The 143506-nt window shown below is 46.3% G+C and overlaps 2 protein-coding genes and 2 pseudogenes across 3 annotated transcripts; 1 reads left to right on the top strand and 3 right to left on the bottom strand.

The window, feature by feature from the left end:
* Positions 1-45985: 45985 nt before the first annotated feature.
* Positions 45986-46347, bottom strand: LOC136315069 (BET1 homolog pseudogene; annotated as a pseudogene).
* Positions 46348-56121: 9774 nt separating this feature from the next.
* Positions 56122-74767, bottom strand: TPRA1 (transmembrane protein adipocyte associated 1). Of its 2 annotated transcripts, none has more exons than XM_066247379.1 (11): positions 74628-74767; positions 64243-64383; positions 63924-64056; positions 59860-59946; positions 59697-59769; positions 59505-59584; positions 58819-58929; positions 58619-58679; positions 58375-58477; positions 58217-58297; positions 56122-56768 (listed from the first exon to the last, which is right to left on the bottom strand). In XM_066247379.1, exons 2-11 carry the CDS (start codon positions 64365-64367, stop codon positions 56525-56527), a joined length of 1098 nt encoding a protein of 365 aa, XP_066103476.1. In that variant the 5' UTR covers positions 64368-64383; positions 74628-74767; the 3' UTR covers positions 56122-56524. The 2 variants fall into 2 exon arrangements, with proteins under 2 accessions (XP_066103476.1, XP_066103475.1); XM_066247378.1 differs by lacking the exon at positions 74628-74767 and adding an exon at positions 74196-74494.
* A 17112-nt stretch (positions 74768-91879) lies between these two features.
* Positions 91880-113870, top strand: MCM2 (minichromosome maintenance complex component 2). Its single transcript, XM_066246935.1, has 16 exons — positions 91880-91997; positions 93054-93286; positions 96071-96246; positions 96360-96620; positions 97337-97556; positions 97852-98059; positions 99591-99725; positions 100039-100230; positions 108275-108368; positions 109226-109476; positions 109584-109710; positions 110289-110401; positions 111019-111264; positions 112058-112240; positions 112471-112626; positions 113088-113870. Exons 1-16 carry the CDS (start codon positions 91992-91994, stop codon positions 113196-113198), a joined length of 2712 nt encoding a protein of 903 aa, XP_066103032.1. The 5' UTR covers positions 91880-91991; the 3' UTR covers positions 113199-113870.
* A 13453-nt stretch (positions 113871-127323) lies between these two features.
* LOC136315068 (tetratricopeptide repeat protein 4 pseudogene) lies at positions 127324-128639 on the bottom strand (annotated as a pseudogene).
* Between the last annotated feature and the right edge of the window lie 14867 nt (positions 128640-143506).

Below are 143506 nucleotides of genomic sequence, written 5' to 3'. Positions count from 1 at the left end.
AAGAAAATGAATGCAGGGAGAGGACCTGGGGCTCGCGGGGCGGGGGTGGGGGGCGGAGAACAGAGCTGACTCGGTGGGGGGAAGGGACACTGGCTTAGGTCTCCGGGTGGGGGCACGAGGTAAGGTAGGGGAGGGGCACTAGCGGAGCTGTGCCCTGAGTACTGCTCTGGGGTCCAGGGCAAGGTGGGCCCGTAAGCAGCGGGGCCCGCGAGGCGGGATGGGCCCGCAAGCAGCGGGGCTGCAGGGCGAGCCTGCGGGATTCATGGAGAGAGCGCAGCAAAGAGAAAGCACAACAGCCTTGGTGCCCGCGCCTGCTGACGGAGACCTGGAGCTCGGTCCCGGTGCGGCAGCGCCCCCTCCTGCCCATGCCCAGCGTTGCACCCAGCGCGGCGCTGCGGGGTCTGCGCCGGGCCGCCCGGGGCTCCCAGCGTTCCTGAGCTGGACGAAGAGGCACTGGAGGTCGGGACACGGTCCTGCCCAAGCCGAGGGCGGGAGGGAGGACGCGCTAAGTCCGAGCCTTGTCCGCATGCGGCCTGCAACTTTAGGCGGTCCCTCTTTGCTTTGATCTTGCTCACAGTGGGACACCGCCCAGGTGAGTGGCAAGTCTACAGCCTAGGTTTGGCAGCGCTATTCAAATTTGCCTTTTTTGTTAATATTTTTATTTCTGGAATGAAACATAAATAACATTGAACTAGAGTCTGGCATATAAAGATGATGGTTTTTCAGAAGCAAGACTCTCCCAAACCAAGTGTTTAACCCCATTAAAACATGTCCAAGGAACTATATCAGTATTTAAAATACACTTAAAGCAAAAGGGAAAAAGTCAAAAAATAAATGACAAACTGGGGGAAATATTTGCAACTCATATCACAGAAGTCTAATATAGATTCAACATGCTTTTTCTGAAAAGGGCCACTTTGGAAATATTTACAGTATTTAGGCCATAAGGTCTCTGTTGCAACTACTCGTAGGCTTTGCTGTTGTTGTGTGCAAGAAACCGAAGACAATGAGTGTGATTGTGTGCCAATAGCATTTTATTATCAAAAAATAAGTCAGCAAGCCTAAGTTAGCCCAGAGGCCATAGTTGGGTCTAATTTAACCAATATATAAAGAGCTTCTAGGAATCAATAAAAGACAATCCAATAAAAAAAAATGAGCAGAGAAAATGAGATTTTTTTTTTTTAAGGAAACTCAAGGGCCCTAAACATATGACAAATGCTGACTTCCCATACGGTAAAAGAAATGGAAATTAATGACATTGAGATATCATTTCTCCCCTGTTAGAATGGCCTTTTTGTCAGTTAACGGCATACTGTGTCAACAAAACTATGCGAGACAAGTCCGTTTCTGGTGGGAGCGCAAAGTGGACACCCTCTAGAGGGAAAGCTGTCTGCATTTGTCCTTCATGGCACCCAGCAACCCCACTGCTTAGCATGGATCTTGCAGGTGTACCCAGGTACCACAAAATGATCTGTTTCCAATGGTATATCAGAGGATCTGCTAATCCTGTGTTTGGAATAGTGAAAATGATGGAAACAACCTATCTGGGAGCCAGTTACAGAAACTGCTTTGGGCACACGATAGAATGCCACACAGTTGTCAACAGAAACGGGAGGCTTCGAGGCTGATACAGGAAAGCCTGCATGATGGTAGACATTGGGCGGGCTGAGGAAGCAGCGTACCGTGCAGAAGTGTGTGGTCAGTGTAAGGCTCTTGTGTAGGAGTTGGGTTTGGGAATAAGCGGCCTATCTGTGTGTTTGTACTTGTGTAAAGGAACACTGAAGGGAAAGAATCCCTAAAAAACAGTACAAGTGCTTACCTGTCTGGGATCAGGTGCAGGAAGGAGAGAGAAAACTCTGGGTCATTGTAGTTTTTAAACGCAGTGAGAATATATTTTCTATTCAGAAATTTTAAATTGTTAAATCAATGTATGTGGCTTTGATGAGGAGTGAGGGGAAGAAGCCAAACACAGAAGAATATATATAGACTTCTGCACTTTGTGTGGGAAAAGGCATGTCTCCTTATGTGTGGAGTATCTCTGGAAGGACAAGCGCCCTCCAAAAAAAAAAAAAAAAAAGTTGCTGGCAATAGTGGCTTCTAGGAGGAACACAGACAGGGTCAGGGGTCGGAGGGAGACTTATCTCTCCTTGTTGACCCTTTTTGATGGTGGGATTTTTTTTTACCATATATACAGTTTGAAGTTTTCAAATCAAAAGAAAAAAGAAATGAAAAAGAAAGTGGGTAAGATCCCACAGGCTGCTAAAATAATACAACACACACACACACACACACACACACGGTGTCTGTCATGAGCCCGGAAGTGTCTCTTCATGTTTGCATGCTCCATTAACACACCAGCAAGTACTACTTTTACCTCCATCTTATTTATAGCTGAGGAAATGGCTAAGAGAGGTGAGTACCCTGCCCATCCTCCCACACAGGTGGGTACACTGCCCATCGAGTCCTCAGGATGGCCCAGGGCCAGCAACTGGAAAACACTGATGTGGTCCCATACTGCTTAATAATTGATTTCCCTCTATAAAATCCTCTCAATTGGTTGCCCAGCCTTTGCTTGAATACCTCCCAGAACAGGAAGCTCCCTATCTTACAGACAGAGCATTCCATGGCCAGACAGGTGGTTCAGTTGAAATGCTTCTCCTCGCTCAGTGGATGTACATCCCTGCCCTTGCCCTTACCACCTGCTCCCTCTGCCAGGAAAGCCATGTGGGCACACAAAGACAAGGGTGCCCGGACTGTTCCTCAGGCTGAGCTGCCCTGTCTCCTACATTAGCCCCTGTTGGATAGCTCAGGCCCTTTTCCTCTCTGAGACCATATGTATAACACTTCCCCTTCCACAAGATTGCTGTGAGCATTACAGGAGTAACACCAGCATTCCGGGAAGCCCCAACCAGTCTCTCCCGACTCTCTCCTTTACTTTTTGGCCGTATTAACCTTTGGTGTTGCTCAAATTAGCCATGTGTAGGCGTACCTCAGGGTCTTTGCACCTACTGTTCACTCTACCTGAAAAGCTCTTATTATGTCTACATCTTCCCATCCTCAGTTTCTAGGCAGAAATGTGACCTCCAAGGAGAGTTCTTCACTGATTGTTCTAGCTACTGTAGCTCCCAATCCATCCCCTTTGCTGCTTCCCATTTCATCTTGCTTTTTTGTTACTTTGCTTATCATCTGCCTCCCCTAGTCTAATATGAGTTTGAGAAGACAAGGACCTCATCTGCTCTCTAGTTACCACTTGGATCCCAGTGCTTAAAACAGTGCCTGGCACACAGTAGGCATTCAGTAAATACACAAGTGAATGAATGAATCTAGAGCCCTCATGTTCTGGCCTGGGGGAATAAGCCAGAAGGGGCCTCAGACTCACGGGGCCATGGGTCTAAGTACCCAGCTCTGGAGTCTGCCCTGAGTGGGAGCATCCCCAGGCACCATCACCCGCCTCTGCTCTTCAGCCCCTCAACACAAAGGTGAGACCAAGAGGCCACTCTCCCAGAAAAAAATATCAGGGCTCTCAATTCAATTTAAAACCGTTTTATTGCTTAATTGTTCTGCTCTTCGGTGCAGTTTGTTAACCGAAGCGATTCTGCAGCAACCAGGCCAGCCTAGCAGAAAATTGGCATTTCAGCCAGACGGAATAAAAGAGGCAGAGTACTGAACTGACACTGCTTCCAGCTATCCGAAGGCCCCCTAGACCGCCACTCCCAGCCCCACCGGCTGACTCAACCACCTGCAGGATGCAGACGAGGGAGGGGAACACTGGCAGTGAGCCCTTATACACACAGGTGGGTCTGCTTAGAGGTGGTTACAGGATGGGACGAACAGGTGCTTCTGCCAGCATGTTTGGACCTCTCTGCGGTGTGCTTCCCTACGCAGGGCTGTGCTTTCTTTTTCTTTATATTTAAGTCATGCTTTCGAATAAGGAACCCATGCAAATGGTGTTTTAACTCAAGGTATAGATAGATGGCTTTGCAGCTAACATGAGCCTCCCTTTCTCCGATCCTGATCTTGGACCACCAGTTCCCTTCTCCAGGCACAGGCTTTTCTGTTTCCTGTGGCTTCTTCTAGAACTAGTTTCTGTTTGCACATGTATAGAACTGTTTTTATAGAGATGATCACACACTGTAAACACTGTTCTGCTTTTCCCCCTCACTTTGTATATCTTGAAACTGTTCCTCATCAGAGCTTAGCTTGAGCTTCCTCTCTTTGTAACAGCTGCATCGCCATATCATTGATTCTTTGATTTCTTTCATCAATCCCCCATTGCTGGACATCCAAGTTATTTCCAACCTTAGAATTTATAAGCAACGTTGCTATCTCGATTTACATACTTACTTCGTTTTCTCACATAGGAGGGTATATGTGTGTGGAATTCATATTCCTTCTCCAAATCAAGTTTGTTCCCACCTGCAAAGCAACACTCACATCATACAAAAATAGGAAGAGCACCACAATTGTAAGATTTAGAAACAGCCTCAGGTACACCCAACCCTTAGTCCGTGCTAATTCTGATTTATATTATACCTCAATGGGTTCATAGCACTCAGATTATTTTTTTTATTTAAAGATTTTATTTTTAGTGATTTTAGAGAAAGGAGAGAGAGAAAGAAAGGGGTAGGGAATGGGAAGCATCAACTCCTAGTACTTGCTTCTCATGTGTGCCTTGACTGGACAAGTTCAGGTCTCGAACCAGCAACCTCAGCATTCCAGGTTGCCACTTTATCCACTGTGCCACCATAGGTGAGGATAGATTAATTTAAAGCTGCTCTTTTTATTTTTCACTCAACAATAAATGATGCTCATGAGCAAACAGCTGTGCCTTCCATTTCCGGTGTTGACTAGCAAGCCATTGTGTTCTCCTACCACAGCAGTTCAGTCGCTTCCTTTACTAGAATCCAGATTGTTGCCAACTTTCTGTTGTTACAAGCTGCGCTGCAGGGAAATTCCTTGAAGCCAAGTCTGGGGACCCTTTTTTTATTCTGTCCTTGGGGCAGCTTCCCAGAAATGAAACTTCTAGGTCAAAGAACATGTACTTTTGGTTTTGGCTGCACATTTTTAAACCATTTGAAATGTATTTATGTATGTGTGTTTCAGTTTTGTGTCCATAAGCCTGTGCCTATAGGTTCACACAGGTACTCAAGCAAAAACTGTTGTATGGCTTTGCACAAATGGGGATATGTTTTCTCTCCACCTGTAGTCTCTAAATCACTCAGTGCTGCCAGCCCTTGACCTGGCAGCTGGGAAAATACAAGAGTGTCCCTCTGGGCACAGCCATTGCTCCAGTTCCTGAATTAAGCCAACTCTTCTCTGCTCTGGGGCCTCTCATTAGCCTGCATCAGAAACCAAATGCAGACTGGTTTTATAATATGGGGGAGAAGTCTAAGCCATTGGAGGTCCAGGACTTTGGGCCTGTGTGGATATAGGTATTGAAACGAGTCCATTCAAGGCTTGGCCAGTGACTCAGTGATAGAGCTTTGGCCCAGCTCATAGATGTCCTGGGTTTGATTCTCGGTCAGAGCACACAGGAGAAGTGACCATCTACTTCTTTTTTTTTAATTCAGTGAGAGGAGAGGAGGCAGAGACAGACTCCCACATGAGCCCTGACCAGGATCTACCTGGCAAACCCACTAGGTGGTGATGCTCTTCCCATCTGGAGCATTGCTCCATTGCTCAGCAACCGAGTTCTTCTTAGCACCTGATGCAGAAGCCATGGAGCCATTCTCAGAACCCTAGGCAAACTTGCTCCAATTGAGGCATGACTGCAGAAGGAGAAGAAAGAGAGAGAGAGAGAGAGAGAGAGAGAGAGAGAGAAGGGGAAGAGGTAGAGAAGCAAATGGGTGCTTCTCCTATGTGCCCTGACTGGGAATCAAACCTGGGACATCCACACACCAGGCTGACACTCTACCACTGAGCAACTGGCCAGGGATGACCATCTGCTTCTTCACTTCTCCCCCTCACCCCCTTTCTCTTCCCTTCCTGAAGCCATGGCTCAATTGGTTAGAGTGCACTGGCCCCAGGCACTGAGTATGGCTCCATGGAGCCTCCATCTCAAACATTAAAAATATCTCATGTTGCAAGCATGGCCCCAGATGGCCAGAGCCTCAGCCCTAGATGGAGGTTGCCAGGTGGACTCCAGTTGGGGTGCATGAGGGAGTCTTTCTCTATCTCCCCTCCTCTCGCTTGGAAAAGAAGAAAAGAAAAGAAGAGAAAAGATGGAAGGAAGGGAGGAAGGGAGGGAGGGAGGGAGGGAGGGAGGGAGGGAGGGAGGGAGGAAAAGAAAGAGGAGAAAAAGAAAGAGAGAAAGAAAGAGACAGACACAGAGAGGGGGAAAGAAGGAAGGAAGGAAAGAAAGAAGGAATGAAGGAAGGGAAAAAGAAAGGAAAGAAGGAAGGAAAGAAGATAAAAAGGAAGGAAAGAAAGAAATGAGTCTGTTTAGAAGCCTGTTTACAGATTCTGGTTTTCTCTGTGCCAGCTGCATCGTGGGCTGGCCCTCCCCAGTGGAGATGAAGACCACTACTGTCAGCTCCAGCCTTACCACTTCTCACTTAGGCCCTAGCACCTTCTCTTTTTCCCTACTAATGCAAACAAAAGCTTGGGATTTCCTTTCATGGGACAAGGTAAAATCACATGACCCCCCCCAAAAAACCATCACTGCATCCAAGGGACCACAGTGCTCTCTTTGGCCAGCCTGAGCCACAGGCCACCTCTGCTTTCAGAGGTAGGAGCCCACCCTCTTGCCCCACCCTGCCAAACTCTGCCAGTGCCCCCCAAGGCTCAACTCTACTCTCTGTGTCCATGTCCACATCTACTTACCTGGAAGCCAATAAGAAGATGTCAGCAGCCAACTATTTTTACTAGTTGTCTCACCCCCTAGGATAGCTGCACTCTCAAAAGAGGCTTCCAAAAATCCAAAAGGCTTCTATCCACACAGGAGAAGAATTAAGGGACATAAGCATCATTTCAAGTAAGAGAAATCACAGGATGACATTGGAGTAATGGAGGCATAAGAAATAACCTTGATCTCTCCCCTTGAAATTTCAACAAATTGAACAGCTATAACTCAGTAAAGAAACTCCAGCTGGGCTCACATACTTGCCTGAAAAGATTCATGTATCAAATTGACTAAAGGTGGGTGGGAGGGATGGAGAAGAGGACAGAAGATAAGACTCACTCACAGTGGGATGCTGGAGAGGAGAGAAACTATAACTGTCTGAGTTTTAGTCAACTGGCACTCCAGAGAAGGGAGAAACCAAGAGTGAGTGGGTTTTCTTCTGCTGGGAGGAGTGGAGAGATTGGGGGGAACTTGAAGAAATACTGAACCAAAGTGGTGGCAGTGCAAAGAGTCACTTCCAGTGTTCCCATGGTCTGCCGGTAGCCTTCACTAGGAACAGAAACAGAGAAATACATAATGCAGCCCCTAGCCTACCAGATCCAGCCTCCCTCCCCTTGCGGGGTATGGAGAGTGGCAGAGACGTACCACACAGCTAGTTCTACCAGCCAATTTTTTTCCTGAAGAACACAGATGCTCCATGTCTGGTCGCTGATCTGTTGAGGTGCAGGATGGAGTGCCTGGAGGCCTGAGATCACCACTGCTAAACCTGTAAACCTCACCACACCCAACATCAAGATGACTGCAACATCTCAGCTGAGATCGCCTGGGAATTTCTCAGAGCTAAAACTCATAATCCAGTGCCACCTACTGGAAAAACGGCTCTTCTTGGGAGAGCAACATAACCCCCTTTTCATTTGGTTGGGTTTCTTAGGGCTTTTTTTCTCTTTTGTTTTGTGTGTGTGTGTGTGTGTGTGTGTGTGTGTGTGTGCGTGTGTGTGTGTCTGGTTGTTTTGTTTGTTTTTTATTGTTTGTTGGTTTTTGTTCTTGTTTTATTGTGTGTTTTCTCTTATTTTTTAATATTTTATTTATTTTTATTTTTTGTTTTTAATTTCTTAATAATACCACTCTCAGATTTCATCAAAGCAGAAAAAAACTAATACCATGGCTACTCAAGGAAGAGATGTAGTTCAGAAAGAAAATAAAAAATATCCAAAAAGCAATCTCAAACTCATGGAAACCTTGGAGTCAACTGATAGAGAATTCAAAATTGAACCTTTGAAAATACTCAATGAGATGCCAGCAAACACTGATAGGCAGTTAAATGAGCTTAGAAAACAAATTAATGAACAAAATGAATACTTCACTGAGGAGACTGAAACTTTAAAAACAGAGATGAAGAACTCAATAATGAATTAAAAAATGAACTAGCAAATTTAGCTAATAGAACAAACCAGATAGAGGAAAGAATCAGTGACATCAAAGACAGGCAACTAGAAATGATATGGAAGAAAATACAGAGAGACTCAATAATTTTAAAAAAAAATGAGAGAGTTCTACAAGAATTGTCTGGCTCCATCAGAAAGAGCAGTATAAGAATAATGAGTATTACAGAAGAAGAAATGAGGGAGAAGGGAATGGAAAGCCTATTCAAACAAATAATTGATGAGAACTTCCCAAGCCTATGGAAAGCATTAGATCCTCAGATGCAAGCAGTAAACAGAACCTCAACTTAAAAAACCTTCCTCAAGGCACATTGTAATAAAACTGTAAATATCAATGACAAAGAAAGAATTCTCGGTTTGACCTGTGTTAGCATAGTGGATAGGGTATCAACCTGGAATGCTGAGGTTACTGGTTTGAAACCCTAGACTTGCCTGGTCAAGGCACATATATGAGTTGATGCTTCCTGCTCCTCCCCCTCCTCTCTCTCTCTCCCCTCTCTAAAATGAATATGGAAAAATTTTTTTAAAAAAGAAAGAAAGAATGCTCAAGGCAGCTAGGGGAAAGAAGAACATACATATAAAGGAAAGCCCATTCAGTTATCATTGGACTTCTCATCAGAAACTCAACAAACCAGAAGAGAGTGGACCCAAACATTCAAAGTATGGAAAAATGTTGCAAACCAATGCAACTCATGATTTCACAGGCCTCGAGTGAGAATGGCAGAGGATTAGAAAGTAAACACAGAAAGAAAAAGGATGGGATTGGGAGGCATCATTGCCAAGACTGATGGTCTACAAGAGCAAGTCTCCACCCCCAAAACACTTTATTTATAGTACAGAGAGCAAAGCCATTTGCAAAACAAAGAGAGCTTAGATACAAAGTCACATTTCTGAGGCAAACCAAGAATTCTCCCAAGTGCAGAAAACCCCCCACCATGCACAACATTTTAACTTCACAAAACAAAGGGTAAAAAGAAAACTGCCTCCAGTCTCTTTGAGGGACATGGGGGATGGGATGAGTAGAAACCATCAGCATCACAACTAACATGGAGGTGTGGGGAAGGGCATGTAAATTGCCTTCACCAACTTAATCAAACAGTCAGAAGTTGTGTGGAAGAGCTTAGCCCTTCGACTTAAGCCTTAAACTGTGAGGACTTTTGTCAGTTCACAGTCTCGCACAGAAAGAAGAATTACCAGCCAAGAATACTATATCCATCAAAGTTTTTCTTCGGCTATGAAGGAGAAATAAAAACTTTTCCAGACATACGAAAGTTGATGAAACTTATCACCAGAAAACCCTCACTGCAGGAAATACTCATGGTGGTTATTCAACCAGATACAAAGAATAAAACAAATTAAAACTACAAGTAAAAGCTCCAACAAGGTCACAATAAAAACAAGGATAATATGTGATAACAAAAATATAAATGGTGAGAGGATAAAGGTTTGAAGTAGCAAAGGAGGATGGAGTGCAGAAGCACTCATATGACAAAGGACTTTTGTACATATGAACATTTTTTTCTTAACCTAATGGTAGCTACCCATGAAAAAGCCACTACTGAAATACATAGTTTAGAAAAAAGAAGAAATAGAGAAAAGAAACATGGAATACCACCAAACAAAAGCAACTGATAGAAACACAAAGGAAAAGAACCAAAGAAAACACAGACTTACCAGAATACAAAACATTAAAGGGCTATAGGAAATCTTCGTATGTCAATAATTAGCCTAAATGTAAATGGACTGAACTCACCAATAAAGAGGCACAGAGTAGCAGATTGGATCAAAAAGCAAAACCCAAACATATGCTGCCTTCAATAGATACATCTAAGCTGCAGAAACAAAATTAGACTCAAAGTGAAAGATTGGAAAATGATTCTCCAAGCAAATAATATCCAAAGAAAAGCAGGTGTAGCCAACTTATATACTAATTTCAAGACAACAAAGGTAATAAGAAACCAAGATGGACATTTCATAATGATAATGGGGGACACCATATCAAGAAGACATTACACTTTATGGCCCTGGCTGGTTGGTTCAGTAAATAGAGTATCAGCTCAGCATATGGATGTCCCAGGTTCGATTCCTGGTTAGGACACACATGAGAAGCAACCATCTACTTCTCTTCCTCTCCCTCTTCCCTTTCTCTCCCTCTTCCTGTCTTGCAGTTAGTGGCTTGAGTGGTTTGAGCCTCAGCCCAGGAACTGGAAAACTTGGTTGGTTCGAGCATTGGCCTCAGGTGCTGAGGATAGCTCAATTGATTCGAGCATTGACCTTAGATGGGGTTTCTGGGTGGATCCCAGTTGGGGCACATACAAGAGTCTGTCTCTCTATCTCCCCTCCTCTCACTTAAAAAAAAAAAAGAAGACATCACATTTTTTAATATATGTGCACTGAATCATGGAGCACCAAAATATATAAGCCATCAACTAACAGAACAAAAATAAGAGAGATAGACAAAAACACAATCATATTTGGAGATCTCATCATACCATTGACAGCTTTGTATAGATCATTCAAATAGAAAATCAATAAAGAAATATTGGCCTTAAGTGACACACTAGACCAAACAAACATAATAGACATTTATAGAACCTTTTATGCCCAAACATCAGATTATACATTCTTTTCCAGTTTGCATGGAACATTTTCAAGGATAGACCATATGTTGGGCCACAAAATTAACCTCAACAAATTTTAAAAGATTTAAATTATACCAACCATATTCTCTGACCATAAGGTTGTGAAATTAGAATTCAACTGCAGAAAGGAAGTAAAGAAACTCACAAAAATGTAGAACTTAAACAACATACTTTAAAAAAATGACTAAGTCAAAGAAGAAATAAAAGCAGAGATCAGAAGATATACACAGGCTAATGAAAATGACAACACGACATATCAAAACTTCTGGGATGCAGCAAAAGCAGTAATAAGAGGGTAGTTTATATCATTACAGGCTTACATCAAGAAACAAGAGAGATCCCAGGTAAACAAGCTATCATCACATCTTTTTTTTTAACTTTTTATATTCATTTTAGAGAAGGGTGAGAGAGAGAGAAAGAGAGAGAGAGAGAGAGAGGAGCAGAAAGCATCAACTCCCATATGTGCCTTGACTAGGCAAGCCAAGGATTTAGAACCGGGAACCTCAGTGTTTTAGGTCAATGCTTTATCCACTGCACCACCACAGGTCAGGCCTTAACATCACATGTTAACAAACTAGAAAAGAAGAACAAAAGGAACCCAAAGTCAGTAGAAGAAAGAAAATAGTAAGAATTAGGGCAGAACTAAATGAAATAAAGAAAAAAAATTAATGTAACAAAGAGCTAGTTCTTAGAAAAGATCAATAAAATTGACAAACCCTTGGCTAGACTCAAAAGGAGAAAAAAGAAATGATTAATTTAAACAAAATCTGGAATGAAAGAGGAGAAATTACTACAGATATCATAGATATACAAAGGATCATACTCAGTGGTGGGATTCAGCCAGTTCGCACCAGTTCGGCTGACCTATACCTAATTTTTTATTGTATTCAGCGAACCAGTTGTTAAAATGGCACTTTTAATCAGGATTCTCTCTAAGGTGGGTGCCCAACGTGGAAATCACAAATTTACATTCCTTACTCGTTTTTAACGTTCATCAGCACAACAGCGTAGTTTAAACGTCTGTAGTAAGGTTCATTCCATCCATAGGTTAAAAAAAAGTTGCAAATAAGGATGCTAATCAAGAAGCAATATGGACATATCTTAAATAACAGTTTTATTGGTTTTTGTCAGGTATTATTTAATATTTTTTCATTTATATTTTAAAACTCTTTCTTATAACAATCTAGTTTTGTGTACCTCTTTTATACTTAAAATAGTCAGTAAGGCAGAGAACCAGTTGTTAAAGTATTTGAATCCCACCACTGATCATACTAGAATGCTATGAAAGATCATATGCCACCAAATCCAACAATCTAGAAGAAATGGATAAATTCTTAGAACTATACAATCTTCCTAGACTGAGTCACGAAGAAGTGAAAAACCTAAATAGAACTATAAGAAGGGAGGGAATAGAAACAGCTATCAAAAACTTCCCCAAGCCCTGGCCAGTTGGCTCAGTGGTACAGCATCAGCCCAGCATGTGGAAGTACCAGATTCATGTTTCTTCACCCCTCCCCCTCACTCTCCTCTCTCTCTCTCTCTCTTTCTCTCTCTCTCTCTCCTCCTGTCCCTCAGCCATGGCTCAAATGGTTCAAGCAATTTGGCCCTGGGTTCTGAGGATGGCTTCATGGCCTTGCCCCAGGCACTGAAATAGCCAAGCAACAGAGCAGTGGGCCCAGATGGGCAGAGCAATGCCCTGTAGGGAGCTTGCCGAGTGGATACCAATCAGAGCGCATGCAAAAGTCTATTTCTGACTCCCTGCCTCCTGCCTCTCATTAATTTAAAAAAAAAAAACTCCCCAAAAATAAAAGTCCAGGACCAGATGGCTACACTAGTGAATTCTACCAAACATTCAAAAATATTTGGTACCTATCCTTCCCAAAGTCTACTAGAAATAGAAGAAGAAACAATACTCCTTAACACATTTTATGAGGTCAACATAACCCTGATACTAAAACCTCGCAAGGACAATACAAAAAAGGAAAACTATAGATCAATATCTCTAATGAATACAGATGCAAAAATCTTAAACAAAATACTAGCAATTCAAATACAATACATTTAAAAAAAATACATCATAATCAAGTGGGATTCACTCCAGGAGCACAAGAATGGTTCAACATATGGATATTGATCAATGTAATACACCACATCAACAAAACAAGGGACAAAAACATGATTCTATCAATAGATACCGAAAGGCATTTGATAAGATATAACATGCATTTATGTTTAAATCACTCAATGAAATGGGTATAGAAGAAAAGTACCTCAAAATAATAAAGGCCATATATGGCAAACCATCAGCCAATATAATACTAAGTGGTGAAAAACTGAATGCTTTTCCTTTAAAATCAGGAACAAGACAAGGCTCCCACTCTCTCCACTCTTATTTAACATAGTTCTGGAAGTTTTAGCCAGAACAATCAGGCAAGAGAAAGAAACAAAAGGCATCCATATTGGGAAAGAAGTAAAGATATCTCTTTTTGCAGATGACATGATCCTGTATATAGAAAACCCCAAAGACTTTACCTAAAAACTATTAGAAACAATAAACAAATACAGTTGCAGGATATAAAATTAATATATAAAAGTCTATTGCTTTCCTATATGCCAACAATAAAACTTCAGAAAATGAATTGAAAAAAACAATTCCTTTTACAATTGCAGCAAGAAAATAAAATAAAATACCTAGAAATAAACTTAACAAAGGATGTGAAGGACCTATATACTAAAAACTACAAAACATTATTGAAAGAAGTTGAAAAGGACACAATGAGATGGAAAAATATTCTATGTTCATGGATTGGAAGAATCAACACAGTTAAAATGGCCATATTACCCAAAGCAATATACAAATTTAATGCAATCATCATTAAAATCCCAAAATAATTTTTCAAAGAAATGGAACATCATCAGATTTGTATGGAACCATAAAAAACCTCAAATAGCCAAAGCAATCCTCAGAAAAAAGAATGAAGCCAGAGGTGTCATACCACATGACTTCAAATTATGCTCAGAGCCACAATAATCAAAAGAGCATGGTATTGGTAGAAAAGAGAGACACACAGACCAATGGAACAGAATTGAGAGCCCAGGAATAAAACCACGCTTACATAGACAAATAATCCTTGACAAAGGAGCCAAAAACACACAATGGATAAAAGGAAGCCTCCTCAATAAATAGTGCTGGGAAAATTGGAAAGCCACATGAAAAAGAATAAAGCTTGACTACACTTTGTTCCCATGCACAAAAATTAATTCAAAATGGATGAAAAACATAAATATAAGATCTGAAACAATAAATTACATAGAAGAAAATATAAGTACTAAATTTATGGACTTTGGTCATAGAGAACAATTTATAAATTTGACGCCAAAGGCAAGGGAAGTAAAGGCAAAAATAAATGAATTGGACTATATCAAACTAAAAAGCTTCTGCACAGTAAAAGAAACTGACAACAGGACAAAAAGCCAACAGAATGGGAAATGATATTCACCAACAACAGCTCTGATAACGGGTTACTATCCAAAATATATAAAGAACTCAGCCCTGGCTGGATAGTTTAGTCGGTTACAGTATCATCCCGAAGCACAGAGGTTGTCAGTTTGATCCCTGGACAGGGCACATAATATATATATATAAAGAACTCACAGAGCTCAGCAACAATCAAGTAAACAATCTTATTTAAAATGGGGAAAGTTTTAAGGTCAATAAGTAGCTGTCTTATATATTTTGGTGCTCCTTGGTTTGGTGCATATATATTAAGGATTGTTATGTCTTCTTGATTCAACTTCCCCTTAATCATTATGAAATGACCATTTTTGTCTCTGAGTACTTTTTCTGTCTTGTATTCAGCATTATTAGATATGAGAATTGCTACACCTGCCTTTTTTTGGGTGTTGTTTGCTTGGAGTATTGTTTTCCAGCCTTTCACTTTGAATTTGTTTTTATCCTTGTTGCTTAGATGTGTTTCTTGTAGGCAGCATATAGTTGGATTTTCTTTTTTAATCCATTCTGCTACTCTGTGTCTTTTTATTGGTAAGTTTAATCCATTTACATTTAGTGTAATTATTGACACTTGTGGGTTCCCTACTGCCATTTTATAAATTGCTTTCTGTTAGTTTTGTATCTAGTTTGATTCTTCTCTTTTGTTTTTCTATCATTTTTTTTGTTTGTTTGTGTTCCATACTTCTTTCCTCTGTTGCTACCTTTTTTAAGTCAAGTATTTTTGTGGTGGTTTTTTCAAGGGTGGTTACCATTAAGTAATGAAAAGGGTACCTACCATATTCATTGTAGTACCCTATCTTATAAGTATTTCTGCACTTCATCGTCCTTTGCTACTGTTAATCTCCATCCTCTCCCCCCTTTTTTTCCTTTGTTGTCACAGTTTAAGTTTGGTTTTATTGTGTTCTTGGTGGAGCTGTTACTTGTGGTGTTGTTTTCTTTTGTTCTTTGAATCTGGTTGGAAAACCCCCCTTAGTATTTCCTGGAGTGGGGGCTTTCTGTTGATAAATTCTCTCATCTTTTCTGTATCTGTGAATGTTTTTATATCTCCTTCATACTTGAAGGATAGCTTTGATGGGTATAGTATTCTTGGCTGAAAGTTCCTCTCTTTCAGGGCTTTAAATATTGGGGTCCACTCTCTTCTAGCTTGTAGAGTTTCTGCTGAGAAATCTGATGATAATCTAATAGGCCTTCCTTTATATGTTGTACTCTTCTTTTCCCTGGCTGCCTTGAGAATTTTTACTTTGTCATTGGTTTGTGTCATCTTTATTATGATGTGCCTTGGAGTGGGTTTGTTGGGGTTAAGAAAACTCGGTTTTCTGTTTGCTTCTTGAATTTGAGGCTTTAGTTCTTTCCACAGGCTTGGGAAGTTCTCGTCTATTATTTGTTTGAGTATATTCTCTATTCCATTTTCTTTCTCTTCTCCCTCTGATATACCTATTATTCTTATGTTATTCTTTCTGATGGAGTCAGACAATTCCTGTAGGGCTTTCTCGTTTTTTATTATTTTTGAGTCTCTTTCTTCTTCTCTCTGTTGTGCCTCAAGTTGTTTGTCTTCTATTTCACTAATCCTATCTTCAATCTGGGCTGTTCTGTTAGCTAAGCTTGTTACCTCATTTTTCAGCTCGTGAATTGAGTTTTTCATTTCTGTTTGATTTGTTTTTATAGTTTCAATTTCCTTGGTAATATATTCTTTGTGTTCATTGAGTTGTTTTCTGATCTCCCTATATTGCCTTTCTGTGTTTTCTTGTATATCTCTCAGTATTTTTAAGATTTCTATTTTAAATTCTCTGTCATTTAGCTCCAAGGCTTCCAATATGTTAAGTCTTTTCTCCATAGATTTTTCCACATCTATTTGTGTTACCTCTCTTTCTTTTGTATCCATAATATTCGATTTCCTCTTTCTTATCGGCATCTGAGGGTGGTCTTGTTGATAGCACTAATTAGAATTAATAATGAGTAAAAAGTAAAAAAAAATTTAAAAAAAGGTAAAACACCCCCCCAAAAAAACAGTAATAATTTATTATTTCCCCCTTTTTTCTTTCTTCTCTTTCCCTCCTCTTCTCTCCTCAGGGAAATATCGTGCCTATAATGGAGGGCCTGATTTGGGGTGAAGAGTTCAAGGGGCAAAAAAGGGAGTAGGGACCTACTAAATGCAAAAAAAAAAAAAAAAAGGAAGAAAATCTTAGACAAGCATAAGATGATTTGCTTGTAAGTGATGGTCAACTAAGAGAAATAATGAGAGGGATAAGAGGGAACCAGAAAAAAGGAACAAAAAAGAATAATAAAGAAGAAAAAAATAAAAATAATAAGTAAAAATCTGTTGTATTAAGTGGAGCGAAGATTAAATACAATGGAGACCTTGGGTTGGGAGGACCCAAAATGCCACAAAAATAAACAAACAAGAAAAAAAATAAAAACAAAAGCAAAAAAGAGAAATAAAGCCAAAAAAAAGCCTTGAGTCCCAAATTAACTAATTTGTTCGTGATTGAGGATTATATGGGAGGAAAGTAAAATGAGAAAAGAAAAAACGAATAGAAAGGAAAAAACAAGAAAAAGAGAAAAACGAAGGAAGAAATAAAATAGGAAGAGAAAAAAACAAAATAAAGCAAGACAAAAACAAAAACAAAAAACAAAAGAGGAGAGAGTGAGAGTTAAGTGTTTTGGAGTATAACCTTAAAGGAGGGTGAGGATGAAGAAGAGAAATAAAATGCAACACTCATGGGTAGTGTAGTTCAAGAAAGGGGAAGCATAAGATGGGCAGAGAATAGAAGGACCGATGTGGAGGAAATAAAGGCAATAAGACAGAAGAAACAAACAACAACAACAAAAAAATTAGTGGATCAAGTTGTAAAGTCTGTGGATTTTTCTTGATTTTGAGAGGTTAACTTCTTCCTTTTTCTTTTCTCTCCCTCTTCCTGGTCGGTGACTCTGTACCCCCGGCTCTGCCCCTGTGTCACACTTAGGTAGGGATTTGCAGTTGATGGGATTCTATGGCAATGTCATATAATTGGCTTTAGTCTTGCTGGTAGTCACGGCTTGTTGGCTTTTGCAGGGTCCAACGATGAGAGAGTTTGCTTTCCTGGATTCTCTCTCCTAGTCCCCCCTTTCTGAATTAGCAGCCTGGTGATCCAGCTATAAGGCTGCAACTGCTTCTGCCTGGGGAGTAAGAGGCTCAAAGAGCTGGGAAATCCCCACTCTATCCCCACTCAGTGCAAGGCTTTGGGAAAGGCTCTGACTGTCAGGGCCTCCAGTGTAATCAGGCGGGGGTGGGAGTCAATTGTTGTCAAGGTGACTGTTCAGCGCCTATCATTTAGTTGGACCTCTCAACCCAGGCTTTCCACACTTTGTAGCCTGTTTTTGCAGGGAAGAAGAGGCACTAGTCTCTGCTTGCGACTAGTGTAGTATAGATCTTATTATCTGCCAAGTCCTTCTTGTTAGCGTTTATCCCTGAATATGGAGGCTCTATCAATCAGAAGTTGCCCCCGCCCCTTTAGCGAGAGGCACTAAAAAATATCATGCCTCTTGTCTTGGATCGCTGAACTGAGAGAGACCTTATCAATTAGAACCGAGGGTGCGCAGATTTCATGGGTTAAGCTAATTTCAGTGATTGGGTCGCAGCTGTGCTTCCGAAGGTATTTTAGGCTGCCTGCGCGCGCCCCTCCCCCAACGCTTGATTGTTAGCTTGAATGGCTGGGTGAGGTGCCCCACCCACGGAGAGAATCTCCCAAGCCTCTCCCACTCGCCCTGCCGCTGGCGGCTGGATCGCACCAGGCACAGGATAATGGAACACCTGGGTGTGCGGGCCAGTAGGGCACTCTGGGCGCGTGGAATGCCCAGGGCACGCACGCGAATGGGGTGCTCCGGGCACCGGTGGCTGGCGACTCTCACTCGCAGTGTGCGGGCCGCTGGGAACGTTAGCGGTGCCCAACCGGACCGGGCGCGCGCGCGGCGGCTCACAGCGGCGGCTCGCGGCGGCGGCTCGCGGCTCCCAAATGTGGGCTGACTCACCACAGGCGCACTTCCTCGCGGCTTGAATGAACGTCGCTGCAATAGATTCCTCCACACCCTCGTCTCTCAGATTCAAGTGATAACAGTCCTTTCGCTATCAGTTTGTGTGGAACTCCGGAATGCTCCGAAGATAAATTTTTCTGTTTCTAGTTGATAAATTTGTTGTGATTTAGGGGAGAGCTGTCAGACGCGCTGCTCACAGCGCCATTTCCGTGATGTCACAGGAGGTAAACTCAAAAATACAATCATACTTGGAGACCTCAATACACCGCTGACGGCTCTAGATTGGTCATCCAAACAGAGAATCAACAAAGACATGGTGGCCTTAAACAAAATACTAGAACACCTGGATATGATAGACATCTACAGGACACTTCATCCCAAAGCGACAGAGTATACATTTTTCTCTAGTGTACATGGAACATTCTCAAGAATTGACCATATGTTGGGCCACAAAGACAATATCAGCAAATTTAGAAAAATTAAAATTGTACCAAGCATATTTTCTGATCATAAAGCCTTGAAACTAGAATTCAACTGCAAAAAAGAGGGGGAAAAACCCACAAAAATGTGGAAACTAAACAACATACTTCTAAAAAATAAATGGGTCAAAGAAGAAATAAGCGCAGAAATCAAAAGATATATACAGACAAATGAAAATGAAAATACAACATATCAGAATCTCTGGGATGCAGCAAAAGCAGTAATAAGAGGAAAGCTCATATCACTTCAGGCCTATATGAACAAACAAGAGAGAGCCAAAGTAAACCACTTAACTTCACACCTTAAGGAACTAGAAAAAGAAGAACAAAGACAACCCAAAACCAGCCGAAGAAAGGAGATAATAAAAATCAGAGCAGAAATAAATGAAATAGAGAACAGAAAAACTATAGAAAAAATCAATAAAACAAGGAGCTGGTTCTTTGAAAAGATCAACAAAATTGACAAACCCTTGGCAAGACTCACCAAGGAAAAAAGGCACAGGACTCAAATAAATAAAATCCAAAATGAAAGAGGAGAGATCACCACAGACATCATAGATATACAAAGAATTATTGTAGAATACTATGAAAAATTATATGCCACCAAATACAATAATCTAGAAGAAATGGATAAATTCCTAGAACAATACAACCTTCCTAGACTGAGTCATGAAGAGGCAGAAAGCCTAAACAGACCAATCAGCAGGGAGGAAATAGAAAAAACTATTAAAAACCTCCCCAAAAATAAAAGTCCAGGCCCAGACGGTTATACTAATGAATTCTATCAAACATTCAAAGAAGACTTGGTTCCTATTCTACTCAAAGTCTTCCAAAAAATTGAAGAAGAAGCAATACTTCCAAACACATTCTATGAGGCCAACATAACCCTAATATCAAAACCTGGCAAGGATGGCACAAATAAAGAAAACTACAGACCAATATCTCTAATGAATACAGATGCTAAAATACTAAACAAAATACTGGCAAACCGAATACAACAACATATTAAAAAAATAATACATCATGATCAAGTGGGATTCATCCCCAGAATCTCAAGGATGGTTCAACATACGCAAAACGGTTAATGTAATACACCATATCAACAAAACAAAGAACAAAAACCACATGATCTTATCAATAGATGCAGAAAAGGCTTTTGATAAAATACAACACAATTTTATGTTTAAGACTCTCAACAAAATGGGTATAGAAGGAAAATATCTCAACATGATAAAGGCCATATATGATAAACCATCAGCCAACATCCTATTAAACGGCATAAAACTGAGGACTTTCTACCTTAAATCAGGAACTAGACAGGGTTTTCCACTCTCTCCACTCTTATTTAACGTGGTGCTAGAAGTTCTGGCCAGAGCAATCAGACAAGACAAAGAAATAAAAGGCATCCATATCGGAAAAGAAGAAGTAAAGCTATCACTTTTTGCTGATGATATGATCCTATACATCGAAAACCCGAAGGACTCCACAAAAAGATTATTAGAAACAATAAACCAATACAGTAAGGTCGCAGGATACAAAATTAACATACAAAAGTCCATAGCCTTTCTATATGCCAACAATGAAATATTAGAAAACGAACTCAAAAAAATAATCCCCTTCACGATTGCAACAAAAAAAATAAAATACCTAGGAATAAACATAACAAAGAACGTAAAGGACCTATATAATGAAAATTACAAAGCATTGTTAAGGGAAATCGAAAAAGATACAATGAGATGGAAAAATATTCCTTGTTCTTGGATAGGAAGAATAAATATAATCAAAATGGCCATATTACCCAAAGCAATATACAAATTTAATGCAATTCCCATCAAAATCCCTATGAGATTTTTTAAAGAAATGGAACAAAAAATCATCAGATTTATATGGAACTATAAAAAACCCCGAATAGCCAAAACAATCCTAAGGAAAAAGAATGAAGCTGGGGGCATTACAATACCTGACTTTAAACTATATTATAGGGCCACGATAATCAAAACAGTATGGTATTGGCAGAAAAATAGACACTCAGACCAATGGAACAGAATAGAAAGCCCAGAAATAAAACCATATATATATGGTCAAATAATCTTTGATAAAGGGGCCAACAACACACAATGGAGAAAAGAAAGCCTCTTCAACAAATGGTGTTGGAAAACTGGAAAGCCACATGCAAAAGAATGAAACTCGACTACAGCCTGTCCCCGTGTACTAAAATTAATTCAAAATGGATCAAAGATCTAAATATAAGACCTGAAACAATAAAGTACATAGAAGAAGACATAGGTACTAAAATCATGGACCTGGGTTTTAAAGAACATTTTATGAACTTGACTCCAATGGCAAGAGAAGTGAAGGCAAAGATAAATGAATGGGACTACATCAGAATAAAAAGTTTTTGCTCAGCAAGAGAAACTGATATCAAAATAAACAGACAGCCAACTAAATGGGAAATGATATTTTCAAACAACAGCTCAGATAAGGGCCTAATATCCAAAATTTACAAAGAACTCATAAAACTCAACAACAAACAAACAAACAATCCAATTAAAAAATGGGAAGAGGACATGAACAGACACTTCTCCCAGGAAGAGATACAAATGGCCAACAGATATATGAAAAGATGCTCAGCTTCATTAGTTATTAGAGAAATGCAAATCAAAACTACAATGAGATACCACCTCACTCCTGTTAGATTAGTTATTATCAACAAGACGGGTAATAGCAAATGTTGGAGAGGCTGTGGAGAAAAAGGAACCCTCATTCACTGTTGGTGGGACTGTAAAGTAGTACAACCATTATGGAGGAAAGTATGGTGGTTCCTCAAAAAACTGCAAATAGAACTACCTTATGACCCAGCAATCCCTCTACTGGGTATATACCCCAAAACCTCAGAAACATTGATACGTGAAGACACATGTAGCCCCATGTTCATTGCAGCACTGTTCACAGTGGCCAAGACATGGAAACAACCAAAAAGCCCTTCAATAGAAGACTGGATAAAGAAGATGTGGCACATATACACTATGGAATACTACTCAGCCATAAGAAATGATGACATCAGATCATTTACAGCAAAATGGTGGGATCTTGATAACATTATAAGGAGTGAAATAAGTAAATCAGAAAAAAACAAGAACTACATGATTCCATACATTGGTGGAACATAAAAATGAGACTAAGAGACATGGACAAGAGTGTGGTGGTTACCAAGGGTGGGGGGGGGAGGGAGGACATGGGAGGGAGGGAGGGAGAGAGTTAGGGGGAGGGGGAGGGGCACAGAGAACTAGATAGAGGGTGGCGGAGGACAATCTGACTTTGGGCGAGGGGTTTGCAACATAATTTAATGACAAAATAACCTAGACATGTTTTCTTTGAATATATGTACCCTGATTTATTAATGTCATCCCATTACCATTAATAAAAATTTATTATAAAAATAAAATAAAATAAAATAAAATGGGGAAAGTACCTGAACAAAATTTCTCCCAAGAAGACATACAAATGGCCAACAGATATATGAAAAGATGCTCATCTTCAGTAACTATTAGAGAAATGCAAATCAAAAATACATTGAGATATCAGTTCACACCTGTTAGATTAGCTATTATCAACAAGACAGATAATAACAAGTGTTGGAGAGGCTATGGAGAAAAGGGAACCCTCATCCATTGCTGGTAGGAATGCAAATTAGTACAACCATTATGGAAGAAAGCATGGTGATTCCTCAAAAAATTAAGAAGAGAACTACCATATGACCCAGCAATCCCTCTACTGGGTATATTCCCCCAAAAGTCAAAAACATTGGTACTTAAAGATACATGCACCCCCCTGTTCATTACAGCATTATTCACAGTGGTCAAGACATGGAAACAATTAAAGTATCCCTTGATAGAGGATTGGATAAAGAAGATGTGGTACATATATACAATGGAATACTACCCAGTCATAAGAAACTATTACCTATTGCCATGTATGACAACATGGATTGATCTTGAGAACATTATACTAAGTGAAATAAGAAAATCAGAAAAAAGTTAATAACTATATGATTTCACACATAGTTGGGATATAAAACTGAGATTCATGGACACAGATAAAAGTGAAGTGGTTACCAGGGGGAGGGGGCTATGAGGGAAGGTGTAGGGTGAAGGGGGTAAAGAGGGACAAATATAAGGTGATGGAAAATTATTTGACTTTGGGTAATGGGCACACAACACAGTCTACAGTTCTGACGCAATAAAAATGTTTACCTGGAACCTGTATTCTTTTACTGATCAATGTCACCCTATTAAATTTAATTTCTAAATTAAAAAAGATAGTTAAAGAAAGAAAGAAATCACAGGAAACAAGTTTGACTTGCTTTTCTTTTGAAGTACTAAATAATTTGGCAAAAGGAGTGACTGGAAAATATCTGACAGTTGCACTGGTACACAGACACATGCAAATGTTCCCACTGCTGCTCCTGTTGTCCTGCATGGTCATTCTCAACCTGAATAAAGGGAGGTCAGACTGAACCTTCTCCACAAGCAATTATTCTAACCCCAGGTCCTATCAGGCTGGATTTCTGTTCTTCAGCAAACTTCTATTCATCCTACAAAACCTAACCCAAAGTTGCTTCCTCAAGGAAGCCTTCCCTGGCTCCCTCTGGCAGAGTTAGTATCTCTGATCACTGAAGTCTGGGGTGACTCACTTCTGTCCCCTGAGCATCCATTGTCAATCAGTGTTCTGGGCTGGGGCCCTGGTCTATGGCTTCTGACCTCACCCAGTCTCATATCCTTCCAGTCCATGAAGTAGACATGAAGTGGGTGAAGTGGATATTTTAATCACCTTAAAGGACAAAAATGTTTACATTTATTTAGTCAGTGTATATGGAGCATCTACCTAGAAGCAGGCCTTGTGCTGAGTTTTTTGTTTGTTTGTTTGTTTTTTCTGAAGCTGGAAACGAGGAGAGACAGTCAGACAGACTCCCACATGCGCCCGACCGGGATCCATCCACCCGGCACGACCACCAGGGGCAACGCTCTGCCCACCAGGGGGCGATGCTCTGCCCCTCCGGGGCGTCACTCTGCCGCGACCAGAGCCACTCTAGGACCTGGGGCAGAGGCCAAGGAGCCATCCCCAGCGCCCGGGTCATCTTTGCTCCAATGGAGCCTTGGCTGTGGGAGGGGAAGAGAGAGACAGAGAGGAAGGGGGGGGGCGGTGGAGAAGCAAATGAGCGCTTCTCCTATGTGCCCTGGCCGGGAATCCCCAGCGCCCGGGTCATCTTTGCTCCAATGGAGCCTTGGCTGTGGGAGGGGAAGAGAGAGACAGAGAGGAAGGGGGGGGGCGGTGGAGAAGCAAATGAGCGCTTCTCCTATGTGCCCTGGCTGGGAATCGAACCCGGGTCCCCCGCACGCCAGGCCGACGCTCTACCGCTGAGCCAACCGGCCAGGGCAGTGCTGAGTATTTTAAAAGAGATAATAATCAAATATAATAAGTAAATAGTGCATTACAAAGGGTGGTGAATGAAGGAGGGACAACATAACACAGCAGCTAAGAGCATGGGTCTGAATCACAGCTCTACTGTTTACCAGTGGCGTGAGCATGACCAAGTCACTAAACCTCTCTGAGCCTCAGTGTTAGCATCTGTAGGGATAGTAGCAACCCTTTCCCTTTTAATCAGCTGGGAAGATTAAACAAGCTATTTCAGGTGAAGTCTCTTAGAGCAGTGCGTAGCCCATGGCAGAAAGTATGCATGTGTCTGTTCAGCAAACACCTGAAAATAGGTAGAAGAGGTGCCTACCTTCTTCGATAGGTCAAGAAAGGCTAGTGTTTGAGCAGAGGCTAGAGAATCAGTAAGAATTAGCCATGATGGGAGAATAGAAGTACACTGCTCACAAAAATTAGGAGATCAGGGAATGTGCAAATTCTCCAGTACTTTCAGCCTTTGCATAGTGCAATTTCGCCAATGAAATGAAAGTTGGTTTTGCATATCATTTGCATAATGGCAACTTTATTTGACTTGTCATTTGCTTTTCTATTGTTCTGGTTTAATAAAAAAAATAACAAATGCTTCTTTTTTTATTGCTTCATATTCATTTTGAAATATCCCCTAATTTTTGTGAGTAGTATATTTCAAGCAGGAGAGCTGCATGTGCAAAGACCAAATGTCATTTTGGGGATGGACATCCATCTTTGCATAACACAGCTCACCTGGATGAGAAGAAACAGAAGAGGTGGGAGGGGCAACCTCTATGAGGCATGGTGAAAAGGCTAACACTTTTTTTTGGAGGGAGACAGAGAGAGAAAAAAAGAAAGAGATGAGAAGCATCCACTCATAGTTGTGTCACTTTAGTTGTTCATTGATTGCTTCTCATACGTGCTTTGACCAAGGGGGTTCCAGCTGAACCAGTGACCCCTTGCTCAAGCCAGCAGCCTAGGGCTCAAGCCAGTGACCATGGGATTGTGTCTATGATCCCATGCTCAAGCCAGCAACCCTGTGCTCAAGCTGGTAAGCCTGTGCTCAAGCCAGCAACTTTGGAGTTTCAAACCTGGGACCTCAGCATCCCAGGTTGATGTTCTATCCACTACACTACCACCAGTCAGGCTGGATGACACTTTCTTTATATATAAAGCATGACAAGAATAGAATACATGAGCAGATGGAGGACAGAGATAAAAGGAAGACTTTTCACTGTATACTTTATTTATTTTAGTTTTTTTTAACCAGGTGAATAATGGCCTATTCAAAAGTAAAGTGAAAACTAAATGAATAAATAACTTTAGAAAAAGACTAGAATACAAAGTAAAATATAATCAATATGAATGTGTATTAAATTTCCAAATAAAACATTTTAAATTTGTAAGTTACTGTTGAGCTGACTTCTACACACACAATTTTTTTACACCAATATATCCAGTGTCATGCTTGAGTCAGCAAAATACAGCACCTCATCAAGATTTGCTTTACAGACCCATTCTCTAAGCTCTTGATAGTCACTGAGGATGAGACACATGGGTTCTTGCAAAGGAGGGTGCGGCTTGGCCTTGTGTGGCTGCTACAGAGCGTCTTCTATTGGCAGGTGCGAAATCTACAGGGCCACGTCCCAATGCCTTAATTAGTTCACGTAGGGGTACCAAAATAGTGTCTCAATATAATTCCAAATGAATTTAGTTGAATGGTTGTTTTATAGCTACAAAAATTATTTTGTAGCTATAAAAGTTTACAACCAGCCTGACCAGGTGGTGGCACAGTGGCTGGAGCATCTACCTGGGACACTGAGGACCCAGGTTTGAAACCCCAAGGTCACTGGCTTGAGCATGAGCTCATGCAGCTTGAGCGCAAGGTTGGCGGCTTGAGTGTGGGATCATAGACATGACACCAATGTCTCTGGCTTGAGCCCAAAGGTTGCTGGCTTGAGCAAAATGTCACTGGCTCAGCTGGAACCCCCCAGTTACGCCACATATGAGAAAGCAATCAATGAACAACTAAAGTGCCGCAACCACGAGTTGATGCTTCTCATCTCTCTCCCTTCCTGTCTGTCTGTCCTGTCTCTCTCTCTCTCTCTCTCTCTCTCTCTCTCTCTCTCTCTCACACACACACACACACACACACACACACACATACACACACCAAAAAAAATCACAACCACAAACAATCTGTGAACCTCCGTGACTGGTAGATGAATGCTGGAAAGCTCAGAATTGGAAGGGTCTACAGTCAGGAGCTGGAGTGTGAACAGAGGAGTATGGTTGCAGGTGAGAAAAGTGAGGAGGGTGGGGCCTCTAGGTGTCTTAATGAGGCACTGGGGAGCCACCCTAGAATGGAGCCATGAGAGGGGACAGACTGAACAACAGAATCAGAGCTGCATCTAGAAAAATCTCTCTGGCTTTAGTCTGCAAAAGGGATGGGGTGAGATGGGAATGACAGCATTGGTCTAGAGAAGAAGGGATGGCAGCAGGGGCCAGGCTGTTGGCAGTGGATAGGAACAAGTAGATTGGTGTTATATTATATTTTGGAAATATAAAGTGCACAAGACTTAGTGGCCTAATAGATGTGAGGGGTGAGGGAGAAGGAGGAGTCAGGGGGCTCTCCAAAGCCTGGCTTCCAGAGCTGGATAAGCCCCTGTGCAGCGTAGCAGCTGAGCTCTCCTTAGCTGGAAACCAGCTGGAGGTGGGGACAAGGAGTGTCACAGAGGAGCACACTTCCCAGGTGTCTAGATACAGCCCTGGTTTGTTCTTTTTTTTTTTTTTCCTGTATTTTTCTGAAGCCAGAAACAGGGAGAGACAGTCAGACAGACTCCTGCATGCGCCCGACCAGGATCCACCCGGCACGCCCTCCAGGGGGCGATGCTCTGCCCACCAGGGGGCAATGCTCTGCCCCTCCGGGGCTTCGCTCTGTTGCGACCAGAGCCACTCTAGCGCCTGGGGCAGAGGCCGAGGAGCCATCCCCAGCGCCCGGGCCATCTTTGCTCCAGTGGAGCCTCAGCTGCGGGAGGGGAAGAGAGAGACAGAGAGGAAGGAGAGGGGGAGGGGTGGAGAAGCAGATGGGCGCTTCTCCTGTGTGCCCTGGCCGGGAATCGAACCCGGGACTTCTGCACGCCAGGCTGACGCTCTACCGCTGAGCCAACCGGCCAGGGCCTACCCTGGTTTATTCTTAAATGTCATTGTGACCCCTTTCTCTCTCAGAGGTGTCCCTGCTTTCCTCTGAATAATAAATTTTAAAGAAAGCAATAATTTTCTTCCTTACAGTGGAAGCCAATCTGTCAGTTGAGCAGGAATGAATGATACAATTGGAAAGTTGTCGTGTGGCAACCAGCTCAGCCATAATTGTCTCTGGCAAGAATCAAAGAAACTAACACTACCGGGTGAGAAGTGGTGAAGAACTGTATACATAGACTCAAAGTATCCCCCACAAGGGGTGTTCCTTACAGAGGGGGAAAGAGTGACTCTACAGTGAATTTGACTGAGACTTCCTTTCATCTCAAATGGTGATAGTTGAGGCCCTCACTGAGACAAGGTGACTTCTTGGGTCCCAGTGGGGTGCAGAGAGGAAAACCAGCATCACTTCTACAATATTCCCCCTGAACCTAATCAGTTCCACATCACCTGAACCTAATCAGTTACTCTATAAACTAACTGGCATGTAATGTTCAAAGGCATCCATGTCATGAAAATCAAGGAAGAACTGGAGAATGTTCTCAATTCAAGAAGACACAAGAGACAAAAAAAAAAAACTCAGGGCAGCATGTGATCCTGAACAGGAGTCCTTTTCCATACAGGACGTTGTTGGGACAACTGGCAAAATGTGAACAAAGTTCCAGGATTGGACTATGGCTTCCTCTCAGGATGATTTCAGTGCTTATGCTTTGGTCGTGCAGGAGAATGGTCTATTGGAAAGAGATATACAAAATGTACACTGTAATGGACACCATGTCAACCATTACTTTCAAACTGTCCAGGGAGTAAAGTTCTTTGTAGTATCTTGTAGCTTTTCTGTGTGTCTGGAACTGAGACTGGCTGGTGAGATGCCTCACCCCAGGCCGTTCTTAGAAGTAGAGTCTGACTAGCACCAAGCTCTCTGACATCTTGCCTCCTGCCATCTGCACTCCACTGTATTTACCAGCCGGGAAATGTCGTCTCTGCTCAGATGCTCAGTTTCCCCAAGCTGGGTGGAGTAAGAGAGGTTAGACCTGTGACACACCTTTAGCAACCCCCGAGGATCGCATGGGGCAGGGGGTAGTTGTTCTGAAATTACCAAAAATTCAAGAAGAATGTCCAAGCAAGATTTTTCCCAGAACACGAGCTGTCCTCTGAGGGTCCACGGGGCAGGAGCAGTCAGCACAACCAGGGTTGGTTTCCATCGGTGGTTCGAAATCACTTTGTCTTCAGCATCCCAAAAAGTTGACTTGGAGAAAAGTGGAAAGGAGGGGGAGGGGAGAGAAGAAAAGGGGAGGGAAAGAGGAAACAGGAAGGAGAAGTGAGAGGAGGAATGGGAGTAGGTCCTGAGGCACAGTCCCTCCTGCACTCTGCCCTGCAGGACTCAGGGATGGTCTATCTGTTGCAGTCCTAAACCTTTTGGTCCCAGGGCCCCTTCACACTCTGCGATATTATTTAAGACCTCAGTGGCTTTTTGTGGATGGAAGTTTTTGTTTATCAATACTTACATTATTCTAAATTACTCAAAATGTAATTTTAATTAGAATTCAAGCACATATTTTGTTGGCTGTCAGAGCTTTGATGTCATCACATGTCAGGTCTGGAAAATTCCACTGGGCACTCCTGAGACAATAAGACTGAGTAGGAAAAGAGCTTGGACTTGACAGCTCTCTCAGAGGGTCTCAGAACCTGCTTCAGGGCATGGATCACGGTGTGAACGCCCTGGTCTGTGCTTCCTCCCTGCTCCAGTGAGGGCTGTGCTACCTGACAGGACACTGTGGCGGCAGCGAGTGGAGGTGAAGATGCACAGCCCATGACTCCAGCAGCTGTGTTCCCTCGGGTGCAGCTGAAACAGCTCTTCCCTGCGCACAAGTAAACCAGAAAGTCACACACGAGGATGGGCATCGGTATGTGGTCCGCTTTTACAGTTTGGAAACAACCTGTCTGACAGAATAAACAAGTCAACAATTCTGTTTTATATAATATAGATAAGTCCCCCAAACAAAACTGAATGGAAAAAGCAAGTGTGAGAGAAAAGGGTCAGCATGCATCCACTAGATTAATTTAAAGCCAACAGGACAGTGCTACACATTGTCCATGGATATATGTCTATTTCCTGCATTGACAAACAAAAAATTCAAGATAGTGGGTGTTGGACAAACAAGTCTGTAACAAGTGGTTTTTTTAGGTTTGCTTGCTTGTATTGGAGCAGAGCCATATGTGTGCAGCCCATGGAAGGCTGTGGGTGCTTGCCCTCAGGACACCAAACTGCAAATTGCAGATGGCCTTCCTGCTTGTGTTTCTAAGTCTTGTACCTTAATCCGTGGGTTCCAGAGACACCAGGCAGGTTACAGAAGAAATTTGAGGAGTTTATTAATTAGCCGGCTAGCTACATGGGGCACAATCCCAAATCATGTAGGCCCTCTTACCGTTCTAGACCTTCTTTTATACAAAATCAAGTACTGGTTGGAGTGGGTAAGGAGAGGGCATGATACAATCAATTACTAACAAGCTTACAACACCTATCTATAGGACCAATTAAAAGGAAAAGGAATTCTTACACATCAAGACCACAAGATAACCCATAGTGATAATTGTTTTACATACCTGGCAAAGACATTCCCGAATCTTCTAGTGTCTAACCCCCATCCCTGTTGTCACAGCGAAATGGTTAGCTTAGGTCTTAGGATAAGGAGAGAGGCTAAATGAAAATACCTTTGCTAAAGCGTTGGGGCTAGCTTATTAGGAAACCTTATAAGCTAGTCCCCGCTTGTTTAGCTTACAAGTTTTTATACACATAAAAGATTTCAAGAGCGGTGATTATTAGAAAGCATATTAAAATGTTACAGAATGCAGGTTTTTCAAGCAAGGGAAGTGGTCTCGAGACCCCTTTGTCTAGAGGTAGAGTCACTCTCAGGACTCCAGGAGGGGAAGAAGAGTTAGAATCAGTGTAGGGATTTTAATTAAGATATGTAAACATTGTCTGCTAAAGGATCTTAAGGATGGGGAAGAGGAAGTTTTCAGATAAATTTTATCCTTCCAGAGAACTATGATTAGTTACTAACTAACTTTTGCCCCTTTAATCTCTTTCTCTGGGTTTTTTTTTTCTTTTTAGAGAGGAGGGGTAAGGGGGCCTGACTCTTCCTTTTAAAATACTAATGTTAACAATTTTTGCAATTCCTTGGCACCTTATCACACTTGGAAGGGGCCATTGTTTGCTATTGTTTGCTGGAGAAGGGTTTTTTTTCCCCTGAGCCTGTTTTGGCTGGAGAGTTGAGGGAAAGAGAGAGAGAGCTGAGGGGCTTGGGAGTCCAGAGGTTTCAGCCTGGCTTGATGGGCTGGGGGTGCTGAGGCTGTTGGAGGCCTGTGAGTCCCGGAGAGTTCGGAGAATGAGTAGAGGCTTTGGGAGCCTGAAGTGATAGGGAAGCAGTCTTCCCTGCTTGTTTGCTCATCCTCCATTATGAAACTTTAATAAACAGAATGGCCCACCATTTTCTGGCTCCACAGTTCCTTTACTGTCTGCCCAAATTCAATGAGAATCAGCATGGCCATGGCAATGGCCACTGGCCTTACATCTGGTGCAGCTGGCAAGATTTGGATCAGATTGGTATGGAGCCACAGACACCCTTGAGGAATGGGGTAGTGGACTGGTCATTGCTTCCCAGTGTATGGTTCCCCATGGCTCTCCTTTTAGGGGCTGTGGGCTGGGTGTTTTTTACTACTGTGCAAGATGAAACCAGGATGTAAGGCCAGTAGCCATGGCCACCATCACAGCCGCCTGGCCAACACAGGTTCAAGTTTGATTCGGACAGACGGTAATGAAACAACGGAGCCAAGAACTGATGGGCCATTACATTTAATCCTAGCTCATATATGTCAGGTGAGAAATACACACAGTGGAAAAACACTTCCCTTTCCATTCAGGGCTCCCAAAGCCACTGACTTATCCGAGTTTTCTAGAATTGAAGGTTTCTACTTCCCCAGCCTTATTCACCTCTGTTCCCCATCTCCTTCTCTGCACAAACTGGCTTCTCCTTCAGCACTCTGCCATCTTGGCTGCTTCTCCTCTGCAATGCTAATTTTAGGAACGGAGAGAGAGTGAATCCCCAGTCTGTCCCCATTTTATACTGTAGAAATCAAAACCTTCAAGCCAATATACAAATAAGGAAGTCTCTGATACAAAGTCACTTATCTGAGGCATAAATGGGATTCCTTACAAGAGTGCACCACCCCACATCATGCAACAGTCAAGGGTGTGGGAAAAAAATAGTTTTGAAAAGATCTTAGTATTAAAAGGGTGGGAAAGGCTTAGTCTTAAAACTAAGCCTTAGGCTATAATGACTTTGCAGGCTTACAGCCTGTCTCCTACACCCAATGCAAACTGTAAGCGAGCAAACATATACATCATATTTGCAAATTTATTTGACCCACACAGGAGCTCTGTGCAAGAAGCCGCCCAAGGTCAAAAGCTCCAGGATGAGTTGCAGGCTGAGCGGCAGCAATGGGTTGAACTGGAGCAAGCACTGGAGAAGGATGCCAGCTGGGTTTGAGAACTACAGTGTGAGAGGCAAGCTGAGCACCAAAGGCACGTGGACCTGGAGCAATCTACAGGTTTGTGAGTTGCACTTTGTCCTGGAGATTGAATGTTGGCAGTGGCAGTTGTTGGAGGAACAACTGTGGGTTCAGCTTCAGGCTGAGAGCCGGCAGCCTCAGGAGCTAAAGATGGAGCTGTACTGGTGGAGTGGCTCTGAGATGGCGGGAGCAGGCATTTCCAGCTCCTCTTCTGAGGATGAGGAGGATTGGGCTGAATTTGCCATCTGCACACTCAGAGCTTGGCCAGTGCTCATCCAAAAGATAAAATCCCAGCAGCAAAGAGTACTTACTGAGCCACTGGTAGGCTTGCTGTGCTTGTGAAACATAGGGGTGGATGGCAGCATCCTCTCTGGAACAGAGGTGCAGAGGTTGGTCACTGTTTACACACGCTCCTCCTTGGGGCAGCATCTTCAGAACTGCCATGGCTACTGTAAGGCCAGTGGGCCACTGCCATGGCCATGCAGGTTCCCATTGGATTCGGGTAGATGGTAAAAGAACTGTGGAGCCAGAAAATGGTGGGCCATTCCATTTATTAGAGTCTCATAGTGGCGGATGAGCACACAGGCAGGGAAGACCACTTCTCTTTCTCCCATCTCAGGATCCCTCCAGTCTCAGCACTCCCCAGCCAAACAGGCTCAGCAGAAATCAGAGCTCCCAAACCCCAACTTGGTCTCCAGTTCCACAACCTGGACTAATTCTCTGGACTCACCCTCCGGATTCACAGGCCCCTCCGCACTCTCCAGCAAAACCTGCCAGGCAGAAATAGCCCTTCTCCAGAAAACAATAGCAAACAATTGCAAACTGCCTCCCCAGGGTGGCAGGCAGTTCTCAATTTGCAATACACACGTGGCACTGCCCTAATACAAGTGAGCAAACCTAAAAAACATTTATTACAAACTCATTTGCCCAACAACCACAGGGATAAGGGGGGAGGGCTGAGGCCCTCTGTGAACCTAGTTGCCTGTAATGGACCTTTACCTTGGTGATTTGCATATACACCTGGGCTGTCTATTGTGCACTGACTCTTGGACTGCAACCAGAGGGGGGAGAGGGTACTGGCTCCCTTGTTGGATGGACATTCCACCTTTGGACAGTATGAGAGACCCTGATGGGGGGTGCCCAGCTCTGATGAAGGCCCTCCTGCACCGAGAAGCTGCTTGCTTTCATTCAGTTGGAGAGACACACCAAGGACACTTTTTAAGGTTTCCATGGACACAGCCCTGGACTATACAGGCCCTCCTACCTACCATGGAGTAGGGAACTAGAGATGTGCCTCCAGTTTGCACCTTGGGGCAGAGCGCTCAGGGAGACATTGTGAAGGGCACCTTTGTAATTGTTGTAATTGTAAAACTTGTGCTATTACTGTAGTCTGTTTACTTATATAGTGTACCTCATTCCTCGCACAGGGATACCTGTAATGTAGATTGTGAAGTGAGCAAAAGGGGTGGAATCTGGGGCAAACAAGTTTGTAACGAGTGTTTTTTTTAGGTTTGCTGCTTGTATTGGGGCAGCGCCATGTGAGTGCAGTCTATGGAAGGCTGCGGGTGCTTGCCCTCAGGCAGCAGACTGCAAATTGCAGATTACCTTCCTGCTTGGAAGGGGGTGTTGTTTGCTATTGTTTGCTGGAGAGGGTTTTTTTTCTCCCAGCCTGTTTTGGCTGGAGAGTTGAGGGGGAGAGAGAGAGAGAGAGAGAGTTGAGGGGCTTGGGAGCCCTGAGATTTCAGCCTGGCCTGTTTGGCTGGGGGTGCTGAGGCTGGTGAGGGCCTGTGAGTCCAGAAGAGTCCCGAGAATAAGTAGGGGACTTTGGGAGCCCTGAGTGAGAGGGAAGCAGTCTTCCCTGCCTGTTTGCTCATCCACCATTATGAGACTTTAATAAATGGGGTGGCCCACCATTTTCTGGCTTCACAGTTTCTTTACCATCTGCCTGAATCCAATGGGAACCTGCATGATGATGGCCTCTACCACCGGCTTTACAGTAGGATAGTGGTAACCTGCTGTGAGGGTCAGAGGGTAATTAGAAAGAGAGAGTCACATGGGATGTTTCATTGTATCTGTGATATTAAATTTACAAAGTTGTTTTTAAAATACCTATGTGAGTAACTGTGGGAAAATGTGCGACTATGACAAGCTGTGGGTGTGCTACCACTGGTTGCTTCATTTACTGAATTTCTTTTTTTAATTCAGTGAGAGGAGAGGAGGCAGAGACAGACTCCTGCATGACCCAACTGGGATCCACCCAGCAAGCCCACTAGGGGGTGATGCTCTGCTCATCTGGGGCATTGCTCCAATGCTCAGCAACTGAGCTCTTCTTAGTGGCTGAGGCAAAGGCCATGGAGCCATCCTCAGCACCCGGGGCCAACTTGTTCCAATTTAGCCATGGCTGCAGGAGGGAAGGAGAAGAGAGAGAGAAAGAAGTAAGAGGGGGAGGAGTGGAGAAGCAGATGGGTGCTTCTCCTGTGTGTTCTGACCAGGAATGGAACCTGGGACTTCCACATGCCAGGCCGACGCTCTAGCACTGCGCAAAACAACCAGAGCCCATTTGCTGATTCTTCATATTTTTGAGTACATGTAGCAGAGACCAGCTGCCTCCCTAACATCTACTTTCTTTCTTCCTGATTTATCGGGGACCACATGTTCCCGGCTCAAAAGAAAAAGAAAAAGAGACCCCTCCATGTCCCAGAGTCCTTACACTGTGGTGGCCCAGTCAGCAATATTTGGCAGGCAAGGTGAAACCAAGGGTTACTCAAGGCAGCTTACGAGAAAACTCCTCCAGCAGTAGGGATAACAACTGACAGCATGGTTTTTTCCTCCTCTTCATCCTCATCCCTTTCTTCTTCTTCCTACATAAAACTGGATAGGGCAGGACTGCTAGAGTTGCAGCCACCATCTAGTGACCACAAGGCCACCTTGAGGACAGGAGCCAAGACTGAGATGGCAGAGCGTAAAGGTACAGGGAGCTGGCATTGATGAGATCATGAAGCATGGCACCAGCTCTCCTGACCTTACTTCATCGGGGCAGAAAAAACTCTGTGTGTAAGCCAGTTGGGTCAGGACGTGTCTGCACACAGAAACTGCTCCTCAGAGCACACTAGGGGCCAGCTGTCCCTCACGGGGACGCTGGTGACAGAGGCCCCATGTCTGTTCCTTTGTTGCTCATCCTCTTCTGTGCTTTCCAGAGTCTACAGTTCAAGCTTCTTGAGCTTTGCCTTATTTTTTCTTCCTCCTCTTCTTGCCAAATAATAAAATTTCAGCAGTAAGCCTTAAAAACTTCTAAGCCTTTGCTGTTATATCAGAACAGCAAGATAAGACGTCTTGCCACACAATTAATTAGCCAAATTAGGGAGTCTTTAATTAACCGGCTGCGCGGACCTCATGGAGACCTAAGTCATTCAAATCAGTGTGGTGGGGCTGACTTATAAAGAGAAAATTACATGCTGACTGAAGAACGGGGAGGAGAGGAAGCATGGCAGTAAAACAAAGCAGTGAAACAAGCTTTCTTACGATGTTTCTCTACAGGGTTAATGCAGGGAGAAACATTCTGAGAACACCTGCTACTTCGCAAAGCTAGTCCAAGGCCACCGTCTGGGAAACCAGCCTCAAGGCCAAGAATAGGGACTCTTTTTAGAAAAAGTAAGTTCTGCTAAAAGTCACTTTGTTTTAGAGAAAGTAAGTTTTGCCAAAAAATTATTCATATTAAGAGCCTTTCTTTTCCACACTTCATTGCTATGCTGGTGTAAAGGATCTCAACAAGATGAGAAAGAACACGTTTCTGCTCCTTATAGCTGCAAGAACAGAGGCGCCCTTCGGAGTCACGAAGCTGGCTCTGATAAGCGGGGCGTTAAGAATGTTCACCAAAAAGTACGTATGCTTTCTTCAGTGCGGAGACTGATGCGAAAGCATCAAGTCCTGTTCTGCCCTCTGCCGGTGTGAAGTGTCCTTAGAAGGGCCATTTGTACAAAGGACCCTTTGGGCCTGCCTGCCATATCCTGTGAAATGGGACCTGCATTCCCCTTTAAGGCTGCAAGGCCCATGATGGGGGTCCTATGTGATCATTTCTCACCCTTCGGGTCATATTTAATGTGGCATCTGTTATTGTTTAGAATTTCTGGGTCAAAACCAGAAGCTCATTGCCACTTATAAGAAGAAAAGAATTAAAACTAAGACATTGTTATATTCCCTATTTGAACCAAGATGTCAAGATTCTTGTCTCATTGAAATCAGCACTGATCTAGCAGTCTTTGCTTATGGTTGCCCTGCCCAGAATGTCCTCCTACTCTGTCCCCCTTCATTTCACTAACACTGGCTACCCCATCAAGACCACCCAGAGTCTCCATCTTGGGAGGACCCTGCCTGCGGCAGAGCTCAGCCTCTTTCTCCATGCCCTCAGCCCCCAAGCACTTCCTGGGTATAACTTCCTCTCCATTCACATTCGCCAGGGCTCTCCTACTCACAAGATGCATAAGCCCGATTCAAGCGGCTTGGGCAAAAAAGGGAATTGTGCTGGCTCCTGTGCCTGGAAACCTGGCAGGACCACACTCAATTCCAGATGGAACCTGACCAGGCAGTGGCGCAGTGGATAGAGCGTCAGACTGGGATGCGGAGGACCCAGGTTCGAGACCCCAAGGTCACCAGCTTGAGTGTGGGCTCATCTGGCTTGAGCAAAAATTCACCAGCTTGGACCCAAGGTCGCTGGCTCGAGCAAGGGGTTACTCGGTCTGCTGAAGGCCCGCGGTCAAGGCACATATGAGAAAGCAATCAATGAACAACTAAGGTGTCGCAACGAAAAACTAATGATTGATGCTTCTCATCTCTCCGTTCCTGTCTGTCTGTCCCTGTCTATCCCTCACTCTGACTCTCTCTCTCTCTGTCTCTGTAAAAAAAATAAAAAAATAAAAAATTCCAGATGGATCCAGGCTCTGGGTATTTGCTCCTTGGCTCTGTTGTACGTTGGGGTGGCTTCCTGCTCAAAGGGGCTCTAACAGAGGGGTAACAACAGCTTCAGACAACATTCCACCAGCCCAGCCAACCCTGCAGAAAGGGAAGTCTTGTTCTCAAGGTCCAGAAGCAGCTTGGTGATTCTGATTGACTAGGCCAAAATCTCACTTGTATCCTTGAGCCAATCGCTGCAGCCTCTCATGGGCTAGGCCTGGGCCCATCGATGAGGATAGGGGTTGGGGGGCACCCTGAGAATGCTAGAGAGCCAGTCCACGAAAGTGAGAAATCAGGTTATCAGTGGACTAAGCTGTCACAAAAGAGCACAGCAATGTCAGGTTGTGAATTATTTTCAGGATTACCGCCTGTGTCCAGACCACCGAACAGTAGGTGCTCGGGAAATGTTTGTGGAATGACACGAACAGGGAGTCCAGGATGCAGCCTAGGAGATGTCACTTCAATGCCATGCCGTTAGAGTTCCTCTGATATTTCAAATTCCCATACACACAGTGGCCAGGCAGAAGATCAGTGAGTGGCATAGGCCAGGGAACCTGTCAGAACTGGGCAGAAAAAGGCCCCAATCTAGAATGGTTACATCTTGTGATTGATTGATTGATTTTTTTTATTTTATTATTTTTTTTTTTTGAGAAACTGAACATCTGGAAGTGTATGTGAAATCTAATACCTAAATTCTGATAACCTATTTAAAAAAATTTTTTTAAGTAAGCCCGTGGGACACCGCTGTTTGTGAGAGTGATGAGAATCAGCATTTGAAATGAGAATGTGAGGGGAAGAGCAGTAGCCTTGCAGAGGCCACCTTTCGGGGCTGGGGGGCTGCTTGGATGATTACAAGAGATGGGGATGGGGGGCTGCTTGGATGATTACAAGAGAGTACAGCCACCCCACACAAACCCCCTAGGAAGGCTGTGGTGCGAGGGCCCAGCCCAAGGGGAGGGCCATCCCCTCTAGGTGGCGCACACATTTTCCCCCTGGAATCAGGCCTGTCTTCCCCAGAATGCCCTCGGGCCCAGCATAGCAGAACTGATTGTGTATTCCAGGGAGTCAGAGCCCCTAACCAAGAGAGCTTGACTGGAGCAACTTTAAACACTCTTCACAATCACAGCAGGTGATTGGGTCTTGATTTGCTGAATGCATTCAGCTGAGTTACCAGCTCCAAACGATATGAGAAATAAAACACTGGCCACGCGCTCCTCCGGGGCCAGAAGGTGCCTCCTGACACACACGGCTAATTACACGAGTGCTCCCACCAGCAGCCCGGGTGCTCCCTACCCCCAGCGCCTGCCAAGGTCCTGCTTAGAAACAGAGGGAGGCCGTCCCCTAGCTGGAGAAGCTGCTCTGTGCCAGGCACTGCACAGGAGGGGTTTTGGGGTCCAGAGAGGCCTAGGAGGCCTGGTCGGTGCCACATTACAGAGCGGGAAACAAAGGCTCAGAGGCGGGGCCCTGCCGAGGTCGCACCTGAGGGAAAGGCAGAGCTGGGCTGGGAATCGGGTTGTGCGCTCCGTGCCCAGACGATGTACACTCTGCCACAGTGCCAGGAAGCTCTCTGTCCCCTCCCTAGCAATCCTTTCGGGCTTTCTCTGCACTCCCAGACTAGCTGTGGAATGGCTGCAGTTTCCTCACCTTCGTCCAGTGGCCCCAGAGGAAAGGCTTGGAGCCCTTTCTACTTAGAAAGTGTTTCTGTGAGACTTGGGGTATGGTGGGTAAAGATTTGGGTTTGAATCTCACCTGCCCCATGTTTGGCCCTGGACCTTCTCTAGGCCTCACCTTCCCCATCTGTGAAATGTATGTCTTTCTTTTGTTTAAGTGAGATGAGGGGAAATAGACTCTGCATGTGCCCTGACCAGGATCCACCCAGCAACCCCTGTCTAAAGCCAATGCTCAAATCAACTGAGCTATTTTTTTTTTTTCCTTTTGTATTTTTCTGAAGCTGGAAACGGGGAGAGACAGACAGACTCCCGCATGCGCCTGACCAGGATCCACCCAGCACGCCCACCAGGGGCAAAGCTCTGTGCGCTCCGTGCCCAGACGATGTACACTCTGCCACAGTGCCAGGAAGTCCTCTGTCCCCTCCCTAGCAATCCTTTCGGGCTTTCTCTGCACCCCCAGACTAGCTGTGGAATGGCTGCTCTGCCCCTCTGGGGCGTCGCTCTGTTGCGACCAGAGCCACTCTAGCGCCTGGGGCAGAGGCCAAGGAGCCATCCCCAGCGCCCGGGCTATCTTTGCTCCAATGGAGCCTTGGCTGCGGGAGGGGAAGAGAGAGACAGAGAGGAAGGAGAGGGGGAGGGGTGGAGAAGCAGATAGGCGCCTCTCCTATATGCCCTGGCCGGGAATCGAACCCGGGTCCCACACACGCCAGGCCGACGCTCTACTGCTGAGCCAACCGGCCAGGGCAACTGAGCTATTTTTAATGCCTGAGGCTGTCACTCAGACCAACCAAGCTATCATCAGTGCCTGGGGCCAATGCTCAAACCAATGGAGCCACTGGCTGTGAGAGAAAGAGGAAGAGGGAAAGAAGGGGGAGAGTGAGAGGAAGAGAAGCAGATGGTCGCTTCTCATGTGTGCCCTGACCAGGGATCAAACCCAGGACATCTGCATTTCAGGCTGACACTCTATCCACTGAGCAAACCAAGCAAAGTAAAGTATGTGTCTTAATGGTGTGGGACTGTGTAACCCACATGGTGTATATAGAATTACCATGATCACAGCCCCCTGGATGACAAATAACTATCATCTCTTGGAATAACCCACCGACAGCCTCCAACTCCAGAGCAGGGCCCTGCTAGATGGCCCCGGCTCCCCTTTCCAAGGTGCCACCAGCTCCGGCTCAGACGTGCCACCCCCAGTGCTGCTGGGGGTGCCGTGTGGAGACCTGCTCCCCCTGAGCCCATCTCTTTTCACAAGAAAATAACTGCACCTCTTCGAGCCTCACAGTCCTCATCTGTAAAACGGGGATCTGCAAAGAATACCTGCTTCACAGGGAACTTATGAGGACTGTAGCAGAATTATCTATTGGATGGCCCATGGGTATGAACGAGAGTAACTGGCACTAAGAGAAGACCATGAAACCCGGAAGGGCCTGCTTTGTCCATGCCCTGCTGGGGCTGGGGGCTAAGCGCTTGTGCAAATCCCCAGGGACACAGGGCACCACATCCTTTAGGACTCACTTGGGTGTTATGTTTTTGTTTTGTTTTCTCACCTGTTTTTTGTAGTTCTGGGGAATATGGGTCCAGCGTTCAGCTTAGGCCACTCTGCTCCAGGCCACTCACACCAATCAGCTCACTGCACCTTAGGCCTAGGTGGGTGTCTCTGACCCCTAGCTCCTCCACAAACCCACCTCTGAGACTGAGGACACGTGTTGCTGGTGAGCACGGCCTCCCTTTCTGATGGCTCGGCAGCTGCTTCTCCGGGCCGGCTGCGCCCCCTCGTGACAGCCTGCCTTGGCGAAGCAGAAGGCAGATTTGGCCTGCAGGGAGAAGTGGGACAGGAGTTCTCCCCGGCAGCGTATCTGCCACAGGCCTGGTGACGCGGTGCTGGACAGCCCAGGTGGCAGGTGTAGGCACCCTGAGCGTTGCTGGAGAGAGGCCCAGGAAGCTTGCTGCTCCAGGAGGGGCAGCTCCCTCCTCCCTAGGAGAGAACATGCCTCCCCTCCGGGGCTCAGGCCTGGGACTGCAGAGTGCTGGCAGCTTGTCAGTGACCCCTTGCTAGGGAAGGGACAATGCTTCCTACGTCAGCACACTGAGCGCTAGCACAGTGACGGGTACCGGAAACGCTCTAGTAAACGGTAGCCATCGGTGTCAGTGTCTGCACTTCACATGCCCCATCTCCATAAACAAACCTGTGCCACCACAATGCGTCAGCTCCCCGGTCTACATAGGCCCTGTCCCCAAAGTGGCGGTGTGGCTGCTGGAAACTGAAGGAAGGGGAAGGGCTAGGGTGTTTAGGTTAATGAACCTGGCCAAGGTGTCTCTGAGGAAGGAAAGCCACCAACAGGAAAGACAACTTCTGTGTGAAGCTGGCAGAATGATCCAGGAGGTCTGAAAATGAGGCCCATGGGACAGAAGATGAGGGGATGACCCTGAAACGCAGAGATGTTCCTTGTTCCCAGCTAAGGTCTTGCTCTGTCTGTTGGGAACCAAATTAACTGAGCACCTACTGTGTACCAAGTGGCCAATGTCCTTTTACCCTTGCATCAGGCAGGATATGCTGCAGTAACGAACAACCCCAAACGTTAGGGCTTGAAGGACAACGTTTGGTTCTCATTCTAGCTGCGTGCTCAGTGCAGCTCAGCAGAAGCACTCTTCTCATGGAAAGCCCTCAGGGACAGGCTCTGCTTTGATGTGGCTCTACTATTAATTAGCAAGGCAGGACATCGTAGTGTGCTGGCAATGAAATGTTTCTACCTAGAAGTGACACCACCGCTTCTACTCACATTTTTATTAGCCAAAGTATATCACATGGCTTTACCCTTCTTCAAATGGGGTCAAGTGCAATAATCCTCTATGTGTGTCCAAGAGAGGAAGCAGCATATGTGCGTGATCCCAGGAAAACATTTTACCCAGGTGCTGTGAATCACAGTCCATAATCCTGTGGGTTTTCTAGAAGGCTGCTAGTTTCCCACTGGGTCCTATTCTGATGAGTATGTAAAAGATTTAACTTCAGAAAACCTTGGGGGTTTTCTGCCTGGTCCAGACTTGGTCAAGGTCCCAAGATTTTGCAGCATCTAAATGTCAGAAGGAGAAAAGCATTATGCCACTTGTTATTGGCTGAATTGAGTCATGTCCCCCTCCCCCCATTCACGTATTGAAGGCCTAACCCTCAGTACCTCAGAATGTGACTGTATTTGGAGTTAGGGCCTTTAAGAGGTGATGAAGTGAAAGTGAGGCTGTTAGGGTGGACCCTAACTCAATCTGATTGGTGCCCCTATAGGAAGAGGACGTGTGGGAACAGAGACACCATGGATGAGCATGCACAGAGGAAAGGCTATGTGAGACACCGTGAGAAGCACTGTCTGCAGGCTGAGGAGAAAGGCCTCAGGAAAAACCAACCCCACCAGCACCTTGATTTTGGACTTCTAGCGTCCAGCACTGTGAGACAATAAATGTCTGTTGTTGAAGTCATCCAATGTGCAGTACTTTGTTATGGCACTCAAGCCAGCTAGTGCCCCATTGGTCAGTCCTGATTTCACACCTGTTATCACTGAGCCTCCAGGGCTCCTGGCCAAGAAGACCTGCAGGTTTCAGATCTCTGCTTCCCCCAGTGCCGCGCACAGGCTGGGACACCATTTGTAGCAGCTGGGAACCCTGAGCCAGGGTCTTTCTCATTAAATTCACAAGTATACTGTTTCATCTGGAACCTGGACTCCACCATGCCTGGGTCACCAATGCTCAAGGCCACACAGACCTCACTCTCAAGGGAATTTCCACCTGTTTCTCTCCATGAACCCTCGTTGCCCTTTGTAACCCTAGGCATTTGAAAACAGTCAGGGAGTCATCCACCAGCTGCAAGATTCCTCGGGAAAGGAAGCCCTCAACCAAATGCCTGCTGACACGGGAGACGGGTGAAGTTCAGAAAGAAAAGGACACAAATTGTTTTCATGAAATATTATCCTGTCTCCCTCAAAGGATCAGTTGTATGTGTGAAATGCATCAGCCTCATGTGTTTCAGTTAGGGCTGGGCTTGCCATGAACAGGATCGTTTCTTTCTCTCGTGTAAAAGAAGTCTGTTGTTAGCAGTCTCATGCTGGTTTGGCATCACCATCCTTAGGGACAAGAATTTTTTGGTCTTTCTCTTTGATCATTCTTTTTTTTTTTTGCATTCTTCTGAAGCTGGAAATGGGGAGAGACAGACAGACTCCCGCATGCGCCCGACCAGGATCCACCCGGCACGCCCACCAGGGGCAACGCTCTGCCCACCAGGGGGCGATGCTCTGCCCCTCCAGGGCGTCGCTCTGCCGCGACCAGAGCCACTCTAGCACCTGGGGCAGAGGCCAAGGAGCCATCCCCAGCGCCCGGGCCATCTTTGCTCCAATGGAGCCTTGGCTGCGGGAGGGGAAGAGAGAGACAGAGAGGAAGGGGGGTGGTGGAGAAGCAAATGGGCGCTTCTCCTGTGTGCCCTGGCCGGGAATCGAACCCGGGTCCCCCGCACGCCAGGCCAACGCTCTACCGCTGAGCCAACCGGCTAGGGCCTCTTTGAACATTCTTGGTGAATAGCTTTCCCAAGTCACTTTATCATCCAGGATAGCTGCTGGAGAGTCAGTTATCATATCTGCATTCCAGGAAGCAGGAAGGAAAAAGGCAGGACAAAAGAGGAAGTCGACCTCCTAGCTGAGTCAGCGCCCTTGAAGCAGCCTCTGCTCAAGTCTCCCCTTCTGCGAGCATCACACTGGCCAGAACTGTTATGGCGTAACAGCGAGATAACAAGATAACGGAGGTCTTGCCACACAATCACGAAACCAAATTAAGTAATCAGGGAGCCTTTCTTAGCTAGCTAGCTATGCATGCGGACCACACGGAGGGCGAAGCCCTTCAAATCAATGCGGCCCCGACTGCATTTTGGAGTTAGGTTTTATAGGTAGAATCACACACTGATTGAGGAATGGGGAGCGGAGGGGAGAAAGCATAGCAGTAAAACAAAGCAGTGAAACAAGCTTTCTTACAATGTTTATCTACAGGGTTAATTCAGGGAGAAACACTCTGAGAACACCTGCTACTTCAAAGCTAGTCCAAGGCCATAGTCTGGGAAACCAGCCTCAAGGCCAAAAATAAGAAGTAACTTACTTTCAGAAAAAATTAGTTCTGCTAAAAGTCTCTTTGTTTTAAAGAAAGTAAATTTTTTTTTCAAAAATTATTCATGTTAAGAGCCTTTCTTAAAAAAAAAAAAAAAAAAGCCCTCAGCGGTAGAGCATCGGCCTGGCGTGCGGGGGACCCAGGTTTGATTCCCGGCCAGGGCACATAGGAGAAGCACCCATTTGCTTCTCCACACCCCCCTCCCCTCCTTCCTCTCTGTCTCTCTCTTCCCCTCCCGCAGCCAAGGCTCCACTGGAGCAAAGATGGCCCGGGCGCTGGGGATGGCTCCTTGGCCTCTGCCCCAGGCGCTACAGTGGCTCTGGTCGCGGCAGAGCGACGCCCCGGAGGGGCAGAGCATCGCCCCCTGGTGGGCGTGCCGGGTGGATCCCGGTCGGGCGCATACGAGAGTCTGTCTGACTGTCTCCCCCATTTCCAGCTTCAGAAAAATACAAAAAAAAAAAAAAGAGTCTTTCTTTTCCACACTTCAGAACTTGTTACATGAGTGACTGCAATGGTGGCAGGGAAATAGCACCTTATACCTGGGTGCTTAACTGACCCACAGAACATTAGCGTGTGGTTACTAAGAGAGGAAAAATGGATATCAAGTGGCAACCGGTCACCTGCTACCTCATGTCACTGATAAGGAGACTGAGAGTGGAGAGAAGACTTGCCCAAGTCCACAGCCCGTGGGCAGCAGCAGGAGGGAAGCAAAACTGGAACTTGGGCCACGTGTGGTGAACTCCCTCAGCATACCAAGGCCTCCGGAACCCCCACATCCTAGACATTGTTCCACACGATGTCTGTTCCCACCCAGGCACAGCACACAAGATGTTAATCTCTACCAGAAGACTATCAGACTAATTAAAACAATTTAATTAAGGTTGTGTTCCAGCAATTCCACTTACACAAGCTACCGAAAGCATGTTTGTAAGAACTTTCATTGATGCTTGTTGGTTGTTGTAAAACTAGAAACAAAATCCAATCCCGAGGGGATTGTTTAAATAAAGCGCCACCTATCCATAATGATGTATGCAGCTACCAAAGTGAATGCTCACCTGATCAGTTACCAAGTGGAGAGAACAAGACACAGAGCATTACCATTCCCAAAAGAGGGGTCACACACACACACACACACACACACTTCCCCAAGGCTATCGAGACCCCTCCTCACAGTGTTTCTGGGAGACGGGGCAGGAAACTGACTGTCAAGGCCACGGAGACTTACCTCCTACTCTATACCCCTTGTTTGTTTGTTTCTTGTTCTTGTTTTTTATTCAGTGCTAAGAGGAGAGGCAGAGATAGACCCCTGCATGCATCCCGACCAGGATCCACCTGGAAAGCCGACTAGGGGGCAGTGCTCTGCCCATCTGGGGTGTTGTTCCATTGCTCAGCAACTGAGCTCTTCTTAGTGCCTGAGGCAGAGGCCATGGCCTCAGTGCCTGGGCCAACTCATTGCAATAGAGCCATGGCTGCAGGAGGGGAAGAGAGAGAGAGAGAGAGAGAGAAAGGGAGAGAGAGAAGTGAGAGAGGGAGGGATAAAGAAGCAGATGGGTGCTTCTCCTGTGTGCCCTGACTGGAATTTTTTTTCTTTTTTAAATTTTTATTAATTTTAATTTATTGTGTTAACATGGATTCAAGTGCTCCACTCAATAAAACCTCACCCTCCATCCTTGTATCCCTCATTACACCATCTTTGACCCCTCCCCCTAATTCCAACCCCCTTTTCCCTCTGGGATTTCCTGTCCTGTGATCTGTATCTATGTGTTACGTATATATAATTTCACTAATCCCTTCACCTTCTCTGATCCCATCCCTTCATCCCCCTTCCCTCTGACAGCTGTCCCTCTGCTCCCTGTGACCCTGCCTCTGCCTCTATTCCATTCCTCAGTTCACTTTGTTCATTAGATTCCATATATAAGTGAGATCATATATTTTTTTCTTTCTCTGCCTGGCTTATTTCATTTAGCATAATAATCTCCAGGTCCATCCATGACATCGCAAAAGGTAAGATTTCCTTCTTTTTCACGGCTGCGTGGTATTCCACGTGTCTATGTACCACTGCTTCTTTTTTCTTTTTCTTTTTTTTTTTCATCCCCTCAGTTTAATAATCCAATAAATGACAAAAAATACAAACAATGAAAACAGCATCAAATAGCACAGCAAGCAGCTCTGTCCGGCTCCCTCTGGATAAGATCTTTAGTTTATCCATAGTTCTACCTAAAAATCCAGTTGTACAATCAAACTTATAAATCCATTTCAGATCATTTATTTTGACTCTAAACTTCATGGCCTATCTCAATGGAAAGAGATTTTATAGCAATTACTTTGCTTTTCAGACTTTCAGTGAGTCTGTCATTTTCTTCTTCACAGGCACTAGATCCACTATTAGCATAGCCATAGTTACCATAGTGGCCAGGAGGTGCCCCTTCATCCAGGCCTGCATGCCTCATCCTGCGAGAAGAAGAGGGAAAAGATGGTGGGGAGGTAGGTAGGAAGGGGCCAGGAGTCAGCCAGCCCACATCTTTAGGACCAGGACCTGGTGAAATATCAACTTCTTCCCCTAAAGCGCCATGACATCAGTCTATGTACCACAACGTTAGAATCCACTTGTCCACTGACGGACACTTGGGCTGTTTTCAGATCGTGGCTATTGTAAACAATGCTGCAATAAACATGGGGGTGCATATCTTCTTTTGAATCAGTCTTTTGGTATTCATAGGATACATTCCTAAAAGTGGGATGGCTGGGTCAAAAGGCAGTTCCATCTCTAATTTTTTGAGGAAATACCATACTGTTTTCCACAGTGGCTGCACCAGTCTGCATTCCCACCAGCAGGTAAGGAGGGTTCCCTCTTCTCCACATCCTCGCCAGCACTTACTCTGTGTGTTGATTTGTTAATGAGTGCCATTCTGACAGGTGTGAGGTGATATTTCATTGTGGTTTTAATTTGCATTTATCTGATGATTAGTGAGGTTGAACATTTTTTCATATGCCTATGGGCCATCTGTATGTCCTCTTTAGAGAAGTGTCTATTCAGTTCCTTTGCCCATTTTTTAATTGGATTGTTTACCTTCCTGGTGTTGAGTTTTAGAAGTTCTTTATAAATTTTGGTTATTAACAACCCCTTATCAGATGTGTTGGTGAATATGATCTCCCATTGTGTGGGTTGTCTTTTCATTTTGTTAATGGTGTCTTTTGCTGTGCAAAAGCTTTTTAGTTTGATATAATCCCATTTGTTTACTTTGTCCTTTATTTCACTTGCCCATGAAGATATATTGGCAAAAATATTGCTATGAGAGATATTAGAGAGTATACTGCCTATGTTTTCTTCCAATATGTTTATGGTTTCGTGACTTATATTTAAGTATTTTATCCATTTTAAGTTTATTTTTGTGAATGGTGTAAGTTAGCGGTCTATTTTCATTTTTTGCATGTACCTGTCCAATTTTTCCAACACCATTTATTAAAGAGACTATGTTTACTCCACTATATGCTCTTACTTCCTTTGTCAAATATCAATTGACTATAAAGGCATGGGTTTATTTCTGGGTTCTCTGTTCTATTCTATTGATCTATATGCCTGTTCTTATGCCAGTACCAAGCTGTTTTGAGTACAATGGCCTTGTAGTATAACTTGATATCAGGAAGTGTGATACCTCCCACTTTATTCTTCATTTTCAAGATTGCTGAGGCTATTCGTGTTCTTTTTTGGTTCCATATAAATTTTTGCAATATCTGTTCTATATCTTTGAAGTATGCCACTGGTATTTTAATAGGAATTGCATATAATTTATAGATTGCTTTGGGTAGTATAGACATTTTAATGATGTTTATTCTTTCTATCCATGAACAGGGTATATGCTTCCACTTGTTTATATTTTCCTTGATTTCTTTTTTCAATGTCTTATAATTTTCCAAGTACAAGGATTTTACCTCCTTGGTTAAATTTACTCCTAGGTACTTTATTTTTTTGGTTGCAGTAGTGAAGGGGATTGTTTCCTTAATTTCTCTTTCAGACAGTTTTTTGTTGGTGTATAAAAATGCCACTGATTTCTGAATATTAATTTTATATTCTGCCACCTTGCCAAATTCATTGATCAGGTCTAGTAGTTTTTTTGTGTGGTTGTGTTTTTTGGTTTGTTTGTTTGTTTTGTTTTATGACAGAGACAGAGAGACAGAGTAAATCAGACAGGAAGGGAGAAAGATGAGAAGCATCAATTCTTTGTTGCAGCACCTTTGTTGTTCATTGATTGCTTGTTCATTGATTGTTTTCTCATATGTGACTTAACCAGGGGTCTATAGCAGGGCGAGTGACCCCTTGGTCAAGCCAGAGACCTTGTGCTTCAAGCCAGCAACCTTTGGGCTCAAGCAAGGGACCATGGGGTTATGTCTATCATCCCATGCTCATATCAGCAACCACATGCTCAAGCCGGATGAGCCTGCACTCAAGCCAGTAACCTCGAGGATTTGAACCTCGTTCCTCTGCGTCCCAGTCCAATGCTCTATCCACTGCACAACTACCTGGTCAGGCAGGTCTAGGAGTTTTTTAACTGAGACTATAGGGTTTTCTATGTACACTATTATGTCATCATAGTGTACATAGTGATATTTTTACTTCTACTTTTCCAATTTGGATGCCTCTTATTTCCTCTTGTCAGGTTGCTGTGGCTAGGACTTCCAGAACTATATTGAATAAGAGTGGTGAAAGGGGACATCCCTGCCTTGTTCCTGATCTTAAGGGGATTGCTTTTAATTTTTGCCCATTGAGTATCATGTTAACTGTGGGTTTGTCATAGATGGCCTTTAATACGTTGAGGTATGTTTCAACCTATATTTCCACTTTCCTTAGAGTATTGACCATAAATGGGTACTGGATTTTATCAAATGCTTTTTCTTCATCTATTGATATAAGCATGTGATTTTTATTCTTCCTTTTGTTTATATGACGAATCACATTTAGTGATGAGCAAATATTGTACCAGCCTTCCCTCCCCGGAATAAATCCCACTTAATTATGATGTTTAATCTTTTTGATGTAGTGCTGGATCCAGTTTGTTAATATTTTGCTGAGAATTTTAGCATCTGTGTTCATCAGGGATATTCACCTATAGTTTTCTTTCTTTGTATTGTCTTTGCCTGGTTTTGGAATGAGGATAATGTTTGCCTCATAAAGGGAGCTTGGAATTCTTCCCTCCTCCTGAATTTTTTGAAATAGTTTGAGAAGAATACTTGTTACTTCTTCTTTGAATGTTTGGTAAAATTCACCTGTGAAGCCATCTGGTGCTGGGAGTTTTTTGATAACTGTTTCAATTTTGTTTGTTGTAATGGATCTGTTTAAGTTTTCTGGTTCTTCCAGATTGAGTTTTGGAAGATTGTATGTTTCTACGAATTTATCCATTTCACTTAGGTTGTCCAATTTTTTGGCTTATATATCTTCATAGTATTTTCTTATAATTCTTTATATTTCTACAGTGTCAGTTGTTACTTCTCCACTTTCATGTCTGATTTTATTTATTTGAGTTCTCTCTCTCTTTTTTTTTTTTTTTTTTGATGAGTCTGGTTAAAGGTTCGTCAATCCTTTTTACCTTTTCAAAAAAACATCTATTGGTTTTATTGATTTTCTGTATTTTTTTTTTAGCCTCTATGTCATTGATTTTCATTTTGATCTTTATTATTTTCTTCCTTCTACTTCCTCTGGGCTTTATTTGTTGTTCTTTTTCTAGGTTTTTTAGATGCAGAATTAAGTTGTTTATTTGAGCTTTTTCTTGCTTCTTAAGGTATGCCTGTAATGCTATGAACTTCCCTCTCAGGACTACTTTTGCTGTGTCCCATAAATTTTGAGTTATTGTATGTTTATTTTCATTTGTTTCAAGGAAATTTTTCATTTCTTTCTTGATCTCATCATTAACCCATTCATTATTTAATAACATGCTATTTAGTCTCCAAGTATTTGAATGTTTTTCAGTTTTTCTATTGTAGTTGATTTCTATAATAGTTTTATACCATGGTGATCAGAGATACTTGATATGATTCCAGTCTTCTTAAATTTATTGAGACTTGTTTTGTGTCCTAACGTGTGGTCTATCCTACAAAATGTACCATGAGCACTTGAAAAGAATGTATATTTTTCTGCTTTGGGGTTTAAGGTTCTGAAGACATCAATTAAATCCAGTTGATCTAGTGTGTCACTTAAGGCTGCAGTTTCTTTGTTAATTTTCTGTCTGGAGGATTTATCGATTGATGTTAACGGGGTATTAAAATCCCCTACTCTTATAGTATTGCTGTCAATCTCTCCCTTTATGTCCATCAAAATCAGCTTTATATATTTAGGTGTTCCTGTATTAGGCGAATAAATATTTATGATGGTTATATCTTCCCATTGGATTACTCCATTTATCATTATGTAGTGACCTTTTGTATCCCTTACCACAGCCTATGTTTTAAAGGCTACTTTGTCAGATATAAGTATTGCTACTACAGCTTTACTTTCCGTTTCGTTGCATGAAATACTTTTTACCATCCCTTTGCTTTCAGTCTATGTGTATCTTTTTTTCTGAGGTGGGTCTCTTGTAGACAGCAAATGTACGGATCCTGTTTTCTTATCCATGCACCTATCCTGTCTTTTGATTGGAACATTTAATCCATTTACATTTAAGGTTATTATTGATATGTACTTATTTATTGCCATTTTATTCTTTAAATTTACAGTCTTCTTTTTCTTGATTTCTTTGTTTCCTTTTCTCTTTTTACAGCATGCCTCTTAACATTTCTTGCAGTACTGGTTTGGCTATAATGAATTCCTTGAGTTGTTTGTGTTCTTCGTTTTTTGTTTTTGTTTTTTTGTCTGAGAAGCTTTTTATTTCTCCTTCAATTTTAAAATTATAACCTTGATAGATAAAGTAGTCTTGGTTGTAGGTTCTTTTTTGCCTCACTTTATATATTTCTTGCCAATTCCTTCTGGCCTCAACAGTTTCTGTTGAGAAGTCAGTTGTCATCCTTATGGGGGCTCCTCTGTAGGTAATTACTGCTTTTCTCTTGCAGATTTTTATATTCCTTCTTTGTCCCTTAACTTTAGCATTTTAATTATGATGTGTCTTGGTGAAAACCTTCTTGGGTTTCTCTTTAATGGGACTCTCTGTGCTTCTTGAACATGTGTAACATTTTCCTTCATCAATTTAGGGAAATTTTCAGCTATGATTTCTTCAAACAGGTTCTCTATCCCTTGTTCATTCTCTTCTCCTTCAGGAACCCCTATGATGCAGATGTTGTTTCTCTTCATATTGTCACAGAGGAGTTTCCTCAGTCTTTGTGTGCCTCTTTTCATTTTGCAGCTCTGCTTCTGTGCTTGTTTATCTTGTCTTCTAAATCGCTGATTCAGTCCTCTGCTTCATCCAGCCTGCTGTTGATTCCTTCTACTGTAGTCTTCATTTCTGATATTTGACATTTCTGTTTCTATTTTATGATTTTAATGTCCTTTTTGATGCTTGCTATCTCTTTATTTAGGTGCTCATTTTGACCATCCATTGTTGCTCTAAGATCCTTGAGCATCCTAAAAATCATTATTTTAAAGTCTGCGTGTGGTAGTTTGGTTACTTCCATTTCATTTAGTTATTTTTCTGAGGGTTTCTCTTGTTGATTCATTTGGGTTGAGTTTCTTTCTCCGCCCATTTTCTCTGTGTATTAGGTAGCACTGTCTGACTTTGAAATTTTTGTGTTGTCTTTATGAGGAAGATTGGCTTGGTAGTACTTCCCTCCAGACCATCTGTTTTCCTTGTTCTAGGAATGCTTCTTAAAGGTACTTTTCTTCCCTCCTGTTCATGTGAGTATTGAATGCAGTTGGTCCTTTTGTGGGTACAGTTATCCCTTCAGACTGGCTGGCTCTAATGGTCAACCTTGATTATGTGTATTACACACTGTGCAATGTCTGTCCTGTTGGGGGTATTTCTTCTTCACAATGTCTAGTGCCTGCTAGACTCCTTCTTTGGGCATGCTGCTTGTGTAGCTAGCTGAGTCTAGGGTTGGTGCTCTCTGCCACACACTACCAGTTGTGTTGGTTGTAGATCTTCTTGGATTGGCATCAGCTATTTTTTGTAACCTGCTGTGGGCTGCCTATCTGCAGCTACTGATCTTTTCACAGTTTGTGCCTGCGTTTTCTGTGCCTAGGTAGTGTAGGAAGGGCCTACCTGTGTATAAGGATCAGCTTCCTCCTGCTTAGAGATGACAGCAGCTCAAGAGCCCCAAGCTCTGTAAGATTTGCCTTCACTTTCCAGCTGTTCCACCTCCTCTTGCAGCTGCCTGGTCTTCCCACAGTCTTCTGTCTAAAGACTGTAGTGTGGGCTTAGACTGGCCTCACCCAACCAACCACTCTACAGGTTGCAAGCTAGTTGGGTTAGAGCAACTGACGTTGGGAATACGTTAGTGGGACCCCCTTCTTTAGGGATCTCTTCATCAGGAGCTCAGTATGGGGAATGCGGCCCCTAATCCCTCAGATATTCAATTTTTCTTTCTTCCCAACAAGGTGAGCAGCAGGTTTACATCAAGTGGGGCCAACAGTTTCCTCTGCATAAGTTCTTACAGCTGGTCAGACCCTGGTCTCAGGGAGGAAAACTGAGAGTCCTCTCCTGGGGCTGATTGTGCCTCCTAAGAAAGTGGCTAAGTCCCACAACTAGATCCAATAATAGACTCAAAAAGACCCAGACTTGAAATGTCCATGCTTCAAGCCTCTCTCCCTAGACCCTGTGGAATCTAGCCCAGCAGGGTGGGATATCCAGCAACCAGGTCAGCTGACTGTGAAGCTCCACCCTATCCAATGCACATGAGCCGCCGTGCCGGTGCTGATCACAAAGAGCAGAACTTGCCTCAGGAGGAAAAGGTGTGAGCAGCCCTTCCTTAAGACACCACTCTAGGAAGGGTTGTTAGGTCCTGAACCAATGCTTTCCACAGCTGGCCACTGGGTGTGCCAGCCCTGAGCCTCCCTGGCAGGAACTCAGTGCAGACCAATGGGAGACAATGACCATGACTGGCCCTTTGCAACCTTCTTGGAGCTACAAGCAATCAAGAATTTGTGGCTGTGTCTGCTGGAGCCAGGTGCACATGGAAATACCAAGCTGCACACCTAAGCTGGCTTTTATCCACACTGGGCCTAGGTGCCCTGGTCAGCAAACTGCAGCTCACAAGCCACATGCAGCTCTTTGGCCCCTTGAGTGTGGCTCTTCCACAAAATACCATGTGTGGACGCTACCTCAATAAGGACTGTACCTACCTATATAGTTTAAGAAATTTGGCTCTCAAAAGAAATTTCAATCATTGTACTGTTGATATTTGGCTCTATTGACTAATTAGTTTGCCAACCACTGGCCTAGGGGAGGTCTGCTTAGAAGGCCAAGGTTCCCTGAATCCTGCCTCCTGCAGCTTTGGTCTGCTTGCTGCTTGTTGGGCTCTGCCACTGAAAAACAACTCTGGTATAGTCTAGAGCCTGCAACAATTCAGAAATTTGGAAGGGTGGTGTGTGTAACTCCACCTCTTGGCCCCAGGTGTGAGTCTGTCCAGACTTTTTCACAGACCTCAGTAGGGTGTGGCCCCAGGAGTCCAGTGGGCATGGCCTCTGAGACCCAGAGGTGTAGTCTGCCCACAGTCCACACAGTTTCTACTGAATCTCCCGTGAGGCAGAATCACCAGTCTTAGACTCAGGAATGTGCTGGGGAAAGCTCCAGCCTCAACACCAGAACACTGAGTCACTGATGCATCCCTGCTACCTGGCTTCTCAGAACCACCCATCTCCATGATTAGGGCAGGAGAGACTCTCAAGGGTAAGGCAGTTGCTTTCCCCAGGCTGATGCCACTCAGAGGGGACTGCTCCACCCAAGATTGATGGTGACTGCAGTATTGGAAAATGACTTCGGACAGGGTTTCCAGTGGCTGTCCCTCACAATGTCTCTCCCTGGGCCTCCAACTTTACATTCTCCTGATGCAACTCCAGTCCTCTCAGCTCTCCCTCCTCCGGAGCCCCAGATAAGTGGCTGTGAATGAGGTTTTCTGCGCTGGCTGTTTAAGCAGAGCCTGTGTTTCTGAGAGCTGTGTCTCTTTCTTGCAGGCAGAAACCCCAGCTCTTATCACCACCAAATGCTATGTGGGCACCTCTTCTAGGTTCCGGGGCTCTAGGCTGGGCCTCCTGGCCTAAGGCTTAGGACCCACACCTCTAAGGGCTACCCTACACGCAGTGAGTCCCTCAGGACCCTCAGCCTCTGCTCACTCTCGGAAGCAGGGCAGCTATTTCCATGTCTCCACCCTTCCTACTAGTCTTGATGTGGCTTCTTCCACGAACCTTGGTTATAGACTCTTCTTCGTTTAGTCCCAGGTTGGTTTTTCAAGATGATTGCTCTTAAATTAAGTTGTAATCCAATTTGGTCCTGGGAGGTGTCAGTTGGAACTTCTGCCTACTCCATTGCCATCTTGGGATCTCTCCTGAGAATTGAACCTAGGACATCCACATGCCAGGCAGACCACTGAGCCAACTGGCTAGGGCCACTATATACCCCTTGTAATGCATAAACTTTTTCAACCATCTATATATATCACTTAAAGTTTAAAAGCCGCAGGCTTCTATGCTGGAGACCAAAAAATAAACAGGGTATTTTTCAGGCTGGATTTTGGGGACAGGGGTGCTGGGAGCTGGCTGTGGGCTGGCAGTCTGCCCAACCCCCCACCTCACCTGCCTAATTAAGTTAACAAAGGGCTGCGCTTCTCTGCTCTTTCTGCCCACCCATGTTCCCCGGAAGCATGTTTCTTCTTGGTGTAAAGTTAGATTGACTAGTATGGTGGGGGTTGTCTTTGAGTTGCCTTGGAAACGTCATTGAATTGCTAATGGCCCACGTTACCCAGGAATAAAGACGGATGTCTTTCTGGGGCAGCCATGTTTCGATGGCCAAAAACAGTAGCAACTGTTCGGCATCCTCCAGAACCCATCCTGTATGTATATATCTTTAAGTCTCTATCTTTAATTCAATTTCGTACCTTTTCCGGCTCGGGACCCTGGAATGTACTCGTCGCGGCTGGGCCGTGGCACTTCTAACCTCTCTTCTTCTGCTGGCACCTCCGAGGACTCGGCTGCTTGCTCAGTAATCTCACCGAGTAAACCAGGCTGTCACTATGACGGCCTAGATGTGTATACATCAAAGGTCCCTGATATTAAACCCAGTTATGGACTTGGCTGTCAAACTCCCGTTGGCCTCCAACACTGTGGGCTTCCCTTTCTCGCCTAACAACAGGATTCTTCAAAAGCTGTGAGGTCACAGCAAAGTCTGCCACATGGAGAGAAGCCTTGGGGTCCCCTGGGCCAGGAGTCCAGTTCTGGCTGTGCCTTTGCCATGCCCACACCACTGGCAGCCCTCTGGGCCCTGGATCCTGGAGAGCCTGGCGCACTGGCCCCAGACTCAGCTATGTTGGAGCTGGTTCTCTCAGTGCCCTCCTGAAAAAAAAGGGTAACGGCAGAAGTGGGTGCCAGGCCTGCCTGTCAGCCCTGACCCCCGTGGCCCTGGCTAAGGTCCCCCTCCTGATGGTGGGAATTACATAAGTGCAACTTCCTTTTTCCTCTGGCTGCCAAAGTCAAAGCCAAAGTTAGCTACCCCAGCAACATGGCACGTGAAGCCTCCCTCTTATTTCCATTTGCCCATCCCAGTGTTTTACTCTGACTTCCCCCATTTTTATCTCATCACATCTGTTCTTATTATGAATATCATTCCCTAATATCCTGTCATCTGAGTGCCTACTGTGTTCCAAACACTGTTCTAGAGGCTAAAAATAACACATCATTATTGTTTCATTCCCAAACGCCAGTCATTTCCTAGTCCTTACAAAACTCCTGCCAGACATGCCGAGAGCCTTGGGAGGAAGTGGCTACCTCAAGCCGACAGAGGAGAAAGAGCAGTGAAAGAACAGGATGTGCAGGGCTCCCCCCAGCCCCCACAGTCCTCAACAGGGTGGAAGACAGCCCACAGAAACCAGTTCTTCTTCCACATTTGTCTCCTCAGCTCAAACAGGGATGGCTAGCATCAGATTTCTCTGCAATTCCCAGCCGCCAGCAGGGACTGTGCAGGACACAGTCCCTCACTGGGCTCAGGACACAGAGGGATTGGCCGGGACCTCTGAACACCCCGGCCCTTGGCTCCTGAAAGAAACCTGCCCCAGTATTCCTGCAGAATCTCCACAGCAACACCTTTTGCTCTTTTTCCTTTTTATTAAAAAATAGATCAAGAAAATATACACACTTCAGCCCACCTGCCAGAGTGGGCTTTGAGAAGGCCAAAGAGCTGTAGCGCTGGAGGGAGGGACCAGGCCAGCCCCGGGTGCCCAGTCCTTCTCCTTTGGAGAAAAGAGGTGCCGTGGCCAGCCTGGCCAGGCCTGGCTTTGGGAGAGCTGAGTCTGGCCATGTTGCGGAGCAGGGCAATGACAGAAGGGAGGGGAGGGACAGGTAGCAACGGTGGCGGAGAGCCACGGGGGCTCAGAGGGAGACAGAGCCCACACAAGGTCCCATGACCTTGTCCTCCTGCAGGGGCTCTGCGCCGCCCGGCCTCCTCTCCCATCTGCCTCTGCGGGCCCCAGCCGTCTCTCCAGCCAGGGCAGCCGCCCTCAGGCATCGAGAGCCTTCCAGCGCTCGCTGTCCGTGCTGTTGATGCTGCCGGTGTGGCAGGGCATGGACGCGATGTCGTCTAGGTAGGACACCCCGCCGGCTGAGTCGAACTGTGTACTGGCGGCGCCCGCTGCCTCCAGGCCCTCCCGGCGGGTGACAGCGTAGGGCTGGGGCAGGTGCATGTCCGGTTCTTCAGTCTCATCCACTTGGCATTTGTAGGAGAAGAGGATCTTGGGCTCCGAGCTGGTAGAAAGGATAGAGGAACAGGGGAACCCCACTGTCTGAGACCTGAAGGGTCATCCTTCACTGGGCAATGAGGCCATCAGACCAAGAAGAAACAAGCTAATGGCTGCCTAACGCCCAACCTGAAGACCCTATCACTTGAACTATGGAGACCAACAGGACTAAAACCCAGCCTCCTCCTCCTGGCTGTGTGCACTTCGGCAAGAAGTTCTGCACCTGCTCTCTTACCCCAAATGGGTACAACCCCAACCTCAGAGGCTCTTTGTGGACGCTGAGCAGCCTGGCACAGAACCTGGCCCACTGTGCTCAGCAAGCACTGGCCACGGCCTTGTCCCCGGCAACCCCAACCTCAGAGGCTCTCTGTGGAGGGTGAGCAGCCTGACACAGAACCTGGCCCACTGTGCTCAGCCAGCACTGGCCACGACCTTGCCCCCGGCAGCTCCTAGACGGTGAGCAGCCTGGCACAGAACCTGGCCCACTGTGCTCAGCCAGCACTGGCCACGACCTTGCCCCCGGCAGCTCCTAGACGGTGAGCAGCCTGGCACAGAACCTGGCCCACTGTGCTCAGCAAGCACTGGCCACGACCTTGCTCCCGGCAGCTCCTAGACTGCCCACTCGGCGTTTCTCCAACCCCTCAACCCTCAGGGTCCCTTTCTGAGGGAGAAAGCACTACACCCACTTTACAAACAGGGTGATAAGGGCTAGGCCAGGATCAAGCTAGTCCTTGTAACTCCACCTCTAAAGCTCTCTCCCGGCTTTTCCATTCAGGAGGAAGATTCCCCCACCCTACCCTCAGACCTGTCAGGTGGGGAAGGGTGGGGTTGGGGGAAAACGCCTGAGCCTCCACCACCTCAGAGGCCTGGCTTCCAACCCTCAACACTCCCAGCTTGGCATCCCATCTCCCTAACACACTGATGTGCACAGAACTGTACCCCACCTCTGCTCAAATACACACAGGACCACCCCAACCCTGCTCCTCTGCCCGGTCAGCCCAGCTAGAATACAAACTATGAGCCTGGGGAACTTGTGTGTAATTTGTTCACAGTTATATCCGCGGCTACAGCAGTGCCTGGCAGTGATTGTGTGCTGATGGAATCAATGAGCTCATCTATTCTAAAACGAGAACCCCCACGTGCAGACCAACATGCATAGCTACTAACTCTTGTGGGGAAAGTGTATGTATCTGTGTTGCATATATAACGCATGTATGTACACGTGTACACACATGTATGTATCTGTGCACACATGCATGTACGAGTGCCTCCTCTGTCCGTCTACACCCGCATCCGGAGCAGGGAGGCTCTACCACACAGGAAGTAGGAAGCACAGTTTCCGCCCGCAGTCATGCAGGGGCGCCCGGAGCCCTCCAACCCTGGGGGGGCTCTGCTGAGGCCTTCAGCTTACCAGCCCAGCCCACCAGCCCCACGGGCCCCTGTGGGAGCACTCACCCGAAGAAGCCCCGGAGGAAGGCCACATAGATGAGGGGTGCAAAGAAGCTGAAGTAGAGGAAAGTGGTGGCATCTACACAGCTGGGGGAGGGGGCGGGTCAGAGCAGGCCTCGGGGCAGGCCCCCCAGGCGGCCCCCTCCAGCCCCCAGCCTCCATACCAGAGCCCCTCGATGATGTCCGCACAGAGCAGCGCGCTTCCCAGCCCCTGCAACAAGTTGAGCAGCGCCAGGATGCCTGCGTACACATAGAAGCTCCTCCGCGCTGGGGGGTCGGGGGGCGTGAGGTTCTGCCCCTCCACACTGCATCCCCAGCGGTCCCGCCAGGGGCCCTACTTCCCTCCCTCCCTCCCAGCCAGGGCTCTCCAGCTCCACCCCAACCCAGCAATGTCCCAGAGCGGCTCACAAGGCAGGGAGATCCGCTCCTTCAGAGGGGTCTTGGGAAGCACGACCACCAGAGAGTACACCTGCAGAGAGGGAGGGAGGCTGAGCCGGGTGCCCGGGAGCACCGGGCCCAGAGCTAGGTCAGCTACCAAGGCATCCAGGCCCCAGCTCACCCGGCCACCCTCCTGGGTGTCCAGGCCGAGGGCCCACCCTCTGCCTCACCAGGAAGAAGAAGCAGGAGCTGACCAGCCAGAACTGGCGGCCCCCGTGCCCATAGATGTTGAAGTCCTCAGCAGAGAGGTGGGCATCGGGGTACAGGATCTCCAGCGTCCCCTGCAGGGGCAGGCAGGGGAGGGTCTCACAGGCTTCTGCTCCTTGGAGAGCCCCTCCCTGAGGCCTTCTCCAACACAGAGCCCCAGAAGCTCTCCAACACATCAAGCCCAGCCCCAGCCTGGCCCACAGAGGTTCCTGCTGTGGCCTGTTCTCTGGCCACACCCTGCCCAGTCTAGCTCCAGCACCCAGGAAAGACAGGCCCCGTGTGGGGCAGGGGACAGAGCTGAGCAAGGGGCAGTCCCTGTCCCAATCTAAGAAAGAGGTCTCTGGATGCATGTCTCAGTGTGTACTGCAGCCCTACGTTCTCCTACCAGGGCTGCTTGTTAAAACTGCAGGTAATGGGCACCCTCCCCTCTCCACCCCGGCCTAATAGGTGGGGATCTGGGTGGGATCCCCATAATCTGCCTTATTTACAAGCACATCAGGTGATTCCTCAGATGCACTTCAAGTTTGACAACACTGCAACTGATAAAATGTTCAAACCCTGACCCAGGACCAGGAGGAAGTGAATGCCTGGCCCTCTTCCCAGGAGCCCCTAGAGCTGTCCTGCTACACCCCCCCCCCCCGCCCGTTACCTGGGTAACAGAGTAGGCCAGGGACAGCACAGTGGTGATGGCCAGCACACGCTTGATGCTTGACTTGCTCTCCAGGTGACCTGGAAGAAACGTGCTGGTAAGCTGGTGGGAGCCAGCCCTGGTGACCATGGTGGGGTGGGCCCCCCAGACAGGAAGTAGTAGGGAGAGCACTGGCCCAAGCAGCAGACGCACCAAAGGCAAGGCCCAGGATAATCACACTCAGCTCGATGGCCAACAGGAAGAAGCGGGTAATCTCCCACAGGATCTGGACACAGAGTGGGCAGAGTGTCAGCCTGGGCCCAGTCACCCTCTTCCCAGTGCCCAGCAACCCCCTTGTTGGCAGGCCCAGCCATACCTTATCAGCAACAGTTGCAGCATCCGAGGTGCTGACCGTCATGCTGACCACAGCCCGGGCGATGCCTACCAGCGCCACCACAAACACCTGGTGGGTGAGAGGGGGGGTGGAGTCGGAGAACGAGACCTCTGGGAACCGCAGGGACAGCAAACCCACACCCACATCTGCAACAGTTCCGATTCCTCAAGAATGGAAGGATTCCCAACTGAACAAGCCGGAAGACAGAAAACCACCCACGACTGGCCTGGTCCTCCCCTCTTGGGCCTCAATGTCCCAGCTACACTGACAGTTACAGAATGGTTAGTAGGGTGGCATGGTAGCACCAGGCTGCCTGGATTCAAATCCTAGCTCTGCTGCTTCCGCCTCTGTGTCCTTCGGCAAGCACCTGTACCTCCATGCCTCCATTTCCTATCTACAAAAGAGGTAATAACAGGACCCACTGCATCTAATCCACTGCAGTTATCAAATTGCTAAATAAATATATAAGTGTGTTGGAGGAAAGCCAAATCACCGAGTGACTTTCTGTTCCCATCCCGGGGAAGTGAAGGTAGAGGCCAAGCACTCGTGACTGAAAGCAGTCGAGTCCAGGGAAGGCCCAAGGACGTGGGTGTTTGGCCCAACTGGAGCTTCTGCAAGTCAGGAATCAGACAGCAGACGTGTGGTGTTATGTCTCAGAAAGGGCAAGAGAAACCTAATCAGTTTTACAAAACTAAATAAAATTGTACACTGTATTCCGCTTGTTAGTTCCTTATGCAAGATGACATATTTCTGCTTAATAAATCGGATAGCTGATCTCTCCAAGGCACCTCAATCCTGGAGAGATTGGGGTCCTCCACTTGCAGTATTGTTGTTGCTGCCTCATTCTTTTGCGGCTCCTCTTCATGAAACTCTGAACATTAACAACATAAGCGTGCCTGGCATCAGTAAGGGCTAGTCCACATCGGCAATTAGCCTTGTCATAGTAATGGTTTTAATTCTGAGGCATGGAGGCTGGGGGTAGGGAGGCATAGATAAGAGGCATCCCAGACCCTAGAAAAGGCACCACAGGAGTAGTTTTTGCATAAGTGCCCGTGTTCGGCATCAGTGGCCTGTCTCAGCCTAGTATCAACCCCCTCCTCTGGATCAGCCTCATCCTTCACATGGTTTGGGAAGGGGGGGGGATAGGGAAGGGCTGACTACCCCACTCCTGGCTTCTGGGACTGGCCTGTGACCTAGGGCTGGCCATTCCTGTATGCCATTCCACTGGTTTGGGGAAGGCAGCGGAATCCCAGGGAGTTGGGTACAATCACAGCCAGGATATTAGGGGACAGGAAGGCAACAGGATGCAAACCCTGAGCTGCGGGGCTGCTTTCAGCCATGCGGTAGAAACTACTGGAGACAGGGCCATCAGAGAGACGGCACGCTGAGAAGGGACCATCACTGAACTTCTGCATAAAGCAGTGCCCAAACCAGACAGCATCACTGAACCTCTGCACGCTGCGGTGCCTGAACCATACAGCATCGCTGAACCTCTGCACGCTGCGGTGCCCGGACCAGACAGCATCGCTGACCAGACAGCATCGCTGAACCTCTCTGCACGCTGCGGTGCCCGGACCAGACAGCATCGCTGACCAGACAGCATCGCTCAACCTCTGCACGCTGCGGTGCCCGGACCAGACAGCATCGCTGACCAGACAGCATCGCTCAACCTCTGCACGCTGCGGTGCCCGGGCCAGACAGCATCGCTGACCAGACAGCATCGCTCAACCTCTGCACGCTGCGGTGCCCGGACCAGACAGCATCACTGACCAGACAGCATCGCTCAACCTCTGCACGCTGCGGTGCCCGGACCAGACAGCATCGCTGACCAGACAGCATCGCTCAACCTCTGCACGCTGCGGTGCCCGGACCAGACAGCATCGCTCAACCTCTGCACGCTGCGGTGCCCGGACCAGACAGCATCGCTGACCAGACAGCATCGCTCAACCTCTGCACGCTGCGGTGCCCGGGCCAGACAGCATCGCTCAACCTCTGCACGCTGCGGTGCCCGGACCAGACAGCATCACTGACCAGACAGCATCGCTCAACCTCTGCACGCTGCGGTGCCCGGACCAGACAGCATCGCTCAACCTCTGCACGCTGCGGTGCCCGGACCAGACAGCATCGCTGACCAGACAGCATCGCTGAACCTCTGCACGCTGCAGTGCCCGGACCCTGTGACTTGTCAGTTTCTCATCAATGTATTCCTTCTGGCTTCTGTGGGTTTAAGTTTAGTTTTCTGACACATAAAACAAGAGCCCTCACTTATACATACTGTCCTTTGGCCATGACAGCCATGTCTGCACCTTGAAGAGGCTGATACCACCCAGCAGGACAGGCTTCAGGAGTAATAAACCGCTGTGTGCCTGCTGTGTGCCAAGCCCCCACTGGGCAGGAGCACGCATGCTGTCACCTGGTGCTCACAGAAGTGCTGCAGCTAACTCAAATCCAATACACATCATATAGGCCCTGGCCACTTGGCTCAGTGGTAGAGCGTCGGCCTGGCATGTAGAAGTCCCGGGTTCGATTCCCGGCCAGGGCACACAGGAGAAGCGCCCATCTGCTTCTCCACCCCTCCCCCTCTCCTTCCTCTCTGTCTCTCTCTTCCCCTCCCGCAGCCGAGGCTCCATTGGCGCTGGGGATGGCTCCTTGGCCTCTGCCCCAGGCGCTAGAGTGGTTCTGGTCGCAACAGAGCGACGCCCCGCAGGGGCAGAGCATCGCCCCCTGGTGGGCAGTGTCGCCCCCTGGTGGGCGTGCTGGGCGGATCCTGGTCGAGCGCATGCGGGAGTCTATCTCTCCCGGTTTCTAGCTTCAGAAAAATACAAAAAAAAAAAACCAAAAAAAAAAAATACACATCATATAGGAGGGTGCTGAGGCACAGAGAGGTCAAGCAACTGGCCCAAGGTCATTCTGCACAGCTGGGGTTCAGAGGCGGTCTGCCTATGTGTACCTCACCACGGTCTCCTCTCCAGGACGAAGTCCCCAGAGGAAGAGGGCGGGTGAGTGCTGATGCCCCTACCTTGCAGCATGTTCCTAGGCATTGGCCCTGGGTCCCTTTCCTCTGCCCTCTCCCCCATTAAGAGCACCTCCTGGCATATAGCAGGTGCTTACTATCTTTTGAATAAATACATAAATAAGTAAATAGGCTGTGGGAGAAGGCAGAGAAGAAAGCAGGCCTTGATCCCCATCTCTATTTAACACCACTACACAGGGGTGGGGGTACAGTCAGCAGGCCCACCAACAACCTCCCCTGCCTCTCTGCCTGCCCCATAGCCACTCATCCGACTGGTCAATTCTGACCCAGGCCACAAGGGAGCCATTCAGCTCTCAGGTAGCTAAGAGGCAGAGAGGGGAAGCCTGGTCAGTAGGTCATGAACTCTGAAGAAAGGGAGCTGAACAGCCCACATCTGGGGCTTGCACCTGGGACTCCCTTCTTAACGACAGCCCTGCCACCTCCTCCCAGGCAGCAGCCACCAAGACCTCTGAGTAAGGAGAACGCAGCTCTCCCAACAGGCAGGAGGTATGCTCCAAAGAAGTCTCGCAGAATGTTTGACAGATGGATAGATGAACGGTGGCTCAGTGGGTATTTTTTGCCCACCCAGCATCCATTCTTCTTCCCTCTAGTAATGGTCCCCAATTTTCTTCCAGGGACCCCCATCCTCCTCTGGTCTGGCTGAGCTGACCCTACCCGCCCAGTGCCCTGCCCCACTAGTCACAGTAATTAGCTCAGGACTGAACAGAGTCCCAGATGGGCCGATCAGAGGGCAGCCCAGGCCCACGCTGCCGATCCTCTTTGCTGGAGTTGGCAGGGAAACAGGATATGCTCAAAGCTCCCCCTGGCTATCATGACACCAAATGGGACAAAATCATTGGAGATAAGGCCAGAGGAGAGGAAAACTGCAGAGAGAGAGTGAGTCCTGACGGCATTACCTAATCCCCTGGATCCAGCCATACCTGAAGCTGATTTTTCATTTTAGACAGTAATTCCCTTTTTCGCTTGAGTCAATAGGAGTTGGATTTTCTGTCACCAACTGAAGTGGACTCACCAGGATATAGAAAGTGATAAAAATGGGGCTGGAGGTGATGCAGATCTTGGCCCGAGCATACGGAAGTTTCCAGAGCAGGAAAATGAAGAAGAGCACATTCGGAACGAGCAGCAAGAGGTCCCAGTATCGAACCCTAGCAAACAGGTGTAGAAACCAGCTCACAGGGTAAGGTTGCATTTGCATTCCACCCCCACTCCTGTCTCTGTCTCTCTCTCTCTCACACACTCACACACACACACACACACACACACACACACACCAGGAAAAGGTGTTTACACACAGCCAGCCTGACAGCCCAACAAGGCTGTGAATGCCTTACCTGGAGGTGCCAATGTCCTCATAGAGCAGCAGCAGACAGCGATGTGGCATGCTGATGTTGGCCGCCACGGGCGGGGGCAGCACTGTGCTCCGATTGGCCCATGTCCCCTCCTGCAGGGTTTCCATCCTGCCAGCGGCCAGCCTGGGGGAATGAGAGCCACCACATTAGCAGCAGAGGCTGCGCAACCCTGGGTCTCAGCCTTCCAGTGGAACACAAGAGGGGCTGCCCACAGCAGGCCTGCAGCCTGCTCCCAATCACACCAGGCAAGAGGTGAGGTGTGGCGCTCCCACACGTGTCCCAACCCAACCCCCACACAGGGGCCCAGTCCCTTCTCTCAGGCTCTGCCTTGTGGCTCTCAAACAATAAAAGCCCCCCTCCAGTGACTGAGCCTGCCTCTGTGCCAGGCACAGTATTGCAAGGTATCTGGCATCACCCCAGTTAGTCCCTCCAATCCTGGGGCAGGGGGAGAGACATGGTTCATGTCCTAGCCTGCCTCTTACTTTCCTGTTCTCTCTGTGCCTCACTTTCCCGTCACTGAAGTGGAGTAACAACTATATCTACCCTGAAGGCTGTAGTGAGCATTAGATAAGTGACATCAGGTGCCTCCAAGAGCCCACACACATGAAGCCTCAGGAGCTCAGCTCCGGCTCCAACCCTCCAACCCTGTGCAGAACCCACGTGGAGGACAAGTGCGGTCACAGCCACCAAGTGCCAGAGAAGGGTATCACGCACCTCTCAGGTGGCCCTCAAGCCCTTGTCTCCCTCTGCTGCCACCCTGGAAAGGCAGGCTCAAATAGAGGGGACACTGCACTGCCCCTAGAGGCTGCACAGAGGAGTCTAAGTGGAGCAGGTAAGGGAAGAGGAAGTGCTAGAGGCAGGAGGGGAGCTGCTGAGGCAGTGTGCTGGGCAGTGCCCACCCGTGGGCTGACCAGATGATGAGAGGTCAGAGTCCATCCTGGAAGACAGGAGACCTGGTGGCACAGCCACCAGGACTCACCCTGGACAGTCAGGGGAGGCTTACAGGTCCCAGGACTCAGGCAAAGGAGCAGCAGAGCTGGACCTGCATTGACAGTGGCAGGGACTTCCACAGAGAGCTCAGGGGACTCAGGGCGGGCGAGCCAGGTATGGCCTAATCACCAGGATGTAACAGATACCAGCGTTTAAAATGACGACTTGAACAGACTAGGCTCTATGCCCCATGTCTCCACTTCTGGGTATGTTCACAACAGCCCCAGGCTGGAGGCAGCCCAAATGAGACCGCACGTGAGAATGGCAGTGTTTGCACGAACAATGGAACACCGCACAGAAATAGACAGAACGGGCTCGCCCAGCCGGTGGTGGTGCAGTGGACAGTTTGACCTGAGAAGCTAAGGTCCCAGGTTTGAAACTCCGAAGTCGCTGGCTTGCGCACAGGTTCACCAGCTTGAGCAAGGGGTCACTGGCTTGGCTGGAGCCCCCCAGTCAAGGCACGTATGAGAAGTCATCAATGAACAACTAAAAGTGCCACAACCATGAGTTGATGCTTCTCATCTCTCTCCCTTCCTGTCTCTCTCTCTCTAAAAAAATAAAAATAAAGAAAAGGAAAAAAAAGTTAAAAAAAAAAAAAAAAAAAGAGCGGCCTACTGCTGGGCTCTGCCGCAGGCCCAGGCGGCACCGTGAAGGGCACTGCAGGCGTGAGTGCCGAGAACGCCGCGCACAGGAGCGGCATGCAGTCTGCCCCGACCGGAGAGCTGGGAGAGTCACCTGAGCGGAGGGTGGAGGGTAAAGGGGTGCAGGGATGCACGCCAGCTTCTAGACACTTGATCTAGGTGGTTGGTGTGCGGGCGTGCTCACACGGTCGCAATTCATTGAGCGATGGACCTGTGATTTACCGTTCAGTAAATTTTTAAAAATTGAGATGTTCTTTTATACAGCAAGAGCACAGGTCTCCCACTCAGCAAGGAGCAGCCCAGGATGCTTACACCTGTTGGAAAATGGATCTGCGCCATTACAGCAGGCACCCGTGCTTATCCCTCGCTAACACTGTCCCTGAACAGCAGGCCCAAGACAGGGCTGGAGGGGCTGCAGGGGTGTCCTACTTCTCACAGCTGCGAAACGCAAGCGCTGCCTCTGCCTGAAAGAGAGAAGACTCCAAACAGTTGGGCTCAGGCCCCTCCATCCCTCTCTCCAACAGGTCACTGGTTCTGGGCTCACATGCCCACCTGCAACTTGAGGACATACCACTGGTGAGGAATAGTAAAGAGAACATACACCTGACACATCATCGGTCCAAAGAAAGCAGCTGGTTCCTTCTTTATTCTCTACTAATGGGAGAGGCGGCCCACAAGGTCGACCCCTCCTTCATTCATGCATTCTCCCACCCCTCCCAACAGGCAGTGCGGAGAACCTACTGTGAGCCCAGCAGGCATCTGGGAGCCGGGACACACATGCTAGAAGAGGAGGCCCACAGTCAGCACAAGAGCCTGTATTTTAAAAGTCAACTTCTAGAGAGAAGTGCTGAGACAAGAAGAGCACAGAGGGATGGGACAAAAGGACAGAAACAGTAGAGACTGCTCCAGTCCCCAACTTGCATCCTTCCCTGGACCAGCACCAGAACCCGTTCATTCCCAGAACAATGGCCACTCTCCCGGGCCCCCTGATCCTGGCTGTGGCCACGGGAACAAGTTTTATCCACCTGAACACGAGCAGCGAGGTCTGTCAATTTCAGGTGGTGCCCCTCTGACTTCCCTTTGTCTGGACTACAGACACGGTGCTGCAAACAAGAGCAGCCATCTTGGAACAAGACAGAAACCAGGTGCTGAGGGTAACAGAGCAGCAAGAAAGGTATCTGGGTTCCAGACACGGGGGGGGGGGGGGGGGCTCCCTTCATGTCCTGAACAGCTGGTGCGCAGACTACCATGCAACAGACAGAAAGAATCTATCTTATTATCTTGGCCTTTGTTTCAACAACTAAGCCTGAATCTCAGGGAATGCAAATGGGTGCTGCCTCAGACTAGGCTGCCAGACAAGGTGACATGTGAGCTGAGATCCAAATAACTGAGAAGGAACCAGCCTTGGGACAATCTGGACAAACAGCATACCAGGAAGAGGACATTAACGTGAAGGCTGTCCTTTGAACAAGCTTGGCCTGTTCAGAGGGCAGAATCAGACCCGTGTGGCTGTATATGAGATGAGAAAGATTGGTCCTGGTCAAATACCTCAGTTGTTTAGAGCAGTGATTTTCAACCTTTTTTTTTCATGGCACAAACACATACTAATTACTAAGGTCAGTGCCCCTGACTAAATACAACCATTTTCATCTCATGGCACAAATAAATTAGTTACTAAGGAAGAAGAGGTCAGGGCCCCTTTTTCTTTAGTAATTGGTTTATGAGTGTGTGAGAAACAAAGGTTGAAAATCACTGGTTTAGAGCATCATCCCAATACACCAAGGTTACAGGTTCAATCCCTGGTCAGGGCACATATAAAAGTCAGCCAATGGCCCTGACTCGATAGGTCAGTCGGTTAGAGCATCATCTCGCAAGTGCAGAGGTTGCTGGTTCAATCCCAGGTCAGGGCATATACAGGAACAAATCAATGTTCCTGTCTTGTCTCTGTCTCTCCCCTTTCAAACAACAAATCGATGCTTCTCTCTCTCTCTCTCTCCTCTCTCTCTCTCTCTCTCTCTCTCTCAATAAATTAAAAAAAAAAAAAAAGGCCCTGGCCAGTTAGCTCAGTCGGTTAAGAGTTTTGTCCGAAACAAGGTTGCAGGTTCAATCCTCAGTCAGGGCACACACAGGAATCAGTGAAGTGCACAACTGAGTGGAACAACAAATGAATGCTCCCCTTCCCCCTCCCCTCTCTATCTCTCCTCTGTCTCTCTAAAAATAAAAATAAAAAAGTTAAGCTCTGCTGACCAGGCAGTGGCGCAGTGGAGAGAGCATCAGACTGGGATACAGAGGACCCAAGTTCAAAACCCTGAGGTTGCTGGTTTGAGCGTGGGCTCATCTGGTTTGAGCAAATGTCACTGGTTTGAGCACAGGGTCACTCCATCTGCTGTAGCCCCCCAGTCAAGGCACATATGAGAAATCAATCAATGAACAACTAAGGTGCCACAACAAAGAACTGATGCTTCTTATCTCTCTCCCTTCCTGTCTGTCTGTCCCTATGTGTTCCTCCCTCTGTCTCTATCTCTGTCACACACACACACACACACACACACACACACACACACACACACACACAAAGTTAAGCTCTGGCCGGATAGCTCAGTCAGTTGGAGCACTGTTCCCGAGCGTGGAGGTTGCCAGTTTGATTCCTCGGTCAGGGCACATACAGAAGCAGCTCCATGTTCCTGTCTCTCTCTCTCTCTCTCCCTGCCTCTCTCAAATAAAAAAAATGAATGAAAGGGGAGGGGAGGGGAGGGGAGGGGAGGGGAGGGGAGGGGAGGGGAGGGGAGGGGAGGGGAGGGGAGGGAAGAAGGAGAAAGGGCCAGGTCACAGGGGGCCATGTGACCACATGCAATGTGATTTTTATTCTAAGTAAATCAAGAAGGGTGTTCCGAAGGCAGGTGACAGGGTCCCGTTTCCCTGTGGAGAGGACCACTCAGCTGCTGTAGACAGTGGGCTGGAGGGGGGAAAGAGCAGAGGCAGGAAGAGCCAGGAGCCGCTGCACCAGTGTGGCTGCAGGAGAACAGAGGTCTTCCAGGTGGCAGCAGTGGGGTAACGGGGAGCGATGCGGGACCCCTCAGGGAGGCTGGGCCCGAAGACCTGCTGGCAGACACAGGAAGGGAGAAAAGAAAGCAAAGGCCCGCGCCCCTGAACATGCAGCAGAGGTAAGGCTGACACCACCCGTGGCATCCCAGCAGACACAGGCCCCCCCTTTTTTTTTTTGCCAACAAGCTGCTATTTCGTTCCAGAACCCCCTCCACGATGCCATGCACTGCAGGCAGGGCCCTCCCTAGCGCCACCAGGTGGACCTCGATGACTGTGCACAGTGGTTATGCACAGCGACACTGGACACACCAGGAGGTGCACAGGCGCGCAGTGTGGCACAAGGACTGCGGGGCAGAGTGCTGTGGATTTTCACGAGCGGAGCCAGGCCTGCCAAATGCCCTGCAATGCATGAGATGGTCTATCAAATGAATGACCACCTTCCTCCCCTTTTTGCCAATAGTGCCCTACAAAGAAGCTCTGGTCAGTCAAGAAGGTGGCCCACCCAACTTGTCAGAGGCTACTTAGGCAGGTCATGTGATATCACATGGGGAGTGCCCTGAGAAAAGTGTTCCATCCTGCCCAGCAGACACCCCTAAGGACAAAGGCCCTTCTCTGCTCCCATATGTGGCTGTACTCTAGCCATGCTGCACCCATGTGAGGGCTAGCGTGCTGAGCATGGGAAACTTACAGACTCTCGTAAGACTTCTGGTAACCTGAGATAATACGGAAATTACTGTGAGACAAGGAGAGAGGTTTCACAGCCCCCTCTGCCCCACTGCCACTTTTTTTTTTTTTTTTTTTTTTGTATTTTTCCAAAACTAGAAACGGGGAGGCAGTCAGACAGACTCCCGCATGCACCCGACTGGGACCCACCCAGCATGCCCACCAGGGGGCGATGCTCTGCCCATCTGGGGCGTTGCTCCGTTGCAACCAGGGCCATTCTAGTGCCTGAGGCAGAGGCCATGGAGCCATCCTCAGTGCCCGGGCCAACTTTGCTCCAATGGAGCCCCAGCTGCAGGAGGGGAAGAGAGAGGCAGAGAGGAAGGAAAGGGGGAGGGGTGGAGAAGCAGATGGGCGCTTCTCCTGTGTGCCCTGGCTGGGAATCGAACCTGGGACCCCTGCACGCCAGGCCGACGCTCCACCACTGAGCCAACCGGCCAAGGCCCCCACTGCCACTCTTTATGGAGCAAACTTCTGGACTTAGCCCCACACCAGCTCTGGCATAGATCAGCGTCAAGCAGCCCCAGTAGGGACAGGGCTGGGGTGCAGGCCGAGTACTCAGCAGCCACAAGGAAGCAGAGAGGCCCCGGCAGCAAAGAGAAACGAGCGGGGATGAGTAAGGGACAGGAGCATGTGGAGCTGGATATAGTCCAGAGTGTGGTAAGTCAGGAGGCATTTCTCTTAGCTTTGCCTGCTCAGCACCCCATTTTCCTGAAGGGGAACCCCAGCTCCCACAGTCTCCACCCATGAGGTTTAGCTACAGCTGACTCTGCTCCACAACTCCAGGGAATGTACACGTGATCTAAGCCTAGCCAATCATGATGTTCCATTGTCCTGGCCAATGAGAACCATCCCTGAGTCTCTTGCTATAATTATTTTTTTTTATTTTTTTTATTTTTATTTTTTTCTTGCTATAATTAGGAAAGAGATACACTTTCTGCTGAGCACAGTAAGCCAGACCTGTATTACTCTGACCCTATACATGGAGACCCATATGAAACGAAAGCCAACACAGAATGTATGGCTGAGAGGCAGATGGAAAGAGATCTTGGAGACAGATCCTCATGTGAGCCCTGAACCCAGCCCCACCTGAAGCTAGTGACCCTCCTGGACTTTTCAGTTATAAAATCCAAAAGTTCCCTTTTCTGCTTAGGCTAGTTTGAATCTGACCTTTCTGATTTACCACTGAAAATTTGAAAGCTACGCAAGTTGTAGAGTTGGGCAAACCTGGGGCCGCACTCGGGCTCTGCCGTGTACTTGCTGTGTGGCCTTGGGTGAGTTATTTCCCCTCTCTGAGCATCACAGGGACAATAACAGCTACGTAAAAATGTTGCTGTAAGGACCAAATAAGACCAGAGAAGTAAATGTCTACAAAAGGCCACCCACACAAAGCTAGCTGCTTCTCTCTTCCCAGAGAGGCTAGGGGCTGTGGAGAGGACTCGTCATAGGTCCTAAAGCCCCCTGTGAAGCCCCACATGATAATAGGGTCTGAGGTGAGGATCGACAGTGTCAGCTGCTTTCCTCCAATTCCCCTGCTAATTCTGCAATAACAGCAGAGAATACTCCCTGAGCCCTCCCAGCCTCCTAGGGAAGTAGTTATATTGTCCTCACTTTATAGAGCTCAGAGATAGGCAGTCACCTACAAGGCCTACAGCCCAGGCTCTCTGTCTCCAGAGCCCAGGTCCTCAATCAGCAACTTGCCAGGTACCTCAGACCTCAGTTTCTCTACCTGCAGATTGAGAAGCTGTGCTTCTCAGTCTTGAGTGCTGTTCAAATCCAGCAGGCCTGGGGTAGGGCTGATAGTCCCTATTTCTAACGTTCTGCCAGATGGTGCCACTGCTCTGAGTTAGAAAGCTATCGGCCACACCAAACTGCTACTCTGTGTGAAAGCCTATAAAATAACTAATTGAAACAATGATTTAAAAGAATGTGCCTGATCAGGCAGTGGAGCAGTGGATAGAGCATCGGTCTGGGAAACTGAGGTCCCAGGTTCAAAACCCCAAGGTCTCCAGTTTGAGTGCAGGCCCATCCAGCTTGAGCATGGAGTTCCAGTTTGAGCACAGGGTAATAGATATGACCCCATGGTCGCTGGCTTGAAGCCTAATGCTGCCGGGTTGAGCCCAAGGTCACAGGATTCAGCAAGGGGTTGACAGCTTGAGCACAGGGTAATAGATATGACCCCATGGTCGCTGGCTTGAAGCCCAAGGCTGCTGGCTTCACCAAGGGGTCACTGGCTCAGCTGAAGCCTCCCTGGTCAAGGCATATATGAGAAAGCAATCAGTGAACAACCAAGGTTCTGCAACTATGAGTTGATGCCTCTCATCTCTCTCCCTTCCTGTCTGTCCCCCACCCTCTCTCTCGCTAAAGAAATTTTAAAATAAAAAAATAAAACAACTATAAACACTATGCACAGACATGGGGCCAAGTACTTTACACTTGGAAGCACACTTAACCATTACTCCAGCCTCTAAGAGAAAGGGAACTACTACTGTCCCCACTGTACAGAGGAAGAAAGGAGAGGGACAGGGGAGTTGAGTTACTAACCCACATTCTCCTCCTCTCAGTATGAGCGGACTCCTGGCCTTGGGGGCGAGCCCTAAAGTAGGGTGACCAATTGTCCTCCTTTAGGAAGGACAGTCCTTCTTTTGTAAGTTCCGTCCTCCCTCGAAAAACGTCCTCCTACATGTCCTCCTTTTTGATATTGGAAGACTAATTTGTAAATGTCCGTATTCAATCGATATAGTCGATCCATTGCATGTGATGTGACATATTTGTATCTAAATGAGTACTTTTTTCTTACAATTATTATTAAAAATTAAGCATGTAAGCATAATTACAATATAAAATATTACAAATGTTTTTATTATGCATTTATCATATTATAGTGTTTTATTGTTACAATGAATAAAATGTTTTTTATTTACGATATCGTTTTCTTCAATTTATTTTTGTCCTTTTCATTGTGAAAAAGTTGGTCACCTTACCTAAAGGGACAGAGAAGTAAGGGGTCTGCAGGCTCAGGAAAAAGCCCTTTACTTGGGTTTCCATCTCCCCCCCCCCTCTGTCTTTGGGCAGACAGTGGGGCCAGGTGACAGGGAGGCTCAGGTCATGAAATGCTGGACCTGCTGTGAGCCCCTGGAAGGCCCTTCCCCGCTCTGTGCCAAACCTCTCCCAGAACTACTGGATGGAAAACCCAGGGAAATCACAAAGCCCTTAGGAGAAAGAGGCTACACTCCTTCAGAGTTGCTTTGGCACCCTTCAGTGCTTCCAAACCCTAGTACGTTGTTGAGTTTTAAACCCCCTTATCCTTCAGCTTTGGTGGACACTGTCCTAGAGAGGACACCCCTAGTAAACTGCCAAGCAGCCCACCCAGCCGGGGGCCCCAAGGAGGAAGAGGAGCCCTGGGCCCCTTCCGTCACCTTAAGGACCCACCTGATTCCACCCCTGCCTGCCTCTTGCTCTGCCTCATTCTCTTCCATTCTCCAGCCTTGGCTTTCATTTCGTTCTCAGGTTCGTGCCCACCTCAGGGCCAGCTCTTTTCCCAGCACTGCCTCACCACGTGGTCACCTTCTCGGAGCAGCCCTCCTCAACCATCCCTCACACTTAGCCCACCATGGGGTTTCTTTATAGCACTTGCCTCTGTCTGAAGTGGCCCTACTGCGTTTCTTTGTTGACTGGCTATCTACCCCAGGTGTTCTCATTACCCAATCCCCTAGAACGGCAAGGCACAAAATAAGTTGTCGATAAATGTTATGTATGATTTGGACAAATAATTCCCCAGAACAGCGCAGCCAAGCCCTTCTGGGGACTAGAAGGATCCACAGGGGGGACCCCTTCCATCGCCCCTGCAGAACTGGAAGGCACAGCCACACCCCACCTCCTTCCCCTGGTCCCGTGGAAGCAGTCCTCCAGCCTTCCAGACTGGGTGGTCCCTCATGCAACATCAACACCCAAGGACTGCACCCTCAGGCACCTAAACAGCACTGCCCTGCCCCCTTCGGGCTGGTGAAGGCCACAGCAAAGCTGGAGGCAGGCCCTGCCACCCTGTTTGTAGATGGGGACACAGGCCCAGATGTGGGGGTGTCTCGGCCTACCTCTCTTCCTGCATATCCTCAAGCTGCAGGGCGGGTATTGGCTGCTCAAAGGCCAGAGTCCTGGGCCCCAACAACTGTGTGTGTGTGTGTGTGTGTGTGTGTGTGTGTGTGTGTGTGTCCGTCCGTCCTTCCCCTCTCCCTACCCTACATGGAACTCCCAGCTACCTCGGCCCCTCTTCCTTTGAGTCCTCACAACCAGGGACCCCCTTGGCCGTCTGAAACTTCCCCAAGGCAGTGCCATGAGCGGGAAGTGGTCACACCCCGGAGGACGCAGCGGGGATAGGTTGGCGCCCGACCAGTTGTGGTGATGGGGAAGGGGTCTCGAGCAGCTCCGCGTTTCCTCATAGTTGTCGCACTGAGGTCCTGGATGCTCCCAGGCCCAGGGCCACCCGCCGGGAGGGTCGAGAAGGCGGTGCAGTAGAGGTGCCAGCGGGTCCCCTCTTACCTGAGGGCCCCGGGCCGCGCTCAGGCCCCGCCGCCCTAATCACCCATCCGCAGCCGCGGGTGCGCGGACCCAGCACAGGCCGCGTGACTCCGGCCTTTATCGGCCCGGGAAGGTGGCCGGGGCCTGGGACTGTCGCGTAAGAGCCGCGGAAGGGCGGCTCCGCGGAAATGAGGTTAGGAGAGGGAGGCAAGGTGCGGTCAGTGACCGGACCCACGGGCTCCTAAAACACCGTGCGGCTCCTCCCCCCAGCGGAGACCCGGAAGGAAGACGCGTCCTCTGGGTTCAACCAAAACTGCAAAAAGAGCCACAGTCCCTACTTGGAGCACGGGCCCGCCCCAGACCCAGTAGCCTATAGGAATGCTGCTATATTGAAAAGCGGACGCAGGCAGCGGAAAGAGCCAATCAGATGCCCGGTAGGCGAGGCCCGCTCACCTCTTAAAGATACAGCACGCCGACGAGGACGGGAAGCCCTTTCGGTTCTCACTTGGAATGCGGGGTCGTGGAAGCTGCTGCCACTTGATCTGCACGCCTGCCAGCTGTCAGCAGCTGCCAAGGAACCAGCTCGTTCCAACCAGCGCTCCTCCTCCTGGCGAGGCTAGGGGCTGACGGTCCGGGGAGGAGCACACGGGGACCTACCCCTCGCGTGACCCAGCGCCCTCAGTGGCAGTCCCGCCTGGTGACCCTGAACTACGCGTTCCTCTCAGCGTGCCACGCTGTCTGGGCGCCTCCATGGAATCGCGCTGGCATTATTGAGGACCGTGCAGCATCCAGGCACTAGTTTTCACTACAACCCTGCAGGGCGGTTCGCATCTAATGGAGGGGAAAACGAAGCTAAGACGTTAAATAATTTGCCCAAGACCATACAACTAGGAAAGGGCAAAGCCTCCGCGGCGGGGTTTGAATGGCCCCTCCTTGCGTTTCTAATTTCAACAATTCTTCAGGTAACTTTCTTGAGGAAGACTTCCTAACAGCTATGCTGTGTTCTCTCCTGGCTCTTCTTACCCTGGCCCCTCATGGTCTGCCCGTACCGCCCACATTCTAGCCTCCTTCTTAACATCTTAAAGTAGCTGTCCAGTCTTTGTCACATAATGCCCCCTTTTGTTTTTGGACAGCGTCAGAGAGAGGGACAGACAGGAAGGGAGAGAGATGAGAAGCACCAATTCTTCATTGCGGCTCCTTAGTCTCTCTAGTTGTTCATTGATTACTTTCTCATATATGCCTTGAAGGGGGGCGGCGGCTACAATAGAACTAGTAACCCCTTGATCAAGCCAGGGACCATGCGGTCACGTCTATTATGCCACACTCAAGTCAGCGACCCCGTGCTCAAGCCGGGGACCTCCGGGTTTGGAAATTGGCTCTTCTGCATCCCAGTCCGATGCTCTAGCCACTGTGGCACCACCTGGTTAGGCACATAATGCCCTTTTATTTCTTTCAGAGCACCATCTCACTAACGCAGTGGTTCTCAAACTTTTTGAAGTCAGGGAGCATTTAAAATCCTACAAATAATTGTAGGCACACTATATACAAATTTCTGAGAAATATGTTATAATAAGTCAAGTATTAAAGAAAAAAATATAAAGTCCAAGCATGCTTTTTTTTTCAAGCATGCTTTTATGGTAATTAAATGAAATAAATATGACAAAATTAAATTTATTCTGACATTAAAAAACATTTTTATGTTACATTTTTTTAGTTATGCTTTTTAGAATTTGTAAAAAAGACAGGTTAAAAATTTAAAAGGACAAAAAAGTTATCTTTCTTTATATATAGATACATTCTTAGTAAGATTTAGTAAATTCAGCAGGTCCCAGCGCGAATGTGTTTTTTCATTCTTGTGTTTATGAGAAACATGAGCCTGATGTGTCCTAGTGATTTCTTCAATGTTTGGGCATATATTTGAAAGGCAAACTCTCATTTTCAAGTCAATACATTGAGGAATTCCTCTCTTTTTACCCTTAATTGTGTTGGGTGCAGAAAACCCCTACCATACATATCATCTTAACTTTATACCAAACAAAGGATAGAAGAAACTTGCCTCCAGTTTTTCTGGGGAACATGAGGGGTAGTGTAAACAATCCAGCACCACAGCTTAAGAGCCTTTTGCAACCTAATCAGGCAAGTGAGGTGGGGGTTGGGCAGACTGTCAGCTTACAGCCAATTCCCCACACCTATATCCCCCAAAAATCTAAACTCCAAAAACCCTGTTGGATTTTTGGTCCCCAACAGGCACATATTTCTCTGGAATACCATAGGGTGCAACTGGAAATCTTCTAGGGCGCATGCACCCTGGCGCACACTTTGAGAACCACTGCACTAACGTGATTGTATTCATTTATTTGCTTCTTCGTCATCAGCTCCCCCCTACACTAGAATGTCAGCAAAACTGAGCTTGTCACACATTCCCTGTAACATCCTGAGGCTGACTCTGTCTGATGCAAACTATAGAAGCCCCTTTAGCACAGTAAACCCAAGATACACACCCTATGTTAACAAAGCTGCTTCACAGGCTAGAATGAGATTGGACCCTGTTCTTGCCTAAAAGCTCCCATTCTAAAAAAGGGTAAGGAAGGGTTAGGATGTCACCATCTTGTGACCATTTAGGACTTGGCTTAGCTGGGTGTCCCAGACTGGCCCTAGGTCAGCATGCAGTTTTGGTATCAGCCAGCAGAGGCAGTGCTCCAGGCCCATGCCTGACTTCATGAACAGCTCTGGGGAGTTAAGGTCAGCAACCAGTTTTTGCCAGGAAGGTACCCGCATCACTCAAACTCACATCTAATTGGTAAAAGCAATTCCCACACCATTCTGACCTCCAGGGGGCAGAAAAGGATAATGGAGTCTCTGTGACCAGACTACCTTCCATCCTTACTTTTATGCTTTTTGAGAAAGTACAGACTTCCGGGGAGGAATAACAGTTGGCTCTTACTATCACAATGCACAATTCTGTATTTTATGCTCGAGTTTTGAGGCCCACATGTAAGTTTCTGTAGGACTTTATAGGGAGAGTAACTGAGGGTTTCTATCTGACCCCCTCCCTTTATGGCAGGCAGTGCTTCTCCACTGCAGTATTACACACGCACACGCGCACACACGCACACGTGAACCACCAGCAATTTTTTTTTTTTTGTATTTTTCTGAAGTTGGAAACGGGGAGGCAGTCAGACAGACTCCCGCATGCACCTGACCGGGATCCACCCGGCACGTCCACCAGGGGGCGATGCTCTGCCCATCTGGGGCGTTGCTCTGTTGCAATCAGAGCCATTCTAGTGCCTGAGGCAGAGGCCATGGAGCCATCCTCAGTGCCTGGGCCAACTTTGCTCCAATGGAGCCTTGGCTGCGGGAGGGGAAGAGAGAGACAGAGAGGAAGGAGAGGGGGAGGGGTGGAGAAGCAGATGGGCGCTTCTCCTGTGTGCCCTGGCTGGGAATCAAACCCTGGACTCCAGCACGCCAGGCCAACACTCTACCACTGAGCCAACCAGCCAGGGCCTCAGCAAATTTTAATAAATAATAGTTTAATAAACAAAAGTCTGACTCCCAAGTCCTGTTGCTTGCCCTCCCCCAGGCTCTTGGGTGGTCTTCCTGTGATAAGGTGTCAAGGAACTGCAAAACTGTTGATACTGATATTTCAAAACAAGAGCCAGGCCCCCCTTACCCCTCCCTTCTGAGGAGAAAAAAAAAACCCAAGAGAAGGAGGTTAAAGAAGCAAAAGTTAGTTAGTAGTTAATCATAATTTAACTATAGTTCTCTGAAAGGACTGAGGCCACTTGCTAGACAAGAACAAAGAAGGTAGAACTTATCTGAAAACTTCCTCTTCCCCTTCCTTAATGGCCCTGGCCGGTTGGCTCAGTGGTAGAGCGTCGGCCTGGCGTGCAGAAGTCCCGGGTTCGATTCCCGGCCAGGGCACACAGGAGAAGCGCCCATCTGCTTCTCCACCCCTCCCCCTCTCCTTCCTCTCTGTCTCTCTCTTCCCCTCCCGCAGCGAGGCAGCGTCGCCCCCTGGAGGGCGTGCTGGGTGGATCCCGGTCCGGCGCATGCGGGAGTCTGTCTGACTGTCGAACCCCATTTCCAGCTTCAGAAAAAGAAAAAAAAAAAAAAAAAAAAAAAAAAAAAAGAGCCTTTAGGAGACAATGTTTACATATCTTAATTAAAAATTCCTATAACTATTCCTCCCCTCCTGGAGTCCTGAGAGTGAGGTATATACCTCTAGACAAAGGGGTCACAAGCCCCCTCCCCTTGCTTGAAAAACCTGCATTCTGTAACATTTTATATGCTTTCTAATAATCATTCCTTTTGAAATTCTTTATATGTATAAAACTTGTAAACTAAGCAAGCAAGGACTAGCTTATTAGGAAACCTAAGCCCCAACACTTTTAGCAAAGGTAATTTCATTTAGCTTCTCTCCTTATCCTAAGCTAAACATTTCATTTCCCACTGTGTGGTGACAGGTATAGGTAGTAGACCCTAGAACAGGGGTCCCCAAACTTTTTACACAGGGGGCCAGTTCACTGTCCCTCAGACCGTTGGAGGGCCAGACTATAAAAAAAACTATGAACAAATCCCTATGCACACTGCACATATCTTATTTTAAAGTAAAAAAACAAAACGGGAACAAATACAATATTTAAAATAAAGAACAAGTAAATTTAAATCAACAAACTGACCAGTATTTCAGTGGGAACTATGGGTTTGCTTTTGGCTAATGAGATGGTCAATGTGCTCCTCTCAATGACCACCAATGAAAGAGGTGCTTCTTCCAGAAGTGCAGCGGGGCCGGATAAATGGCCTCAGGGGGCTGCATGCGGCCGGGCCCGCAGGGCCGTAGTTTGGGGACCCCTGCCCTAGAAGATTTGGGAATGTCTTTGATGTATAAAACATTTATCGCTACTGTGTTGAAATGTAAAACAACATTTACTACTACTATGTCAGATATGTAAAACATTTATCACTATTGTGTTATCTTGTGGTCTTGATGTGTAGGAATGCCTTTCCTTTTAAGAGATCCTATGGATAAATGTTGTAAGCTTATCGGTAAATGACTTTGGTATCATGCTCCCTCTCCTTTTCCCCCCAAACAGTATGTGATCATGTCTATATAACCAACTTCAGGACTATGATCTAGGCTGCACGATTTGGGTTAGCTATACCCTGTGTAAGTCATATGCAGCCGGCTTATTAATAAATCTCCTCCTAAAATTTCTTCTGTATCCTGCCTTGGGGTCTCTGTGTAACCCACGGATTAAAGTACAGTACTTTATAACAATCCTCCCTAGGCTATGGCTGACAATAGAAGATCCTTCTACAGGACTGGCTCATTGATTTGAGGTCATTGGGCAATGGGGGAAGGTCACGTGAGGAACCAGACCCGGGAACTTTGGCTGGAACTGCCCACACCTATGTGCGCCAAAAGAAACTTCCCAGGAACCCTTTGGAAAAGAGCGACTGTCTGCCAGTCAATGAAATTTCGCCACGTCATATTACCTCGACCACCCTAGATGACCCTTAAAAATTCCCCCACGCAGTTTCCTCCATGCAACTTGTCTGGCCCCTGTCCCCCAGACCAGAGAACATCATCCAGGAAGTACTCTGAATAAAGCTTTTATTATTCCACACTTCATAGCTATGCCTTTCCTTCTTCCTCGGTGAGAAAAAATACCTTATAGTTGATAGCAAAGGGGGTCCCAAAATAATAAAGACAAGATGGTAGTGCTCAGCTGTTAGGAGCAAAGCTGGTACAATCATCATATAAACATTGGAGTCAAAGTAGCAGCCAGAAGGCTGAATAAACCACTGGTGTGATCAGCAGAATGCCCACATTGGTTCTTTGGTTTGAGTGCTGAGAGTTTTCATAGATGTGAAGGTAAAGTGAAAGTCCTAAAACTTCCCCTCACCCACCCACCTCAGCCAAGATAATAAATAAAAAACAATATCCTGGCTCTGGCTGGTTGGTTCAGCGGTAGAGCGTCGGCCTGGCCTGCGGAAGTCCCGAGTTCAATTCCCGGCCAGGGCACACAGGAGAGGCGCCTATCTGCTTCTCCACCCCTCCCCCTCTCCTTCCTCTCTGTCTCTCTCTTCCCCTCCCGCAGCCGAAGCTCCATTGGAGCAAAAGATGGCCCTGGCGCTGGGGATGGCTCCTTGGCCTCTGCCCCAGGCGCTAGAATGGCTCTGGTCACGACAGAGCGATGCCCTGGATGGATGGAGCATCGCCCCCTGGTGGGTGTGCCGGGTGGATCCTGGTCAGGCGCATGCGGGAGTCTGTCTGACTGCCTCCCCATTTCCAGCTTCAGAAAAATACAAATATATATATATATATATTTCCTATACCAGGAAAAGTTAGAGATTAGTGCCACCCTTGAAAACCTAAAACATGTGGAAAGGGCTGGTTTCCATCACATTCCTACCTAATTCCTCAATCTGGCCTTGAAAAAAATACAGATTAGCATTGGACTGCTGCAGAGTCAACAAAGTAGAAGCCCCAGTGCAGCTGCTATGCTAGTGTCCTGGCTGGCACAGATCAACACGGCCTCGGGTGGGTGACCTTTGATCTGGCCCACCCTATCAGGAACGGTTAGCATTCACAGGTAGGGGCAGCAGTTTACATCACGGTCTTGCCCCAGGCCTATGTTCACTTTCCCACATGCTGTCATAGTACAGTCTGAAGGGCCTTGGCTGTCTGGACATTTTACAGAGTACTGCCTTCATTTATTATAGGAATGATAATCTGCTCATCTGGTAGGATGAACACGAAGTAATAAGTAGATGAAGACCTTAATGAAGCATTTTAGCTACCAAGCGTAGAAGATAAACCCTATGTGTTTGGGGGCTTGCCATGTTGTAAGGTACCAAAAGCTACAGAATTAATGTTAATATTTTAGGAAGCTTAAAGAACATTTTATTAATTTGGGCTAGGCGTGAAGAGAGATTTTGTAAATGCTCTTTGTACTTGTGTGATTAGCATCAAACCAGGGTGGTCGATAGCATTGTATTGTAAATGCAGAGCGGAAAGAGATTTGGATTCTCTGACCTTCCCCATACCTGTAAGTAAATAGGTGAATAGCTAGCCAGGTACAGGAAGAGAAAAGATTAAATTAAACCTTTTCTTATATTGGTGGGCCATTTACAAGCATTTGTCCCCATGGAAACTACCCCTCCACTCCTGAAAGCATGTAGTTAATGTGTGTGTGTGTGTGTGTGTGTGTGTGTGTGTGTGTATATATATATATATCTGAACAAAAGAATGGCAGGTGAAAACTAGAAAATATAGGAATATCTTTTTAATATATAAAGTGACATTTTTACCACTGTGTTACCTTGTAAGTTTTAATGTGTAGAAACATTTTTTATGAATCCTATAGACCAGGGGTCCCCAAACTTTTTACACAGGGGGCCAGTTCACTGTCCCTCAGAGTGTTGGAGGGCCAGACTATAAAAAAAAACTATGAACAAATCCCTATGCACACTGCACATATCTTATTTTAAAGTAAAAAAACAAAATGGGAACAAATACAATATTTAAAATAAAAGAACAAGTAAATTTCAATCAACAAACTGACCAATATTTCAATGGGAACTATGCTCCTCTCAGTGACCACCAATAAAAGAGGTGCCCCTTCCGGAAATGCAGCAGGGGCCGGATAAATGGCCTCAGGGGGCCACATGTGGCCCGCGGGCCGTAGTTTGGGGACCCCTGCTATAGACAAATGTTATTAACTTGCTAATGAATTGTGTCCCATCCCCCCCTTCATCCTTTTCCCAAACCTGTATAGGTGAAAACAAAGGTTATAAGCTTATGCCGTGATGTCAGGCTTTTTCCCCGCCCATGTATAATTAAGGGTATATAACCAGCCCCTAGAATATTATAGATACACACGATTTGGGACTGCTGCCCCAAGATATATGCGGCCAGCATGTTTAATAAATTTCCTCCTTTAATAAAACTCTTCAAAATTCATCTGGACTTGGTGTCTCTATGAAAACCCATGGAATCGTGGATTGGGTACTTTACAACTGCCACATCAGTGAAGTTTTTAGGGGTCTAGTTGTCTGAAGCATATCAGGACATCCTTTCCAAAGTAAAGGATAAATTATTGCATCCTAAACACCCCATCACAGGAAAGGAAGTACAAATGCCAGAACCCAAACGTGGTGGGGAAAAAATGTCATGTGAAATTTATTGCAAGCCCTAGTGGATGTCAATTAACTTGGACTAAGAACTGCGAGGCAAAGCTTTATTTGGGTGTGCTTAAGAATTCCAAATCCAGAGATAGGTTTGGGTAGAAATCCAACTGTGTCCCTAGGGGGAAAGAAATGGACAGAGTTTATAAGAACAAGAAAAGTGGAATTTTGAAAGGAGACAAGTTGTTTTGAAAGAGCCATGATTGGTGTTGGTAAGCACACTGATTCTATGCTACATACAATTAGTCCTTTATATCCATTGCTAGATGAAAGCTTTATTTTTTTAATTTTTTTTTGTATTTTTCTGAAGCTGGAAACAGGGAGAGACAGTCAGACAGACTCCCGCATGCGCCCGACCGGGATCCACCCAGCACGTCCACCAGAGGTCACGCTCTGCCCACCAGGGGGTGATGCTCTGCCCCTCCGGGGCGTCGCTCTGCTGCTACCAGAGCCACTCTAGCGCCTGGGGCAGAGGCCAAGGAGCCATCCCCAGCACCCGGGCCATCTTTGCTCCAATGGAGCCCCGGCTGCGGGAGGGGAAGAGAGAGACAGAGAGGAAGGAGGGGGGGTGGAGAAGCAAATGGGCGCTTCTCCTATGTGCCCTGAGCGGGAATTGAACCCAGGTCCCCCGCATGCCAGGCCAACGCTTTACCGCTGAGCCAACTGGCCAGGGCCAAAAGCTTTATTTTTAATAGAGTTCATGATGCAGATCCAGTTCCAGGAGTATAGCAGGATGTAGCCATTTGGCTTACTTAGCCTTGATCAACAGTTCGGTTTCCCATGGAGGGGATGTGTTAGCTCAGATTCCTGGAGACCTAACTCCATTTTAGATTGCTCTCTTGACAATATCAATTTCATTTCACTGTTTTCCTTTCACATTTCATCCTTTCGATCAAGATTTTTTCCTTAGAAAGTATCAATGATCAATCACCAGGATGTATCATTGATCTATCATTAAAAAAGCAACATTGATCCCTTATCTCCAGGAAGCCTCTCATTCCTGGTATGTCATGTACCACACAGGGGGAAGGTAGTCTCCTGAGTATACAGTGAGAGAGCTTATGGACACATTTGAGAAATAGAAGGCTTGTCAGACACAGATCTAAGTCACGTATTTCTCAGATCACAAGTTCCTTTGTAGAGATGGTCTTAGATTTATTCTTTGCAACATCTCTAGGTGCTGGGCTGCCATTATTCTGGTAGTGGCTGTTAAGTCATTGTTGGAGGCACCTGGTAAGATACCTAGTTAGGGTAAGTGAACAGTATATTGTATTTCCCCATGTATAAGATGCTCCCATGTATAAGATGCACCTTAACTTTGGGGCTTGAAATTTGGAGGAAAAATGTATTACATAAAGTTATTGAACTCAAGTTTTATTCATCATAAAATTCATACAACTCATCACTGTCAAAACTCCCATCCATTAGCTTGTCCTCATCTGTGTCTGATGACAAATCACTGTCTTCATATATTGCTTTGTCCTCAGTTCCATCTATGGCATTTGAAATGCCACACTTCTTAAATGACTTGACAATGATTTCAATCTTGATATTGTCCCAGGATCTTTTCACCCAGATACAAACTTCTCCTATAGTTGGTTTCGTCACTATTCCTGCTGGTGTCAAATTGTCACCAGAAGACTTCTTCCATTGGTTCCATTCATCTCTCATGGCAGCTTTGAAGGGTTTGTTAATGCTGACATCAAGTGGTTGGAGCTGGGATGGCAAGCATCCAGGTATGATGGCAAGTTTTGTTTTTTTCTCTGCAGGAATTTTCTTTGTGTTTTTTGTTATGTGTACCCTGAACTGATCAAGCACCAATAGGGCAGGTTTGCATAAGAGCCTACCTGGTCTCCTTCTCCAAACTTTCTCAAACCAGATCTTCGTCCCATCCAGCCAACTCTTGTCATGAACGTGGACAATCACTCCTCGAGGAATGTTGTCTTTTGGCATTGTTTTGCATTTGAAAATCAGCATAGGAGGCAGCTTGATTGCATCAGCACAATAAACTAAAATAACTGTATAATGGCTCTTTTCATGTCCACTTTTCTTCAGTTACAGTTTTCACCCCCTTCTTATCAACAGTTCTGTTACTTGGAACATCAAATTGAAGGGGGACTTTGTCCATATTTGCAATCTGCCCCAATTCAAACTGATGTGTCTTCTGACATTGAATGACAAAATGATGAAATTCAAGGACCTTCTGCTCATAGCTTTCAAGCATCTTTTGAGCAAGTCTGGTGCATGTATGCATACTTAGTCCATTCTGTTTCATGAACCTAAAGCACCAATTGTGTCCTCTTTTGAAATCAGTAACTTCTTTTTCATCAGCAATTCTTCTTGCCTCATGCTGAACCATCGTTTTGGACACAGAAATTCCAATTGCCCTTTGCTCTTCAAGCTGTATCTTCAATTCTCTCTCTAAATCAGGCCATTTTGCTGACTTGCCTCTCATGGCCTTCTTCTGCCGTGGCGTTTTCAGTATGGTTTTCTCTTATGGTAGCCAGTCTCAGATTGATTTTTCAGTTGGAAAAGGACCAAACTTATGTTCATCAGCACGATTTCTGTTCACTTTTGCAAACTGGATCACTTTTTAACTTGAATTTCAGCATTGTATGAAAATCTTTTCTGAGCCATTTCTGGGCAGAATGTAACAAAACATAATATACCGATAACAAGTGAAAAACAATGAGCACAATGACAACAAGCATGAAAAAGCAGGAAATGCAAGTAAAAATAATCTACAACAATGAGCGCAAAAACAAGTACAAAAAAGCAGGAAATGCAAGTAAAAACATCTACAACCACTACATAAGACACATCCAGTTTTTAAACCCAAAATTTTTTTGAAAAGGGTGTGTCTTATACATGGGAAAATATGGTAATTATAAAAACCAATATGATTAAGGCCAGTAATATAGAGCAAAGCCTGGTTCCACAGGCAATCAGCTAAATAAGTCTGTCCAATTCTAACTTACAGGATAATGTTGTTGTTGTTCTTCAGGGTAATGTTCTGTCCAAGGAATTTTAATATTTGTTTTAGAACCTCAAGCTATTGTATCACTTTACCTGCTTCGTTAACATAAAAACAATATTCCTGTCCCAATAGGGCAAAGCATTGCCTTGATGGACAGCTAACAAATCTAGAGCCCCAGTGCTACCTCAGCCAGACTGTCAGTCATTCCTTATTTTTCGAGAGAAGTCGCAATACATTCTTCCATGATCACGCTACAAGACTAGAAAGATTTCTTATAGATTTTCTAATTCAGCTAGCTACTCTACACCAAAGAAAGCAAGCTAGTGGAGGCATGCCCAAAGCCTTGCTGATCTGTTATTCGGTTTTGAGTGGAGAGAAAAGACGGAATAGATCATGCACCAAATCCCAATTCCATTTGGTCCGTTTTAGTCAAAATTTAAAAGCAAAAGGGAGAGTCTTTCTGGTGATAGCATTAGATAAAGTAACAATACCACATCTGCCTCACCATCGAGTTAGCGAGGTACCCCCAAGTCACCTGAATCCCCCAAGTGAGAGTGCATAATTAAGCCCTTAACACCAGACTTTGAGGGAAGTATTAAGCCTATTTCTGAGGCAGGGATTTCATGTCCTCCATATACTGGATGATCATAATTATCATCAACAACATTAAAGTCATCATGTGATTTATGATTGTGATTAAAGAGCACTTGGGGTTTTTATACATTGGGGCAGGATTGAAAGATTAGTGTGGATTTGATTGTTCTAAATTTTGGGGCTGTGATTCCCTAAGAGATACATTTTATCTGTTTTCCATCAAATACTAGACTTTTTCATCTAGCCCCCAAGGAGTATTCAGGAGTGGAAGGACATCTGCTTTTCAAGATTGAGTGGCGTTATTCCTTAATTTCCCCACATTAGAGAGATGTTGTAAGACGTAACACTGTAGTTGCTTAGAACCCATTGAGGTGTGAACTCAAGGTTGTCTGAGACATACAAAAGACTGTAGTTCCACATTTTTAAATGGGCAAAATTCAAGATTCTGCCAGAATCGTTTATATTTTCAAAATAGACAAGTTATCAGTAACAATCCAGATGGTATTTATGGGTGTTACCTTGTAGGCTGTGGGGGAACTTCTGGATGGATCTGGTTATAGGAAAGTCATGTGTTCCATCAACATTTTTTGAGATTTGAAAATATAGAAGGACTTTTAAATCCAGTGTTATGTCCAGTTAGGTTTTGTAGGTGTAGAGAAACAGCTGTGTTAGGCACGCTCCTCGCACTTTGCATGAGCACGTGGCAGAGCCACGTTTGTTTAGCCTGTGTAAGGCTACAGTTGCTTTCCCCCGGGGTGGGTTGCTTGTTCGCTACTGTGAGGAGCCATTTTGCTGTTCACTTGCCTGCTACCACGAGAAGCAGTTTTCCTCTGCCTGTTTGCTCGTCTGCCTGTTTGCGAGAATCTGTCCAACTGGAATGGCCTACTGCTTTCCAGCTCCACAGATCCTCTACCATTTGCCCGAATCCAATCTGAATGTGCTTAGCCTCAGCCACTGGCATCACAGTAAGCTTTCAAGGCTTAAATGCCAAGCCACTCATTCTGGTTCATCACGAGCATGGTTAGCTTAGGTATATAGCCAACAGTTAGTTAAATTGGCACTATTGGATATCTTTTGGATAGTGGAGCAAAAGGGTGTTGAAGGGAAAAATAGGGTATTCACTAAAGTAAGCAGACATAGTAATATGAGTATGTTCATCCTGAAATTAGACTAAAGAGCTAGGAAAAGTAAGATGTTCTCTCAAGAATTTTGTTCAGGCAAAAGTTAGGTTATGATAGCCATACAATCAGTAAAGAAAGCAAATACAATCAGTGGAATTGTGGGTGGAATTGTGTATGACTGGTCTGTTCAGGGATATTGGGAGAGCTGTTTACATCATGTGCTGTCTGCTTGGATTCCACAATGAGAATTCTAGAGATGGTCTTGAGTTGTTTATAAGAGATTTTCAGCTGAAGATCTCCAAAAGACTGAGATGAGCACTCAGGTGTGAGTGTCCTTTTTAAAAGAGAAACATGAATCCATGAGTCAAAACTCTTATGTTAAGCAGCACCAGGGTTACCTAGCAATACCTAATATGGTCCTTTCCATTGTGGCTGAAGGGCATCTTTAGGGAGATGGTATTTACAATACACACGATCTGGAAATCATGATAGTGTAGGTCTTTGTCTTTCTGGAGCACTCAATGGAAAGATTGTTCTACAAGCTCCTAGTCTTAAAGGCCCTTATAAATTCTTTACAATAAATCAAGAGGTCTCCTTTCAATAGTCCAAGTTCATACATTTTTTGATGTAATCTCATGGGTGTGCAGTGCAGGTTCATAGATTCTTTGATCTAATTTCATGGGTCTTCCAGTAATAATTTCAAAAGGAGACAGTCTAAATTTGTCAAAGGGAGTAGGTCTTAGGTTGAGCAATACCAAAGGAAGAGTCTTAGGCCGAGGCAGATGAAGAGACTCCATGAGTTTTGCCAGTTGAGTTCTGATGATCTTGTTAGTCCATTCTGTGAGATGAGAGGACTGAGAATGATTGCACAATCTGCCAGGTCTTACAAACATTGTAATATATAATCTGTCCTGTGAAATGAGTTCCCCAGTCACTATGGAGCTCTGAGGGAATTCCCCAAGTTGGAAAGGAACACCAAAAGGCATACTTGCTCTCAGTATAAATGTTAGCCATCTTACCTTTGAACAATTGCAAGCTCAAATTAAAGCACAGAGCTCTGCTTGTTAAGCAAAAATTTCCTGAGGCATTGGACTGGCCTCAGTAGTCTCATTTAGAGACAAGTGCTTGGCCTACTTCACATATCGGGTAAAACCATCAGTAAACCAAACTAATTCAGCATTTTCAAGAGGTGTTTCCTATAAATCAGTCTGAGGAGTTAGTTGTTGGACTCACTGTCAGATATTCATGAGAGGTTTTGTTGGAGGACAAAAGAAGAAGGGTAGCAGGATTCAGAGTATTGTAGGGAGCAAGAATCACATTACCTGAAGACAATGAAAGAACTTTGTAGGAGGCAGTCTGCTAGCAGAGAGATGCTGCATGTGATGAGAGCTAAGTAAGGCTTCCACTGAATGAGGCAAATGAAGAGTCAGTGGAGAGCCCTTCATTATCTATTCCATGTGTTATAGTAAATTGGCAGTGGCTACAACGGCTCTCATACAGGGAGGGAGGCCTCTGGCCACTGGATCTGTTGATTATAGTATTCAATGGTCCCATGTTGGCTTCCATGTCGTTGGGTCAAGACACCTAAGGCAGTTTCCTCTCCAAAGAATTGTTCAAATTCAGGCCTTGGCCAGTTGGCTCAGTGGTAGAGTGTCAGCTCGGCGTGTGGATGTCCCGGGTTTGATCCCAGTCAGGGCACACAGGAGAAGCGACCATCTGATTCTCCATCCTTCCCCTTCCTCTTCTCTCTCTCTCTCTCTCTCTCTCTCTCACCTCCTCCTGCAGCCATGGCTTGATTGGCTCAGTGAGTTGGCCTTGGGCACTGCAGACAGCCCCAAGGCCTCCACCTCAGGCACTAAAAAAAAAAAAAAGGCTCAGTTGCTGAGCAAACGGAGCAACAGCCCCAGATGGCAGAGCATTACCCCCTGGTGGGCTTGCTGGGTGGATCCCGGTCTGGGCGCATGTGGTAGTTTGTCTCTCTGCCTTCCCTCCTCTCACTAAAAAAAGAAAGAAAGAGAAAAAGAATTGTTCAAATTCACCCTTCTCACTTGCTTACTCCTCAACACACTCCAATGTGGTTTCTGACACCAATCCAGCACAGACCTGCTCCTGTCAGGGGTCGGGGCTACCAATGGCTCCTGGTCCTTACCAAACTTGACCTCTTGGCAGCCTGTCACCTACTGTCCCTATCTACCATCTTGACCCCCTTGGTTGGCAGCCTTGAAGATGGCCCCCAATGATCCCCTCTCCTTGACAGTGGGCTGAACCCAACAACTGATTTCTAACAAAGAGGATATGGCGAAAGTGAGGGGATGGAACTTCCAGGACATGGTATCTGTCTCGTATGGCCTCTCTCACCCTCTCATTCACTTGCTCTGAGCAAAGCCAGCTGTCATGTTGTGAGGTGCCCTATGGAGATGCCCACACGGCAAGGAACTGAGGATAGCCAGTGTCATCAAACAGTCAAGGAGGAACTGAAACGTGACATGATGGAAGCTGAGCCTTCACATTAGCCCAGGGCTCTGGCCTGCACCATGAATGTAGCACCACGAGTGTAGCCTATGGGAGACCTTGAGGCAGAGGTACCCGCCATGCTGAAATCACGTCCAGATCACAACCACTGAAATAATATACTTTGTTATGCTTAAATATATAACTAATAAAATCCCATCCATCAACTATACTCTGGTTTCTCCCTCAGCAGCTCTCAATATCCCAACTCCTACTCAGTATCCTTTGTTGGTGCCTCTTACCTCTTAGGATTACTATTTATGGCTGTAGACCAAACACCCTCTGGAGCCCAGACGTGAAGGAATATCAAATGGCCTCCTGGACATCTCCAATCAGGACCCATGGTTCTTAGGTTTCATTTCTTTAACCCTGCCGGCATGAGTTTTGTTTCAGGCCTTGCGGCAGACGACCAACCACAAAGGAATGCCTGATGTCACAAACCAAGAAGTCCTAGATGATTGAAAACCGCTAGAAGTTAAACATACTCAAACTTCCATAAAAGACCATCCTTTGTCCAGCAGCCAATCGGATAATGCCCTACAACCCTTCCTGCTCCCCTTCCCCAAACCCTTAAAGCGAGGTCCTAGCCTGTACCTGGCGCAACTCCTTAGGAGCCAGCCCAGCAGGTTTCTTTTCAATAAAGCCTATTACGCTAGTCTTTTCGGACTCCAATGGATTCTAACAATGGTCAGCGCAGCCAAACAGCCAGAAACAAATTCATCCTCTTTCTCCAAGAACATACTTCTCTCCCCCTGCATTCTGCATCTTAGAGGTGGTGCCTGCCATCATCTGCCTAGTCTCCTAAACCAGAATCCTGGTGTCATTCTGGATGCCTCCCTTTTACTATCCTAAATCCTGAAGGCGGATAGACTCTAGACTCAGTCCTCACCATCCCTCCTGCTCCATATTCTGGGTCCCATGCAGAGTACCAAGAGGGCTGCACAAAAGTACCAAGATGGCTGAGATCCAGCCCTGCCCTGCTCACCAAGGGACATACCTTACCTTGAGCAGCCTGTAACTGGGGGGTAAACCACAGCAACTGCCTCCAACCTGGTTCAATCCACCTCTACCCAAAGGTAGCCTGAAGGATTCTCCTACAACCTACACTGGCTCCTATCTCACCTGCTCAAACCCTCCTGTGACTCTCCAGTGCCCTGAGGATAAAGCTCCAACTCCATAGCAAGACTTGGAGATCCTTCCGTGACCTGGGCTCTCTCAAACCTCAAGTTTTGTCCCTTCCTGGGCATCACAAAGTGTGTAACCCTACCTACAGAACTGCTTGCAGATACTCACTGTGCTATCCCTGGTCGCTACATTTTACAAAAGTCCTTCTTTAACCTGGAACACCTCTGTACTGTTTGCTCCGCTAGATGAGCATAACTACTACTGGTTCCCAGAGTAAGACCTCGGGAAACGAGGCTCTGACTTCAGCTGCTTCTTCTACAACACAGCTTGGTCATGCAGCCAGCAGCTGGGGCCAGTCCTTTTTACCTGTGTCAACAAAGAAAAATCTTCCAAACCTGTAAGAATTTTTTATGAACATATTTGAGCCAAACTGTCGACAATTGCTGGGAAGCAAAGTCTCAACGGATTGAGAAAATGCTCCAGAAAACGGCAATTACATCACTTACTTTATACATTAGAATCAAAGGGAAAGACCTACAAGGGTTACATGAAATTGCCTGCTGAAAATTAGGGAGACGCGAGAAAGCAAAGTGGGGAAATCACTGGGATTGGATAAAAGTGAAATGTATACACTAAAACCTCTCTTACATAAAACAGGTTAAGTTAATCAACATGCTAATAATAACAAAGAAAGGGTTTGTAGGTTCCTGTGCTGGTAGGACGCCTACCCTGAGGGGGCACAAAATCACACCTCAAAGGCACGTTATCGGGTACATTATTGCAGATTGCAGATGTAAAAGGCAATAGACAGGCTTCAAAGCAAACACTGACCTTAGTTCAGAAAGAGAACAACTCCTTAGGATATGACTACACACCATAAACCGTTTTTAGAAAAAAAAGTTCCAATTTCCGACCATCCTATATGTTTACGTCCCAGAGTCTGTATGGACACCACGTAGGCTTTCCCTGAGCTTATCAGGTTCAGCATGCGGCCCGTTTTCCATCCACACCCCGCAACCATAACTTGGGCTCCCAAACCCCTGGTCCCACTGTGCCCAGCGCGTAGCAGAGCACCGCTCACCTGTGGAGTGCCCCTCCCGGCGTCCTGGGCGGAGCCTTCGGGCATCATGGGCGGAGCTACCCCTCTGCCACCCCTGCGCGCTGGCTGGACGCAAGTATACGCCGACGTCATGACGCCAGGCTCTCTTCCGGCGTTTCCCGGCTTGTACGGTCCCGTGATCCACTTTTCGCGGGAAAACTGGTTGTTGCCGGCGACGTGGAGCAGAGTGTGGCGCTGAGATGGCGGTGAGCGCGCGGGTGCGGGGGTGCGCGGGTGGCCCTCGCAGTTCGCAAGTCAGAACCGCCTGAGGCGCCGGCGGTGCAGGGCTAGCGGCAGATGCTAGGGCGGCTCTGGTGCCGCCGCGCGCTTCTGCTCCTGCCCTCGCTGACTTCGTGACCTGCTCCCGCCCGCCCGCTCGGGATCGGTCGCTCGGATGAGGGTGGGGGCCCTGAGCTCTGGTTTGGAGCTGATTTCTTCTAGGGTGCAAGGCCAGAGGGCCCCGCACTGTTCGAGGCCGCCTGGTGATGCCGCCTGGGAGCGGAGAACTCCGAGGCCGAGCTCAGCCACGCGACCGCTATCTTTTATTTAATCCGCGCATGCTTGCTTGGCGCTGGCGATAGCACAAGACAGACAAGGCCCCGCGTCATCGTGCGCTTTTTATTGTGATACTTTCTGTCGTTTTGTCTTGTTTATTCTCTGATCCTTCCACCAGCCTGAGAGCATCCAGACCTCTTGTGTTTTGGTTGCTTTGTATCGCAGTACCTGGCAAAATACGGGTGCTCAGAGAGGTGGGAATGCTTGCTTACAGGGAGGAATAGAGATAAATAGCTACATAAGCAAGTCAGGTATCCTCAGTGACTTGTCATAGAGAAAACACGGAATTGTGAGTGACCAGATGTTTGAGGGAGTGATACTTGAGCTTGTTCCCGTGTGTCAAGCCAGTGGCTCAGTTCCGAGGAGAGCATTTCAGGTAGAGGGAACAGCAAGCGCAAAGTCTTGAGGCTGGAAGGGGTCTGATGTGGTGGTGGACGACGGTATAACTGGTGGGGAGGGCTCTGCACAAATATGGACCCTGCACACCAGAGGTTGCAGATTCACTGCCCCAGCCCCACCCTTCTTCATAGGCACATCGAAGCAATCAGTGAGTGCACAACTAAGTGAGGCGACAGTTGATGCTTTTCTCTCTCACTCTCTCTCTGCCCCCTCCCTCCCTCCCTCCTTCTCAAATCAATGGGAAAAAAAATGTTTTTAAAAAGGAAAGAAAACCAAGTTAGCCTCACCTTCTCTGTCTTCCCTTGTAGGAATCATCTGAGTCCTTCAGTATGGCCTCCAGCTCGGCCCACCGTAGGCAAAACAATGATCCTGTCACCTCCAGCCCTGGGAGAAGCTCTCGGCGCACAGATGCCCTGACCTCCAGCCCTGGCCGTGACCTTCCTCCCTTTGAGGATGAGTCTGAGGGACTACTAGGCACGGAGGGACCCCTGGAAGAGGAGGAAGAGGATGGAGAGGAACTTATTGGAGATGGCATGGAGAGGTACTTCTGGTCAAGGCCCAGCACTTAAATAGTTTTGTAGAGAGCCCATTGTTTGTTGGAGACCTTGCTTTGGATGCTGGGAAAGCAGACAAATCCAAGCATCTTGCCTTTGAGAACATCTTGATTCAGGGTCTGGGGGGAGACAGACAGGTTCACGGGGCCACAGTGTAGGTCCGTGTAACTTTCTGTATCTAAGACTGCACCCTAAGGCCAAGGTAAGCCCCAACTCCATATGTGTGCCCCAGAGGATGCGAAGGGTCTCATCCTGTTGGACCATATAGAGGATGTCAACTGGGAAGAACAGGAAGCAGGCAGCTGTTTTTCTACAACTTAAAAGAAACTGTGTGTGTGTTGGGGGGGGTACTGACTAACCAAGATTTAGATTCAATTTAGCAAACATTTACTGTGTCTATTCTGTACCAGATCTAATCTGTATCAGACATTTTCCTACTTATTAGCAAGCATGTAAACATGTATTAAAGGTTATCGAGTTTGCCTGACTAGGCAGTGGTGCAGTGGATGGAGCATCTGTCTGGAATGCTGAGGACCAAGGGTTGAAACTCTGAGGTTGCTGACTTGAGCTCAGGTTCATCCGACTTGAGCCCAAGGTTGCTGGCTTGAGCAAGAGAGGGGTCGCTGACTTGGCTGGAGCGCCCCCCCCCCCATTAAGGCACTGATGAGAAAGTAATAAATGAACAAAAGGTACCACAAGTATGAGTTGATGGCTTCTCATCTCTCTCTCTCTCTTCCTGTCTGTCTGTCCCTCTCTCTCTTCTCTCTCTCTCTCGCTTAAGAAAACAAAAAGGTTTCAAGGCTTAATGCTAAGACAGTGGAGTGAGAAGCAAGGTTAGGTAGGTCTGTTGCCTCATGTCGTATGCACAGCGGGGACTTGGTAGATTCATCAGTAGTAGAATTACGTGAATGCCCAGGAGCCTCACGAAGCGTTTCCTTTTGGGGCTTTCTTTCCTGGGACTCAGGGTTCCAGAATTGGTGTGTGACAAGACAGTATAGGCTGTCCCGCAGTCCACAGGAAGTGCCCTCTGTGAGCCATCCCGCACTGTCAAGGACACTGGGCCATTCAGCCTTTCCCTTGAGCGCTGTCGTTTCTGACAGACTGGGTGTGCAGTACCTGCCAGACTGGAGGGAATGAGAGATGTAGAGACAGCCCTGGGAAGGTGCCCTGTCGCATTGTTAAAGCAGTACACCTGTCTCTGGCTTTTATGTCTGGCATCAACAGTATGGGATTACTTGTTTTGAGGATGTAGCTTGATGGAGTAAAAACAAGAAAAACCCAAATAGTAGCAGTTCCCCTAATCACCACTTATCTCAAAAAAGGGAGAATTCAAAAGGATTATCTTGGGGAAGCAGGATGGTATCAGGAGACAAACTTTGCAATTTGTGATTGGACTGTATTTTAACACCCAGCTCTGCTGAACAACCATTGGCAAAAGTCGTATCATCACCTAATGCTCAGTTTCCTCATCTTTTGGATGGAGCAGTGATGTCTGTTTTCCAGAATTGCAGGAAGGAGAGCAGGGCTTGCTCTCCAGGGATAGATGACATGTGGAAAATGAGTCCTTGCCTGATCAGGCTGTGGGGCAGTGGAGCACTGACCTGGAATGCTAGGGACCCAGATTTGGAACCCTGAGGTGACCAGCTTGAGTTCCGGCTCCTCTGGCTTGAGTGTGGGCTCACCATCTTGAGCATGGAGTTTCCAGCTTGAACTTGGGGTCATTGGCATGATCCCAAGGTCACTAACCTGAGCAAGGGGTCATAGCTCAGTTGGAGTGCTGCCCCTCCCCCACCCAGTCAAGGCGCATATGAGAAGCAATCAGTGAACAACTAAAGCACAACTACAAGTTGATGCTTCTTATCTCTCTCCCTTCCTCTCTCTCTCTCTTTCTCTCTCTCTCTCTAAAAAAAAGTTCTTGATCTTGAAGAAGCTGGGAGGCTTGAGCCAGTGGGCAGACATATCAGGGAGGCTGGTTTGATGTGATTAGAAGACCTTTCCAGGACTTGAAGGGGCTTGAGGCAGCATTGTCTGAGGGAGAATTCCTGTTCTGTGGGGGAGCTGAGGTTAGCCTGCTGAAAGGCCTTTCTGTGTGAAGTTTTTACAGTTCCTGCAATTGCTCTTTCTCATTGGGTGCTAAAAGACTTCCGGGAGCCCCTCCCCCTTTAAGTCTTCATTTCAGTGACATTAAGTATGTTTACATTGTTGTGTAATGATCACCGCCATCCCCAGAATTTTCTTATCTTACCAAACTGAATCTTCCGTTGTCTTTTTTGTGACTGGCTTATTTCACTGAGCATAGTGTCCTCAAGTACGTCTGTGTTGTAGTGTGCATCAGACGTTCCTTCCTTTTGGAGACTGCGTAATGGCTCTGGCCTGGAGACTTTTCAGGCCTGGCCAAGCAAGGGCTACTGGGCCTTCTAGAGCAGGCCCGGTTCCAGGGTGCCATTTGGGGTTTATTTGTTTGTTTTTGTGAGACAGACACACAGACAGGTTGGAAGGAAGAGTGATGAGAAACATCAATTCTTTGTTTTGGCATCTTGGTTGCTCATTGACTGCTTTCTCATATGTGCCTTGACCGGGGGGCTCCAGCAGAGCGAGTGACCCCATGCTTAAGCTGGCAACCCCGTGCTCAAGCCAGCAATCTTGGGGTTTCAAACCTGGGTCTTCAGCATCCCAGGCTAATGCTCTATCTGCTGCGCCACCGCCTGGTCAGGCGCATTTGGGGTTTTTGTTTTTGTTTTTGATACTAACAGTCCATTTGTGGGTCTCAGGGACTACCGTGCCATCCCGGAGCTGGACACCTACGAGGCTGAGGGATTGGCCTTGGACGACGAGGATGTAGAGGAGCTAACTGCCAGTCAGAGGGAGGCAGCGGAGCGGGCCATGCGGCAGCGGGATCGTGAGGCCAGCCGGGGCCTGGGCCGCATGCGCCGTGGACTCTTGTATGGTAGGTTGGGGTGTCTGCAACCCTGAGGGGATTAGTCCTGCTTCCAGAGCCTCGGGGAGATGAGATTGAGTGCTGGGCAAGACTTCACTCCAGGGTACCCCTTTCATCCCCAGACAGCGATGAGGAGGAGGAGGATCGCCCCACCCGGAAGCGCCGCCAGGTGGAGCGGGCCACAGAGGATAGTGAGGAAGAGGAGGAAATGATCGAGAGCATTGAGAACCTGGAGGATCTGAAGGGCCACTCTGTGCGTGAGTGGGTGAGCATGGCAGGCCCCCGGCTGGAGATCCACCACCGCTTCAAGAACTTCCTGCGCACCCATGTGGACGGCCATGGCCACAATGTCTTCAAAGAGCGCATTAGCGACATGTGCAAAGGTTCGGCTTCTGTCCTCCCAGCCTCTGCTCACTGTGGTCCACTCGGCAGAGCTCTCTTACAGAAAGTTATCACTTTGACCCTGTAATGGCACATTAAATAGAGATGTGAAGTGTAGGGAACATTGACTAACTTGTCTTTTGCTGGCCCGGAGTTAGGATAGGGTGCCCACGATGTCCATCTTTTAGACAAATGAGAAAGTGTTGTGAGTCTGTACTAGGACACTCCAGGCGACTGTCCAGGGAACACATCTGTGCCACAGAAGTGTACTTTAACATGTTTAAAAGTTGGCAGGTTTTATGTAAAAAGCTGGATTACTACTTGGATCAGAAAGTAGCGGCAGATTTCCGTGATAGGAATTATTTTAAAAGGAGGCATGCGATTCTTGGTTTCCTGCTGTCCCCTCCACTTCCTTGGTCCTGTGTTTGACGCGGTTTATTCCGTGGTTTCCCTCCGGGCCCTTACAGCCATTTCAGATTGCAGCCCTGCTACATTAGCCACTCTGTGTGTTCTGCAGTGACTTCGTACTTGGGGTGACATCCTCATTTTACAGACTGGGAAGTTGAGGCTCAGGATGTATCACCTAATCTCAAGTCACAGAAGCAAGAGCTGGAATCTTTAGCTCGAAGCCAAGGGCGTGGATGGGCAGGCTCTCCTCCCACAGGGAGATGGAAGTCGCCCCCTTTGGCTTGGGGCTCAGTTTTGTTTCCACCTCTAGAGAACCGTGAGAGCCTCGTGGTGAACTACGAGGACCTGGCGGCCAGGGAGCACGTGCTGGCGTACTTCCTGCCGGAGGCCCCGGCGGAGCTGCTGCAGATCTTCGACGAGGCTGCTCTGGAGGTGGTGCTGGCCATGTACCCCAAGTACGACCGCATCACCAGCCACATCCACGTGCGCATCTCCCACCTTCCTCTGGTGGAGGAGCTGCGCTCTCTGAGGTGAGCTGAGTGAGCACAGAGCAGGGGCCCAAGGGGCTGGGCCTAGCACCCTGTGGCTCAGGCAGCATTAGAGAGCTTTGCCAGGGCAGTGGTTTGGGCTGGCAGCTGCAGGTAAGGAGAGCCCTCAGCCATGAGTTCTGGCTTGCACAGGGGTGGGGTGCAGTGGATCTGGTGGCGCTGGGCCCCAGGTTTTAGGGCTCATGTTGAAACACTTACTTGCGGTCCTTACCTCTCCAGAAGGCGTGGGTCAAGCATTGGGGCCTCAGGCCTCTAACGTGCCTTCTCACCTCCACAGGCAGCTGCACCTGAACCAGCTGATTCGTACCAGTGGGGTGGTAACCAGCTGCACAGGCGTCCTGCCCCAGCTCAGCATGGTCAAGTATAACTGCAACAAGTGTAACTTTGTGCTGGGGCCCTTCTCTCAGTCCCAGAACCAGGAGGTGAAGCCCGGCTCCTGTCCTGAGTGCCAGTCGACTGGCCCCTTTGAGGTCAACATGGAGGAGGTGAGCAAGCAGTGCTGGCTCCTGGAATGCAGGCCCGCCTGGGAAACCAGATGGGCAGCTGAGGGCAGCGAGGGCATTGTGTGCTGGCCACACCGCAGGGTAAACCACATCTGTCTGGCCACCTGTTCGGTTTTGCCCACGTGGTGTTTTCAAAAGTTCAAGCCAATATTTAAAAATTGGATGATTTTGTTTAAAACATCAAAGTTTATGGCTCCTCTTAAAAAATGGGAAGATCTGGCTAAACTGGGCCCGCTTCTTGCCCAGTGGCACCCTCACCAGGGCACATGTTTTCTAGTCGTCACTCATGGGGTGCCTGCAGTCCCACTGAGCCTTCCTCTCGCAGTCTGCTACCTGCTTCTCTGGGCCTTTGGTTGGGGGCCCTGGGTTGTAAGCCACCTTAGACAGTACTGTGCCGTAGCCAGAAAATGCTGCTGAAAGCCCCTGGGCCTATGACTGCGGGCACATTAAATACACCTCTGCTCTTGAACAGCTTCATCTGTGAAGTAACGGTACCTGCAGTGGATCGCAGACCGTTGTGACCGCTGCCCTGCGCATTGCTCTAACTGCTGCTCTGTGCTTCTGAGCCGCGGCCTACGTGGAGCCGCCTGGCCAGACAATGCTTGTGATAGCCGACAGCCAGACACTGGCCTGTTTAGAAGTTCGAGTACCCCTTGCATGCTGAGAGAGACCCGTGAGCCCAGGCTTCTGCCCTGTCTAGCTCCCCTCGCAAATGTCTCCTGCATAGAAGCAGCTGAGGCTCCTAGGGAACTTGAGAAAGTGACTAACAGAGGATTAATAATTACAGCTGAAATATCTAGAGAACTTCCTAGGTACCAGGTGAAACATGTAGTCTTCATACCCTATACGGCAGGTGCTAGTGCCCTGTTTGCCAGTGAAGAAATTGACTGGGGTCACTGAGCAGAGTGCTTCTAATCAGAGCATGAGGTCAGTCGTTCTGACCCAGAGTGTACTCTTTCTAAACTGCTGCATTATGTGGTCTCTTCTAGACAATAGGTGGAGTAAGACATTAAATTACCCGGCACATTGTTGGCACATGATACTTCATAATCAGCCCATGCTAATTTGTTACTTGGGCATCGGTTTAAGTGCTTTGATGTATGACTTAATTTAGTCTTCACTAGGAGGATGCATTTGGCAGTCTTAGCATCCCTATTCTACAGACAAGGTGCAAAGGCAGTCACTTGCCCAAGACCACACAGTGTAAACGATAGAACCAAGGTCTGAACCTAGGCAGCTTGGCTCCGTATACTTCTATGGCATGTAACAGGTGCTTGACCACCCGGGGGGGGGAGGTGTCAGGAGTGGGGACCTTCCACTGAGGTGCTGGTCACAGTGAGCTCACTCCCTGCTCTCTTTGGCTCTGTTTCCCAGTCAATAGATGGGAATAACAACAGTGCCTACGCCCTCCCGGGACTGCAGTCAAGGACAGATGATATAATTCCGTGCTGGGAGGAGGGCAAGGTTTGCTTCATGGGGATGGGTCCCGTGACCGTGTGTTTGTTCCTCACAGACCGTCTATCAGAACTACCAGCGCATCCGCATTCAGGAGAGTCCAGGCAAAGTGGCGGCCGGCCGGCTGCCCCGCTCCAAGGACGCCATTCTCCTCGCTGACCTGGTGGACAGCTGCAAGCCAGGAGATGAGATAGTATGTGGCCAGGAACAGGCTGGGAGGGAACTGGGTTGCCAAGGAGATTTGTGTGTTTGTTGCATGCTAGGGAGGAGTCAATGGTGGCTGGGCAGTGGGCTGAGATGAGCTCCTGAGTGACCCTTGTACTGGACCTGCTGTCCGGAACACTGCGTGAGGGACTGGTTGGGCTTTGGTTTTGTCGAGTTTCTCATCTTGGTGTCTGGCCTAGAGGACTCGAAGGAGAAGCCTGGGTGAAGCCAGGTGGAGGTAGGCCCAGCTTCCGTTTGCCTCTGGGGCTAACCCCCAACCATGTGATCTCCCTTTTCTCCAGGAGCTGACTGGCATCTACCACAACAACTACGACGGCTCCCTCAACACCGCCAATGGCTTTCCCGTCTTTGCCACCGTCATCTTAGCCAACCATGTGGCCAAGAAGGACAACAAGGTTGCCATGGGGGAACTGACTGATGAAGATGTGAAGATGATCACCAGCCTCTCCAAGGACCAGCAGATTGGAGAGAAGGCAGGTGGAAGTCCTGGGGGCTGTCACGCTCTGCAGGGAGCCTGGGGGCTCGCTGACCAAGCCCTGGCTACGGCTCCAGGCAGCCCAAAACCTTAGTCATTGGGTTAGTTTGTAAGCAGGGAGAGAGACACAGGAAGGAAGAGAGGTGAGAAGCATCAATTCATAGTTGTTCATTGATTGCTTTCTCATATGTGCCTTGACGAGGGGGTCCTCTAGCTGAGCCAGTGACCCCTTGCTCAAGCTGGTGACCTTGGACTTCAAGCTGGCGACCTCTGGCCTCAAGCCAGCAGCCAGGGGGTCATATCTATGATCCAGCGTTCAATCCGGCAACCTCGGGGTTTTGAGCCTGGGCCCTCAGTGTCCCAGGCCCATACTCTATCCCCTGTGACACCTCTTGGTCAAGCTGAAATCTTAGTCTTGTTTCCCAGGTGTTAGAAACTTGTTTTATTCCCAGGGGCAGCTCAGTAAACTTGCCTTGATAGGAGTCCCCACACTCCAGGGGTTGGGCGTAAAGGGTGGCATCAGGGACTAGCCTGAGCCTGCGGCCCCACCCAGCTAAGACAGGGTTGTAAGGATTCATCAAGTCGTGTGGAGCACGGGCTTGAAGCTGAAATGGAGGCAGAGCAGTAGCAGTAGCTCATCTCATGCAGTGTCCCCTGAAGTCAGACTCCTGCCCAGCCCTCTCCAGGAAGAGTGCTGCCGCAGTGAGGTTGTGGTTTTTATGGAGATGTTTTACTGAAGGCTAGGAAGAAGGAATGACATTGCAGACGTACAGATAACAAGTAGGGTGTTAAATGTTTGTTCATATAAGTCCTCTGCCATTTTACCTGCTCAGGCATCACCCGCTGCCAGGTCGTAAGTGTTCTCAAACGCACAGTTCTCTTAAATTTTTCCCTTCTTTGCTCTCTCTGCTTTGGCATTCCACTTCCTGTTCAGTTGTTAATGCAGAAAAGTTTGGCTGCCTCTTTGGCCTCTGCTCTTTTCCTAAAGAGCCAGGTCTTCAGTTGAGGTGAATCAGTTCTGGTTCTTGTGGCTACTTAGCAAATGGGATCCTTCCCTTTGTCATCTGTAAGCGGTCAGAGGCCAGAGCAGGTCTGATGGGCTCACCCTGCCTAGGCCACCTTTCTTAGTCCGCCAGGGTTTGGGGCACCCATAGGAGTCCCAGATGTTGCACCAGCTTGGAAGGACAGGAACTCCAATTCTGCCAACGTGCTCAGTCCTGGAATCCTTCTAGGGCTGTGTTCTTGGATCTTGGTGGGAAGTCAGACGTGCTCCTTGCCTACATGGGGCTCATGTTTGATCAGGATTTGAATTTGGGCAAAATAAGTCTCTAATTCCAAATCCTTCCTTCATTTATTTAATGGAATACTTCTACATAGAGAAGTTGCTCTTTATTAAGTAGATTGACTAACCCTAGTGGAACTTGTACAGGTAAAGCAAGATGTTTAATTATTTCCCTTAATCAGTTTTCAAAGTAATGAATTGGTTAGAAATGACGCAGGGTTTGCTTCGTGAGGGGACCCACTGAGTGTCATCATGAAAGCTGTAGGCTTTAATGTAACTGAGGCTTTGGCACAGTGGTTATTGGAGGCTCCTCTTGTATATTTCCTGCTCCAGACCTGGAGTCAGCTATTTCTCCACAGCCGTATTCTTTCCGTCTAGTAGAAAAGAGCATCAGACATGTTAGCCTCTGCATGCACTAGGCCTGGACCACTGTGAGCCACTAGTGCTAACAGTGCTAACAGCCTCTGCTTAGAGTAGGTTCTGGAGTAAATTTCAGGACCAAAGAAAGAACCAGAAAAGGTTTAACGTTCTGCAAACATGACCTCCACTCCTAACATATAAAATAGTGGCAGGAGGCATTTCTGGTACCAGAAGATCCTGTTTCCAGAAGGACCTGCTGGTCTCATTGTCCCTAGCTGTGGGGAAAAGTGGCAATACACGGAATAGACTGCCGACTGCCACCCCCAGCCCCAGTTCCCAGAGTTGGGTTTCCCCATCTTCACACTTCCAAGGCAGACACGGGGAATAACTTCCACTTGGCTGGAGACGGAGGCAAAGAGCTGGATGCAGTGCTGTGGGGTGGTTCTCCCTCAGCATTTCCAGTGCTGATTTCATGTCAGAGCCCCCTGCCCCACCCCAGACCCAGCTGTTCAGTCTGACCTGTGCGGATGCAGTGCCTCAGAGAGGAAAGGTTGGGAACAGTGAAGGCACAGCCATGGCCCAGGTGGAGGTGGAGCTGGCTCCCATCAGCAAGAGGTGTCTCTCATTTCATCTTTGATAGCAGCAGGTTGCATTCTCTCCCTCTCCCTCCTTTCCTCCCTCACCCTGTTTCCTTCTCTCCCTCCCTCTCTCTCCTTTCCTCCCTCTCTCCCTCTCTCTCATCTCTTTCCCTCTCTCTCTCTCTCTCTCTCTCTCACACACACACACACACACACATACATACACACAAGCACACACATGCACAGAGAAATGGAGAATGTTTCAGTGACTCCCCAGTTGAAATGACCTGAATTCCTGGTGGGTACGTCTCCCAGACCCTCTGTATTTATTAGACTGAACGGCACTGAAATACAGTGTCTGTGTATTACATTGTGTGCTCATCGCTCCCAGTTTAGTCTCTTCTGTCTCCATATCTTTGACCCGCTTTGCCCTCTCTGATCTCCCGTCCCCCTTCCCCCTGGTAACCGCCATGCTGTTGTCGGTGTCACTGCTTTTTCCTACCGTCATTCATTTAATGATGATTCAGAACAAAGAAAATATCAGTTATATGGGGGTTTTATCTGGTATAAAGGGCACAAGAAACACCAACAGAAAATATTTTTACAGCTCCAAAATACATTACTTGCAAATATTTGCAAAGTTCATTTTTATGAGATTCATGTAATTCTGTACTTGATATGACAGTTTAGAGATGGAAAATTAAAAGAGCTTTTTTTTAATTAGAAAGACAACAGTACATATTAGCCATTGCTAAAGGTATTCAGTAAGAAAGTGGATATATTTTTATTCCCAGCTCATTGTCACGTGCAGCCTCTATTCTGTCTCATTCTGCTTCACTGTCTCTAGTATGCTTATCTCCTGCGCTTCTGCATTTTTCCTCCTCTGTCTGTATCTCTGCCATGGCTTCTGCTGTCATTTCTCATATTCTGCTTTTCTGGGACTTTGCCGTGGCTGCTTTCTTACTTCCCTTTGCTCCGACTCCCCCTGTAGCCCCTGCCTCTGCCCTGGCTCCTCCCGCCCCACTCATTTCTCTCAGATCCTCTCTTTGGGCTGTGGTTTATGGGTTCTGGACTTTCCGTCAAAATCAGAATGGCTCCATTTGGTAGTCTCCCTAGAATGTTCTTATTTTAGAAATCTGTGCTCTCTTTTTTTGTTTGTTTTTAATTTTTTATTAATTTTAATTTATTTTGTTCACATGGATTCAAGTGTCCCACCAAATATAACTAACTCCCTCCCCACCCACCCCCATGTCATGTTGTCCCTTATATCCCCCTTGCCCCCTGCCCCTAAACACCCTCCCCCTTCTAGGATTTGCTGTCCTGCTATCTATATCTCTATTATATAAATTATATATTATATAATTATATATATATATAATTTCACGAATCTCTTTACCTTCTCTGATCCCTTCACCTCATCCCCCTTCCCTCTGAACACTGTTCCTTTGGTCTCTGTGATTCCGCCTCTGCCTCTATTCTGTTCCTCAGTTCACTTTGTCCATTAGATTCCACATATAAGTGAGCTCATATGATATTTCTCTTTCTCTGCCCAGCTTATTTCACTTAGCATGATAGTCTCCAGGTCCATCCATGCTGTCGCAAAAGGAAAGATTTCCTTCTTTTTCATGGCTGTATAGTATTCCATTGGGTGTATGTACCACAGCTTTTAAATCCACTTATCCACTGGCGGACACTTAGGGCTGTTTCCAGATCTTGGCTATTGTAAACAATGCTGCCATAAACATGGGGGTGCATATCTTCTTTTGAATCAGTGATTTGGTGTTCTTAGGATACATTCCTAAAAGTGGGATAGCTGGGTCAAAAGGTAATTCCATTTTTAATTTTTTAAAATTTACTTATTGATTTTTAGCAAGAGAGGAAGGGAGAGACAGACAGAGACAGGAACATCAATCTGTTCCCGCATGTGTCCTCACCAGGGATCCAACCAGCAACCTCTGAGCTTGAGGATGAGGCTCCAACCAACCGAGCCATCTGGCCAGGGCCATTTTTAATTTTTTAAGGAAATCCCATATACTGCTCCACAGTGGCTGCACAAGTCTGCATTCCCACCAGCAAATGCAGGAGGATTCCCTTTTCTCCACACCCTTGTCAGCACTTCCTATGTGTTGTTTTGTTAATGAGTGCCATTCTGACAGGTGTGAGGTGGTATCTCATTATGGTTTTAATTTGCATCTCTCTAATGATTAGTGATGTTGTACATTTTTTCATATGCCTATGGGCCATCTGTGTGTCCTCTTTGGAGAAGTATCTATTCGGTTCCCTTGCTTGGATTGTTTACCTTCCTGGTGTTGAGTTTTAGAAGTTCTTTATAAATTTTTGTTATTAACCCCTTATCAGACATTGGCTAGTATGTTCTCCCATTGTGTGGATTGTCTTTTTATTTTGTTAATACTGTCTTTTCCTTTGCAAAAGCTTTTTAGCTTGATATGGTCCCATTTGCTCATCCTGTCCTTTATTTCATTTGCCCGTGGAGATAAATCAGCAAAGATATTGCTATGAGAGATGTCGGAGAATTTACTTCCTGTTTTCTTCCAAGATGTTTATGGTTTCACGACTTACATTTAAGTCTTTTATCCATTTTGAGTTTATTTTATTGTATGGTGTAAGTTGTTGGTCTAGTTTTATATGTGCCTGTCCAATTTTCCCAACACCATTTTGTTAAAGAGACTACTCCATTGTATGCTCATACCTCCTTTGTCAAATATCAATTGACTATAAAGGCATGGGTTTATTTCTGGGTTTTCTGTTCTGTTCCATTGATCTGTATGCCTGTTCTTATGCCAGTACCAGGCTGTTTTGGGTACAATGGCCTTGTAGTATAACTTGGTATCAGGAAGTGTGACACCTCCCCCTTTATTCTTCTTTTTCCAGATTGCTGAGGTTAGTCGTGGTCTTCTTTGGTTCCGTATAAATTTTTGGAATATTTGTTCTATAACTTTGAAGAATGCCATTGGTATTTTAATAGAAATTGCATTGAATTTGTAGATTGCTTTGGGTAGTATAGACAATTTAATTATTTTTGTTCTTCCTCTCCATTAACACGGTATATGCTTCCACTTGTTTGTATCCTCCTTGATTTCTTTTATCAATGTTTTATATTTCTCTAAGTACGCTCGGAGTACAAGTGTTTTACCTCCTTGGTGAAATTTATTGCTAGGTATTTAATTTTTTTGTTGTTGTTTCAATAGTGAAGGGGATTGTTTCCTTAATTTTGTTTTTAGGTAGTTGTCAGTATATAAAAATGCCACTGATTCTGAATATTAATTTGATGTCCTGCCACCTTGCCAAATTTATTAGGTCTAGTAGTTTTTTGATTGAGACTTTACGGTTTTCTTTGTACAGTATCATATCATCAGCAAATAATGATACTTTTACTTCTTTTCCAATTTGGATGCTTTTTATTTCTTCTTGTCTGATTGCTGTGGCTAGGACTTCCAGAACTATGTTGAATAAGAGTGGTGAAAGGGGGCACCCCTGCCTTGTTCCTGATCTTAAGGGGATTGCTCTTAATTTTTGCCCATTGAATATGATGTTGGCTGTGGGTTTATCATAGATAGCCTTTATCATGTTGAGGTATGTTCCCTGTATTCCCACTTTGCTGAGAGTTTTAATCATAAACGGGTGCTGGGTTTTATCAAATGCTTTTTCTGCATCTATTGATAGTATCATGTGATTTTCCTCCTTCCTTTTGTTTATGTGATGAATCACATTGATTGATTTGCAAATATTGTACCAGCCTTGCCTTCCCAGAATAAAACCCACTTGATCATGATGTATGATTTTTTTCATGTATTGCTGGATTTGGTTTGCTAATATTTTTTGAGAATTTTAGCATCTAGGTTCATCAGGGATATTGGCCTATAGTTTTTTTTCTTTGTATTGTCTTTACCTGGTTTTGGAATGAGGATTATGCTTACCCATAAAAGGAGTTTGGAAGTCTTCCCTCCTCTTGAATTTTTTAAAATAGTTTGAGAAGGATAGAAGTTAGTTCTTCTTTGAATATTTGGTAAAATTCACCTGTGAAGCCATCTGGTCCGGGACTTTTGTTTGTTGGGAGGTTTTTTGTTTTTTGGGGTTTTTTTTTTGTATTTTTCTGAAGTTGGAAACAGGGAGGCAGTCAGACAGACTCCCGCATGCGCTCGACCGGATCCACCCGGCATGCCCACCAGGGGGCGATGCTCTGCCCATCTGGGACTTCGCTGTGTTGCGACCAGAGCCATTCTAGCACCTGAGGCAGAGGCCACAGAGCCATCCTCAGCGCCCGGTCCAACTTTGCTCCAGTGGAGCCTCGGCTACAGGAGAGGAAGAGAGAGAGAGGAAGGAGAGGGGGAGGGGTGGAGAAGCAGATGGGCGCTTCTCCTGTGTGCCCTGGCCAGGAATCAAACCCGGGACTCCTGCATGCCAGGCCGACGCTCTACCACTGAGCCAACCAGCCAGGGCCAGTGTTTCTATTTTTTGATTTCTAGTTTCATGCCATTGTGGTCAGAGAAGATGTTTGATATGATTTCAATCTTCTTAAATTTATTGAGAATCGTTTTGTGTCCTAACACACTTGAAAAGAATGAATGTTCTGCTGCTTTGGGATGAAAGGTTCTGAGGATATCTATTAAATCCATTTTATTTGGTGTGTCATTTAAGGCTGCTGTTTCTTTGTTAATTTTTTGTCTGGAGAATCAATCCCTTGATATTAGTAGGGTATTAAAGTCCCCTACTATTATAGTATTGCTGTTGATCTTGCCCTTTATTTCCTTTAAAATCTTCTTTAGCCTGACCAGGCAGTGGCGCGGTGGATAGAGCATCAGATTGGGATGCAGAAGACCCAGGTTCAAGACACATGAAATTGGCTAAGGATTTCCCCATCTTGGAGATGAGCTAGAGAAAGCAGCCATTAGATCTGAGAGCAATGTAAACAAACTCTGGAGTTTTGATTTGTTTGTTGCGTTCTGTTTTATATCCCACATATGAGTGAAATCCTGTGGTTCTTCACTTTCCTGTGTGACTTACTTTGCTTAGCATGATATTCTCCATGTCCTTCCATATGGTCACAAATGGCAGTATTTCATTTTATGGCTGAGTCGTATTTCATTGTGCGTATACCACATCTACGCACCCCCCCCCCTTTTTAATTTATTGACTTTGGAGAGAGAGTAAAACCTCACTTATTTAATGCATTCATTGCTTGATTCTTGTATGTCCCCTGACCAGGGATCGAACCTGCAACCTTGGTGTATCAGCACGACACTAACCACCTGAGCTGCCCAGCCCGGGCCTACCACATCTTATTGAAGGACACGGGTCGTTTCCCTGCCAGACCTGGCTTTGTATTATAGTTCTTCATCAGAGCTTAGCCAGGAGCTAGACACTTGTATAAATGCCTCACAGAGAGCTCACAAACACCTGTGAGTTGGGTAGTGTTATCTGATTTCCATTTTTGAAAACAGGCTTAGGTAAGCCACAGAGCCCATGTGGGGGGTCTTCCTGCTGTCAGAACCATTTCTGTCTCCTTTCTGCTCTTGGTCTGCAGCCTTGAGTAGTCTTTCCTGAACTAGGACAACATAAAAGGTACCTGACCAGTTCTTTTAAGCTTTAAAGTTCTTTGAGTCACAGAAAGTCAACTAATAACAAGGCCCAGAGTCAGAGGGCAGGGCCTAATGCCTAGGCCTAGTGGAATTGAAGCAGCTCTGGAAGTGGGTGCTGTGGGGCAGAGATTGCCCCATCCCTGAGACTGGAACAGATAAGTTATCTGCCCAGACTTGAGGGCAGAGGTCCTGTTCCCATGGCTCTCTCCCTCCCTTCCTCAGATCTTTGCCAGTATTGCCCCGTCCATCTACGGGCATGAAGACATCAAGAGAGGCCTGGCGCTCGCTCTGTTTGGAGGGGAGCCCAAAAACCCAGGTAAGCAGCCTCCACAGGGAATGTAGTAGGAACCAGGTTTACGTGTCAGACAAGGCAGGGTTCTGGATTTAAAGCACGTTAAGCTGTGACGAGACAGTGTGTGGCTCGGTCATGCTGGGGAGAACAGAGCCCATGGGCATGGTGTCTTAGGCATCATGGTGTCCCGAGCTCTACCACTGCCTTCCTTTCTGATGAGCAAATTCACCTTTGCTTTACTTTTTAAAGATAATTTTACCTTTTAAAAACTTGTTTTAACTTAAAAATAATACACAAGTTTGTATTATGTTCTCTTTTTAAATTGTTAAAAGTCATAAAAAAGCCAAAGTCCTAGTACCCTTCCAGTGGGCCACCTCTGGTCAGTGTGGTGTTCGACTTTGTGTGGCTGTTCATAGACTTACACGCATTCTTGGAAAACACAGAATTTTACAAAGCATACGTGTTTCTAGTTACTGATTGTGTGTAAGTGGCTACGCATAAAATATCCAGCTTATTTTTCTCAAGTAACACATTTTGGGTATACTTTGGTATTAGTGCATACAGAGCAAGTTTGTGCTTTCAAGTTACTGTATCATGGTCCATATGGCATGGTGTATTGAGTTACCCTTCTAGTTGGAGAACACTTAAATTGCTTCCAGCTTTTTAGATTCATGAAGAACATATTTATACATATCTTATGCACCCATTTTTTTTTGGTTCATTGCTCAGAAGTGGGATTGCTTGTCCTAGGGTATTAAATCCCTTTCTGTAGAGACTATTCCTTTGCCATTCATAACAGACTAAGAAACTGGACGTAAGCATATACCCCACACCTCCCTTTCGTCCCCACCCACTATGATCCCATCCTTAATTTCCTCCAGGCGGTAAGCACAAGGTGCGAGGTGACATCAATGTGCTCCTGTGTGGAGATCCTGGTACAGCCAAGTCTCAGTTCCTCAAGTATATTGAGAAAGTGTCTAGCCGTGCCATCTTTACCACCGGCCAGGGGGCTTCAGCTGTGGGCCTCACGGCATATGTCCAGCGGCACCCCGTCAGCCGGGAGTGGACCTTAGAAGCTGGAGCCCTAGTTCTGGCTGACCGAGGAGTATGTCTCATCGATGAATTTGACAAGGTGGGTCCTGTACCTTGTAGTTGATGGGATTCAGGGTGTGTTGACTTAGCCTTCAGTGGGGGACAACTGCGGCATTTGGGGGAGAATCATGCACTTGACTCTTACAGATGAATGACCAGGACAGAACCAGCATCCATGAAGCCATGGAACAGCAGAGCATCTCCATCTCAAAGGCCGGCATCGTCACCTCCCTGCAGGCTCGCTGCACTGTTATTGCTGCTGCCAACCCCATAGGTACAGCAGGCCGACAGCTGGCAGGGCTTGGGGCCTGCCAAAGGGGACAAGACCCCGAGAGACCTGCCTTTGGGAGTCGGACCCATAGCGCCCCTCGTCCAGTCACAGATTTGAGTTAGGAGTGAAGCAGCAGGTGGTGATTCTTGCAATGTGTCCCGTGAAAGCGGAAGGGACCCCTGGTTTCTGTTGAGCTGTGTTCTCAGAACCACGCAGGGCCGTTCTTCTCAAAAGACCTGAGATAAGACTCTAGTTCGTTGTCTCAATGGGGGTGGCGTTGGTTGTTGATCCTAGCCAGCAGGTGCTTTGATCCTTGCCTGTCTGGTGGGTTGTCCCTGCTAGGAGGCAGGGGTGCTTTCTCTCGACGCTACTTCAGGCCATTACTTGGGGAAGGCCCTTTTCTGTCTCTTGTCTGGAATGCCTCAGCTGGCACTGAGTCTCCATCCCCTTCCAATTCCTTTGCCAAAGTTCCTGGCCCCTCTGGCCTGAAGCAGCTTGGTGTTAGAGAAAACTTTCTGTGGGTCAAGAAGAAAGACGGGGGAGGACCTGAGCCCTAATAGAGAGGTGTCTTTGTGTTGCAGGGGGCCGCTACGACCCCTCACTGACCTTCTCAGAAAACGTGGACCTCACGGAGCCCATCATTTCCCGCTTCGACATCCTGTGCGTGGTGAGGGACACAGTGGACCCAGTCCAGGTACCAGACCCGCGTTGGGTTCCGTGCATACATTCTGGGGACCTCTGGTCTGACTACTGGGGCCTAGTGTGTGCCTTCCTGCCTTCCTTCCTTCCTGCCTGCCTTCCTTCCTGCCTGCCTTCCTTCCTGCCTGCCTTCCTGCCTGCCTTCCTGCCTGCCTTCCTGCCTTCCTGCCTGCCTTCCTGCCCGCCTTCCCGCCTTCCCGCCTTCCTGCCTTCCTGCCTTCCTGCCTTAAAGATGCCAGAGCTTTGAACTTGTTCCTTTTCCTTCCTGGAATGCTGCTCTGTGGGATTATCAGATAACAGAGGAACTATCACAGCCTTTGCTAGAGGAGTCTCCTTGGGACCTCGTCCATCATCCTGTTTCTCTGCTTAGCACATGTAACTTTCTAGAGTTAATTTTAACTCTAAAACTGTGTGTCTTCTCAGCCTCACTGGGAGGTGAGCTCCATGAGGCTAGATGCCGGGAGCTACCTGGCCCGAGGTAGGCTTGGGATGTGAGTGTCGAGAGAACACCCTTCTGAAGCACATCAGCTTGCCTGCGTCTAGCTAGCTGACTCCCTCCCGGCCAGGCCATGGGACTCCACCTGCAACCTGCCTGATTCCGTCTTGTCTTAGGATGAAATGCTGGCCCGTTTCGTGGTCGGCAGCCACATCAGACACCACCCCGGCAACAAGGAGGAGGAGAGGCTGGGCAGCACCCAGGAGCCCACCGTGCCCAACACGTACGGTGTGGAGCCCTTGCCGCAGGAGGTCCTGAAGAAGTACATCATCTATGCCAAGGAGAAGGTGCACCCAAAGCTCAATCAGATGGACCAGGACAAGGTGGCCAAGATGTATAGTGACCTGAGGAAAGAGTCCATGGTGCGGAGCCGGAGGGCCGGGCGGGGTGGTGGTGGTGGGGCCGGAAGTAGGCAGCAGCTTTCTCATCCTGCTGTCAGTTAATTCAACAAGTGCCAAAGGAGGAACACCTTATAAAAGGAACTTACATATCTGATACCTGAAGTATTTTGTTTTAGATGGCACTTAAATATGCATGCATTTATCTCTGCATATAGGGCCAAGATCTTTTGATGGCCACTGATTAAGTTCCATGTTAACTTTACATTAATCTCACCCAAATGAACAGGTGCTCTGAACTAGTTTCTATTCTTTCATAGTGGGGGGTGAGGATTTATAGGCAGCTTGCAAGTAGTTAGAATGCAGAATTCTTATTAATTGGTCCTTCTCATCCACCTAGTCGAGCAGCAACTTTTTCCCTTTTTTGTTTTGTTTTTAACCATTTAACTTCATCAAGCCTTCTCAGAGCATTAGTTTTCGTAGAAACAGCTTATTTTCTCATTTGTACTGCATTGGACTTTGCAGTACTTAGTATAGGACAGTAACAAGAACAGTTGGCCACAAGGGTGACAGACTCTGGGGTGTGTTTAAACTGGTGACAGCAGAGTGTGTAGGTGTGACAGTGACAGGGCGTAGGGTACGCACCGACAGGGCACTTCAGGAAAGAATAGAAAGTGTGAGCCTAACTGGTGGCTCTGCTGAGCTCTTCAGCCATAGGGTGCTTAGACGTGCCCTCCGGGTTCAGGGCACTGGCATTGCCGCTCTCATTCTCCCTGCCTCTCTCCTGCCTAAGGCCTGATGCCGTCTTCCTCTGCAGGCGACAGGCAGCATCCCCATCACGGTGCGGCACATTGAGTCCATGATCCGCATGGCAGAGGCCCATGCGCGCATCCACCTGCGAGACTATGTGATAGAGGACGATGTCAACATGGCTATCCGTGTGATGCTGGAGAGCTTCATCGACACCCAGAAGTTCAGTGTCATGCGCAGCATGCGGAAGGTGGGTGTCAGCTCAGGCGGGGGTTTCTGGAGCTAAGAGTGAGCTTGGCATAGGAGGCTACACATGACCTCTTGAGACGCTGGCCCGGATGCTGCGTGCCGCAGAGCTCCCTGACCTGGCTGCTCTTGCTGGTGGTGGGAGCATGGCAGGAGTGCAATGACCACGTCCTGTAGTGTCTTTTGAGTGTCTTGTCAGGGAGGGATGGTGATGTTTGCTCTTCTCTCTTGCAGACCTTTGCCCGCTACCTTTCATTCCGGAGAGATAACAATGAGCTGTTGCTCTTCATACTGAAGCAGTTAGTGGCAGAGCAGGTGACTTACCAACGCAATCGCTTTGGGGCCCAGCAGGACACTATTGAAGTGCCGGAGAAGGACTTGGTAGACAAGGTATGAGCAGAGTGCAGGGTTGACCGCCTGGGACTTGCTAGTCATTTTTGGTGTCGAAAAGTCCTTGCTCTGTCAGTGAGTAGGCAGGCCTTGGATGAGAGCCATTTATTGAGTGTTTATGATGTGCTGGGCACTGTTACATGCACTTAAAATCTTGACAGCAGTGAGAAGAGAGAAGTCCTGTTACTGTCATCCCATCCTACAGGGGCGATATCACAGGGCAACTGCGTAGCTCGCCTGAGTTCACAGACAGTTGACAGAGCTGCAATGGCAAGCCTGTGTCCAGCTCCAGATCTTCACGCATCCAGCATCTGCCCTGGTGGACTTCCCTATAATGGAGATGGGAGCCCTGCCCAGCCTGTAGTGAATGAGCTTAGGGAGTGAACTGAACCCAAGGCTATGTGGACTTGGCCATTCTGAAGTCCATTCCCACGGCTTACTTGACCTTTTCCTTCTTTTAGGCCCGTCAGATCAACATCCACAACCTCTCTGCCTTTTATGATAGTGAGCTCTTTCGGATGAACAAGTTCAGCCGTGACCTGAAGCAGAAAATGATCCTCCAGCAGTTCTGAGCCTCCACAGCAGCTTCCTCCTTCTGGCTTGAAAGTTATTCCAGTGCTTGCTTCACTTCGTGCTTCAGGAACAGAGTGTGGTGGGGCCAAGGCTGGCAGCCGAACCCTCTGTGCCCCCCTCCCCACGTCTGCTGGGCTGGGGATGGGGCTCGGCTGGCTGGTTGCTATTCATTTCTCAGGCTCCTTCTCTGCTTCTCTCACCATCTTGGGTGGGCATGCTTTGCCAATATTTTTTTTTCAACTGCCCGGTAACCCATTTACAGGAGGTGGGCCTCCACTTCATCCTGGATGAGGTCTGGTGTGTTCAAGGTATATACATAGTCTTTTAGGTGACTTGGCATAAGAGTACTGGAGTTCTGTGTCTTGGCTGCTTCAGCCATTTTGACTGATAGTAAGTTCACGGTATCGGTAGTGTTTTTCTGAACTCTGTCCTGCAGGCATGTATTTAGGGTTCTGTGAGTGGAGAAATCACGTGAGCAGAAAAGAGCACAGCCCTTCTACTCTGTCATGTCACAGCTTGGTTTCCAGAGGGAGGAAGGCTCAGAGGACTTGATATGGTAATAAGGACTACCGCTTACCCTTGTTAGTCCTTCTCTTACCTAATTTCCCCATTGTCTCATTGTTGATACATTCAGTTTCTGTTGTTTAAATTAAAATCTAAATACTGGTGTCTGTTGGTCTCACTTGTCTCTTAATACCGTAAGGCAGGCTGTCCTGGATCTCCCTTGAAGGCTCTTCCCGCCTCTGCCTGAGATGTTCTGCAGGAGGGAGGGGAGGCGACAGGAGCTGTTCTGTGTGTGGGTGTGAAAAAAGCCAGAACTGTGACTCTTCCTAGTTGGCAACTGCTGTCTGTATGATCCCTCTGTGGAGTCTGTGGGAACCACAGAACAGACTTGTACACCAGGAAGGCCTGGAGGTACCGTACTTCCCATGCATAAGACACACCTTTTTTCAAAAAATTTGGGGTCTAAAGATGGTGCATCTTATACAGTATGGTTGTAGATTTTTTATTTGGATGTCCTGCTTTTTTGCACTGTTTTTGCGTTCATTGTTGAAGACAGTGATTTGTCATCAGACACAGATGAGGACAAGCTCATGGATGGGAGTTTTGACAGTGATGAGGAGTTGTGTGAATTTTATGATGAATAAAACTTCATGCCTGGCCTGACCTGTGGTGGCGCAGTGGGATAAAGCGTCGACCTGGAACACTGAGGTCGCCGGTTCGAAGCCTTGGGCTTGCCTGATCAAGGCACATATGGGAGTTGATGCTTCCTGCTCCTCCCCCTTCTCTCTCGCTCTCTGTCTCTCTCTCTCACTCCTCTCTCTCTAAAAAATCAATAAATAAAATATTAAAAAAAAAAAAAAAAAAAAAACTTCATGCCTGACCAGGCAGTGGCGTAGTGGATAGAGCATCGTACTGGGATGCAGAGGATCCAGGTTCGAGACCCCGAGGTCACCAGCTTGAGCGCGGGCTCATCTGGTTTGAGCAAAAGCTCACCAACTTGGACCCAAAGTCTCTGGCTTGAGCAAAGGGTTACTTGGTCTGCTGAAGGCCCGCAGTCAAGGCACATATGAGAAAGCAATCAACGAACAACTAAGGTATCGCAGTATGCAACGAAAAACTGATTGATGCTTCTCATCTCTCCATTCCTGTCTGTCTGTCCCTGTCGATCCCTCTCACTGACTCTCTCTGTGTTTCTGAAAAAACAAACAAAACTTTAGTTCAATAACTTTATGTAATACATTTTGTTTTCAAATTTTGAGCCTTAAAATTAAGGTGCGTCTTATACATGGGAGCATCTTATACGTGGGGAAATACAATATTAGCATCCTCATGAACCAGCATCTAGAGGACAGGTGACTTGGTGTCTGTTTCCTTGGTATCTTCCAGCATACCCAGCACTGTGTACATAATAGATCAGTGTTGATTGAAGGGATGGATGAATTATTGATTGATCAAATGAACTGATGAATAAATGAATATCAGCAGATGCTTTTAAAAGAACATAGAGCCAAGTACTGGGGAGATCCTGAAGTGAGGGGAAGATGGAAAGAAAGAATATGCATACATGCATGCATGCATGTGTACTCTATATAAAGGTGTCAGTCACTATCAGTGTATATATACTTAGTACCTTGAGTTCACCTTATCTGCCACCAACCTAAATTTAGAAAAGGCACTCCTCCACCACCTTGCATGACACAAAATCAGTGTTCTATTTCCAGGTCCTCTCCATTATATGCCAACGAACACCATCCCCCAACTACCCACCAGTCCTGCCAAAGATTCCTGCGTTATAATTCTGTGAATGTCAGCTTATATGAAATGCTGCTGGTGTATTTCATAAAGAGTATTTGCTCTCTAGTTTGTGATTTTTATGGGATCTAACCTTATAAAATCTGTTAACTATATAAAAACTTCACCTTGATAACAAAATTATAAATTTTAAGGAAAAAAGACAAGGGAGTTGCTACAGTTTTTAACTGCACCATACCACTCACAGACATATGGGGGGAGGGGTTCTTGGGTTATGACACAGTTCCATTGCTATGACAGTGACATAACCCAAATTTTGGTGTAAGTCGAAACACTCCCTAGCCTGTGTCGCTTACCTATCCTAACACAGCTATAAACACACTGTACTGCAAATATACTGTACTGTAGTAACAGAAAAAAATGACAAAATGAGTACAAAAAAAAAAGTATGGCCTGACCAGGTGGTGGTACTGGGATGCCAAGGACACAGGTTCAAAACCCCAAGGTTGCTGGCTTGAGCGTGGGCTCATCCAGCTTGAGTGCAGACTCACCAGCTTGAGCACATGCTTGCTGGCTTGAGTGTGGGGTCATAGATGTGACCCCATGGTCTTTGTCATGAGCCCAAGGTCACTGGCTTGAGCAAGGGGTCACTCAGTCTGCTGTAGTCCCCTGGTCAAGGCACATATGAGAAAGCAATCAATGAACAACTAAGGTGCCACAATGAAGAATTAATGCTTCTCATCTCTCTTCCTTCCTGTCTATCTGTCCCTAACTGTCCCTCTGTCTCTCTCTCTGTCTCCGTCACACACAAAAAGTACAATGTTAACAGCATAACCCGAAATACTCATGTCCCAATGTTTTAAAGTTTTTATGGGAGTGAGCATTGTAAACTAGAAAAGTAGTATGTCGAGACTATCGTAACCCGAGGACCCCTGTACACAGATGATGTCTCCATGATTGTCTACCTAGTGGTGAACACCTAGGTCCTAGGTAGAAGTTGTTGCTGGGAGGATTTTAAGTTTGTCATGTCCTGTCATGTTTCCGTTGCAAATTGACAGTGCAATGTGGTGGCCAGGGTAAAAACCAGAGTTTGAAGCAGGAAAATTGAGTTTCACATGTGATTCTCTCCCAGACAGTGTGGCCTTGGGTACGTGACTTGACCTCTGGGTGCCTAGGACTCACCATCTGTAAAAATGGAAATGTGACCTCACTTGTTCTGGGGTTCCAAATAACATTTGTAATGCTGTTTGAATTTGTCAGCGAGAAAGACCCATTACACACTGAAGTCTCCATCCCCAAAGAGCATTACAAATGAGCCTATTAAATCAGTGGCCTGGAAATACCAAGATGTGTTAGGTATGGCGTTTATTTACCTGTATTGTCCACCAGCGTGTTTGCACTTTGATTGGCACATGGATAATTGTCTAATTGGAACACACTCAATTGTAACCAGCAAAAAATGTAATTGTGCATCTGTTGAATGCCATACTTTCCAATGTTAAAATTGTGCTGCAGTCAGCCAATCCAACCAAGAACTTTTTCTGATTAAGTTCTAGCTGCCCGTGAACTGTAATTGATACACTTTGGTACTTAAAAGTTCAGGCTAGAAAGAATATTATTCAGGCTCATATATATATTTCAAGTGAAAAGGGGCTAGGGGCCTGACCTAAATTACCTAGTTGTGGATTATCACACTTTTGTGTTTGTGTTTTTTTAAATTTTTTATTAGTTTTAATTTATTGTGTTAACATGGGTTCAATTGTCCCACCCTCACCCCCCACCCTCATGTCCCCCATTACACCCCCTTTTCTTTCTCCCCCTAACTCCCTCCCCCCTTTCCCTCTGGGATTTGCTGTCCTGTTATCTCTATTTATGTGTTGATGTATATATAGTTTCACTAATCCCTTCACCTTCTCTGATCCCATCCCTTCATCCCCCTTCCCTCTGACAGCTGTCCCTCTGCTCCCTGTGACCCCACCTCTGCCTCTATTTCATTCCTCAGTTTACTTAGTTCACTAAATTCCACATATAAGTGAGCTCATATGATATTTGTCTTTCTCTGCCTGGCTTATTTCACTTAGCATAATAATCTCCAGGTTCATCCAAGCCATCACATAAGGTAATATTTCCTTTTTCACGGCCATGTAGTATTCCATTGTGTATATGTACCACAGCTTTTTAATCCACTCATCCACTGACTGATACTTGGGCTATTTCTAGATATCTTTGGCCAGGGCATTTTTAAACCATTGTATGGGGTTACTTTAGGTCTCTGAGCTTATCAGGTTTAGTATGTGGCTCCTTTTGTTTGCCCACATTGTTCATCGTGTCAGCATGGCCATTCAGCCTCTACCTGAAAATGTCAAGCTCTGATCAGCTGCTCTGGATGTGTGGACACCTACAATTTTTATAAGTTTTTTGTTTGTTTCTTACCTGGAGATTTAGTGAAAATGTCTGCTTGCAAGATCTCTCCAAGTTTTCTCTTTTGGAACCTTCCAAGATGAGCCCTTCCTATGAAAGCCATGCAGATATTGAATGAGTATGTCTGATTTCTTTTCAAAATCCTTGAGAGCCGAAGAAGCCCCAGGCCCTGATGGGAACAAAGCAGACTCGGCCTCTGCATAGCTAGGGGCTGGGGTGAACTTCGGTCAGTGAACGGAAGACTAGGGAAACGATGCAGCACTATGGGGCGGAGTCTGGGAGGAGAGACCGAGGCAGCTACCCTTGTGCAGGTGGAATCTTCATCAGGAAGACAGAGGAACCAGGCACAGGAAAGCGGATGTGGCTGAAGCAGAGCAGGAGCAAGAGGTGACAGCGGAGTTGGGCAGAACCACACTGGGCTTTCAGGCTGAAAGGAAAGCTTTTCTTCTGTGCTCACAACACTTCTGACAGGTGTGTGGGTTTTCCACACCAATCACAATTCTGTAGTCAGACCTGGTGTCCTACATTTTAAACTCGGGTCTGACACTACCAGGAGTCAGCACAGACTCCATAAATTGTGGTGCAGTGGATAGAGTATCAGCCTGGGATGCTCAGGATCCAGGATCGAAACCCCAAGGTCACTGGCTTGAGCGCAGGCTCATCAGCTTGAGCGCGGGGTCTCCAGCTTGAGTGTGGGATCGTAGATATGACCCCATGGTCGCTGGCTTGAGCCCAAAGGTTGCTGACTTGAAGCCCAAGTTCACTGGCTTGAGCAAGGGGTCATTGGCTCAGCTAGAGCCCCCCACTCCCGAGTCAAAGCATATATGAGAAAGCAATCAATGAACAACTAAGGTGCCACAACCATAGTGGATTTTTCTCACCTCTCTCCCATCCTGTCTGTCTCTTGATTAAAAAAAAAAAAAAAAAAAAAGGAAAAGGCACAAGTGTATGAGAGAGAGAGAGAGCACATTCCTGTGCGTGCGTGTGCACGCGCACTCGCGCGCACGTGAGATAGAGAGAGAGAGAATGAATACTGGATCTTCTGCCTTAACTGTTTTTACCTATTTTTCTAAGGGCAGGAATTTCAGAGGAGGTCTTAGGAGGATCTCAATAGAATATTCATTAGCTTTCCAAATGTGATGCTGATGCATCAAAACGAGCAGGATATAGGGTCATGGTCATGGTCTCTACTGATTGGTCAGTGCTAGATTAGGGGGGTATTGGTCATTGCATCTGGTCCTGATGTCAGCCACGGCGTCGCTTCTGGTTTTGCTGCTTTCCTGGGCCTAGTGCCAACCCACAGCTGAAGTCTGGATGTTATCTCTAGTTTGACCAAAACTCTGGCTCTGTGGTCAACAGACTCAAAACTTTGTTTCAGAGTATTTGATGTGGATCTGCACCTCATTGCCCTGAGGGCTTACTGCTTAAAGGAGTGGTTATGCAAAGGAGAAGAGTCTGGTGAGTCAGGGTGCTGGGAGGTTTTTTGTTTTGTTTTGTTTTTAGTTTTACTCTTATTTTATTTTATTTTTGGATGAGGCCAGTTTGAGTTAGCTTTCTGTCTCAGTTTCCCCATTACACTTGCCAAAGAAGTGTCCAAACTTCTTACTATCCTGCATCACCTAGGGAGTTTGGGATGTGCCACCCTTCCTGACCATGGATGTGGTCTTGTTCACCAACCCAGAAGCTCTCCAAAGAACCTTCAATTAGGGCTTTTATATAGAGGCTTCATTAGGTGGACATGATGATTAAATCACTGGCCATTAGTGATGAGCTCAACCTCCAACCCTTCTCCCCTCCCCCAAAGTCAGGGACTGGGGTTGAAAGTTCCAATCCTCCAATCACAGGGTTCCCCTGGCAACCAGGTGTGGTTGAAAGGGCTTGTTACGCCCTAACTGAGCCCTGAGTAGCTCAGTTGGTTAGAGAGTCATTCCAATATGCCAAGGTTGTGGGTTCAATCCCTGGTCAAGGCACATACAAGCCAAGAATCAACCAAAGGTGGCATAAATGGGTGGAGCAACAAATCAATGTCTCTCTCCCCTCCCTTTCCTCCCCCCTTTCACTCTCTAAAATAAATTTAATTATTTTTTAAAAAAGAAGAAGGGGCTTGTTATAAATAACAAAAGACATCACTTTTACTATTCCAGAGCTGTTCAAGAGCCAGTTCAGGAACCATGATAAAACCCAAATATTATAACAAAAGATGTTTCTATGGTTCTTATCACTTAGGAAATTAAAAGGCTGTTAGGGGTTCTGACCAGGAGCTGAGACAAAAACCAAAATATACATTTCTGATTCTGTCATATCACACAGTCCTAAAAAGACCTTGAGTCTGACTATAGTAGGGAGCCCTTGAAGGTTATCAAGTGAGAAGGTAACATGGTCCAATGTATTTTGTAGGATGATCCCATCTGGCCACAGTAACTGCACTGAAGAAAGAGGAAGAGTGAAAGTCTGTGGTGTAGTCTACAGATGGTGGTGATCTAGACTCGGGATAGGGAAAGTGGACATATTTTATTTATTTGTTTGGTGTTTATCTTTTTTAGCAACAGGAGAGGGACAGACATGGACAGACGGGAAAGGACAGAGATGAGAAGTATCAATTCTTTATGGCAGCACCTTTGTTCATTGATTGCTTTCTCATATGTGCCTTGACGGGGGGGGGGGGGGGGGGGGGGGCTCCAGCCGAGCCAGTGACCCCTTGCTCAAGCCAGCAACCTTGGGTTTCAAACCAGTGACCTTTGGGCTCAAGCCAGTGACCCCAGGATCAAGCTGGTGAGCCCATGCTCAAGTCAGCAACCTTGGGGGGTTTTTTGTGTTTTTTTTAACCCTGGGGTTTTAAACCTGGGTCCTCTGCAACCTGGGTCCAGGCCAACACTCTATAGTGGACATATTTTATTTTATTTTATTTATTTATTTTTATTTTTTTGTATTTTTCTGAAGCTGGAAATGGGGAGAGACAGTCAGACAGACTCCCGCATGCGTCCGACCGGGATCCACCCGGCACGCCCACCAGGGGCGATGCTCTGCCCCTCCGGGGCATCGCTCTGCCGTGACCAGAGCCACTTTAGCGCCTGGGGCAGAGGCCAAGGAGCCATCCCCAGCGCCCGGGCCATCTTTGCTCCAATGGAGCCTTGGCTGCGGGAGGGGAAGAGAGAGACAGAGAGGAAGGGGGGGTGGAGAAGCAAATGGGCGCTTCTCCTGTGTGCCCTGGCCGGGAATCGAACCCGGGTCCCCCGCACGCCAGGCCGATGCTCTACCGCTGAGCCAACCGGCAAGGGCCTATAGTGGACATATTTTAGATATATTATGCAGGTAGATTAGACAAGATTTACTGATGAATAAGGAGTGGGAGAGAAAAGAAGAAACCATGGATGACGACCAGATTTCTAGCTTGAGAAACAGACTGAGGTTTAGTGGGGAGAACGGAATTTCATTTTAGACTTTGAAGGCACATTTGAATTTGGACTGCTGAGGAGAGGTTTGGGCATGAGCTATAATTAGCAGCTGTCACAGAGGAATGATTGCTGAAGGAGACTTGAGTGCCCACCACTTGAACCAGCAAATGACAAGAGTGGGCAGAAGGAGGGGGGAAAACTAGGGGAGAGGGTATTTATGGAAGCCAGATGGAAAAAATTTCAAGGAGACTGAGGTCAGTTTGGGCCAACGTAGCTGAAAGATTGGGTAAAATGACAAACCTGTCCACTGTGCTATGTGTCACTAAATATCAGATGCCATCTATTATAAGAATCATCATTATTTTATGTGCAACTGAGACAAAAATGCTAACATTTAGAATGATTAGCTGCCATCAACCATATGACACCCGAGTTTAGAGATGTTGGAAAGTTGTTTTAAATGTGCATTTTAAGTGGAAACATGGTATTTGTGGTACTGTGGAGGTTAGTGGCTTTGATGAGCAGTTCCGATGCAGTATGAGTAGAAAAAAAGAGAAGGGAGGAAGTAGAAATTGTATATGTGAAAAGCTTGAGAAGTTTAGATGTGAAGGGGTTCAGTGAAATGGGACAGGATCAAGGGAAGGCTTTTTTCCTTTGGTATTTGTTTTAGGATTACACAATTAAAATTTTTTATTCATGCAATACAAGTTTATTAATGGATTAGTATAAGAGATAATTTTGAGTGAGAAAATAAGATGCCAAAGATGTGGTATCATATACATAGAAATTTTAAATATAATAATACCACATACTGTTTATGTATGTGTTATGTTAAAGCTATAAAATTCATGCATGTATATTCTTGTTTTTTATAATATCAGGTTTATTGAGCTATAATTTATATACCATATGATTTTAAATGAACAATTGGTTTTAGCACCAAGTTGTGCAACCATCTTCACCATCAATTTTAGGACACTTTCATCACCGCCCCCCAAAACCCATACCCATCAATAGTCACTCCCCTTCCTTCCTCTGCCTCCCCACCCCAGCCCTAGGCAATCACAAATACACTTTCTGTCTCTATAGCTTTGGCTATTCTGGGCCCTTGCTGGTTTGCTCAGTGGATAGATCACCAGCCTAGCATATGAATGTCATGGGTTTGATTCCCACTCAGGGCACACATGAGAAGCAACCATCTGCTTCTCTTCCCCTCCCTCTTCTCCTCCTGCAGCCACCAGTGGCTCAATTGGTTCAAGCATTGGCCCCAGGTGCTGAGGATGACCCGGCTGATTTGAGCATTGGCTCCAGATAAGAGTTGCTGGATGGATCCCAGCTGGGGTGCATGTGGCAGTCTGCCTCTCTTATCTCCCCTCCTCTTCTCACTTAAAAAAAAAAAGAAGAAGAAGAAGATCTTGCCTTGTGGTGGTGCAGTGGATAAAGGGTCAGCCTGGAACAGAGGTCACTGGTTGGTTCAAAACCCTGTGCTTGCCTGGTCAAGTCACATATGGGAGTTGAGGCTTCCCGCTCCATCCCCCACCCTTTCTCTAATCTCTAAAGCAGTGGTCCCCAACCCCGGGGCCGCGGAACGGTACCGGTCCGTAGGCTTTGGTACTGGTCCACAGAGAAAGAATAAATAACTTACATTATTTCCATTTTATTTATACTTAAGTCTGAATGATGTTTTATTTTTAGAAAATGACCAGATTCCCTCTGTTACATCTGTCTAAGACTCACTCTTGACGCTTGTCTCAGTCACATGATACATTTATCCATCCCACCCTAAAGGCCGGTCCGTGAAAATATTTTCTGACATTAAACCGGTCCGTGGCCCAAAAAAGGTTGGGGACAACTGCTCTAAAGTGAATTAAAAAAATTATAAAAAAATATTTGGCTCTTCTGGTCATTTTATATAATAGAATTATATAATCTGTGTTTTATGACGGTCTCCTTTCCCTTAGCATAATATTTTTTATTTTTCCATTGAGTTGAGAAAGAAGAGAGGAAGGAAGGGGTGGGGGGAGGGAGGGAGAGAGAGAGAGAGAGAGAGAGAGAGAGATCAACTTGTTCCACTTAGTTGTTCCATTTTAGCTGTGCACTTGCCTCTTGCATGTGCCCTGACCAGGGATTGAACCCATGACCTCAGTGCACCAGGACAACACTTTATGCACTGAACCACCTAGCCAGGGCCAGCATAATGTTTTCTAAAGTTTACTCAGGTTGTATCAAGTGTCAGTAGTTTTTTTTTATTGCTGAATAACATTCCATTGTTATGGATATGTCACATTTTATTTATCCACTCATCAGCTGGTGAGCATTTAGGCTGTTTCTACCTTTTGACTATTAAGAATAATGCTACTATATACATTCCTGAAGCTGTTGTGTGGACATGTGTTTTCTATTCTCTTGGAAATGTACCTAGGAGTAGAATTGCTAGGTCATATGGCAACTCCACGTTGAGTCTCCTGAGCAGGCAGTGGACTTTCCCAAAGCAGCTGCACTATCTGCATTCCCACCATCAGTGAATGAGGGTTCTTACTTCTTCAGATCCTGTGTGACATGTTTCCTTCCTTCCTTCCTTCCTCCCTCCCTCCCTCCCTCCTTCCTTTTCTTTCCTTCCTCCCTCCCTCCTTCCTTCCTTCCTTCATCTTCCTTCCTTCCTTCCTTCCTTCCTTCCTTCCTTCCTTCCTTCCTTCCTTCCTTCCTTCCTTCCTTCCCTCCCTCCCTCCCTCCCTCCCTCCTTCCTTCCTTCCTTCTTTCCTTCCCTCCCTCCTTCCCTTTCTTCCCTTCCTTCCTCCTTCCTTCCTTTCTCCCTTTCCCCCCTCCCTCCCTCCCTCCCTCCCTCCCTCCCTCCCTTCCCTCCTTCCTTTCTTCCTCCCTGCGTCCCGCCGTCCCTCCGTTCCTTCCCCTCCCTCCCTCCCTCCTCCCCTCCCTCCTCCCTCCCTCCTTCTTTTCTTCCTTCCTATTTTAGTCATCTTAATGTGTGAAGTTTCTCACTGTGATTTTGATTTAAATTTCCTTGATAGCTAATGAAGGTTAAGCATCTTTTTATTTGAGTATTATTTGTAAATTTTCTTGGAGAAATATCCAGATTTTTGCCCACTTTTAATTTGGTCATATTTTTGAGTTATTAATATTCTTTTATATATTCTAGATGCAGGTCCTTTATCAGATTTATGATTTCCAAATATTATTTCCCATTCTGTAGATCATATTCACTTCTTTGGGGGTGTCCAAATATAAATATAAACATTAATATAAATATAAATATAAATCCAAATAAACAGCCTAGCATAGACTTTCATTTAGAATTCATAACTTTGCATAGATTAACCTGTAAACCCTCTTAAATCATCTGAGATTTTATAAGGTTTATGTAACCATATCCTGAATTTGCTAACAGTTTAACAGGAAGGCTGGAACTCAGTTCCACCTCCTGTCATGCCTACGCCAGCTCTGACACCGATGAAGCCAGAGACGATTCTCAGGAACCCAGAATGTTTTGCAGGGCCAGAGGTTGATCTGGTTGAAATGGCCTGAGGCCCGATCAAGCAGCTTGGAAGACCCTTTTGTGACCTCCTCAAACTTTTCTCATTATACTCTTATTATAATAAAATCTCCTCCCAGAGGCAGAGTTTCTGCCAGTTTTGAACATGTCATGCTTATATAGGTGTGTTTTCTAACTGCACATAATGTTCCACTTGTCCAGAATGTTCTCATTTATACTTGATGATGAAGCTCACCTTGATGTTTATGAATGATTCCCTGAAAAAAAAAAAAATGAATCTGATTCTTTGTTTGAGGAACATTGTTTTTGGAAAGTGACTTCCAATATGTCTTTGCTTGCCAGCTCACAATAAGGTTCCTTCCTTCTCATAAAATCATCTGAGTTGGCCCTGGCCGGTTGGCTCAGCAGTAGAGCATCAGCTCAGCGTGGCTCAGCGTGTAGATGTCCCGGTTTTGATTCCCGGTCAGGGCACACAGGAGAAGTGCCTATCCGCTTCTCCACCCCTCCCCCTCTCCTTCCTCTCTATCTCTCTCTTCCCTTCCACAGCAAAGGCTCCATTGGAGCAAAGTTGGCCCGGGCGCTGAGGACGGCTTCATGGCTCCTCCGCAACGGAGCAACACCCCAGATGGGCAGAGCATCGCCCCCTGGTGGGTGTGCCGGGTGGATCCCAGTTGGGCTCATGCAGGAGTCTGACTGCCTCCCCGCTTGTAACTTCAGAAAAATAATAAAAAAAAATCATCTGAGTTGTCATTTGGTGGCAACTACTGAGTAATTAGACTCAATTCTGTTCAGTAACATTTTGAAGCACAAAAGTTTAAAATTTCTTTTTATTATTACAACAAACATTTATTTTTCATCCATGTTACAATCAGTGGCTATGGGCCAGCTGCTTTATCTCTGCTCCAAGTGTTTTCCCGTTCTGGCACCCAGGCTGAAGGAACAGCTCGAACTTGGGAAACAGTTCTTTTTTTTTTTTTTTTTTTACAGAGATAGAGAGAGAGTCAGAGAGAGGGATAGACAGGGACAGACAGACAGGAACGGAGAGAGATGAGAAGCATCAATCATCAGTTTTTTGTTGCAACACCTTAGTTGTCCATTAATTGCTTTCTCATATGTGCCTTGACCGCGGGCCTTCAGCAGACCGAGTAACCCCTTGCACGAGCCAGCGACCTTGGGTTCAAGCTGGTGAGCTTTTGCTCAAGCCAGATGAGCCCGCGCTCAGGCTGGTGACCTCGGGGTCTCGAACCTGGGTCCTCGGCATCCCAGTCTGACGCTCTATCCACTGCGCCACCGCCTGGTCAGGCGGGAAACAGTTCTTAGCAGCAGAGGGCAAACAGCCTGAGCCTCCCACGTCATGGCTCCTCAGGGGAGTGTCTCCTCCTCGGGAGATATGGTGGCTCCTGCAGGAAGTTACATGGCCCTGGATGAAGAGATACGAAACCCTCTAGGAAGGAGGAAGAAAATAACTGCAGACAGAAATACAGCCTGTGACAATGACTCAACATGCAAGAAAGATTCTCCATTTTAAAAAGGCACAAAAATAACCCTGGCCAGATAGCTCAGTTGTTTAGCGCATCGTACCAATACACAAAGGTTGCTGCTTCGATTCCTGGCCAGGGCACATACAGAAACAGACTGATGTTTCTGTCTCTCTGCCTTCCTCTCTCTCTAAAATCAGTAAAAGAAAGTTTTCTTAAAAAGGTACAAAATCCTAAAATGTTAAAAACTGAGGAAGAACGCAGAGTCCACTGTCACAGATCCTGCATGTTGCAAAGATCAGGAAAATTGGGAACATTTTTAGGGGTGCTGGAGGATCTCAGATTATAGGTCTTTACAGATGCCAGAGGCCAGAGTCTCTCTGGTTTTTAATGCCTTAAAATTACATGCATGGCTTGTATATATCTGCAGTTTAAGGGGTAGGCCTCCAACTACACAAAAGTTCAGAACCAGGTCACCAGATCCAGAGTCAATGTCCACAGGCCAGTGAATTTCTTCAGTCGGTTGCTATGGTAACTGTAACAGATGGTCCCTTCAGAGATGGAAGCTGATGGTTAACACAGCTCATAGTGAGTTCAAGTATCTCATGACCAAGTCACGCAGCTGTGTAACAATAGAGCAGAGTAAAGACTAGGTGGAGCTCAGCAATTTGACCAGAGAGGCCGCAGTTCAGGGTAGTAAGCAGCTCCTCCGCTGCTAGGAAGGACTGTCCCATTCATGACAGAAAGAGTGTTAGATTATAGGAGTACATCCAGCTGATTCAAGTATGCTGGATTCTAGACAGAGGAGGATGAGAGAAGAGATCAAGGAGGACTGGCTTCCGCAGCCTGGCTCAGTCCCTTTACCTTGTGCACCTTTCTCCCTCAGAGATAAATTCTGCAAAAAAAAAAAAAAAGGATCTACACAAACCAAAAATGTCAGGGCTTTTCCAAAGTCCCTGGGTGCTGCAGCACATGCAGCGGGAGCTCTTGGGAGGCACCTTTACCGTTCTGCCCTGTCCTCATACTTCTAAAGTGGACGTCTAAATCAGCAGGGCAGTGTTTCTGCTCAGAGTACAGCAAACGTCAGTACATGATCAACAAGCCTAGAGTCCTCGTGGACAGTAGAGGTGAAGTTCAACTGGGCATACGCTGGGCACAGAAGGAGCACAGGCCGGCCAGCTCAGCCTGCCTGCCTTGTCTTCTATGCTCAGCCGGGCTCCACGGGGGTTCCCAAAGCTGTGGCCATCCGGGAGCTCATCCTAGACCTCCTGAGGCTGGTTCTTCATCCTCCCCAGCAACGTCAGGGACCAGACTGCTGTCCTAACCTTGACACCCTGGGGCAAGGCCTCACTCCGCTTCTGCGCCTTCCTTTCTCTCAACTCCAGTTTCCTTCTATCTCTCTGTTCTGTTCGTTTCAGTTTGTCTACTTTAGTCCTCATCTCCAGAAGCTTGTTTTCTTTGGCATTTGTCTGCAGCCCCTCACTGCACCAGTTCACAGCCTCAGCAATGTTTTTCAGTTCCAGATGGCATAGGGCACCTCTTACGGTTGCTTTGAGGTGGCAGGATTTTAGCTGTCTGGCAGCCGTCACGTTACTGAGAGCACAACAGAATTGCCCAGACAGTACTGTGCTGCTGCCCTGTTGCTATAAAGGACAGCATTCCAGTCAGTCTGCACACTTCTTCTTTACGCCTTCAGTGCACCAATCCGAGCTTTTTAATAGTGTTTCTAAGTAATCTTCAAAAATAACTGACGGAACAGAAGCCAAGTCAGGACTCCCCATAGGATCAATTTCTGACGGCACTTTTTTCACAAATAGGGATTTTTTTTTTCCTTTTTCTTATTTATTTATTTATAATTGAGAGGCAGGGAAGCAGAGAGACATACTCCTGCATACGCCCCAACCTGCATCCACCCAGCAAGCTCCCTACAGGGCGATGCTCTGCCCATCTGGGGCCATTGCTCCATTACTCAGCAACCAAGCTATATATTTTAGCACCTGAGGCAGAGGCCAAGGAGCCATCCTCAGCACTTACCCAGGGTCAACTTTCACCAACAAAGCCATGGCTGCAGGAGAGAAAGAGAGAGAGAGAGAGAGAGAGAGAGAGAGAGAGAGAGAGAGAGAGGAGACGAGGGGGAGGGGTGGAGAAGCAGATGGTCGCTTCTCCTGTGTGCCCTGACCAGGCATCGGACCTGGGACTTCCACACACTGGGCCAACACTCTACTGCTGAGCCGACCGGCCAGGGCCAAATAGAGGTGTCTTTTAAAATTCCTCCTCCTGATGGTCTTTGTGGAAGCTGCCGCAGTACCGCTGGGTCCGAGGTGTTCCCAGGAACATGTTCAAGGCATTGTCAGAGGTGGCCTCCAGCTCAGGCTGCTCCATTACAACTTCTTTGCCCTCCTGCTACCAAGTCCCAATTTTTTCAGTCTCTAATTTATATATCTTTTTTTTTTTTTTTTGGTGACAGAGACAGGGAGTCAGAGAGAAGGACAGATAGGCACAGACAGACAGGAATGGAGAAAGATGAGAAGCATCAATTCTTCATTGTGGCTCCTTTTAGTTGTTCACTGACTGCTTTCTCATATGTGCCTTGACCAAGGGGGCTACAGCAGAGTGAGTGACCCTTTGCTCAAGCCAGCGACATTGGGTTCAAGCCAGAAAACTTGGGCTTCAAGCCAGCGACTTTTGGGCTCAAACCAGTGACCATGTGGTCAGTGTATGATCCCACACTCAAGCCAGACACCGTGCACTCAAGCTGGATGAGCCCGTGCTCAAGCCAGTGACCTCAAGGTTTCGAACCTGGGTCCTCCACATCCTAGTCCAACGCTCTGTGCACTACACCACCACCTGGTCAGGCTATATATCTTTTTTTGTTGCTGTGCTTTTGGTATCATCTCAAAACCATTGCCTAATCCAAGGTTATAAAGAGAACGCCCCCCCCCCCCACCGCGTTTTTAGACAGGTGAAGGAGGAGAGAGATGAGAAGCATCAATTTGTAGTTGCTTCACTTTGGTTGTGTTTTTATTGATTGCTCTCTCATATGAGCCTTGACCAGGGGCTTCCAGATGAGCCAGTGACCCCTTGCTCAAGCCTGTGACCTTGCAATCATCGACATGACTTCATGCTCAAGCCGACAAACCTGTGCTCTAGCCAGCAATCTAGGTGTTTCAAACCAGGGCCCTCAGCGTCCCTGGCCAACAATCAATCCACTGCTCCACCACCAGTCAGGCCCTATATTTTCTTTTAATAGTTATATAGTTTTAGTTCTTGCACTTACGCCTTTGATCCATTTTTGTATGTGCTGTGAAATAGGGATTCAACTTCATTCTTTTGCATATGGATATCCAGTTGCCAGTACCATTTGTTGAAAAAGATTATTCTCTATCGAATTGCCTTGGCAATTCAATTGTTGCAAATCAATTGACTATAAGTATGAGGGTGTATTTCTAAACTCCATTTTATTCCAAGTATATGTCTATCCTGTGCCAGTGCCAACTTTGCTTCCTTTCTCAAGACTGTCCCAGCTATTCTGGATCCCTTGAATTTACATATGAATTTTAGAATCAGCTTTTTAGTTTCTGTAAAGAAGCCAGGAGGAATTCTGATGAGGATTGCATTGAATCTGCAGATCAGTTTGGGGATTGCTATTTTAACAATTTTAAGTCTTATCCATGAAAATCGAATGTCTTTCCATTTATTTAGGCCAGGGGTCCCCAAACTACGGCCTGCGGGCTGCATGCGGCCCCCTGAGGCCATTTATCCGGCCCCACTGCACTTCTGGAAGGGGCATCTCTTTCATTGGTGGTCAGTGAGAGAGAGAGAGAGAGAAGACGAGGGGGAGGGATGGAGAAGCAGATGGTCGCTTCTCCTGTGTGCCCTGATCAGGCATTGAACCTGGGACTTCCACACGCTGGGCCAACACTCTACTGCTGAGCCAACCAGCCAGGGACAAAGCGCGGCGTGGCTCACGTTCAGTACTACTTCCAGTGACGGGGGACGCACACATCACGGCTCCGGAAGAGTGTCATATCACTTCTTATGGCTAGCAGTGACAAATATGGAACCGGACATTGACCATCTCATTAGCCAAAAGCAGGCCCATAGTTCCCATTGAAATACTGGTCAGTTTGTTGATTTAAATTTACTTGTTCTTTATTTTAAATATTGTATTGATATTTGTTCCCATTTTGGGTTTTTTACTTTAAAGTAAGATATGTGCAATGTGCATAGGGATTTGTTCATAGTTTTTTTTTTTTTTTTTTGCATTTTTCTGAAGCTGGAAACAGGGAGAGACAGTCAGACAGACTCCCGCATGCGCCCGACCGGGATCCACCCGGCACGCCCACCATGGGGCGACGCTCTGCCCACCAGGGGGCGATGCTCTGCCCATCCTGGGCGTCGCCATGTTGCGACCAGAGCCACTCTAGCGCCTGGGGCAGAGGCCACAGAGCCATCCCCAGCGCCCGGGCCATCTTTGCTCCAATGGAGCCTTGGCTGCGGGAGAGGAAGAGAGAGACAGAGAGGAAGGCGTGGCGGAGGGGTGGAGAAGCAAATGGGCACTTCTCCTATGTGCCCTGGCCGGGAATCGAACCCGGGTCCTCCGCACGCTAGGCCGACGCTCTACCGCTGAGCCAACCGGCCAGGGCCCGGTTTGTTTGTTTTTTTATAGTCCAGCCCTCCAATGGTCTGAGGGACAGTGAACTGGCTCCCTGTGTAAAAAGTTTGGGGACCCCTGATTTAGACCTTCCTTAATGTCTTCTAACAATATTTATAGTTTTCAGAGTAAGTTTTATACTTATTTTATTAGATTTGTTCCTAAGTATTTTATGCTTCTTGATGCTATTACAAATGAAACTGTTTCCTTAATTTCATTGCAATTTGTATCAGTTGGTTATTGCTGCTGTAACAAATTACTACAAACTCAGTGACTTAACACAAATTTATTATCTTACAGTGTGGAAGGTCAGAAGTCTGAAACGAGTCTCACTGAGCCGAAATCAAGGTGTCAGCAGGGTTGCATTCCTTCTAGGGGAAAATTCACTTCCTTATCTTTTCTAGCTTCTAGAGGCTGCCTGTAGTCCTTGCCTCGTGGCCCCTTCCTCTAGCTTCAAAAGCCAGCAATGACATCACTTTGAGCTCTACTTCCTCCACCTCTCCTCTGACTCTGACTCTCCCTTCTGCTTTCAGTCATGAAGATCCTTGTGATTACGCTGAACCCATCTGGATAATCCAGGGTTATCTCCCATCTCATATCCTAAATTAATCACATCTGCCAAGTCCCTTTTGCCATGCGAGATAATGTAGTCACAGGTTCTGGAGATTAGGACAGGGACATCTTTGAAAGGCTTCAATTCTGCCTACCACACAAGTGTATAGAAATACATCTGATTTTGTATATTGATCTTGTATCCTGCAACCTTTCTGAACTCATTCATTAGTTCTAATACTAGTTTGTTAGTTTAGGATTTTCTATACACAAGATCATGTCATCTAGTTGTACAGGAAGAAAAAGAGATAGTTCTACTTCTTCCTTTCCAGCCTGCATGCCTATTAGTTCATTCTCACACTTAATATTTTGGCTAGAACCTCTGATACAATATTGAATAGAACAGCCAAGAGTGGACATTCGTATCTTGTTCCTTACTTTGGAGGAAGGTTTTCAGTCTTTCACCATTAAGTATAATGTTAGGTGAAGGGTTTTTGTAGATGCCCTCTTTCAGACTGAGGAAGGTTCTTTCTGTTCCTGGTTTCCTGAGTGCTTTCATCATGAAGGATTGTTAAATTGTGTCAAATGCTTATTCTGTACCTGATGATAGGGTTTTTTGGCCTTTGTACTATGGATATGGTGTACTGCATTAATTGATTTCCAGATGTTTAATTAACTTTGCATTCCTGGAATAAATTTCACTTGGTCATGGTGTAAAATTCTTTCTTTCTTTCTTTCTTTCTTTCTTTCTTTCTTTCTTTCTTTCTTTCTTTCTTTCTTTCCTTTTTTTACAGGGACAGAGAGAGAGTCAGAGAGAGGAATAGATAGGGACAGACAGGAACAGAGAGAGATGAGAAGCATCAATCATCGGTTTTTCGTTGCGACACCTTAGTTGTTCATTGATTGCTTTCTCATATGTGCCTTGACCGTGGGGCTACAGCAGACCAAGTAACCCCTTGCTCGAGCCAGTGACCTTGGGTCCAAGCTGGTGAGCTTTTTGCTCAAGCCAGATGAGCCCGCGCTCAAGCTGGTGACTTTGGGGTCTCGAACCTGGGTCCTCTGCATCCCAGTCCAACGCTCTATCCACAACACCACCTGGTCAGGCTAAAATTCTTTATATGCTGCTAAATTTGGTTTGCCCATACTTTGTTGAGCACTTTGCATCTATATTCACAAGACTTTTGTCTGCAGTGTATATTTTTTTTTTGAAAATTTATTTATTGATTTGAGAAAGAGAGAGAGAGAGAGAAAGACAGAAGTATCAATCTGCTCCTGTATGTGCTCTGACCAGGGATCAAACACTCAACCTTTGTGACGCTCTAACCAACTGAGCTATCGGGCCAATGCTGCAGTGTATTTTTTTTTTTTTTGTATTTTTCTGAAGTTGGAAACGGGGAGGTAGTCAGACAGACTTCTGCATGCGCCTGACCGGGATCCACCCGGCATGCCCATCAGGGGGCAATGCTCTGCCCATCTGGGATGTCGCTCTGTTGCAACCAGAGCCATTCTAGCACCTGAGGCAGAGGCCACAGAGCCATCCTCAGCACCCGGGCCAACTTTGCTCCAATGGAGCCTTGGCTGCGGGAGGGGGAGAGAGAGACAGAGAGGAAGGAGAGGGAGGAGGGGTGGAGAAGCAGATGGGCGCTTCTCCTGTGTGCCCTGGCCGGGAATCAAACCCGGTACTCCTGCACACCAGGCCGACGCTCTACTGCTGAGCCAACCGGCCAGGTGCAATGTATTTTTTAACAGCTACATCTTGTTTTGGTATCAGGGTAATACCTACTTCATATAATGCAATTCCTGCTCTTTGATTTTTTGGAAGGATTTGGTATTGATTCTTCTTTACATGTTTGGTATTCATTTTTATACAGTTGTATATATATATTAATCATTTCCTTTATGCCTTTTGTGTTTGGTTAATATATTTCCTATATCACTTCTGATTATTTAAAGTAGCCTTTTAAAATTATTACATTTACTTCTACAGTCTAAGTCATATAAGGATGTAAAGTATAAATCTAAATTTATATTTTAAAACATAATTGACACAACTTTTGAGTATCCATTCCCAACTACTTTGGAAGGGTTCCTTTGTCATAAATTTCTGTGTGTACATGGGACTGTTTCTAACCTCTCTTTTATTTCATTAATTTATTCATCTATTACAGCTACATTCAATACCATACTAATTTAATCTCTATATTGTGTTTTGACCTAAAATGCCTTGGCTTTTCTTGAACATTTTCTCTTCTAGATGAATTTTTAAATTATCTTTATCAAATTCCACAATACTTTCTATTAGGACTTTTTGTTGCCATTGCATTGAATTCGTTGATTCATCTGGGAAGAACTGACAGCTTTACAAAATTGAATCTTCCCATCCAGGGACATATATTTTCCCCCTTTTTCTTGGGTTATATGAAGTTTTAGAATTTTCTTCATTTAGATCTTATACATGTAGTTTGCTTTATTTGGTTTATTCATAGCATTAACAGTTGTTGTGGATAGAATCATTTTTCCTACTATATTTTTAAAAATTTGTCTTTAATTGATTTTTAGAGAGAAAGGAAGACACAGATAGAGAGAAACATCGATTTGTTGCTCCACCTACCCATGCATTCACTGGTTGGTTCTTGTATGTGTTCCAACTGGGAATCAAACCCACAACCCTGGCATATCAGGACAATGCTCCAACTGAGCCACTAGACCAATTTTCTAATTGGTTATTGATGATACATAGAAAAGTTATTGATTCCTGTATGCTATCTGGTATCCAGCAATCTTACTGAACTCATTAGTTTTCAATTAGTCTGTCAGTTTATTGTCTTAACTTTTCTAGGTACACTGGAAAATAATTAGTTTTACTAAATTTACCCCAATAGTTTAAGTCTACTTTCTTTATCATGCCTTATTGCATTGTCTTTTATAGAATATTTTTTATTTTATTTTATTTTTTTACAGAGACAGAGAGAGAGTCAGAGGGATAGACAGGGACAGACAGACAGGAATGGAGACAGATGAGAAGCATCAATCATTAGTTTTTCGTTACATGTTGCAACTTCTTAGTTGTTCATTGATTGCTTTCTCATACGTGCCTTGACTGCGGGCCTTCAGCAGACCGAGTAACCCCTTGCTGGAGCCAGCGACCCTGGGTCCAAGCTGATGAGTTTTTGCTCAAACCAGATGAGCCCATGCTCAAGCTGGCGACCTCGGGTTCTCGAACCTGGGCCCTCTACATCCCAGTCCAATGCTCTATCCACTGCGCCACCACCTGGTCAGGCTTTTACAGAATATTTAATGTTTGTGGTAGTAATGATTTCTCTTTTCTTGTCCCTCATTTAAATGAGAATGCTTCTAATATTTCTTCATTAGTATGATGCTTACTGTAGGCTTTTGGGACATAGCCTTTTTGAATTAAGTAAGTTTCCTTCTGTTTCTTGTTTGCTTCTAAAATTTTTATTTGTTCCTTTTAAAAGAAGTAAATACTAAATTTCATTGCATGCCTTTGGGGAAAGGGTATTTCTTAAAAAAGATTTTTTTTATTGGCTCTCTTAATGCACATAACCAAATTAGTGGGGTTTTTTTCTAATATTGAACCAATCTTGAATCCCTAGGAAAAACCCTACTTAATAAGGACATGTCAATATTTTTAATATATTACTGCAATCAACTTGCTCATATAGTCTCTATAAAAGCTATATCTGTATTCAGTAAGATTCACTTAGGGTTTTTTCTATTTATATTATTCTTAGTTTTTTTGGTGTTGTTTATTGGATTTTTGTTTGTCTCTTTTTGCTATCAGGGTTTTACTAACCTCAATAAATAAATTGGGATGCTTTCTAACTTTTCTCTGGAGAAGCTTTTATCTTCAATGTTTGACAGAATATACTTATTTAAGTGGGCCATATGTCTTAAGAGTAGTTATTTTACTGTCTTTTTATTTTCCTTATTGTTGTTGGTTTGATTAGCTTTTCTACTAGAATAAATTTCAGTATTTTGTGTTTTCTTTAAAGTATTCATTTAAATTTTAAATTTTATTAATAAATTATATGTCAAATTTTGCTTTTCATTCTAAAATTTTATTTGTAGTTTTGTTTCCTTTTCATTCTTAATGATATTTTCAAATGTCTTCCCCTTTTTTCATCTTTACACTAAAGGTCTGACTGCTTTATGCATCTTTCCAAATAACAGGCTTCTACCAATCAGTTTTATCTGATTGGTAGAACTTAATTGTTATTTTAACAGCAATAGAAATGTACTGGTTTGTATGTTTTAAAGCTTCTTAAATTGGATGCTTGGTTAGTTTACTTTTAATCTGTCTTTTTTCCTAATAAATGTATTTGTGGTTATAAAATATCCTCTGTGAACTGTTAGTCTACCCCATGGATTTTGATATGCAATGTTCTCATGTTGTCATTAATTTCTAAATAAACTGAAACTTTATATTGTTTTACTTTGTAACCTAAGAGCTATTTAGAAGGGCATGCATTTTGCATTGTGGTCTTCACTGATTTAATCTCATTTGCTTTTATTTTTAAATGATTTTTCTTCATTTTAGATCCACCAATGGATTCCATCTTTTCTTTTTTTTAATTGATTTTTAGATAGAGGAGGGAGAGAGAGAGAGAGAGAGAGAGAGAGAAAGAGAGAGAGAGAAGGAAAGAAGGAAGGAAGGAAGGAGGGAAAGGAGGAAAGGAAAGAAAGGAACGGAAGAAAGGAAGAAGGAAGGAAGGAAGGAAGGAAGGAAGGAAGGAAGGAAGGAAGGAAGGAAGGAAGAAAGAAAGAAAGAAAGAAAGAAAGAAAGAAAGAAAGAAAGAAAGAAAGAAAGAAAGAAAGAAACATCAACTCATAGTAGTTGCTTCCCGTATGTTCCTTGACCGGGCAAACCCAGGGTTTTGAACCTGTGACCTCAGCATTCCAGGTCAATGCTTTATACACTGTGCCACCACAGGTCAGTCCCCATCTTGTTTTCTAGTGCTGTTTCAGACTGCAGTATATATATGTATATTTCCTATGGTTTCTAGGGTCAGGAGCAAGGGGCAGGGAAGCCGGCACACGTACTCAGTGCACCAGCAGCATGATCTCATCTCCCCCAGTACTTTATTCAGGTGAGAGATTCCAGAGTCATGTTTAAACCTAATGAGAATGATCCAGAAGAGAGAGAGAGACTGATACTGTCAGAAAAGAGAGACTCTTAAATGGAAGTCCTTAGAAAGGAGACAAGTAATGCAATGATAAGCCCAAGTGGAGGAAACTGGCCTAAGATAAAGAAGGGATGCTTCCTTCATTGCAACAGAGGAAAGGAGACAGATGATGGGTCTGGATGCACCCTAGTATTTTTCAAGCCATATGCTCCCCACTTTAACAAATGTTTTTTTTTGTGTATGTGTGATATTTTCCTGGATTTCTCCTCTGTTACTTGGTCCTTCATTAAACACAAACAAAAATGTTACTATTAAAACATACTGTTGACAAAGTTCAAATAGTTCAGAATTGCTCTACACCAGTGGTAGTCAACCTGGTCCCTACCGCCCACTAGTGGGCATTCCAGCTCTCATGGTGGGCGGTAGTGGAGCAACCAAAGTATAAATAAAAAGATAGATTTAACTATAGTAAGTTGTTTTATAAAGATTTATTCTGAGCCCTGGCCGGTTGGCTCAGTGGTAGAGCGTCGGCCTGGCGTGCAGAAGTCCTGGGTTCGATTCCCAGCCAGGGCACACAGAAGAAGCGCCAATCTGCTTCTCCACTCCTCCCCCTCTCCTTCCTCTCTGTCTCTCTCTTCCCCTCCCGCAGCCGAGGCTCCACTGGAGCAAAGATGGCCCGGGTGCTGAGGATGGCTACTTGGCCTCTGCCCCAGGCGCTAGAGTGGCTCTGGTCACAACAGAGCGACGCCCTGGAGGGGCAGAGCATCGCCTCCTGGTGGGCAGAGCGTCGCCCCCTGGTGGGCGTGCCGGGTGGATCCCGGTCGGGCACATGCGGGAGTCTGTCTGACTGTCTCTCCCTGTTTCCGGCTTCAGAAAAATACAGAAAAATAAAAATAAATAAAATTAAAAATTAAAAAAAGATTTATTCTGCCAAACTTCACAAAAATCCGACATAAAGTACTTGGTAAGTAATTATTATTATATGCTTTAACTTGCTGTAATTCTGCTTTATAAATTTTATAAAGTAAAGTTACTTCCCTACTTTATAAATCACCATGACTGTGGAACCGGTGGGCGGTTAGAGAATTTTACTACAACAGAGATACAAAAGTGGGCGGTAGGTATAAAAAGGTTGACTCCCCCTGCTCTACACTTTGTAGTCACTTCCTATTTGTGAGTTTCTTGTAGAAACTTCCAAAAACTAGGTCTTGTCTAATTTGTATTTGCACCAAAACCCACAGTCAACAGGACTCAATTCAGTGATTTTCTGAGTTATATCTAATTAGTTATATTAGATATCCCTGGGATATCTTCTCAAGTCTGCTGTGCTAGCCCTAGGTCTGTCTTCTAGCATCTGCCACTGGGACTGCTGCTGTCATCTCTCCACTGCCATTTTCCTCTTTCTTTTATCTCTAGTCCTTCCTCTCTGATTCCCTCAGAACTGTTTGTCTAATACACAGACCTAACTATGCCGTTATTCTTACATAAGAAATTAATTTCTGGAGAATGAAGTCCAAACTGCTCATCATAACCTTCAAAGTCCTTTACCTTTCTAGAGGTAGATCCTCACCTACCTTTCTAGAACCCACAATGCCCACTGAGTAAAATAGCCTGTGGAGTTTAAATTGACCACAGGCTAAATAAAATGCAGTTCCGCTGTGCAGAATAGATACTATGAGAGCAGAAAAAAGGGGAAAAGAAAGGAGGGTTTATTTCACCCGCTAAATAAGAAAGTCTGGGACTGGCCAAAACAAGACAACCAGCTGTCCCAACAGTTACAAGAAAAACCACAATGGCACAAAGTGGGAGTCTTGAGACCCTGTGTGCTGATTATAATATCAAGGGAGGAGAGCTGTGAAACTTACAGCTAAAAATATATAACCCTTAAAACCCCAACAGGTGGGAGCTCAGATGAACTGAGTTGCCCACTTGTGCTTTGTGCCAAGTGTATTCCTCTAATAAACTACCTACTTTGCTTGAATGCTACATACACCCTGTCTCACACCTGAATTCTTTCTTGCAAGCGTTACATGAACTGAAGAGGGGGATGACCCCTTGGACTTGGGGCTTCTCTGGTGACATCTTTTCCGGTGCCATCACTTAGATTGCTGCTTGGACCTCTTTGATTCCAGCCAATAAATCACAGTGAGTTAAGTGCCTTTCAGGGACTTTTATACTTCTGCTTGTTGAGTTTCTATAAATGGGAGGAATAGTGCAGTTATGTTAATTCAATTGGACAATGTGTATCTACAGGATCACACTTGCAGAGAGAAATAATAATAGTTCATAATGAGTGCTCAAGTGTGCCAGGGCTCCAAAGATTGAGAGGCACTTCCTTCCTTTGGTCCAGGGTTTGGACGTTTTCATGCAAGTGAGAACCCAGCAGAGTTGTCTGGGACTATTCCCAAGATGTGCAGGGGCCTCATAGGGACTTCTGATTGTAATTAGCATCTTTGGCTCATCCAGGGATGCATACATAGACTGATAATCCCACCTGACTGGTGGAGGAGCATGGATAGAGCATTAACCTGGTATGCTGAGGTCTCAGGTGAGTTTGGGCTCATCAGCTTGAGCATAGGGTTGCCAGCTTGAGTGCAGGGTCACTAGCTTGAAGCCCAAGGTTGCTAGTTTGAGCCCAAAGTTTGCTGGCTTGAGCCTAAAGGTCGCGGGCTTGAGGAAGGGGTCACTGGATTTGCTTGAGCCCCCCAGTTAAGGCACATATGAGAAGCAATCAATGACCAACTAAACTGAAGCAACTATGAGTTGATGCTTCTTGCTATCTCTCCTCCCTCCCTCCCTCCCTCCCTGCCTCCCTCCCTGCCTCCCTCCCTCCCTCCCTCCCTCTCTCTCCCTTATAGGACCTCTGAGCCCTCCCGGATATGTTAGACATACAGAAGAGAAACTGAGACACATAAGAGAGCAAGGATTATCAGAGGGGTGATGGTCTCTGGGAGCCCTGCTCAGAAGCAGCAGCATACTTAGATCCACTATACACCTAGATCTACTACACCAAAATCTTAGTCTTTCTGTCTGTAAGCATGGCCTCCAACAGAATAAGTTTAAGCCATAAATCAGCTACCGAATTGCTGTACCTTTCCTCCCAGCTTGGCTTTTAGCAGCTTTATTTATATTTACATCCACCCTGTAGGATGTGCAAGCAGAGATGTTGTTGTGTTCGTTAGGCTGCAACAAGGAGGCCCCAAAAGGGACCTCATATATTTCTAAAATATTACCTAACTTTGGATGAGAAGATTCCCTATTCAGCTTGCCTATGTTTATACTGTCAGGACAAGCATTGGGCAGAGGCCGTTAACTGGCAGCTACTGCTCCTAGGTGGCCAGCAACACCCAAAGGGTAAATTGAAGCAAAAATTATCAGACTGTTTACCCAGCTATTCAGTACTCTTTATTTCACCCCATTAAATGGGAAGATGGTCCTGCCCCAGTTATGGAACAAGTGAGATGTGAGGACCTCCTTCATGTATTTACATAAAGCCTGAGTGTCAAATTTTCAGACTCATCGACAACTTGTCACGTATTTTGTGAAAGCTGATCGGCACAGTAGAAGGTGTTGTTGGCTTTGCCATGAAAAACATTACCAAGACTTGGGAAATACTGGGACCTTGCCCATATGGGTACGGACAAAGGAAGAACTGCCAATACTGTTCAGGTGCTTATCATGTATGCAGCCCAAGACCAGTGGGACTGGGAATGTGAAAGAAGATGGCAGGTTTCAGACACTCTAGTGGACATTTATACTGAATAGCAAACTTTCTGGAAGGACTGAAGACAATGCAGGCAACACAGGCATTTCCCTCCTTGCACTGATGAGTGGGAAAAAAATGATTACAATTTCTATTGCAATAAGAAATCTGGCAGGAAACACGAGTCAACCGTTGGTGGGGCTGTTATTTGCTTCAGACTGGGGTGTATCCTGAAGGAGTTAAAGTTCCTTTTAAAGGCCCTCTGCAGGGAAGCTGGAGATGGAGGTCAAGAAGGTAGAATTCCATTATAAGAATAAAGACATAAAGGAAGCCCAGGAAGTTCTGGGCTGTGATTAGGGCTACACAGTAAGGCTAATTGTGGAAACATGTCCGAGAGGGGCCATCTTCTGCAGATGATATATAAAACATGCAGAGAGAAATCTAAGATGATCAATCTCTCCCATGAGCTCCTCTTCTTTCTTTCAGAGGGGAAATCAAGGCTCAGTACCACAAAATAGGCCTCTGGGGCACATCCTTAAGACTTGGAATAAGTCTGACCCACAAACCTTAAAGAAAAGATGTTTGATATTTTCCTTAAATACAGCATAGCCTCAATATAAATTAGGAGATAGGAAGTTTGGCCTAAAAATGCAAGTTTAAATGATAACGCTATCTTACAGCTAGATCTATTCTGTAGATGAGGATAATGGACAGAGGTGCTATATGTGCAGGACTTTATGGAACTAAGAAATGACCCTGGGATGTATCTTGGTGGTCATAAATGAAAAGGAACCTAACCCTAGAAATATGGGAAAAGATTCTATGCCCCCATCTAAGGTACTGCAGGAGCCAGTGGTCCCCTCAACCCTGGAACCAGCACCACCACATACAGAATCTGAAGACCTTGGGAAGATGGGGCAACTGAGCCTAAAAGAGAATACAGACCACCCGCTAGAGCAGCACCCTCTCAGCTCTTCCCCTGTGGGAATCATTTGGGACAGTAAGGCTCCAGGTCCCTTTCACCATGCAGGAGTTAATAAACAAATACAGATTAGGTAGCTTCACAAATGATCCCAGTAAATCTATAAATGAATAAAGAAAACTCCCTTAACCTTTTATGTGCCCTGGCAGGATGTTAATCTGGTTCTCCAGGAGGCTTTAGCAACTTCTGAAGGTAAAAGCATTAAAGGAAGGCAACAGCTTACGCCAGTGAGTTACACCTACAATATGGTAATTACTTTCCAGGAATGGAGGCAGTACCCCACACAGACCCTCACTGGAATTATAGCACAGACGATGGAAAGTGGTCAAGGGACTGCGTGCTTTTCTCTCTTAATAGGGAATAAAAAATTCTCAAAAGAAACCACTCAATTATACTAAGCTGCCAACTACTGACCAACAGCCTTAGGAGAACCCAACAGCCTTTTTGGAAAGGTTGTGCGAGGCGATATTCAAACATAACCTAGATCCCGAGGATCCTGCTAGAAAAAGTACCGAAAGACAAATCCATGACGTGGTTGGCCCCACATATTAGAAGGAAATGACAAAGGTTAGGAATGGGAGCAGTAACTCCCATGGGGTGTGTGCTAAGGGCAGCCTCCTCAGTGTTCTATAACAGAGATCAAGAAGAGAAGGAGAGAACCCTAAGCACAGGAAAAGCACAAAGAGGCAGACTCGGTCGAGAGCTGCCCTACAGGGGCACCAAGGGGAAACCCAAGGGCACTCACTTTGGAATTGCCATAAATATGGAAAGCCTGGGCATTAGAAGCAGGAATGCCCAGGATGGGGCCTCCCTGAAGGCTGTGCCCCTTATGCCAAAAGTTCAGTCATTGGAAGAGAAACCGCCCCCCCCCCCAAGGGCCAAAGACCACAGGTTGGCACGCTCATATGCCATGGCCTTGGACTGATGGGACCCTATGCTCCCCTGGGCTCCCACAAGGAGCATCTTCCTAGAAGGGATGGAGCCAAGGGTAACCCTTGAAGTGACAAGGGTTCCACTGTTTAATTTTTGTTGAAACAGGGAAGCTGCCTTCTCTGTGCTAACCTCCTATCAGGGACCCCTTTCTTCCAACAACACTGTCACACGAAGAGTGGATGACAGAGCCAGGGCAAAGTATTTACTCTACTTCTAAACTGCTTCGGGGGAAACCACCTCGACACACCAATTTTTAATTATGGCCAGGTATCCTGCTCCATTGCTAGGCAGAGATATTTTAAGTTAGGACTCAATTTTCTCCATAGACACTGAAGAACCTGTCCCTATTATGGCATTATTTGTTAAAATAGAATCAACTGAGTCTGATGAGGCAGTGGCACAATGGATAGAGAGCATCGGACTGCGACGTGGAGGACCCACGTTTGAAACTCTGAGGTCACTGGCTTGAGCGTGGGCTCACCAGCTTGAGCAGAGGGTCCTTGGCTTGAGCATGGGATCACAGACATGACCCCAAGGTTGCTGGCTTGAGCCCTAGCTCGCTGGTTTGAGCAAGGGGTCACACGCTCTGCTGTAGCCCCCCGGTCAAAGCACATAATGAGAAAACAATCAGTGAGCAACTAAGGTGCTACAATGAAGAAATGATGCTTCTCATCTCTCTCCCTTCCTGTCTGTCTGTCCCTATGACTCTCTCTCTGTCAAAAAAAAAATATTTTTTTAAAATAGTCAACTGAAACTGATATAGATAAGAAATAAGAATTCAGCTCTCCAGAAACAACTTTTTATGAGCTATCTATACAGCAGGGCAAACTTCTAATTACTGAGCATCTGTTCTTTTTATCGTCCTACAATGACCACCCTCCCTCTGAAGTTAGAAGGCATCTTACCTCATCCTTAGCTCAGGATGTTATATATTATATCACTTTAACTTTCTGTCCTGGAACCTCTCATATATGGGGGGTTCCCATGCACACATATGTAATTAAGTTTGGTTATTTTCTCTTATTAATCTGTCTCATGTAGATTTTAAGTATCAGACCAGCCAAAATAACCTAGGAGGGTAGAGACAAGTTTCTTCATCCATGCTACTTGGAAAAATCAACCATGTGGCTACCCAAAGAGCAGAGACTAGGTGTATTTTTGTTCAAACCAGCAGCAAGGCATGCTTAAGAGGTGAGTCAGAGATATCAGAGTGAAAAGCTCTGCATACATTCTTAAGGGACAAGCTCATTTCATAAGTTAATGGACCCAAAAACTCACATA

This window comes from Saccopteryx bilineata, chromosome 11 (assembly GCF_036850765.1).
Source record: "Saccopteryx bilineata isolate mSacBil1 chromosome 11, mSacBil1_pri_phased_curated, whole genome shotgun sequence".
Classification (NCBI taxonomy): Eukaryota; Metazoa; Chordata; class Mammalia; order Chiroptera; family Emballonuridae; genus Saccopteryx; species Saccopteryx bilineata.
This window is presented reverse-complemented; position numbering and strand designations above follow the sequence as displayed.

Coding starts and splice junctions, on each gene's coding strand:
- MCM2 (XM_066246935.1), top strand. Junction 97,557..97,851: donor GAGGAGCTGCGCTCTCTGAG/GTGAGCTGAGTG, acceptor TCACCTCCACAG/GCAGCTGCACCTGAACCAGC. Junction 112,241..112,470: donor TCATGCGCAGCATGCGGAAG/GTGGGTGTCAGC, acceptor TCTCTCTTGCAG/ACCTTTGCCCGCTACCTTTC.
- TPRA1 (XM_066247379.1), bottom strand. CDS start 64,367: ATGGAAACCCTGCAGGAGGGGACATGGGCCAATCGGAGCACAGTGCTG. Junction 59,770..59,859: donor CTGCAACTGTTGCTGATAAG/GTATGGCTGGGC, acceptor CTCTGTGTCCAG/ATCCTGTGGGAGATTACCCG. Junction 56,769..58,216: donor TTCCTCCGGGGCTTCTTCGG/GTGAGTGCTCCC, acceptor CCTTTCTACCAG/CTCGGAGCCCAAGATCCTCT.